Here is a 114,788-nt window from a genome sequence, read left to right on the forward strand (position 1 = left end):
CTTCAGGCCACCAGCTAGGGAGTATGTCTGTTGTTCTAAGTCCGACAGTTTATTCCACAGTTTGAGGGCCAAGAGAGCAAATTGTCTAGGACTTTTGTGGGTTTTTGTCCTGGGGTTTTTAGCGAGGGTTCTGTCAGCATCCCTGTGTTAGCTGATCTGAGTGAACGGGTGGGGTTGTAGGGGTTGATCAGGCTTTGGACCAGTCGTGCCGCAGCATTTTGGATTAGTTGGAGAGGCTTAAAGGTGATACACCATGAAATTTCACTTTTCCTATTTTAAAACCTTTTTTTGGGGTCCCACTAGCACCTTCTATCCTCACAAAGTCCCATTTCTGACCGTTGTGTCTTTCTCTGGTTTTGGGAAGGCGGAGGTTAAAAGCATCCCACGGGTTCTCAAAACAGGCTGTCCAGATTTGCTGCCGTCGCTGACGTTTTTGAAGAAAAAAAAGTTTTTTTCAAAAAAAATATTTTTTCAAAATAAACTTTCGCAGTTCAGGCCAAATGTGGTACTGCAGCTGAAAATGCTCAGAGCCATTCAAAAATGAGAGAGGCTCTCTATTCAGGAGTGGTAATTTAGCCTCAAACCTTTTGAAAAACGTTTTTGGGACATAAACAATATGACATAAATACTTTTTAAATGCATGGTGTATCACCTTTAAGTGCACATGCCGGGAGGCCAGTGAGGACTCCATTTGGTTCCATGTGTACACTCTCTGAGTTGTTAAATAATAAGGGTCCATTTGGTTACAAAGAACAATCACTTAGCTGGAATCCCCTCAAGGGCCACTGGGGATCCCCAGTCTCCACATTGACAACCACTGCCTTAGACTATGGCGCATGACAGTGTTGCTCAGTGAAAATCAGTTATTAACGTTGAACAACACACAAGTGCAACAAAGTATACATTTAGCTTTAAATTAGGCTGCAACTTGGTCAGACGGATGCCATATTACATGGAAATTAGATGATACACAATTTATAACCACCGTCCTTAGAGTAATCCTTAACTTTATTCTATACTAAAAGAAGTAAGGAGTCCGTGCTGGAGAGCTGGTGATTTAATAACAAAAATATATTAAATTAATTCAGCCAGGGTTCTACCTTCTGTATCATCTGTAACAACAACAAAATATCATTAAAGTAACCATGCACATCCCATAATACTCCTCTTCAGCCCACCAAATACTTAAAGGAACATACCCTGGCCCTGTGTATATAGCACATACTGTATTAAACATTGTGGACATTACCATCCTTGCAAAGCAGGCGGTGAGATAGCCACTCCCTGAACCCACATCCAACGCTGATGCCCCTTCAGTCAGCTTGTCACTCAATACCTCCAGAGCATGGGCATGCTGCAAAGGCAACACAAGGAGAAGAGCACTATCAATCCACCACTCATGTCTTGATGATATGTCTTTGAAAATGTTGTTGCACATTCTTTCTTACTCACCATATGTGGAGCACTAATTGTTGCTCTATACCCTTTGATAATAGAAATGAACATAACATGTCTTAGAATACTTCTATCACATATACAGTGTATAGTGTACACTACAAGTGAGTAGGCTACTACAGGGTTGCATACAAATAAACTGTGACTGTCTTGATATACTGTACCTATGGACTGAGGAGAGTCAGCATAAGGGTAGTCTCTAGAATAGATGCCTCTGTCTGTAGCCAGCATGGCGTCAAACACTCTGTCACTGCGGATCACCCCATGGTCTATTGGAGTCAGAGGAAATAAAAGCATGGCTTAACTCAGGGGTCTTCAACGTTTTCAGGCCAAGGACCCCTTAGTTGAAAGAGAGATGAAGCAGGGACCCCCACAACCTTTTCGTAGATTCCATACAGTTTCATCATTTGACAGCACAATCATCATTGTATTTTGGATTCATGTCGATTTGTGTTTTGAGATATTTAACCACTTGAACCGTCAATACTTAATAAAGTTGACCTTTCACTCTGCTCTTTTTTCTCTCTACAAAAATGTTTCCCCTCTTTGCCGAAAATAGCTGATCTACAAGCTCACAACGCCCCGCAGCACGGGGCGTTGTGAGCTTGTAGATCTGCTATTTTTTGCTAAAGTTCTCAGAATATGGACGCTAGGGTTCAAGTGGTTATTATAAAAAAGGAGGAAAAAAAGGTTTCTATCACACAAAGATTTGGAGGACCCCCTGTAGTGAATCTCAGGACCCCCTCGGGGTCCATAATGGGGTTCACATCAGTGTTCTAAGTGATATAACATTGATAAGTGCAGAAATGAATGACACCCATACATACTATAAAGCTATGAAATCCAAAGTGCAAAAGGATTAGGGTCATGGTCAGTTTTTCATGACCTACCCCTAAGCCGGCTGATGAGTTCTACTTGGGTCTTGCCACTGGATATCCAAGCCATTGTCCGGGATAGCAGCACACCCATAGGGAACGCCACTACAGCCAGACGAAACACTGCTAGCATCTCCCACACTGTAATGAGAATGTATGTGCAAATAAATAAAGCGAAATATGTGACACGCAAAGTAGAAATGTGCCCTCTTGACATAGAGGTGATGAATGATGGTCAGTATTTATATTTATATATTTTTTATGTCATTTCGTAAAGAAAATAATACAATTATATATATATTTTTTTCTTGATACATTGCGCATGCAGTGAAATATTCAAAACTTTTTTAATTTTATCTTGAGATTTTTGAAAATCTAAAATCAATCCATATCTCAAAATAATACAATATTACACTCAAAACAAGGATTTTAATAGCGAAATCCATTGTCTAGTCACTCCAGTGTGACATTTCCCGTCAGTGATGATTTGTGATGCTATGGCATCTGCTGCTTCCTGCTTTTATTTATTTTAGACAAACCTGTATATGACATATCAAATAAAGGAATTTCTGGTAGGCCTACATCATGTCACAGAGCTCAGATTTATGTTTACCTCATGTCAATGCAAAGAAAAACAACTTTCCCAAATTGCTATGAAAGTATTCAGCTGTGTCAAAATGTCAAAATAGAATTTGACCAAAGAGATTATGCAGACTCCAGTTCTGCACAGAAAGCTAAAAATTAGCAATATATTTACAAGGCTAACAAGTTGCAACAGTAAATAACGCTAGACAGTGGCTGTTCCTAAATCAATCAATGCTCACAAAGTCACGATTCACGAAACACCTTCCACTTAGTATGTATTTACCTTTGGTATGAGGAACACCATCGATGTCCCGTCCTGTCGTCCCAAAGCAGGCGTCCCAGGCTGGGATTAACTTCTTCCTGGTCCGTCAAATCTGACCAATAAAATGGGGGTTCTCCAACAGATACCCGCATAGCGCCAATCAGATCGCAGAACAATTTGACAGGCAGTTTGATGGTCCAATGAAATTACTCAAAATAAGGAAGTGACTACCGCGTCGGTCTCGGTGGTTCGTCCGTTCCCTATGGTCCGTTCGTGGTATTTTCGACATTGTTTTTCCAGAGATCATGGGTACCGTTAGCTAGCAGGTCAAGGTTTTTTGTTTTTAGCGATAAATTGCTACTATAAAGGCTTATTGTATTTTTCAACGAGGTAAGATGATTGATATAACACATCCCCCCACAGGAAAATAGTTAATAACCGCTGTATGTCACGGTTCTCCACAATTTTAGCTTACTAGCTGCTTGATAGGTGGGCAAGCCGTGCTTTTAGATGATTCATTTATGTACATTCACATTCCTGTTAATATATACATGATGTATGTCTGATTAACCATTCAGGTTAAGCCGAGGACATTCCTATTAACACGATCATCATCAGTATGATTGAGGACTTCGAGAACAAGGAGGTTCGGTCCAGTGGAGAGCTCTGGTCCGAGATCTGCTCCAGTTTGCCAGAAGCAATGGTGGAAGAACCTAGTCCAGATGTAAACAGCAGCCACTTCACAGATTCCTTCCAGCCAGCATCCCAAGTTGGCCTGCATGCGAATGGACAATCAAATGGAACATGTATGCATTCTTCTGGTGCCAACTGGGAACCCATGGAGGATTCAGAAATCTACATAGCAAGTTTAGGTATGGATCTCTCCATTCCTGCTTGTTTATTCCCTCGTCTGTTTTCCTAGTTGCTTCTCTTTCTTCTGTCTGCCAGTGCCCACGTTATCTTGATTCCTCATTCTTGATCGAATGTATTTTAGGGATTGAAGGGATCAGGGATTATGTATATTTTCATCACCATAGTTATCACAGTTTATGTCTTTTTCCCCTTATTCCCCAGCAGTGTTGGCAGATGAGAAATGTTGAATTGTATTTGTATTTGAAAGGTAACTATTGTACACACTCAGCCAAAAAAGAGAAATAACACGTGTAAATACGTAATTTCACAAAAACATACGTATTTGTGTAAAAAACTACCTGGTGTGAGAGTCTCACAGAAGATAGTCTCACAGTGAGACTCCTATGGGACAAAAACACATCACATATGCTGCATGGAAGCAGGCAACTTAGACGACTGCCTCCAAGTACAGATCTAGGGTCAGATTGAATGATTTCCTGGCTTATTTTGAGAAGCCAAACCGGATCCCGGATCAGCAGCCAGGGAATTCAGTAATGTGATAAGTGATATGGCGAAATTATCGTACATTTGGGCATTTTGGGAATTATTGATCGTACATCGTACAGAGGGTGAAATTATCGCACAAATACGATAATTATCGTACATCTGGCAACACTGTCCCCCAGTAAAACATTCCATGAAAACCGTTGTGTGACAGATGCATTAACTCGTAAAGGTTATCTTGGATGATGGAAAAGAGAAATGACCAAAACTGTGTTTCTATATTTGATTTCAGAGAACCGCCTGAAGAAACTGAAGGGCCAGTCCAGTGATGTGACCTCCAGGGACATGCTGCGCTCTTTGTCTCAAGCCAAGAAAGAATGTTGGGACAGATTCCTACATGATTCCCAGACATCTGAGCTGTTCCAAGCCGGTGACCTGGACGAGAGGTGGGCCGAATGATGTACCAAAAGTTTAAAAGACGTGTCGTGAACTGAAGGTCGCCTGGATATAGATATTTTTGATCTGTTGTGAAGACCGGTAATGGCATATTAAAAGGCTTTTAAAAGCACCCCACCACACACAAACTGTTAATGAATCGGTTTTATAAGATGCCAAGCAGCAACAGTTACATCTCACTTTCATTATGTCCCTCAGAGGCTGGGGAAATGAATGAATAATTAAATACATAAATACATAACATAACATCCGGCTATGCTATGCTATGGCTATGCCAGTTGGGTACAAGCTGTCCGTTCGGTGTATGGGAATGCTGTGATGCAACTATTGTACAATAGTTAACAATCTGTGCATGTAAATCCTTTTCTTTTCAGCGTATCTCTTAGTTAGAAAAACATTTATCTGGTTGAGAAGTTGTATCATTATTGTTGAAGATTATGATGATCGCACAAGTAGAGAGATTTGTGTTTTTATATTTATCTTTTCATCTTCTCGAGATTAAATTAATTTGTTTCAAGCGTTTTTTTGCTCAGTAACAGAGGTCTCTCTATCTTTCCAGCTCTTCAGTAAACATACAATGCATTTTCTGGTCCAGATACCTATTTTAAGGAGAGATAGCTCAAACAGGTTAAATGAGTGAAAGTTTAAGAGATGATGCAAGAAATGAGCAGACAAAAATTGAAACGGAACTCTAAAATTGAAGCTGTTAAATGGGTACTCTTTCCTGATTCAATGAAATTAGCAACCCACCCGAAGATGTATTTTCTTTCTATTAAAGACGTGGGGAGACCCCTGTTACCGAACAAAAACTCTATAGCAATGGTTAATAGCTGAATATAGGGCATTCATGTTTTCTCAAAAAACATTTTTAAGAAAACATGAATATCGCACTACCTTTTATTTAAAGCAGTGAAATGAATTGAAGGCCAGTATCTTTGGGTTCAGATAAGAAGTAGCCCATAGAATTGTATTAGTACTGTATCTTTTCTGAGAGAGAGCACTGACCTCTGTTGGGGAGTGACTGAAGTGCAACACGGCTGCAGTGTTATGTGGTGAGATGGGTGCATGCAATCATGCAAATGCTTTCAAGATTTTTCAAGTGTGCCCTGTTCCAGAAAAGGTTGACAACCACTGTTCTAAATGTTGATTTCTTCTCATGTCCTTGCCCCAGTGTCTTGATATTGTATATCATGTTTCCTTTCACAGTGCCCTGGAGCACTTCAAGCGGTGGTTGATCCCTGAAAAGGTGGCCATCAGTGCAGAGGAGCTGGAATATCTCCTCAGACCACCTCAGAACACAGACACAGCTGACGGTACCTCTGAACAGGCCCAAACACAGGACGGAATGATCACAGAAGGAGACACACAAAAGCCTGAACAGGATGACGCTCATTCTCCAGAGAAATAGCTTGTTTTGGTGGTGGTAAAAAAAACAACAACAACTAGGTTGTAACTTGCATTTAGGGGTCTGTTCAGGAACATTCTGAATTGTCCAGGATTGTTAGAGGCTGTTTGACCAACAAGTGGAGTGATCTACCATCATCAGAGACAGTTATGGCTCCTAGTCATCCGTCCTATTCACTAAGCCAGTGGCTCTCAACCTGTGGGTCGGGTCCCACATTATTTGGGGGTGGGGGGTCCCCAGATGACAGTGAAGTGACAATTTAAGCCTTTTTAATACCTCGAGAACAAAAAAAAAAAAGTAATCAACAATAGGGGAGGGCGATATGGAAAAATACAATATCACAATATAAGCTGTATCACGTTACACAATCTTATCAGGATTCTTTTTCATGTTGGGTTTTATTGTTATTTATCAAGTTACTTAACAGTACAACCACCTAAAAGGTAACAAAAAAACTAAAAGAAAAAGGAGTAACAGACCATTTAGACCAGTGGTCCTCAAAGTGGGCTCCAGGGACACTCTGGGTTCCTTTTTGGGAGGTCTAAAATTTACCCTTACAAGTATGTAACTCTAACAGTGTACAAATGAAGGGTCCATTTGGTTTCATTTGTACACTGTCAGAGTAAAGGGAGACCTTGACATTTTAAAGTTTGAGAAACACTGATTTAGACCAAAATGCAGGTTTAAATGGATATTGTAATGAATCTTTGTCTCTCTTTTTATAAGGCTCCCTCATTGTATCACGATATGATATCTCTGAAAAGGCGTATCGTGGAGACATTGTATCGTGGAGACATTGTATCGTCTCAACGATATTCATCACCATATCGCCCACCCCTAATCAACAAACTACTTCAAAAACTGGTCAAACATTCCCCAAATAATTGTCAAATAATATAAGAAAGAGGCAAAAATTTAGTGAAAAGTTTGTGAACTACTGCACTAAGCCACCGAATCCAGTATTGAATCTTGTGTCATTCAGTGATTTGTATTCTTCAAACATGTTGCACTGTAAATGCATAAAGCAGGATAAATAAATAAATGATATTACATGTTAGACAGAATCGGTAGCTGGTATACTTACACTACAGTCCATCCTCTCTCTGTAATATTGTGACTTTGGTTGTACATAAATCTTGTATTTAGTTAATGAGGACCATTACAGTTAAAGTATTGTTTTGGAAATGTTCTGCATTTTGTAAATTATAATCCCTGAACCAATGGATCATTATTCAATAGAAACATTGTATTTTATGCTGGGTTTTGGGGTGAACTAAGGACTGTTAATTATCTGTAAATCTAACTAATAACTGAAATGGTGTAATATTCAGAGTGATATATCCTCATCATTGCCATATTAATTTCACATTCGATTAAATAAAATTAAGTTGTTTAAAGGCATTCTCAGTCCAAGCAGAATGAGAGTATGCTCCTTGTGTCCCAGATTAATGTTGTTATTAATGTCAGGTTTTGAATTGTTCAGTAAACATTCAACCATTTAACTAATGTTTGATGTGTGCACTCTATTTAATAATGGTTTGTGGGATTTATTCTTGTTTCCTTTGGCAGCTCGCAGCTGTAACTTGTCTGTTGATATTTGGTCCTAATATGCAATGATTAGGGTAATTATATTTGCAGATGTATAAAATCACAGATTGGACATAATGTTTTCAGTCTGCCAAACGTGGGCTAAATGGAGCTAAAATGATATTGATTTTAAAAGTAGACTATTATCAAATTTCACAGATTATCTAAAAACTTAAAACTGTATTGTTGACCATAACGTTATACAATACATAGAGTTTTTGATAGGCCTGCTATTAGGCTCTATACCTTGATGGCCTAACGCCTAATTACAATGACCTGGTAAATGAGAGGTGGGTTGGGTGGGTTTAGTAGAACTTCTACAGAACCTGTTTTACTGTGCAACAGACTGGAGTCAACTCTGACAATATCCGATTTAGGTGAAACACTGCCACCTGCAGGTCAGGCAGAACGGTACAACCAGTGGGACATGCCTGCGGAGGCAGAGGAACAGCGTCTAGTGGATGCGTCTAGTCGATACCCAAGCGCAGAGGAACACAGCAGGTCCAAGTAAAGTTCTGACGTTGGAAAAACACCTCACGTTGATTCGAGGTATTCGTTGATTTATTTTTGAAATCGCATAGGTCCTATATTTTCATAGATCATTTTATATTTTGTCTGTATTATTATTGCATTATTATTTTATTTGCTATTCAAAATGTGACAAGTTTAGTATAATAGCTAGCTATAACCAAAGACTAGGCCTATATGAGGAAGCTTGTTTAATTGTTTGTTTACTTATTGCCCTAGGACATGATTTAACTTCAGTTGCTACTCTGTCATGTTCTATTTTCATTGGTTGTAAAATGGTTATCATAGCTTTATTTAAAAAAAAAACTATTTTATACCTTTTCCTGTGGTAAAAAATAACTAGCAAGATCACATTGCACAATGCTGTTGCCTGCAATGTGAGCATTTTTGTTTGCTTGTTTGTTTGTTTTACAAAATGTGAACCTTACAATTTCACCTAAAGGCCTAATGACATGCCCAAACTATGGACTATGGACAGTTTCACAGCAAGAGCAGATCATTAAAAGATTCAAAGGAGGTTATACAAGTACAAGCAGCAAAATGTTCCACAGACCACATGCTTTGATATTACATTTTAGTTGCAGTCACATTTTAATTTAATTTTGTATTAATGCTCAGTGATGGTGATAGTATTTGTCTAGTGACTGTAATCGTTCAATTCTGGTAAGAAATTCTGTGAGAAAGTGTAAATCAGCTGAATAGAATTGGAAGTGGTAAATGCATTATTTCCTGCCTGCTGGGGAAGATAACCATTCTTCTTCTTGACACCCACCTATCAGAATATGTGTTGAAGCTAAATTGAACACATTTCAAGGTGCCAAATGAATTTAAAAAGGTATTAGCCATAAACAATTCACAACAACAGTCAGATAAAAACAATGCAGCAGTCACTCATTCAAAACTTAATTGTATGTTTTTATGCAAAGGTGATTGTTTAGTTCTCCTGCAATCGCTTACAGCGATGTTATATCTGTTAGATACAATGACTGTGTGTGTGTGTGTGTGTGTGTGTGTGTGTGTGTGTGTGTGTGTGTGTGTGTGTGTGTGCGTGCGTGCGTGCGTGCGTGCATGTGTGCGTGCATCCGTGCGTGCGTGCGTGCGTGTATAACGTAGTAGTCTGATGGACAGAGAAATCAGACATAGATCAACATATTTTCAACCAAATCCCGGAAAATATGAGTGTGTCCTTTGAAGGATGTTCATGAATGCATTTCATAATCTATTTATGTAAGTTTGGGAACCACAGGTCTAGTCTACTGAGTAATAAACAGGACAGAATATACAGTGACTAATAGAAATTAGAAAGCTGTTTAAGCCCAACATTGCATCTTTAGTTTAGCCTTTTTTCATCACCATTTATTTCTTTGCATTCCGGTAAATATCAGCCATACACATAAACCAGTAAGACTCCCTAATCGGGAGATAAGCGACCGTTGGTCGCTTATCTCCTGTCACACTGCTGACATCAGTATGACATCACACCGTACACAAATGACCCTTATATAAGACCGGCATTATCTACCGACAGATTAGTAACAAGATGTCAAAATCATTGAAGGTTTACCCTACTAACCAATGTTTACCATAGCAACCATGTTTTTTACCTTAGCAACCAACTGTTTACCCTAGCAACCAACTTTTTACCACAGCAACCATGTTTTTTTTACCCTAGCAACCAACTGTTTACCCTAGCAACCAATTGTTTACCATAGCAACCATGTTTTCTTACCCTAGCAACCAACTGTTTACCCTAGCAACCAACTGTTTACCATAGCAACCATGTTTTTTACAGGGCCTGGGATTGATGACATCAGAAATCTCCATATATGGGCATGAAAGGGATTTTGTTTCTGGAAATATGTCTGTGGGGTGCCACATTTGGAATAAAACACTTACATCACACATCTGGATATCCATACAGCCCATCTAGTTTGCCTGTGTCCATTTATGCCCATATATCTGATGACATTGGGACAATGATCTCCATATATGGGCATAAAACTTATGTTAATTAGTAAAGCCTGGGGATCTCCATATATGGGCATGAGGGGTACCCTAAAAGGGCATCATCTGGGAATAGCAAATATAGTTATCCTAGAAAGTGAAAATCTTACATCAAAGGCCATAACTACCTACCTACCACCATACTGCATTCCTCATTAAACGACCTACCAGTAAGATGCCTAAGGGAGAAAAGCAAAGGGCGAGGTTGCACCATTTCTTGGTCTTCTGGCCAGTGATGTATATCGGACCATTTAACCATATATGGAGACATCTGGTACCCAAAGATATTCACAGATATGGGCTTAATATTGATGACATAAGGGATCTCCATATATGGGCGTAAAAGGGATTTGGTTCCCCTGGCATCACAGGGATCTCCATATATGGGCATAAAATGGATTTGGTTACCCTGGCAACACGGGGATCTCCATATCTCCATATATGGGCATAAAAGGGATTTGGTTCCCCTGGCATCACAGGGATCTCCATATATGGGCATAAAAGGGATTTGGTTCCCCTGACATTACAGTGATATCAGTGGCTGGTTCTACAGAGGGGATCTCCATTTATGGGCATAAAAGGGAATGTATGTATGATGATGTCAGATATCATAGACGTCATAGGACTTTCACATAACGAATAACTGAGTAAGCATGTAAACCCGTAAAATCTATATTTGGGCATGGCTGATTTATGACCTCATCATGATGACACGAGCAAGCACAGCTGAATTGTATAAATGATCAGTGCAGAAACCAACAGAAGTATTTGACCAAGACTCTTCGATTTAAACATCAACAAAGGTGTGACGTTTGTTGATGGTCACAAGTGACGTGTGACGGACGGACGGACGGACGGACGGACGGACGGACGGACGGCCGGTGGAGGTTTTCATAGTAAACTGCTCCCTGACGGTCGCAATAAACATTTATACGATCACATAGAGGGAGTCAGCTGGTACATCTTTTGAGCTGAGGCTCCAACATCTGGCTTAGTCCGGTTTCCCAAAAATGTCCGGGCCCCAAAAATGTCCAGGCCCTAAAAATGTGTGTGGCCTACATCTTGTCACAAACAGCTCAAAGTTTGTTGTACGCCCAGAGTCCCTTTGGCCAAGCTTCGCATGATGTGCTGTGATTGGCCAGCGGGACGCTTGATGGAATTAACTCATTGTAGCACAGCTCACTTCACACCAGGTGTTATTTTTATTTTATGTATTCCTTACATGCTCTTCATCAGTAGTATGGTTGAGACAGTGTAGGCCTATACAATAACGATAGAGCAAAAAATAAAAAGGTGTGCTGTGTGTGAGATGTTAGACTTCCACTTCCACCACCAGTATATGACATTTGATTGTACATTGTGAAGTATACATAATCATTGCTCACTGCTCAGTCTAATAGGAATGGCAAAGGTTTGTACGACTAAGCTTAAGAGGAAGATGAAAGAGAAAACTGAAGGATGCATGTCTTATGCCTTTGAAGAGGAGGAAATAAGACACTCCAGATGTTGATGAGGTTGAGTGAATGACAACAGAACAATACTGATGTGAAGATGTTACAATGATTAGTCTGTCTAGGCAGGACTTTGTTACAGTGAAGGATGAGTAGGACCAAGGTGCATGCGGGCAGGGTAGAACATTTCAACTTATAAGGGTTTTAATCAATAACAGTAGACACAAATCCAAATTCAGGATCAAGTGTCAAGAATAAGCAGAACAGAATTTTGAAGAAAGATAAGAAACATATGGGGCTTTTAAGCCGTGACATCATTTTGTAGGCAGAGGAAAACTCTGCCCCCAGAGCATTTTCTGTCCCTCGCTATTTCAACAGATCCGAGACAAAAAGAACGACTAAAGTATAATTCTAACACTTTCATTTCAACAACAAAGAGAAGAAAAAATTGTAAATAGTAAAAATAGTAAAAAGATTCACGGAAACTGGGGGCAGAAATTCTCCTCTGCCTACAAAATGATGTCATACTTAACAGCCCCATACAGAAGGTTTAGAGCTAAACACACAACGTGGTTCACAAATTGACAGGGGAACACTGAATACACTGAATAGTGCATGTGTTAGGGTGTGCATGTGTATGTCACAGTCGACAGTGTGTGTTATATTGTCCAGGATTGTTAGAGGCTGTTTGACCAACAAGTGGAGTGAATATCTGGAGATATCTGGAGATATTGTACAGATCTTAAAACATTGCCTTTGCACAAAAACATTATTTGGCACCTTGAAATGTGTTCAGTTTAGCCTCAACACATATTCTGATAGCTGGGTATCAAGAATGACCCCAGCAGACGTTTGCGTTTTCCATATTAATTCAGCTGATTAATAATAAATAAATCAGGCTATGGAAAAGGGAGGAGGGGCAGATGGGTGCAAAGAAGCAGTTCAATGTCCAGAGAACATGGCCAGGGGGGGCACAGGAGCAGACTGTGACACCATTCTGGTTTCCATCCTAAAAGCATTATGTACTAATGTGTTATTCAATCGATTATTTAATCAGTCAAAACAAAAGTACATCAAAATTAAAGGTAAATCAAAGTATTTGTAAGTCAATAATCGTGGTAGTTATATTGTGTAAAAATAAATAAAAACTTGCACAAAAATGTGAGTGTTTTTGTTCCATATTATGAAATGAAAATGTAATTAGAGTAAACATTAAGCAATTTCAGGATGTTTGTTTGAGTCCAGATAACGTGTGATGAGCATTTATCCTCATTTTGTACTTTAACATATCATATGACACATTTTTGTCCATTTTGCATAGAAACAATCATTTCCATTGAATAGTATGTTAAATAAATAAAATAAGTCTATTTTGTTGTATTACAGCAATGGATGGAGGACTTTCACTGAACCATTCCAGGGAGAACCTTTCTCTTCCATCCTCATCTCGGCCTCCTTCATCCATTGCTCTCAACTCCTCCTACTCCTCTGTCTCATCCCCCGCCTTGTTTTCTGGGCTAGATCTGCTATTTGTGTAAATAAATTAAATAATAAATCAACCATTTATCCAACCAGTCTGGTTAAACGGTAAATCAATGACTTAGTTTTTTGTCTTGTGCCCTCCAACCTAAACTAAGTAACTGTAACAACTGTCCCCTCCTGCTTAATCTAGTTGAATACCCCTGATATATTGGTAAAGCATCTACCGGTATTTAATAACCCTGACATATTGGTAAAGCATCTATTCAAATGTATTAATTATGTGACTATATGAACCATTATACCTCAAATTAAGTACTTTTGATTGTCTTGTCATAAAGTGGTAGACAATAAATCCAGTTTTTCCGTTTCAAGACGCTAATCATGCAAATGAGTAGGCTAACACACTGGTTAACAGAGGATTTGTCAGGGAGTAGTAAAATACACACTGCAGATGCCATCACACCTATGCTATTAATAATTAATAAGTATAATACAATGAGGGAATAAGAGCTGGGATTAGTATTGGGTTTTACTGTTTATTTAACGCATGCGTGCAGTCAGTCATGTTGTGAACCCGCACACACGCACACAATAATTACACAATTACTTTCTCCTCAGCAGTAACTAATGACACTCTTCTCCCACACATGCATGCTGCCCATTTGCAATTGCAAATGATGAGCCTAATCACCTAAGCTGATTGAGTAGTGCCTGATGCCTACATATTCATAAGAGTTGTGATTGTCAGGCCAGATACACCACTAGGCTACTAGGTGACAAGAAAGGCTGATTTACCCATAGTCTGGGGCCATAGCGGGAGAAAATGGTCATTTCATGCAAATCAGTCTAAAAGCGTCAAGTTTTGCACAGATGTAGCCCAGTGTATGCTCTAATGATTTAGCTAGGGCGCCCAAGTCGGCGACCTTTAAAAAATTGCTTTAAAGGGATATTTCACTTTCAAAAAAACTTTTGGTCTATTTATCATCTAATCAGGTTTTATTAACACCCTGAACAGTTTTTCATTGAGATATTTGATGTAAATGTTATCAGGCGCTCGAGGCCCAAGGTCAACCTTTTTCATTTATTTTTAATAAATCTTTGAATTCAGAATCATGACAAACCCCTAGTTAGACCCCTCACATCCTACTTAAAGCAGATTTCTTATTTCTGGATATTTTCCTCCTGTATAGAAAGTCGATGGGAGCCCAACTTCATTTGGCCCCTGTGGCAACCCCGAAGGTCGCCGACTCGGGAGCCCTAGCTAAACCATCTGTGCAAAATGTGGTGCTTTTAGACTGATTTGCACGAAATTACCATTTTCTCCCCCTAAGGCTCCGGACTACCAGGTCTGACCAGACTTTGAGCATTTGGGTTTCAGACTTGCAACCACGTTTAATTATAGCAGAGAGTAGTCTGGCTGGGGTTGAGCAGTCATTTATCCCTATATTACTTTCTTAGCTGATGTTTGGTTACCTTTTATTGATCCCTGTGGGGAGCTTAGTCCCCTGAAACCATTATGAGCAGGCAGTGGCAGCCACTGAGCAGTGCCCAGGGACAGAGCCTTGGGACTGGCATGCATACTGTATATCCCAATGTATTTTTGGTGCGGACAGTGGGAGGAAACCTGCATGAACAAGGAGACAGAAATCAGATTCAAACCCACAAAGCCAGGCATAGGAGCTCACCGCTTAAAAAACCATAGAATAGTGACGTCATGGTATGTCACAGCTTATCTGTATATATAGCACACCCCAATTACGGCACACTGATTTAACAACAGGGACTGATCAAATAGCAATATTAAGTGTATTCAATATTATTAAAGTCCTATTGTTTTAAAAAATAAATTAAAATGTATGCGCATGCAGAGCAAGATTGGCCAAAGGTTCTTGAGCTCAAGAAGCTCTTCGAACAGGAGGAGAGAGAAATTGAGAAACGTCGGAGAGTCACCAAGCTCAAGCAGTTCTTTGAACAGCTTGGCCAGTGTCAGATGGAAATGAAAGGGAAATGTCCCTCTAGGACCACAGAAGCCATCGTAGAAGGCACCGCCGCCTCTGCCGTCAATGCTCAGACACCCTGTTCAGAGTCAGGGGTCCCAGTGGTCAAAGAAGAGTCTGCGGCAGCTGCCAGCCCCGAACCCTCGGTGGCAGCACAGGAAGAGGCAAAGTCTGTTGTTGTGGAGCCAAAACGGCTCAACCAGCTCAGTGAACAGGAGGATCCCGAAGAGAGCAAGGATGTGGTGAAGCTCAAATATGAGTCTGTCCTCAAGCTTAAGACAATGCTTGAACAGGAAGATCCCAGCGAGAGTGAGGATGTGGCGAAGCTCCAATATCAGTCAGTTCTTACGCTCAAACAACAGTTTGACCAGTAGGGTCAAAAGTAGGACCATCCTACTCAGGTGATGCAGATTATGTGGGCATACCATGCAAGGTTCCACGACTGCAGAGCTCTCTGGACTTTGGGAGCAGTGATTTACAGTAGGACTCCTGAGTTGGTGTGGGCTAGTCTGAACTCACATCGCATACCAAGGTCCCAAAATGTTCAAGACCTTGTCTAACCACAAATAACGAGTGATCTTTGATAGTCTCCGCCAGGCTGAAAGGCACAGCCGAGACTGTTTTTCCCCCTATGCGCGCGACTGTGTGCGTGTGTCCGTCCATCTGTCTGTTACCAGCTAATCTCCGGCACCATTGGCCCGGTCACTGCCAAACTGTGCACACACACTCGCTGGGTGCCAATTCAGAACCTCTGCCCCACATTTTCACATGGGCCTGTTCTAGCGCCACCGTGAGGTTGATTTTTTGACAGTACCGATCTTGTCCAAAAATCACACACATCAGTAGACAGTATCTCTATCGTCATGTGATCAACCTGTATCTGTCCAATTTTCCATATTCCATCCCGATTGGCTAAGATTGGCTTCCAAATTTGCAGGATTGGTCCGTTTTGAACAAAATGCCTCAAATCATGAACACAGCATGCAATTTTGGTGAAATTGTGCATGCACATTTCCACTAGGCCGAAGAAGGAATGGCACTTAAAATCTTTCAAATCAGCCTCATGGTGGCACTATAACAGGCCCAATTCGTGCTATAACTCCACCCACTGATCAGTGTAAAACTTTGCGCACTCCCTAGAGACCAAGGAAAAACCCTGCATTTTTCACATCTGCCATTTATAGCGCCACCATGAGGCCAATCTTTGTAAAACGCATTTTCTGATATTACTCCTTCAGATTTTATCCAAAAAATCACGCAAATCATTACACAGTATCGTTATAATCAAGACGGATCTATCCGATATTTCATATTCCATCCTAATTGGCTAACAATGGCTTCCACAGTTTGCAGGATTGGTCCGTTTTGAACAAAATGCCTCAAATCATGAACGCAGCTTGCGATTTCCGTGAAATTTTACATGCACAGTCTCACTAGGTCAAGGAACAAATGCCACCCTTTTCACATTGATCTGTTATAGCCCCACCAGCAGGTCGACTTTTTTGCAAAACACATTTTTGGAACAAAATGCAGAGACCTGTGCTCGGAAGAGCACTGCTTCTTTTTTCTTTTTCTTTTTTACAGTGTAGCACTTAAGGGGCAAGATCTAGAAGATTGTTTCTGTATGTATGCCCCAAAATGTATTGTTTGTCCGTGGCAAATCTCACAAACCACTATGCCCATCAGCGCCAGAATTCTTTTGCACAGTGCACTGACATTTGCAAATATCTTTCACATTTTGAATTATTTTTCTTTTTCTGGGGAGGGAGGGGAAGGCATAGAAATATACATCAGTAGTACATAATGGGGTTAATAACTAAACAGTATCTCTGTAGCCATTAAACGAAACGGGTTTCTTACATTGATGCTCCTACATCATGCAAGCACCAGTTAAAGTTACTTTCCATCCCTCATATACTGTGTGCACAGTGCACATCCCATAACCCACACACTGCACATCATTTTGGAGCTCATATCTTTGAACAGGTAAGAGCTAGTATAAATAAAATCCCAAATGGAGGCCACTAAGTGGCACCAGCCCACAGAGCAGAGAGATCACAGGATTGGCTCATCTTGCTTGTCTGTCATCTGAATACTGGTCTAGTAGCCCAACCACAGGCTACTATGGCCCAGGAGTCCCACCCAAACATTTAACAGCGGATACAAGCCCACAACGCATCGCTGCCTCGACATGTTGTGGGCTTGCAGATCTTCTATGTTAGGTTTGCGCCGGTTGTGGTTGGCCAGGACTTTATTTCACAGTCCGGCCCTGTAAGTGCAATCTGATCTGGTATATAAATGACAAGATGTGCTCTGCTGGCGCACAAGTAGGCCATACATGGCCACGAGTACACAAGCTGCAAGTTGGCACCTCAACAGAGCCCCACTCACTAGCGCAGTGTTTCTCAACCACTGTGCCTGGGGACCTTTGGTGTGCCCCTGAGAAGGGTCAAGTGCGCCCCTTGAAACTGCTTGAAAGCCAGTATTGTATTTATCATTTTAAAATCGCGGTGCGAGGCGTTATGTGCTTGTAGATCTGCTGTTTTCACTACTGTTGTGCGACAGCCTTGTATGATGAAACAGGGCTTTACTTTGCGAAGAAACGTACACATTTGAAACTTGGAGATACAAGGTTTCTTCCCGACAGTGACGATATTTACACCCCCGTATTATGTTGGTGTGCCAACACCAACAGCCGGAACGTGCAGACAATGTTAGAGAGGGGCTGAAATTTCTAAAAGGGCCTTTTGGTGAAAATATTGAAAATAGCAGCGACGCGGCGAGCTTGAAGGTCGGCTATTTTCGGTGCGTGATACCACACTGAACTAAGCATAATCAAGTCAGTAATGGAGATGTGGTGTAACGGCATGGATTGCTACACAGAGAGGGCAATTCTGTCAACATAAGATGCTGCTTTCAAGTTCAGGAGAGTTTGGACAAGGCAATCCTCTCGAATGCCGCCTTCAGGTATGGCACGGAAAGAGGGCGTTTTCATTTCTTTCACCATAGTAAAAACTGCATTCATGGTCTGGAGAGGGCACATTTTACAGATGGATAAAAGAGCCAGGGCTCAAGCCCCCTTTGATGCCTATGTGTGCACATGCCTGACAGGGATACAAGGGATACAAGGAGAGAGAGGACTGCTAGGGTGAGGTGGAGTCTTAAGAGAAGAGGTCTGCAGTTCTGACTGCAAGGGGGAGTTTATTCCACAGTTTGGGAGCAAGGAGTAAGTACAAGTAGATCATTCATTAAAGATACGAGACAACTAACATCACAGACTGGCCACAAGAAGTCATAGATTCACATAAAGCTGTGCCACGAATATTTACTTTTTTTTAAAAGCCTCCGCACCGTATTGTGGGGAGGGAAAATCGCACTCTTTCAAACGACCATCATTTCGAGGGTTAGCGACTCACTCAACGGAGGTTAGGGTTAGGGTGAGGGTTAGAGTCGGGTGTCGAAAAGATGACACGTAGTAACAGCGATACGCTCCCTTGTGGGGAAAGCTTTTGACAAGTACACAGCGTGCTGCATTGCAACGCGTTGTGAGCTTGTCAATCATCTATTTTCAGCAAAAGCTTTCCCCACAATAACTTTCCAATTAGCCAATTAGGATGGAATATGTAATATCGGACAGATCCATCTTGATCACATGACTACAGAGATGCTGTGTATCAATTTGTGTGATTTTTGGATAAATTCTGAAGAAGTAATATAAATATATATCTTTTTTTCTTCTTCTTCTTTTTTTTTTTACATAAGTCAGCCTCCTGGTGGCGCTATAAAAGGCAGATGTGAAAGATGCAGGGCAAAGGTTTTTCCTTGGTCTCTAGGGAGTGCATACAATGTATTTTTAAACAAGATTTTCAATTTCTGTATTTTGGAACATCTGGCTCTGTCTGTATGCCTAGGGTCACATTGGCCAAGCTTCGCGGGTCACTTTATAAAATTAACTCATAAATAGAACCACTCACTTCACACTGGGTGTGATTTTTCAGAATAGGCAGAACGCTTTTTTTCATTAATGCAGAATTACTATAATTTAAAAAATCACACCCAATGTGAAGTGAGCGGTGGACGTGCTTGCATAACGTCTTCAGACTATGATATAGGTCTAGGATGTAATTGGTGATGTAATACAGGCTACACACACACATTGCTATGGCAAAACGCTGAGGAAAAAGTGGCTACAGATAGGTCTAGGATGTAATTGGTGCTGTAATACAGGCTACACACACACACACACACACACACACACACATTGCTATGGCAAAACGCTGAGGAAAACACATTGCTATGGCAAAACGCTGAGGAAAAAGTGGCTACAGATAGGTCTAGGATGTAATTGGTGATGTAATACAGGCTACACACACATATTGCTATGGCAAAGGAAAACGCTGAGGAAAACACATTGCTATGGCAAAACGCTGAGGAAAACACATTGCTATGGCAAAACGCTGAGGAAAAGTGGCTACAGACACATGCACAGCCACTCTATGGAGCGGTTTACCACCGCTCAAAAAATTGTGGCACATAAGGAGTCCACCAATTTGGGAACCCATCGTCAAAAGAAGGAAAAGCAGCTGTTCTTGAGAGATTAGGAGTCCACTAGTATACATTCAGGGTCAGGTCTGTGTGCTTCTGATAATATTCTTCTCACCACCAGTAGACATGGTGACCGACAATTCACTTAGTACTGTATGCCACCATGTGGGACAAATCTCTTACTGCACTTGTAAATGTATTGTTTTGGGGCTTAAAAATCACGACAAAAATATTCAAACTCATATATTATTTATTACAATTAAATATTTTCTTATATTACAGAGGTCCATTTTAAACCATACAAATACTCTGTGCTATGAATAATATTTCCAAGATTTCCCCCAAACTCCATGCTAGTTTATGTACTAATTTCACACAATTTTCCTGGAACCAAAAGGTAAAGTATCATTTTTTTGTACACCTGGGAATGAACAGAAATTGATGCTTCGATTCCCTTCTCACTCTTTTTGGTACAAACAATTCTTTGAAGTGATTCAAGATGAAACCAGCATCATTTCACACACAAAAAAAAAAAAAGAGGAAAAAAGGCATTTGGAACATACAATAAAACAGCAAATACTTGTCCTCGCAATGGAAAAAAAGCTTGGAATATAGGAAATTGGGAAGAGGCACGAGGGGCCATGTAAGACATAGTAACTATCACACATCTTAATTAAACATAATGAGTCCGTCAAAAGATTCCTAAGGCAGATAGAAGTTAAGTGGTCAGGAACGCATAAAGGGGTGTTTTAAACTGCAGAACAAAATCAAACCAGTGCTAACTCCCCTGAACTAAACTGAAAGGTAGTGAACTAGACTCACTCTAACTCTTCTATATTGTGCTGTGTGATTTACACCCCATCATAGTTCAAAGAACTGTGGTGTCCGAAAAATGGAAGTGTTATAGTGCGATGGTTGTATTTGGCCACGGACCCCCAACTGAACAGATTTTGTGCCAGGATCACCAATTAGAGAAAATTTGTGTTAAGAAAGAAAAATTATTACAAATTGTCGAATACATTTTCGACTTTTTACAAAATGCTCAAAAATAGCAGATCACAGCGTGAGCTTGTATAACTGCTATTTCAGAATAGCCAACGTATAAAATATGGATTGATTGTGATGCAGTATTATTATTTTTTGCTGGGGACCCACTTTGAGAACCACTGTCATAGTCATGAGTTTTGCTGGAGACTGATAATAACCTTTGGTTTCTTCAGAAGGCAGGCTTAGAGGAAAGGGCATGAGTCAATTATCTTTTCACGTCAAGTCAGCTGAACATTTTATAATAATGACCGTCCAAATTGGAAGAAAAGTATCCCATCTCAATACAGTAGATTGGATACATGAGGCTTTTCTGAAATTAAATATGAATCTCTTTTTTTCTTATTATTCCAATGCATTAAAAAGTAGGCAGGTGCACTGCAAAAGTCTGAGCTTTTGATAATTTAACTCTGCGCGTAACAATGGGACATTTAAGTCTGATTCAAACATTTTAACAAAAGTCTGAAATGACGGAAGTGCTGATCTAGGGTCACTCTTAGCTTCCAGGTGATATGAATGAGATGTCAGAGGGAGCCTGGTGGTGGGTGGCCAGTGCACCAAGATCAGCAGCTACACAAATAAAGGCTACGATCTATAATCAAGCTGTTTCTAAATGAAAGGCTGGGAATGTTCTATAAGGCAGTAATAGCAAGAGCATGGGGCGATGGGAGGGATCGTGTGGTTTAAATCAGTGTACAGTATAAAACTCACCAGTGTGCTAGAATGAAGAGGCGTTTTGGATCATATGAAAGAAAGTGAGGGAACAGAAAAGGGGGAATAAGGGGTAAATGGTTCAAACGTAATTTATACTTTGTCTTGCACGAACGTCCCTTCATCAAAAATGACATATTTCTGTCTGAATAAGATCATCATGGCTTCCCTGTGGATTTCTGACGTCATGTTAATGAAGTCATGAAGATGGCGTCATATCGATGACCTCCATCTTGGCCAAATATGGAGGGACGGCGGGACAGCGGGCTGTGAATTCACAATATGTGTAAAACATCGGTCCAGCAGTTTGCAAGATTAGCCGCTTCTAGACAGAGCCACACATACTGTATACCTGGGCTGCTTCTAGACACCCAGGTCTAGAAGAGGTCTTCCTATGTGCCACACTGTAAAAAACGGTTAACGTGACTCACTTCATTTTCTATAGGAAATATGTCATTTTTGTGGAGTGAAAGGGTCACGCAGTGAAGTATAATATGCCTTAAGCCAAGGGACATTTTGGTCCGACAGATTTGTAGATTTTAGTTATCAGACCTAGATCATATTGTATCTAAGATCCTTCCAAAACACTTCCTTCCAAGGCAAGCGTTTTTTTTTTTCTTTTTTTCTCAAGAGACGGAAGAAAATTGGCTCCATTGTGCAAGACAAGCTCACTCTCAATTACAGAAAAATACAAAGATGGATTTCAAAGACTATTGCAAGCGACAAACATCTTAGTTGCTTCATCTTAAGGACAGTGCAGCTAGGGGGAGGCAATAAGTTAGACCTCCTTTCTAATCAGGAATGAACTTTGTTCTTCTAATACTCTATACACCTCTTCAGAATTATATATTGAAAATAAATAATATGTTCTCAATACAGAAATAAATACATTTCTTTTAGAAACAGGAATGAATCATCACATATCTAAATGCTACAGTGAATACATTTCTGATCATCTCATCTATGAACAAATGAAAAATATGTGAGTAAGTGATACCATCTGCCATGAAGATATATAAATGCAAAATATACAGTTGGCTGACACAGAGATCAAATCATACTTCTGGCCAACATCTAGCATAATATAAAAACTAGATACTTTTAGCATTGGGGCAATAAAATGCGAGTATTACAAAATTACCTTCCTGTCTGACTTATTGGTTATTTTCACACCGTAAAATTAAATCACACAAGTCTGCTTGAATTGTGCTCTTTGCTGAAGTAGCAGCGTGCAAAAAGAAAAGATATGAAATAAAGGTGTAATGTTATGAAAAATGATATATTATATTTGATCTCTTTCAGGCGTTCAGTGTTGAAGCGTATTTAGGCACAACACAACTCAGGTTTGCCGTTGGATCTGTTTGTACAACAACAAGGGTCAATAGATGGGTGTCTAAAACCAACCCGGCTGTTGAGGAAAGTTCTCTGCTTTGCTCAGACTACATGATTTTTGCTAACAGACTTTTGCTTATGCGTGTTGACAAAACGGCAAGAAATGAAGACTTTACAGCACATCTTTTCTATGAAGCCTATATGTTTACATACCCTCACACAAGGCTTGTGTGAGTGCCGCCTATGACAAATATGATTATGTTGACCTTATCCACTAAGCAATATCAATTTCATCTCTTTACTTTCAACACTCTCTCACGTTGTTACTCTTCCAACCACTGTAAGTAGGGGTACATCTCAAATATCTTTAGCCAGTGTATTTCATTGAGATAGTTTGCATATCTCCTGTCTTTTCACATCTATCAATTACCATATTCCTAAAACCTACCGCAGCATTTCTACAGCAGATTACAGTCTATGTTCTTCAAGACACAACTCATACCAAGGCGACCATGTATGACAGCGACCATTTACATTGCCATAATATTCTCCTAAGTATTGATTAGCCAATTTCTCATAGTTTCCTAATGTGTAGCATCTCGAGATAAATGAGACGTAATCCTCAGTGAAAAGAGCTCGTTTCTCAAGTCTTCTGGCTCAATGAGCCACAGGGGACTTGTATCTCTGTGACGGCAATTCCAGTGCGCCTCTCCTCTGGTGGTGGTTGGTAACACAGCTAGCAAATGTTATGGAACATGAAACTCAATAAACCATAATAGCATTATCTCATGTCCGATACTGAATGCGGTCATACTCTTTGTGGTGCTACTGCAGATTCTTGAGGAGACGTCCGTAGCGGAAGTCATAGACGTGTCGACAGACAAACACCAGCTCTGGGTCGACGTCGTCGGGCACACAGCGGTGGGCGGGGATGGCATGGCCGACAGCGGACGGCACCACAACGGAGGTGGCACTGTCAGGTACGCCCTCACTGCGACACTTCACCAAGGCACAAAATCTTCAACAAACATGAAAACAGGAGTTCTTAACAAAAACACATTTCTGTAAAAACACTTGTCTTTTACCATTAGCACTGATTCATCTTTCTACAGTTCCTTTTACATGATCATCAATCGTGTCCAGAAATGATAGTGAGTCATTCTTACCGACAGTACTGTGCCAATGTCAGGACATAGCACTTATCTTCTATACAGGCCACACTGTTTATATCCTGGTGACGAGATGCAAAGATCTCATTCTAGGGACAAGAAGAAAGGAGTGGGGGTGAAAATAAAATCATAAAATGTATTAATTCCCCAAAAAACAAACCATATTCCTATATCAGACTATCGCCACGCCCTTTTGAAGTTCATTGGTCAATATTTTCAAAACTAAATAAGGTATCAACAAATTTATGTACAAAGATTTGGTAGCAATATGGTTTAGGAGATATCAATGTGTGTTATTTTTTTCAGTAAGTAAACTTCACTTACAGTGTAGCAGACCTTTTAATTACAGCACCCCCATCAGGCCACTTAGGGCCATATTGTTGTGCAAGTAATGCACAACTTCCAATCATTGGTTCTACCATTAAACATCTCACATCTCACAAAACCACAGCAGCAGGAAATAAACCAGCACAAAAAACAATAAGGTTTCAGGCCTTCAGGCTTGACCCCCTAAACATGCTCTACAAAAGCTCCATACATCTGTATAATAACTCAGATACACTCAGGGGCGTCACAAGGGGGGGAAAGTGGGACTGAGTTACTAGGGCCCAGGGTGGAGGGGCCTTAATTATTTAGCTATTGAAAAATAGCAGATATACAAGTTCACAGTGCGGCACTGAGTGCTGCGCTGCGAGCTTGTAGATCTGCTATTTTTGAAAAGTCATGAAAATGTGTGCAAATATTTGAATATATGATTTTTTTAAGTGAACATTTGTAACTTTTGCTTCTGGTGGGTCTCTGGAACTAAATATTTTGAGATGGGGGTCCACGGCCAAATACATATCATTTTGGGGGTCCTTCATATTAAAAAGTTTGAGCACCACTGACATCGTGACAACGTCACAGAATGTTCACGATTTTTCAAAAATAGCAGATCTACAAGCTTGCAGCAGTGAGCTTGTATATCTGCTATTTTTCAAGAGGTAAAGCACAAAATATTGCAGTGAATCCTTGTACCTTGGACCCAGAATTTGGTGCGACATCCCTGGATAAACTCATGAACAAAAGCAGTGTCCCCCTAGGGAGCCATAGACGTGCTCCTTCTTGGTTGTGTTTACTGTTTATTAGAGTTGTGATGAACAGTCAGACTGCTTGTGGTTAATTGTTTTTAGAGACTGAACAAAGTTCTGTTTGTTCCGGCCTGAGGGAGATTACTGACAACAAGAAGCGAACACAACAGTGGCTGTTCCTAAAAGGAACACATTATTGTGTGTGTGTGTGTGTGTGTGTGTGTGTGTGTGTGTGTGTGTGTGTGTGTGTGTGTGTGTGTGTGTGTGTGTGTGTGTGTGTGTGTGTGTGTGTGTGCTTGCTTTTGCATGGTACCGTATTAGTAATTACAAAATCAACCTCAAAATCGCTAACTATTTTAATAGCACCAACAACTTCTTAAAACATAATAAAGAAAATTAGGCATTGACCGAAAAATAGCTGAAAGTGCTGTAAATCATATGACATGGATGAAAAAGCTCTAAAGAATGTAGAAGAAACTCTTGGGAACAAGATGTGGCATAAATTTGGGCTATTCACCTCGCAATGCATGCTGGGAATGCGCCCCCCCTGCGTGTGTTCAGGCCGGTAGTACCAGAACAAACTCATCATCATCTCTCCTGAAGAAAAAGACACAAAGATGGATTGGAGGCACTAATTGAGATGTACAGTATGTTGGTAGTATGCAATTTCAAGCAATATTACAGCTATCATTCTCTAACTAGCTTTGATAGATTGATTGAATATTTTATTAGACAGAAATGCAAAACAGCATAAGTACAGTCAAAAAACTTTGTCTAAAAGGATTGCACCAACAAGGTCCTTGTGATCTTGTTTCCATTGGGGTCCTAGGTAGTATTTTATAGCTACAAATCTTGTACATTAAATATAATGATGCATGACTGCGCCCGTGTCGTGCACCAAAAACAGCAGATCTTAAAGGAGTACAGCAGTTCACCCCCAAAATTACATTTTTTCTATTGATTACTCACGCCATGGAGACTTGAGTTCAATAATATTTTTAGTGTTTTGTTGCATTCCTAAGACAAAAATGTATAGTAAACTTACCCTGATGGTTTCCCCATCCAGTGCCATGCATTTGGGTCCCCATCCGGAATCAATGGGGTTAAATTTACTATAACCACATTTTTGTCTTAGGAATGTGACAAATACAAAAACATATTATTGAAGTCTCTATGGCATGAGTAATCAATAGAAGAAAAGTCATTTTGGGGGTGAACTACTCCTTTAAACTTGCAGATCGCTATTTTCAGCTTTAGTATTATGGTTAAATATATTTACAAAATGGTATTGATAAAAATCACCATCCTAAAATATTGATGTTCTCACAGCAGTGTGTGTGTGTGTGTGTGTGTGTGTGTGTGTGTGTGTGTGTGTGTGTGTGTGTGTGTGTGTGTGCGTGCGTGCGTGCGTGCGTGCGTGCGTGCGTGCGTGCGTGCGTGCGTGCGTGCGTGTGTGCTTGTCCTACCTGACTCTGGGTCTTCCCAGAGGGCAGAGATCTTGGCCACAAAAGGCAGAGATTTCTTCCTGGGTCCAGATTTCAGCAGAACCGTGTCTCTGACCTGGATCACCTCTCTATCCCTCTGGACTGCCTCAAAACACTTCCTCAGCACCAGAGTCTCTTCCCCCTGGGAACACACAAAGAACTTTAAGCAAGCACACCAAAGATAAGATAGCAGATCTAAAAGCTCACAACATTTTGGTTGTGCGACACAGCACGCAAACAAAGCCTGAATCAGGCATTAGAAAGAGAATTGTACACTGTTGTAAAGTCTTTGACTTGTAATGCATGACTGTGGTTTTCGAGGAAACGTTGACGATTCAATTATGTCGGGATGAAAACCACTGACAATGACATCGATGAGGCTGTCACAATTCATTAGAAATGTTCTTTTTCAGGCTGTCTTGTTCATGGACAGTTTTGTCCACATATAGGGCTGTCACAATGATGACATTTTACATGACGATTAATTGTCACTCAAATAATTGCGATTAACGATTTAATTGTGTTTTTGTCGTTGACAATTACATTTCCGTTTGGCTTTTAGGCTTTGAAGTTGCACATGGCAGATATGACACATAGCCTAAATATACAAAGACATGAAGGACATATTTGCCAAGTTTACACTTTAAAAAGAACATTAATAGAGGAAATACAAGCTTGTAGATCTGCTATTTCGACAATTTTTTAAATGTTTGAACATATATAAACATTTTTCAACATGTAAACGATTATGACGATTATCACAAAATAATTGCGATTATGTCAAATAATTGCGATTATGTCAAATAATTGCGATTCGACGATTATGTAATAATTGTGACAGCCCCATCCACATACCACAGTGAAAACCTCCTTCTGAAAGGGCAGGCCCACCGCCCGCCAGCCATTAGTGACTTTCTGCCGGTGGCTCTTGGGCTGTTTGATGGCGACTCGTCCTCCGACGCTGGCAGAGCCTGGCTTCTGTTTCTTGTCCCTGTGGGGCGGACAGACTGCCGGGCCGATGCCGTCGTTGCCACGAGCGCCAGACCTCGACCCGCTGGGCGCCTTGGCACTCTGTGGACACTCGCGTGCCACCTGCGGCGGCGGCTGTGGTTGGCTGGGGTCGGAGAGCGGCGTCTGAATGTGCGGCACCGATTGGCCGGCCGGAGGCACAGTGGGCATGGGGCAGCCCGTGAGCGTGAGGGTTCGGGGAGTTGGAGAGATGGGGATGAAGGAGGGGCTATGATGGTCGTTCAGGGCTGATGAGTAATCGTCTGATGAGAGAACAGAGAGGGAGGGTTAGAGAGTAGAAGCAAAAGTAGAGGAGCACGCACGCACACACACACACACACACACACACGCAGGCAGGCACACACACAGGCACACACACACACACACACACACACACACACACACACACACACACACACACACACACACACACACACACACACACACACACACACACACACACACACACACACACACACACACACACACACACACACACACACACACACACACACACACTTATCCAAAGGAGTGACCTATGGAATTAGCCTTCTGACCACTGTGGAAAACCACTCTAACGAGGTTACATAATAGAGACATGAATGACAAACCATTCTTAATTAGTTCTGCCAAGGCAAAAAGGAAAAAAGAGATGGCAATTAAAGCCAATTAGAGCTTCTGTCAGAACACACACACAATATTCACACCAAGGCTGCCAAATATCAATTTTGCTTCTGTCCCATGTGACACGCGCGCGCGTACACACACACACACACACACACACACACACACACACACACACACACACACACACACACACACACACACACACACACACACACACACACACACACACACACACACACACACACACACAAGGGAGAGATATGTGATCATGTGTAATTAGTGCTGTTGAATGAGGTCACGAACAGGCGGACACATGCATACTTGAGTGTGTACTTTGGTGAAATGACCACAGGCCTGTTGAAAACCTGCCCCAAACCCTGGAGCAAATAGCCTTCGGTGCTCACTCTCACTTCACCCCGTCTTTAAGCTGAACAAACCTAGACGGTCTGCTTCTGTGGTTCTCATTCAAACAGAGAGACAAAGGGCAGACACTTTGTGTTGTGGTACACTCCCTCTGGCATTCCAAAATGGGGGACTCAAAATGTCAAACATAACTGTTTTTGGTATAAAGATTAACAAGGTGATTTCTAACTCTATAGCCTTATCGTTGCCATGCATTTTAAAAACACTATGACTGTATTAGGAATTCATACTCCTCCACATAACCAGCCTTTCCAAAATGCATCCTTTGCAAACGCACACAAAACTACTGCTACTATTTGGAACCAAACAATATAAGCTAATATATTATGGGTTTTGTATAAATGTGGCAGCACAACACTTAAGACACTTTTCTGACACAAAAAGCTTGTACTTTAGTAGAATTTCTTATTGTACACTGAACCACAGCCCTAGAATGGCTGAAATGCCATATACAGTACAGCTATAGAACACTCAATGCAATTTTATGGGGGGTTTCACCTCTGGGGCATTCTAATTTGTCATGCTCTATGTGTACTCACCCAATAATGAATTGCTGTGACCCTGTGACTGGCGGTCAGCTCTTGTCATATAGTATCAAATCCATGGAAGAAAACAGGCTATGTTTTGTAAAATATCTCCACTATTCCACAAGATTCACATAGACCATTTCCTCTGTAAATGATGGGATGGCATTCACAGCGGCACTAAAATGCATGAAAACTTTCTTGAATGAGCGCATACATAATCACAAACTGCCAGGTGCGATTTCAATTACCCCACACCATCTGCAACGCACCTGGCAATTTGTGATTATGTGTGCACTCGTTGAAGAACGTTTTCACATTATTAGTACTGCTGTGAATGTTATGGAATTGTGTGTTCTATGGCTGTATAGGCCTATACGTAGAAAGCAGGTACAGTAAGGTAAGGTAAAACTTACTGTCCCCAAAGGAGCGATTGGTTGTGGAGCGGTTTCACAGTAAAACCAGTATACGGTCACCCAAAATCACACACGGTAATTAGATGCAACATATAAGGGCAAAAAGTAATACACGCAATGTATTGAATGAATTCTAGGGCTTGACCACTAGACTCATACTGGAACCCTACTCTCAGAGTTAAACTAACACCATCTGAATTAATACATACTGTACTTAATTAATTAGTACATAATATGTTGCCATGTCTCTGTCGCAGTTTCACACTCACTCAATAACGCGATTCTGATTTTCATATTGTATGGATCAAATGTCATTCTGCTTACCTCGATTGTGGTTACATTTGCTGCAGCCTGTGGCACTGTAGGAGCACCCTCTACCGGTGATGGTGGGCATTACACTGGTGTATGCAGAGTAGCCACTGATCCTGCAAGGCTCTCCATAGCACGTTCCCATTGAGGTGCAGCAGTACACTGGATGAGGGATCCCCGAGGGTTGGGGACCAGTGCTGGGCTTCAGCTTGGGTCTTTTGTTGCCCTTTGGGCATGAAGTCATAGGAGGAATGGCGGAGGCTGACGTGTCGGGGTGGCTGAAATGGACGTAGTAACCGGGGAAGCAGGTGTACGTGTGGGGGCTGATGGCTATCGCCGCTGGGTGGGGTATGGAGTGGGGGGACTGGAGATGATGGTGGTGGTGATGGTGGTGGTGGTGGTGGAAGACCTTGGAAAGTGAACCTTTGTCGGGTTCTTCAAAGTTCTTCTCACCCAGGAACAGGGCCAGTCTGTGACAGTACTCAACACACCTCTCCTGTGTACAGCAGTAGCAGGGGGAGACCTCGGTCTCAACCTGCTCCTCTTTGATAGGCTTTGCAGGCAGCCCCATCATAGACCTACTGTGGGGTCCAGTTTTATGGTACTCCTGATCCGTAGTGCTCCCCTTCCAGTGGCCTCCCAGATCCAGAGACTCCGTTTTACACAAACGACAGCATCTCTGGGTGTTTGATCCCACGTGGGAATGGGCTAGGTCCTGCGCAGCCTGTTCTCTGCGCATTAGTTGCTGTGCATGCTTGGGATGATTCGATTTTTTGGTCTGCGTGGTTGCTTCGCACCCAGCCTTAAAGCTCGTCTCGTTTGGTGCAATAGTTGTCGCTGTCTCACTCACTGACTTGGAGTCGGATTTGCGTTGCCGCTTGTGTAAAGACGGAGCGCTGGTGAGTTTGAGCAGCGTTGCAGCAGTGAGACCTGCCTGTCGTCTGGGTGTCGGTGTAAGTAAAGTCAGCCAGTCAATGCTCTCAGGCTCCACTTTTGACCTCTTCTTTTTCTTTTTAGGTGTCTCACTTTTGTCTGGTTTCTCTGGTTTCTCTCTCTTTGGAACTTTTTCAGTTTTAGCTCTGTTACGTTCATGTATGCCAACAGCTGCAGCTTTAGTGAGCGCCTCACTGGAATGCTGCTGTTTCTTCATGCGAGTCAGAGAGTCATCTCTGTAGAGAAGCAAGCTGTTGAAAGCCTCCGCATTAAGAGAGGCCATTCTACGCCTGCGAGGCTCAGGGAAGGGCTGGGGCAATGGGAGTAAGGCTTCGCACTCATCGATTTTTGGTTCCGGTATTCGTTGATTGGCTGTGGACGTTTTCCTTTGTCCAGATTTGTTGTCAGACTTGGTCCTTCTATGAATGGAGATAGAGTGTTTCCTACGTTTTATGTCTTCTCTCTTTCGCTTCCCACCTCCTGATGCGTCCATTTCATTAGCCATCTTCTCCTCCAGACGGGTGAGCATCACGCAGCAGTCCAGGGTGTCTTCATCACCCACTATGGGTGTCTTCTTTCTGTGTGACCTTTTCTTCTCCTTCTTTTTCTTATCTCTTAAGCGATTCCTTCTTTTTTCCCCCATTTTCAGTCGGCCTCCTGCACCTCCACTGCCTCCTTTGTCCTTCCGAGGCCTCCCTCGTTTTGTGGGGCGGTTCTGCTGAGCTCTGGCCATGGTCTCAACATGGAGAAGCAGATAAACCACCTCTGCCTTCCAAAGGTTCCCAGGGTGTGCTGTGGTGTGAGTCGACTAAGAGAGGCCCTTCAAATAGGCATCATCATGGGTCGTTGACTGGGCCCACGCACCACCTGCAAGAGACAGTATGTATTTAGTAGTGCTACTTATTATCTTTATCTGAGCAAGGCTTAAAGGACCACACCAGCATCAATACATCATTGCCTATTCACAGCTTTGGCTATAAATCATACTTAATGAATAGACCATTTTGGATTCATTTTCGGACTAGTGCAGTGCCCATTTGGTGCGTGACTGCTATCCAGAAGGTCTACCCCTTTCAGAATCAGTTCATCCCATTCATCCCATTGACTTCACACTTCCTCAGCAATACACCCAACAAGTGTGGAGTCAAATAAATTAGCAGAGTTCTCTAATTATGCATGGGACAGACATATACTGTAGACTGACAGACAAACATTGAGTACTGTACATACAGAGATTCCTGGAATGTATACTGTAGATATATTTTGCATTTGTTTCTCCAAAGCTATTAAAACGTTATCAAACTAATAATTGAGTAAATGTTGGATAAACATTATTTTACGGTAGGAAGTCGTGGACATTTATTATTATGCCATTACATTTTCACCCCAATTTAGTCATTAAGCCAACTTTGAACAATAAATGCATAGTAATAAATACAGTTTTTATAAGACCTATATGCTATAGTTCATGTCTAATTCGATTTTTGGATCAGGTGAAATGGCAACAGGCCTGATGAAACTTAAATAAATTGAGGAGCACATGAAGCCAAATGAACTTGACCACTATAATTTGGGACTTAGACTCTTGAATTATCTTCATTTGGGACATCACTTGGGAACTTGGGAAGTATTAAGAAGTGGGATTTACTTGGGATATGTACACACACAGCATTTGTTTTGTTTATAGAAAGCGGAGTGGAAGTTCAAAAGGCACAGTGACATCACACAATGCACATTTCATAATGTATTTCCAAGGTCAGCTCAGAAAAATAGCGGTCCATGTTGTTTGCACTTTTTAAGCCTTTTTATACCTGGAAGCACTCCAGACAGCTTTCTGTGTGCTTCCCATAGGGTTTGAACGCTGTGAAGGTTTGTACAGTACTCCCTTAGACCAGTGGTTCTCAACCCTTTCAGGCCACGACCCCCAAAATAATCATCATATATACACCCTGACGAGCACTTGGAGTTGTAAGAGTTGAGGCATTACATTTTGTATAACAAGGTTCTATTGTGAAAATAGCAGATCTACATGCTCACAACGCCTTGCGTTGCGACGCATTGTGAGCATGTAGATCGCTATTTTCACAATTTCTGCCTCTAATATTTGACAATTTGGCCAATGTTTAATTTGTCATTTTAGAGGTATTAAAAAGTCCTTAAATTGTCACTCTAGAATTGTGCAGATACCCTCTATCTATACTCTTAAACTTTATGTTGGTTTGACTTTGTTTACTGTTGAGTGAGAAAACAATGTTGCACATCAAGTTAATCATCTGGGGACCCCCAAGATCATTTAGGGACCCCCCTGTTCCATGGGGTCCCCAGTAACACGAGGAAGAAACCGTTTATTTTCACTATTATTTCACCAGCTAGAAGTTAGCTCAATGAGAGAATGTATAAGCGTAACTATTCAGATCATAAATTTCACTCTCCCCACAGATATCTCCCTCCTACAGTTTTTGGGAATTTTGTACGAAACCTAATGTGTCTTTTAATCTGTCTGATCTCATGGGGGTCCCAGACACAAGATCTTTTTAAATAGAGGTCTGTGGCCTAATGTGGATAAATTGTGGGGTCCCTGACATGAAAATGTTTGAGACCCACCCACTGCTGTACAGTAGACCACTCCTCCTTTTAAGCTGTCTATATGTTACACACAAGCCTATATACAGGATTTAGAGTACAAACCAAATACAAATTACTTTTGGTGGATATGTGTGCTAATAGGATGGGTGATTTCATACAGTACGCTCTCTCCAGGTCTATTTCTGGTATCTGCTATTGTAAATGGCTCATGCTAGGACACCAACATTGCGATACATGAACTAATTATTCTGTAACGGATCTACATTTGTTTGTTTGGGATTTGAACTGAAGCCAGATGATGAATTTGCAATGTCTTTACACTTTTTTTTATCAATGGGGGCAATTCTTCACTCGCTCTGAGACTGTGTTTGAACAGATTAATGACCTACGCAAACCATTACCAGCCTCACATTGCACACACTGCTCTGATAACCACACAAGTAAAACACAGAAAATACAACCCATGAAGAAAACAGAAGAGTTCTTTTCGATTTTGTTTTCATTGCCTAGTGTGACGATAGAAACTTTTAATAAAAGGGAAGGAGAACTTTGTTAGTCCCATGGGGGAAATTCAGTTTAAACTTCACCAAGGTGTTGGGTGCTCAGGTGGTTAATAATAATAATAATAATAATAATAATCTGCACTCTTTCGCTGTATTTACATTGTCACTGAAAGTTTGCATACAGTATACAGAGAAATGTGGTACACTAGAGGTTCGCGGGCCTTTGGCCCGCTCACATCTAGTTAAAAAAATAATAATAATAATAATAAAAAAAAAAAAAAGTAAAAAAAAAAAAAAAAAAAAAAGTAAAAAAAAAAAAAAAAAGTTATAAAAAAAAAAAATAATAATAAAAAAAATGGGGGGGTAACTATTGTGGCGGAACTATTGTGCCGCAGCGCACGTTTCTGGTCGGACATATTTGACCGCCGGACGCACTTCCGGTTAGGATCTCCGTGTGCCACGTGATCAGTCCTAGCCAAGGTGGAGCGTAACCGTGACAACAGCTGCTTGCAGGCTGGTGCAGGCTTGTTGTATGGGCTGGTGTAGGGTTACAGATCCATGCGCTGGGCGGACGTTAAGATCCCCTGGACTGGGGGACGTTATAGCCAATTGGAGTGCTGCAGAGTTAGGGGCGGTATTCCTTACGTCCTAGACAACGACTACCTATGAGTTGAAGTCGATGTAAAGGGGGCGTTAATGGGCTTGGAAGTGGGATGCGGCAATAGGAGGAATGTATATATAAGATGCAGTATCAGGAGGAGTGAGCTCTAAGGGGGCAGTGCCTCTGGGGCAGTTAGGGGTTAAGTGTCTTGCACAGGGACACTTCAACGGAGGCCAGGACGTGAACAGGGACATTCTGTTTCCCAGGTGGTCTCTCTACCGACTCGGCTATGGCCGCCCCAAAACACAAGTGTCTTGCCCAGGGACACTTCGACATGAAGACTGGAGCCACAAAGCTATTCACAACTGGAGACAACACTAGGGATGTTAAAGTTAGTGTAAGTGATTTCACTTATAGTAAGTTTCATTTTCAGTTTTCATGTAGGTGACAGGCAGGGGCCTTCCTCCAAACATGATCAAGCGAGGGCGGGCCTTGGTGCACGTAAGGCCCCACTCGACCATGATTGGAGGAAGGCCCCACTCTATCCTGATTGGAGGAAAACATGTCACCCAACAGTTTTGGTGGAGCAACTGAAACTGCTTTTCTCTCCTCACAGGGGATAAAGTTTGGTCCAAATATGGACCAAACACTCTATACTATATAGAGTCTATAGTAACTAGTACCAGTAAGACTCCCTAATCGGGAGATAAGTGCCGTTAGGTCGCATGTAAAAGATTGGCCTGATGGTGGTGCTAAATGGGACAGATCCATGTTGATTACATGACTCTAGACATACTGTGTACCGATTTGTGTGATTTAAAGCTATACTGTGTAAGATGCTCAACTAGTGGTCAGTAGCCCTATAGCAAACCGTGGTCGCGTTCGCGTCTTTCGCCCGTTTTTCGTACCTTCACACCCCCGCGTCTGCCTCCACAACGCCGAGAGCTATCTTTAGAGGGGTCCCTGGTTCCTGTGCGTTCAGGCATTCCGGAGAAACTGACTACTTCACCCTGCCTGGTAGGCGAGATTACCTTTTGAGTAAAGAGACACACGGGCGACTACAAATATGGCGACCCCACTTCAAGATGCGCTGTGATTGGCCGGTAGTGTACCATGTGTGCATGATCGGCGATGTGATTGGGCAACGTATACACAACGTATACAGATGATGCAGATTACGTCATTTTGGCGCGAAATCCGGTCCACGGCCAGGATCATAGAAAACATATAAAGAGAAGGCTTCAGAAGCTGAAAATAACGGAGTGGGTGTTCTAAAACTTTAGCGATTTAACAGTTAGGACAATTTTAAGATTTGTTTTATAAAAAAAGTTACATGGTACAACTTTAAGGGCAAAATCTGTAGGAGCAGTGTCCAAAAATGTGTCTTGCAAGAATCGGCCTCATGGTGGCGCTAGAAGAGGGCCATGTGAGAAATGAGGTGTGGGGGTTGTGGTTTGGCAGCCAAGGAGTGTGTGTGCAAGGTTTGGCATGGATCGGGGTAAGTAACTGCGATCTAACGGTCGCAACTATCAGAACATAGACCCATTTTGTTATTATTTGAATCAAATGAAATCACTTACCTTCCTTTAATGCTCAACTTTTAACAATTAATAGACAATATAACCAGTAAGATGCCCCAAGGGCAAGAAGCGACCTCGCTGAAACAACAGAGTCTGACACAATATGTCCATATATGGGCATTCCCAGATATGGTCTTAATATTGATGACATCAGGGATCTTCATATATAAAAGGGAGAAGGACAGAATTAATTTAGAAGTGTGGTTGCCGCGACGCGAGTCACACTTGCAAATGTATTCTGTATGGCCATATGTGGAGTGTGACATGAGGTGTGACTGACTACGATGTGTGAATCCTCTCATTTATAAATATAAAAATCGCACCCGTGCGAAGTGAGCGGTGCAAAAATATTTAGGGAGTATGATATACTGTGGACTTTGATTTTCAAGCCTTTTCTTTAAATAATCATAAATGTTTTTCCCTTTTAAATTGAAGATATTAAATAATATCAGTTTGGAACGTTGTGTATTTGATAATATAGCCTCTTCTGCATTAATACAAATTCCCATAACATTTACCAATGTATCCTTTTCTATGATTAACCTATTATATAACATTTATTGTGATATCACAATAACGTCGTCTCTCAGATGAAGTTTAATTGGTTAATACTAATGGTGTATATATTGAGAAACACATTTAATAAAGCTTTCAAAATATTATATTAGAAGATATGACATAGGTCTTACATCATTCACAACATAAATAATAGATACAATTAAAGGTTAAGAGTTATTAAGTCATTCAATGTTGGAGGTAACCAGAATACTCCCAAAAGAGTGAGGAGGATCCAGAGCAACAGAACCTGGGTCAGGAGGCTCCAGAATTGCAGGCCCGAAGAGCTGGGCCCGAAGAGCCCGAAGAACTGGGCAAGAATACAAAAGAACCATAGACCCTTGTCAAGGAGATTCCAGAACCACAGACCTTGAGTCAGTATGTTCTAGAAAAAAGATCCTTCTTCAAGATGGTGGAGGGTCGAACCATAGAAGAGCATGGGTGAGGAGGATCCAGAGCAACATGACCTGGGTCAGGAGGCTCCAGAAGAGCAGGCCTTGTATGTTCTGGAACCACAGACCTTGCAGCAACAGCTGTACAACCAAGTACAACAGCTGTCAGCCAGGTACAACAGCTGTCAGCTATGTTCAAGACCACTGACTTGACTGAATCTTTCAAGAAGACCTTCTGTAAGTGCCCGAACTGTCTTAGAAGATATCACTCTCTCTTTCTCTCTCTTTCTTAGATGGTAAATGGTAAGAGCCATGCTAGTAGCCCTAAGAGCAATCAAACGACGAATCCATATAGAGGACGGAACCATCTCTGGACAGAACCAGCTCTACCACCAGAGCCAGTTAGGCAACCAGGGACCATATTTGCCTCTAGATTTTGTTTATGACCCTATACTAATTATTTCGGCAAAGCCGAAGTATTTGAATTTCATACCACGATTTGCCAGGATCTGCCAAACATGACATTATTATAGGTATCACCTTTTTAGCCAGAAGGCCGGCAAGATGAGAGACCGATTGTACAAAATTCAACAGTAGTTGCAGATCCAAAGAGGAGAAGGAGGTTCTACTGTATTTTCGCTCCCATGAAGTGTCCAGGATATGGGGTTGGTTAGGCGTGGTAAAGCTCGTACTTCGATCTACATGATAATCATAAGCTGTTTATTTATATTCTTTGAATTTCAAAATTGTCTTGAGCTGGATATTCTCTATAATACATGAAAACAAACCACACTTTTAGACAGGGCCCTGTGATTAAAGCGCTCTGTCTAAAAGTGTGGTTTGTTTTCATGTATTATAGAGAAATTCAAAGAACGTCCTGACCTGACTCCTGTCCTGTCCTGATCTAATACAATTTTGAAATTCAAGGTTAGCACCGCTCAATAGTTTTTTATGACGTATTTAGGCGGCCTAACCGCGTTCTAAATCAGAGTTAACCAATCGGGTGCCTATGTGACTATGACATCATGGACAGATCAACAGAATCGAAGTGTTTCATTGGTCTAGCGGACTCATGTCATCATCATTTGTGACATCATGGTTTTGGTAGAAAAACGGTCTATAGGAGCGGTTAGCACCGCTCAATTAGAATACATGAGGATAGTGCATTCTAATGACCCTGAAAGGTCATGTTCAGATACTTTGAAGACAAAGTCATTCGAAATGACAAGTCTGGCATGTGGCAGAGTGTTATTTCTGTTGGGACGATATTTGATGTCTTCTTGCAAAATGATGGCTGTACTGTATTTTCGCTCCCATGAAGTGTCCAGGATATAGGGTTGGTTAGGCATGGTAAAGCTCGTACTTCGATCTACATGATAATTATAAGCTGTTTATTTATATTCTTTGAATTTCAAAATTGTCTTGAGCTGGATATCTCTATAATACATGAAAATAAACCACACTTTTAGACAGGGCCCTGTGATTAAAGCGCTCTGTCTAAAGGTGTGGTTTGTTTTCATGTATTATAGATAATAAATACATGACTCATACAATTTTGAAATTCAAGGTTAGCACCGCTCAATAATTTTTTATGACGTAATTTAGGCGGCCTAAACGCGTTCTAAATCAGAGTTAACCAATCGGGTGCCTATGTGACTATGACATCATGGACAGATCAACAGAATCGAAGTGTTTCATTGGTCTAGCGGACTCATGTCATCATCATTTGTGACATCATGTTTTTTTTTAAGCGGTCTATAGGAGCGGTTAGCACCGCTCAAAAAACATCCTGCACAAAAGAATCATCAAGGGAACAACAAAACAAAATGTGTTCAATTCTCTATGGGTCACACTCACACAGCAGATAATCTTCTATTGTGAATAGTGGATTTTATTATTGATTAAAGATTATAATTCATTGTAAGAGTTTGAATTAGCATCCTTACACCACCACATTTAATTTCACTCATAATTAACCACAGCATAAATCAGATCTGCAATAAGTGATAGGCCAATGATTTGACAAAAACAAAAAAAAGGAAGACATAAGTATTGCACATTAAAACACAGTGTTCTAACTAAGTGGTTAATAAAGTCGTTATTTAGGTACATTTCTGGCAGAGGCTTTTGTCCCACAGTAGCCCCTTCACTTCACAGTAGTTTCTCTTCACTTTCATATGAACACAATTGTATGAAGTGTATATACCATAATACACTAGCAGGCAGCACACATCACTCTTTGCTCTCGTTATTTGACCGCTAATATCTGCATTATCTAATATGTACATTGTATCATACCTGTAGCTTAACACATCTGGTACATATTTGGTCTGTACAATAAATCAGTTTGGACTCGTTTCATCACATACAGTATATAGCCCATACTTCCAATATACCTAATAACTTGGAGTCGGCTACATTGTATGAGGGCCTGCCCCTCAATTGTACCTCCAAGATTCAAATAAAGGCTGTAATGATGTTGATTAGTGTTCACATTTCCCCTAATCCTCCTATTCCACCTGGTTTGACGTAGTACTAATTTTTATTAATTATTATTTATTTATAGTTAAATAAATAAATATTTGTTGATATCATACTATTATATTTTATATACTTTTTTCGCTCATGTGATTTAGGCTATATATTTTTTCTTTCTTCTACTGTGTGAGAGCAATAGACCACGGAGTCACTGCCGCTAGATGGCGCCATTACCCGGGTTCACATTGATATTTTTTGTATTGATATCCCATTAACTCATACCCTGCCAAACCCGAGGAACCCGAGAATTTCGCGATGTCCCTCCCTGCCACGCCCGAGGAACCCGAGAATTTCCGCCATTTTGAAAAAAAAAAAAAAAAAAATTCAAAAAAATTTTTTTTTCAAAAAATGTTTTGGGACCCCAAAAACGTTAGTAGGCATGATAGCGATCGCGAAATTGCTTGTTTAACCCCCATACAACCCCCATACAACTCAGGTAGCAGACCTCCAAGCTCACAACAGTGTAAAACATAATGGCTGCTATCTCATGAATGCCTGAACGGATTTCCATTCGGATTTTTTTGTTTGAAAGCTGTGAGCAATGTGGACACACGTGGTGCATTATCTAGGCATGGGTGTGCATGATCCGTGCACTATGAATTACATGGAAGTCTATGGAGACGAATGGCAGTTAAAGAGTACGAAGGTATTGTTAAATGGCAGCATATGAGTTAAGGGAATCTTAGATCCAAAGATAAACATATCTCATCCATGTCTGTGATTTTAGCATCGACTAAAGGTGGAAATGTGCAGATTTACCCAAAGAGTAACACAATAAACAATAGAAACGAGTCAAACAAAACCCAACGACTGCATTTCCCATGAACGCGGCTGGTAGGGAATAGTGATTTCAAACCCAAAGTGTCCCGAAAGTGTCGTTTCCGACATGTTTCCAGCAGAATTAACAACATTTTCTCCAGAAACAGGCTATATCAAAACGATGCAGAGCCACCCCCTTGACAGAAACGCTATAACGCTGTTATTTTTGGAACACAGTTCTTATATGACGTGATCTAAAGCCCCTTCTCCACTATAGGGCCGAACCAGAACTGGAACCAGAACTTTCCAGAACCAAGAACTTTCAAGAACCCGTGAAGTTCCAGGACCACGTTCTGCTTACGTTTCCATATAACCAGACCTAACCGGGACGGTCCCAAAAAAGAGCAGCAGCGCTGCTGCCCCCGCCCATCGGTTCCTAGAACTCAAGTTTAATACTACATCAAGAGCAGGACCTAAAAAAGGTTCCCAGAACCGTGTCTGAAACCGGGCCGTGTGCTATGGAAACGAAACCAGAACAGAAAAAATAGGTTCAGGTTCTGGAAAGTTCTGGTTCTACCTCGTAGTGGAAAAGGGTTTTTAGATTCACATATGGGGATATCGATACAATACATAATGTATAGTGCCATCTAGTGGCAGTGACGGACAAGTCAAATTCCTCTGTGAACATATTCTGGCCAATAAACAGATTCTCTGGCCAATAAACGGATTCTGATTTTGAAAAGCTCATTGGAAGGCACTTTCAGAAGTTCTGTAATTCCAATGGGTGAGGAAGTGTAATATGAGGCAGTCATTGTATTAGAACACTTGACTCCCTGTGTGAAGCACTTTCAGTGGTGTGCGTGCGTGCGTGCATGCGTGTGTGAGTGTGTGCGTGTTTCTGGGTACAGCTACTGACAGTTCCACCACTAGTGACTTTAGAGGCAATCTGTGAGGCATATGTGTGTATTTTAAAGACATGGAACCGCCCTTCCTATTAGAGTCTGCTGTCAAAAACAATTATGCTGCTTCAATCTCAATAAAAGGTTTCAAGATGGGGCTATTAGATGAAGTGTCACTTCAGCCAGGTGTGGAGCAAGCATCCATGTCTCGTTGGATTGATAACGTTAACTTGCAGTCTCACAGTTAAGATTAACATGGAGGATTTTTCTGTGTACATCAGAATAATAAAACTAAAAGTTTAAAGTGTCTCTGCTGTCCTCAGTAATAATATTCTTTATAGATTTTGGTCTTTTGGGAGTCTAATAATACTACTTAATAATAAATGTTATGACATTGTTTCATCCATTCAAAGAAAGACTCAAGCGTATTGAGTAGAAAAGAAATGCTTGCGAATGACTGACTCTGCTTGAACCATTTTTGCACAGCATAAAACTATTGTTTCATCTTATAAAACACAAGTAAAACCAGACCTCCATGAATACACCTGCTCGCCAAATATGCAAAGAAAAACACCCACACACTGAAGAGTACACTTGTTACCATGCCATGGCTAAGTATAGTCACAATGAAATCAAATAGATGTTTTTCAATAAGACAATTAGGCTATATCGCAAGTATGAGACAGTGTGAGAGATTATTTCAACGTATTTTGTATTTTATCCTACATGTACAAAAACCAAGAGTCAAGACTAGAGTATATACGACATACTAATCTATCAAAACTCTTGCTTTTAAACTAAGGAACGTGAATATGGCTTTTGATTATACCTTAATCATCACCTACATAAGCAGTGCTAATTTACTTTCCTCAACATTTATTTTCTCTTTTCAAACCGACTCAAGCACAGTTACTGGAAGCTAGCTTGATGCTGAACTCGGAGCGGACAGACAGAACTTTTCAACTGGACCGTTTCAAACGTCTCATAACTTGCTTGGCCCATTTTGCCAAGAGACTCGGTGAACCGTGAAATGCAATCCATGAGAGAGCAGTATAATTTTCAGATAACAAGTGAACAGAAGGAGACTCACATTGGACCCCTGTCTGTGTATATCAAATCAAGTTGCTTCATTTGGATATGACATAACAAGCATAAAGGAAAAAGACAGCAGCTAATTGGATAGCAGAAACATGTTTCCCCAAGAGAGAGCAAGGCAATTTGCAATATTGTTAGTCGAGTGCATCAATAACAATATTGTGGTGATATATTATTGGCAAAGACTAAGAGAAACTGTTGGTCAAAGTAATGCTGTACAGAACATGGACATGATGCAGACTTGATTGGAAGAATTTACATACATTACTATAGGGCTGGGCAATATCTTGATATTATGAGACTAGAAATCCTATGGGATTTTTAGTATCACAATATTGTGATATGGCATAAGCACAGTCCTTTCCTGGTAAACACTAACTTCTTATTTATACTTTCACAAATGTTCAAAAGCTCATTGCTATTTTCAGTACTTTGGGGGAAGGGGAAAGATATTGCCAGTGCCACAGTACTGATATCAAGGTATATGGTCTAAAATATTGTGATCTGATTTTGTACATATCGCTAATTACGAGCCCATTGCACACAAAACTCTCTGTCTCTATCGCCGCGCATGCACGCACGCACGCACGCACGCACGCACGCACGCACGCACGCACGCAAGGCAAAGCAATTTTAAATCCTCTCAGGAGTGGTCCAGTGAGTTATATTAGCTTTTAAACCAGTACCTGTATGAAGAACACTGTAGAAAGTCAGCCTCTAACTCCAAAGACCTAACTGGTGCTTTTAGGAGCCAGCCTTATTACTTGCCCCACTGTTCCTTCAGTAATAGGTAGGCCTATGTCTTCCCTAACATCTCTAGATAACTCTGCCAATGTACCATTTCCTGTTTTTGCTATTTTTATCATGCATTTTTAGGAACCCTCTCTGTACAGTAGACATCCTACAGTGTGTGGATCTGTTGTTCAGCGGTAATAGTGTACCCCTAGGGTGTCCTCAGTTACTACAGGGGGTCCCCCAAATCTTTGTGTGATAGAAACTTTTTCTCCTTTTTTATATGAACCACTTGAGCCCTAATTTCCATGTTCAAAGAACTTTAGCCAAAAATAGCAAATCTACAATCTCACAGGCGCGCTGCGACGCGTTGTGAGCTTGAAGATTGGCTATTTTCGGCAAAGAGGTTTGGTGTAGAGGGGGAAAAGAGCAGACTAAGTACAGAGTGAAAGGTCAAGTTTATTAACATCCAGCACGCCAAACTCGTTCAGTAACGAGATACGGCCACTAGATGTCACCCTGCCAAAAGGAGTTCCCTGAACGAGACAACGAAGGGTTAACTGTACGTGCAGCTGCCTGCCCTCTGAATGGCCCGAGTCCATACGTCACCCAAAGAACGCCAGGGAAGCAGAGATCTGATTGTTTTCACGGCGACACTTTACCGCGATGGTCGGCCGCGATTTGGATTTTAGTTTCTCGAGCGTTTGTAAACAAATGGATTTTCTTCCTCAATCGTCAGCGGACACCCACGTGCACACGCACGAAGCTTCCGAGGCTCTTCAAAATAAAGCGTGAGTGAACGGCGGCAGCAGCAACAGCTAGAAATGTTATAAACCTTAGCAGCCCATGTGTTAAAGCTATACTGTGTAAGTTGCTCAACTAGTGGTCAGAGCTGTATAGCAAACCGCGGTCGCGTCCGCGTCTTTCGGCCGTTTTTTGCGGCCTCTCACTACCGCGTCCGCCTGCAGCTCGCCGAGATCTATCTTTAGAGGGGTCCCTGGTTCCTGTGCGTTCAGGCATTCCGGAGAAACGACTCCTTCACCGAGTATATAGTTGTTGTTATGTTGAGGCAAGCTACTTCCTGAGAAGTCAGCAAGATGCGCCTGTGATTGGCCGGTAGTGTACCATGTGTTTATGATCCGCGATATGATTGGCCAACGTATACACAACGTATACAGATGATGCAGATGACGTAATTTTGCCGCGAAATTCTCCCCCCCTCACGGCTCATAGAAAACATATAAAGAGAAGGCTTTAGAAGCTGAAATTAACGGAGTGGGGGTTCTAAAACTTTAGCGATTTAACAGTTAGGACAATTTTAAGATTTGTTTTATAAAAAAAGTTACATGGTATAACTTGAAGTATTAAGGGTTCACGTGGTTAAATATCTGAAAACACAAATTGTCATGAATACAAAATACACTGAAGATCAAGCTGTCAAACAATGAAACTATTGAATCTATGAAAAGATTGTGGGGGTCCCTGCTTCATCTCTCTCTAAAGTACTAAGGGGTCCTTGGCCTGAAAAAGACCCCTGGTGTAGGCCTATTGGTCATTTTGTAAACTACAGTAAAAAAGGAAAAAGAGAACATCAACTTAAACGTTGAAGTAAGTTTGATGGAATAACTAGTTTCAAGATTCAAGAAGTATTGGAAGCCACTATAAGCCAATGGTTCTCAACCTGCGGGTCGGGGTCCACTAGTGGGCCGTGAGAATAATGCAAGTGCAGCCCCAAAGTAATTGGCAAAACATTACGATTTTAATGATATAATATATTTAAAAGAAATCAAACCTCGGTTCGAAGTGAAGCGGTGAATCTTTATTCTATGTGCTCTTTATTCAGAGCTATGAAATCTGTGTTCTAGATCTATACATTCTGTGTTCTAGATCTATACTTTCTACGTGCTTTAGTTCTATATTTTCTATGAATTCTGAATGAATGAATGATTTTGTCTGGAGGGCCAAATTGTCATGTGAAGCTTGACCAATCCTCAATTCTGCATGCACGGGACATGTACGGGACAGACATTCTCACTCCTTGAGAATCTATGGGAATCCTCAAAAAAACAAGTACGGAGTAACGGGACATGTACGCGACAGACATCAGGGGTTGACACTAAGGTCTCAGAGGCACTTGCCCCTCGGGCAAGTACAGGCCATGTTCTACTTGCCCAAAGGTCATGCCCACTTGCCCGAAAAGTAAACCGAATCGTACATTATACAATAACTCTCCTACTGCCAGATTATTTATTTATTTATTGGGTCTGGTGCCATCAAAAAGCGGCTTACCTTTGCGACGTTATAGTAGATAGATAGACATTTTTTTTTTATTGTGCAATAGTGCACTTTGGTCTGCCAGGCAGCAGAGGGCGGCGTCATGCGAGAATGAATGTGAATTTGCCTGTTATGTGTTGCCGTACATTCAGACCAGTCACTGGCCACAGAGCCTCACAGCCAGAGAAATCAACAAGGAAGTGAATTGGTCTCCGTTGATGTTAACGCATAATGGATTTTTTACACCATCACCGCGGAAAATGTGTTTACAGTACACGGCGGCGCGACCCCTCATCAGCTTCAACAAGGTAAACGAACGAACGAACGAGCGCCGTATTGGCGCGGAGGTCTCTTGAGAATTGGGGAGAACAGGAACGTCCAAAGCGGTATAAGAGATAATAGCTAAAATTTGAATTACCATTCAATTTAACACTTATTTTGTGTTACTTCCTGGGGCTCTGCGATTAAAAAAGGTCATACCTAATTCTTTATCCAAATTCCTACATGGCTATTGTTGAATATGTCTGAGGGTTCACACCTATTTTATATGTTTAAGTGAAGCAACAGTAAAAGCAGCACATAATATCTGGTAATTAGCGGGGCAGGTAAATGCATTTTTGCACTAAAATACTTCACAAGTGGAAAGAAACCTAAAACTTTTCACAAGTACTCCTTAGGGGTTGTTCCTATGATAAAACACGTTAGACACTGAAAAATCAAAATGGCTGCCATGTTTCCAAGATGGCTGCCTCTGAACAGTACGCCAGCCAGTTAATGTCCGATTTTCATAATATTAGAGTTGTTTTGTAGGTTTTAAAACATCGTGAGTTCATTTATTACTCTTTTAAAGCAGCCAGAATAACTTTTCTGACTTTTGGTTGGGTCTTTCCTCACCTGGGACCCCCCAAACAGACCCCTGAGCTTATCTGAGTAGTCGCTTTGCTCCTGCTCCAGAGCAATGTTAAATTAGATCATAACTGAAGCATTAAAGTTGTTGTAACTGGGCTCTGAAAGCAAAAATGAGTAGTAGCAAATACCCAGGGGTCTTCCACAGGGGTCCCGGACCCCTAGGGGGTCCTCAGAGTTACTACAGGAGGCCTGCCGAATCTTGATGGGGAAGTTCCTTTTTTTTATATGTATATATATTTTTACATTTGAAACTGTTTTTATTAGTATTCTCAGTATGATTTATAACATGTGTGTGTTAGACAGACAGGTTCACAGGTATTGCAAGAATTAAGGTATTGCAACTTCTCACTTTGGGCGCACAGTCTAACATGTCCATTTATTGCATTGCACTAACACTGACAACACAACACACACACCTCTTTGTTATCGTCACCCCAAAACCCGCACCCTATCCTCTTAAAGAGCTCACGGTCAATTGTACCCAAAGAAATTCACTACTATACATGTCCTCCCTAATAATGTTGACAGTTTCCACTATATCATTTGCAGGGAGGAGAGTGCAAGGCAGGTTATTGTTTGAGCAGCTGCACCGTCCCTTGTAACCTGCTTTGCAAACACATTTGATGAGCTTTGCCTTTGCAGCAGGGATGGCAAGAAACCTGACTGGAACATACCCTCCACTCTCTGAATTCCATCTATTTTTTCAATTGATGGAAGCTCAGGGCAATTTGTCAGGTATGACGAAGTAGGCATCATAATACGATACCTTCATCAAGGGACATGATTTTGAGGAAGTGCAAACACATGAAGAGGCTGATACCCCGATTCCTTATCAAGTCCTTGCCTCCGGTACAAAAAAAGGAAATTGATATATTCGAGTGAGTTCAAGTTGATGTTACAAATGTCAAGGGTTCCTTTGCGTTTTTCAGGTGTTGACTGGGGAAGAACATTTGTTGGAATCACCAAAAAGACATGGGTCAATGCCTACTTGATGATGATGATGATGATGATGATGATGATGATGATGATGACCAAGCCACTAACCGCTTCAAGGACCTTGGCAAGGTCATTGGCCATTCCTCCTGAGCTTATAAATTGTGAGCTTCCATCAACATTGCAGTCCGAACATTTTGCATGCCATGTTTACAGTTCAAAAGGTCCAACAACCCTGGGATTACTCAGATGGGAACTATTTCTGTCAAATAACTTGGAGGGTGAGATGCTACCTCCAACTCGTGCTGCACTGCTACCACATTACCTCCGTGCCAACTCCGTCACAATGCAGGATAAATCATACCTGACAAATTTCCCTGTGCTTCCACCAATCGAAGAAAATAGATGGAATTCAGAGAGTGGAGGGTATATTCCAGGTTTCAGTTTTCTTGCTCTCCCTGCTCCAAAGGCAGTACTTGAGCCCATCAAATGTGTCTGCAAAGCAGGTTGTAAGGGACGGTGCAGCTGCTCAAATAACCTGCCTTTCACTCTATGCTATGGTGGAGACTGTGTCAACACTATTAGGTTGGACATTGAAGATGATGATGATGATGAAGACGAATATATCCTGCATGTCTGAAATTACTGTAGTGAATCTCTTTGGGCGTAATTAACCATGGGCTCTATAAGAGGATAAGGTGAGGGTTTTGGGGTGACAATAACAAAGAGGTGTGTGTGTGTGTGTGCGTGTGTGTGTGTGTGTGTGTGTGTGTGTGTGTGTGTGTGTGTGTGTGTGTGTGTGTGTGTGTGTGTGTGTGTGTGTGTACAAACATTCCCGTGTCATTCCATCCATGTTTCATCTCTGTGATAACTTGGAAATGTTTGCATCTTTGACAGCTAATACACCAGATGTTGTGGTTGATGAAGAGTCCAGGGAAGTGTCTGTATTGGAGATGGCCTGCACCTTTGACCCTAGCCTAGAGGAAGCTTTCATGACCAAGGTCATTAAATACCAACCTCTCCTAAATACGATCTCAGAGCTGGGGTACAGGTGCAGACTATTTGTTTTCATATTTGGCAGCCTAGGACATACCCACAGGCTGGTTGTTAGAGGGTTTCAACAACTTGGAGTGCCTAAAAAAGAGGCAAAAAGGCTGGCAAAGTATTGTTCCGTCTCCGCTATAATCGGCAGCCGCCACATATGGCGGAGACGCTGTTACTTATACCCGTAGAGTACCAAGTGCCTTGCTATTGTATCATGAAGACATAATGCCATGATTTTGTAAATGTTACTCTACTGCACCTATACTATTTGTGTCCTTGTATGCATCTCCTTTGTGTGGACATAAATAAATGGTTAAAATGTGTGTGTGTGTGTGTGTGTGTGTGTGTGTGTGTGTGTGTGTGTGTGTGTGTGTGTGTGTGTGTGTGTGTGTGTATGTGTTGTCAGTGTGAGTGCAGTGCAATAAATGGAAATGTTGTTCTGCACCCAAAGTGAAAAGTTGCAATACCTTCATTATTGCAATCCCTGCAGTAACAGCTGTCAACCATAACTGTTTTAACACAAAAAACATTATAAATAATACTGAGAATACTAATAAACCATCAAAGTACAATACATAAAACCAGGATACATAAAAACATTCAAAGTTTCAAATGTAAAAAAAAAGATCTCATCGAGATTTGGCAGGCCCCCTGTAATAGCTCTGAGGACCCCCCCAGGGGTCCCGGACCCCCCGTGGAAGACCTCTGTTATTTGCTACTAGTCATTTTTTATTTCAGAGCATATTTCAGATCTAATTTAACATTGTTCTGGTGCAGGAGCAGAGCGATTACTGAAATAGGCTCAGGGGTCTGTCTGGGGGGTCCCAGGTGAGGAAAGACCCCAACCAAAAGTCAGAAAGGTTATTCTGGCTGCTTTAAAAGTGTAATAAATGAACTCAGGATGTTTTAAAACCTACAAAACAACTCTAATATTATGAAAATTCGATATTAACTGGCTGGCGTACTGTAAAACATATCCGAAAAGGCGGCCATCTTTAAAACTGGCGGACATTTTGAAAATTAAGTGTCTAATGTGATTTTTCTAAAGAATGACCCAAGAGGTACACTCTGTAAAATTGTGGTGCTTCTTTCCAGAACTGAAGTATTGTTCTCCTTAACAGCCCCGCTAAATGTGTTTATAGGCAGTTAAGTCCCCGCACAAACAAGCACTTGCCTGGTCGGGCAACCTGAAAGTAAACTCCACCTGCCCTAAGGTTTTATTTACCTGCCGAGGGCAGGTGGGCAAGCCTTAGTGTCAATGCCTGGACATTCTCACTCCTTGAGAATCTATGGGAATCCTCCAAAAAACAGGTACGGGACAGACAAAGCCACTCCTTGGAGGCGGCTTTCACCGCTTAAAAAAAACTTTCGTGCATAAATAAATGTTGAGGCATTTCTTCCTTTAAACACTTGAAAAGTCAGTTTTCTTTGTGATGCTGATAAATAGAAACTTAAAGTATACTACATTGATCCAACTCAGAACACAATCGATTGACTGATCATTAAAACCAGTAAGACTCCCTAATCGGGAGATAAGCGACCGTCAGGTCCCATACACAAATTTTAGAAGGCAATCGTAGCCAATCAGGAGGGAATATGGGAAATGGGACAGATCCATGTTGATGACATGACTTTAGAGATACTGCGTGCCGCTTTGCATGATTTTAGGGCAAAATCTGTAGGAGCAGTGTCCAAAAATGTGTTTTGCAAAAATCGGCCTCATGGTGGCTCGAGAAGAGGGCCATGTGAGAAATCAGGGCCGGAGGTTGTGGTTTGCCAGCCAAGGAGTGTGTGCGCAAAGTTTGGCATGGATAGGGGCAACCGGTGGCGGAGATAAGAGTGGGGCCAAAAGTGTGACGTGACGTGACCGACAGACAGACGGAGGGAGGGACAGCCCGTGGAGCTTGTCATAGTAACTTGCGACCTAACGGTCGCAATAAACATGTTCCGGAGGCGCCACTGGCCTAGCGGTTAAAGGAGAATTACGGACTATCGCTTTTTTTTACGGTGATCAGATATTATTACATCAATTAACCAGTCGTAGAGGAAAAAAAGTTGGGGTCTAGCGGTGGTTTTCCTTTTACGGCAGCCCATTAGGGACAAAACACTGTGGAGACATCTCCAACCACGAGCGGTGGGGCTAAATCATGTACCAGTCTTTCTGGGATATCATAACATCAGATTAAGGTAAGAAACACCTAGTCCAGAATTCTCCTTTAAGGTGCTTAGAACATAGGCTCTAAATCTGTTTGATTCCCAATTCCCTGTCGCTCTCTCTACTGTGTATTGTCAATAAAAAGGTCATGAAGCAAGAAAAGCCCCCCCAAAAAATAATAAATAAACATGCTCTGAAGATGCTCCGCTGCTGTGTTAAAGGAGTAAGTATCGTTCACCCCAGAAAAAGAGAAAATATGCATTATCTATCATTTACACACGCCATCTAGTATTGTATTCCTTCGATTTCTTTCTTTCTTTTTTTTTTGTCGCATTCCTAAGCCAATAATTTGATGACCAGCGTCCGGCAGAAGACTCAAGAGCAGGGATGTGCTGGCCATTGGGAAAAGCGGGACAACTCCCGATGAACCCGGTTCATTCCCGGCCGGTCCAGGCCGGCCATTAGGAAAATGTTTAACTGTTCGCACAAAAGTGAAAATTAAACTGTTTGCACAAAAGTAGTGAAAACAGATCTACAAGCACACAACGCCTTGCGGCGCGAGGTGTTGTGTGCTTGTAGATCGGCTGTTTTCACTGGTTTAAATCATTTTTAAAATGATAAATACAAAACAAACGGTTTTGGACATAAGGTTTCCACCCGACAACGACAAAATATAACTCATGTAATTGGCCCGCTGGCTTGTCACTTGTCATGATCTGAAATGGCAAATCTTTGAGTAGCATGCAGCAGCGCTATAGAGAGATCTCTCTCTAAAGCGTGCAATGAGGGCCTCTACAACTCTTTTTCCCGGGCTGAATCAGGGGCCCAGCACGTCCCTGCTCAAGAGTCTCCTAGTAGGCTATAGGCCTACTGACTGATGACCCTGATGACCCGGGCCAGGCATCAAATTATCGGCTTAGGAAGGCTTCATGGGGTGTGTAATTGTAATTGATAGAAAATGTCATTTTTGGGGTGAACTAGTCCTTTAAGTGGTCAGATGGGTGGGACTCCCTGATAATTGAGAACCACTGGCATTTTGCTATAGAACCCCCTCCAAGGACCCCTGGGGGTCCCTGGACCCCACTTTGAGAACCACTCATTAAGATTACATTTGTAAACTCTCAGCGTTGAATTAATGCTCACGATTTTACAGTGCTATGCAATACAGGTTTTAACAGGGTATAAGCAGTATAGCTAATAGAAAGCTCAGGGGCAAAAAGTTGCATTTCTTTTTTTAAACTATGGCAGTAAAAACAAACTTTATAGTTATTCAAGAGAGTAGGCAAATACTTGCCTGGAAGCCTTATTCAAGTAAAATTATGGTTTTGGGCTACTTGCAGTAAAAAGAAAAGTTATTAAAACATGTTATAATAATAGTAGACCTATGGATGTCAGCATCATGTCACAAAGAACCAGCATAAGTCTACTCTACTGTATTTCTAAGACGATTTTGTGGCGAACATCATCCAATTTAGAAGCAATTGATGGCCATTATTTTTGCATTCAATAGCAGCTCATTGAGTACTTAATTGGGTTTAATCTGTAGGCTATTAGAAGTCAGATGGGGCTCGGTTGCGGATGTGGCAACATATGGCAGTCAGAGGCTATAGCCTACACTTTCAGAACTGTTTTATATTGGCTATAAACGGATTCAAACCAAGAGCATAGTGTAAACTATTCTTCATTCTAGTTGTCACGAGAAAAAGGGCAAACCGGAGAAACCCTTGGGAATCTGCTCTTGCGCTGTGTGTGCAGCTTAGATAGGGCGTATCACGAAGTCCGCTTTCCTTGGGCAAATCATCAGTTCAATACTACCATCACCACCACCACCAATTATAAACAGATCCGCATCTGCTAACTAATAGTACACGATCAACATAGATGCACTCCAGTGAACACCAACGAGTATTGTACAGTGATTACATGACAAAATAAACACCTTCGATCAGAACCTCCTGCATCTCGGAGTTGGCCATCGTGGTGGACAGACAGGGTTATTTGACAGCATGCGGTGTATAGCGCGGCTGTAGTCCATGATATCATAAGTAAAAAGCTCACCGGGACGATGATCTACAGCGACGAGGAGCCTCAACATGCTTGATCGAACGGGGGGTTTGCCCGTACGGTCAATAATAATATTATTACGAGCTTCACGGGCTAGTTGTTAAAATGTAGGCTATACTGTATACCCCCCGATCTTCTAATCTGCAATGGTGACTGGAATTACAGCCGTTGGGTTTGAAGATTCATTACCTTGTTGTGTCCCGTTCTCGGTTTAGAAGAAGACAAAATAAAATCCGTCCTGATCCTGATTGCCAATCTACTGTATCCGTTCGGACTGTATGTCGAACTGAGAGACGATCCGCGGACCTAAACAGCCTCCTACCACACAGACATGGCAAAACGGTGAAACGGTGACCTACTTCCGAAGTGGCAGCATGCTGGAGATAATATTCATGCGCTGCATTCGCGATATTGCCGTTGCACCGGGACATCAAGAGAGAAGAGCAGCGGTGCACAGACAAGATAATATTACAGCCCAATGGAAATTATCAAACTTCGCCGATCTAACATGACTCCATATAAAAGGTCAGGAGGAGTTGTGTGGAGTCTATGGACTACACAAGCCACTCAATCACCACCATAGCATAATGTGATTCTGACCTGTACATTTTGAAGAAACTTAAACATTTTCCCGAAATATACCACAGCTGAAATAGGACAAGTGGGCTATAGGATAGCCTACTCGGATAGGCATATAGACGGGCCTAATTATGTGCTTCTCACCACAATGTAATTAGCCTATGTATAATAATAATAATGTAATAAATAATAATAATGTAGGCCTACTGTATTCACTCAACTTTAACAGATAAAACAATTGCATATCATTTGATGCATGGAGGGCACTCAGCTATGACATGACATCAGTCAAAAAATATAAAAAAATACAAAAGAATAGTCAAAACAAACTAAATCAAATCAAACTATGTCTATAGGACCATGCTGTCATTTCCAGAACAGTTTGACAGCCATTATGTTGTAAACTTTGCCATCTAGTCAAAATCAAGCTTAATTGGGATGGATGCTAATTGGCCTCATCAATATCAACTTTACAGTGTGTAATTAACAGCTGTAAACGGGCTGAGTGTGTAACTTAATGAGGCGTGAGTGCTGTGGAGGCAGGGAGGGCAGACTGCTGAGATATGACCTACACTGCACTACACAGCAATATATACTGTATACGCCACAATACACTGCAAAACAATGAACTCAAGACAATGCAATACACTACACCAGCCAAGCACACTCTTAACATTGTCTTCCTTATCACCAGCCTGAAGTAAAGTTTCACCTTGAAATAACCTTCATGATCTTCAGTGGGGTTTATGAACTGTCTACACCAGGGGTCTTCAACAGGGGGTCCGGGAACCCTAGGGGGTCCTCAGAGTTACTACAGGGGGGGGGGGGGGGGGGGTCCTCCAAATCTTCCAATCCTTTTTATATTAACAACTTGAACCCTATAGTGTCCATATTCTGAGAACTGTAGCCAAAAATAGCAGATAAGCTCACAACGCCTCGCAGCACGAGGTCTTGTGAGCTTGTAGATCGGCTATTTCTGGCAAAGAGGTTTGGTGTAGAGGGGGAAAAGAGCAGACTAAGTACATAGTGAAAGGTCAAGTTTATTATAGGTAATGAGGCTCAAGTGGTTAAATATCTGAAAACACACATTGAAGTGAATCCAAAATACACTGATAATTGTGCTGTCAAACAATGAAACTATATGGAATATATGAAAAGGTTGTGGGGGTCCCTGCTTCATCTCTCTCTCAACTAAGGGGTCCTTGACCTGAAAACGTTGAAGACTCCTGGTCAGTGTTTCACAGTCTACAACTGTTGACTGACAGGATGCCCAGGGACACAGTAGCGATGCCACCTTTTTGTTCTCCCTCTGACAGTCCTAAAGTCACACTTAAATGAATCAACCCAGTGAAAAAATATAGATTTGTTTTCCTGCATGCCAGAGTTGTTCTATTATTAATCTGAAAATCAACAAGACTTGAGTGGTGGTGGTCTGGCATGTGCACACATAAACATCAAAGGGGGCTTGAGCCCCTGCCCTTTTATCTGTCTGAAAGAAATGCCCTCTCCACACCATGAATTCAGTTTTTACTATGGTGAAAGAAATGCAAATGCCCTCTTTCCATGCCATGCCTGAAGGCAGCATTCAAGAGAATTAATTGCCTTGTCCAAACTCTCCTGAACTTGAATGCAGCATCTTATGTTGAAAGAATTTCCCTCTCTGTGTAGAAATTCAAGCCATTACGCCACATCTCCACTATTGACTTGGTTACGCTTAGTTCAGTGTTGTTTCACACACCGAAAATAGCCGACCTCCAAGCTCACAACGTGTCACCACGCGACACATTTTGAGCTTGGAGGTCTGCTATTTTCTGTGCTTCCACCAAAAGGCCCTTTTGGAAATTCCAGCCCCTGCCTCTCTAACATGCTCTGCACGTCCCTGGTGGTGGTGTTGTGAGGAGTGGGGGGATTGAATGGCTGTCATATTTCAAGGGTGAACAAAATTGCAATAGATACATGAAAAGGAAAGGTGACAAAATAAACAGATCTCGTCCTCTCTCCTTAATTGCGACCGTCAGGTCGCACTTACTATCAAAACCTCCACAAACTGTGAGTCAGTCAGTCAGTCAGTCAGTCAGTCCGTCCGTCCGTCCGTCTGTCACACCTCACACGTCACACTATTGCCCTGCTCATATCTCCGCAACCGTTGCCCCGATCCATGCCAAATTTTGCACACACACTCCTTGCCTGTCCCTGGGGGACCCCCAGATGTAAAAAATGACCAAATGTGCAAAAATGACCAAATGACCACCCCAACGGGGCTGCTCACGGGGAATTCCCGGGGACCACCGACTCCTGGTGCTCCAGAACGGATGCCAAAGTGGTGGCGCCCCCAGTGGAGGACCCCCTCCACTGCAGCTCACATAAAATGCCGTAACTCGGGCTAGGAGCGTCCGGGAGAGCCGGGGCCGGTACCTATTCGTCCGCCAAGGCAACGCGGAGACCCCACCCCTCATTTCTCACATGGCCCTCTTCTAGCGCCACCATGAGGCCGATTCTTGCAAAACACATTTTTGGACACTGCTCCTACAGATTTTGCCCTAAAATCACACAAATCGGTACACACTATGTCTACACTCATGTCATCAACATGGATCTGTCCCATATAGCGCCACCATCAGGCCGATTTTTTCAAACACATTTTTGGACACTGCTCCTATACATTTTGCCCTAAAATCACGCTGCCTCCCGATTAGGGAGTCTTACTGGTGAGTACAGGGTAATATACTGCACCCTTCAAATGCACATCACTACAACATCCCGAAAAAAAGCAAAGCATATGGGTACAGAGGCTACAATGACAAACTGTGCATTCTTCCAAATTCAGATATTTTACTGCATTTCGACAATGCAGACCACAAACTTGTCCTTTAACGATCTACTAACACGCACAAGTCGACTGAATTGACATTAATTTTTCAGGTCTTCTTTAAATAGATTGCCGTATTTGAAACCCTGAGAAGACAGAATGGTAGCGCGCTAACGTATACAAAAAACACTGAGCGCAGCCAGCATTACCAACTCTGCACTTTCCCTGAGATAGACTAACACAATGAAACCAGGTGAATAAGCATCGATACCTCATACATTCTTCTTACAACATCTTTCTAGTAATTCCACTTTAATCACAAATGAAAGCAGATGTACAGTATGTAGAGTAAGGGAAGCCGGAATAAATAGAGGTATATATGTATTTTTTTTTTTTATTAATATTATTACAATGTGTCCCAAAAAATGGTCCCAAAACATCCAAACTAACAATGTTAAAATGTAATCTTTAAATGGTGTAACTGTAATTCTGGTGCATGTATCTCTCCATTTCATTCTCACGCCTCATGTGAATTAAATGTGCTACAAAGATACATACAAACCATGCATTCTGAAACCAAAACATGAGCCCAAGACTGCATACCAGAGTAAGTGTTGGTCGTAAATATGGACAAATCAGTGTTGGCAGCACTCTGAAAAGGATAGAAAAACATTTTCCATCCTAAAAGTTGAGAATGCAGCCTACGTGTAAAGATGACAGTTCAGAACATCAGATCAGATAAGAAACAGGACAGGAAGTGCAATTAGGTGCTCTGGCTGCACCTCTTCAAACAGAGAGGGCAGAAATGCTGGGGATCACAGATGGAGAGAGAGACACACAGAGAGAGAGAGGGGGGGGGCAGAGAGAGGGAGACGATTGAATGGAAAGACAAGAGAGAGAACAGTAGAGGAAGGAAAGTGGAGAAAGGAATCTAACACCTTATAGTACATCTCACAGAGTAGAGAAAAGAGAGAGAGAGAGAGAGAGAGAGAGAGAGAGACGGAGATGGGAAAGGGAAAGAAACATTAAGAGAGTGAGACAGACAGAGGCAGTGGGCGGTGTAAGATTCAGAGTGACAAATAGAGATAGCACAGAGAAAGAGAGAGATTGACTGCAAGACAGAGAGAAATTGTCATCATCGTGTGGAACAATGACCCTCTAACGGAGGACGCCTGTCGCTGTATTTCCAACACGGCTGAAGAAGGCTGGAGGAGGTGCCTTCCTGCCTGCCCTTCAGCCAGCACCTCAGTCAGACTTTCAGCATCTGCCAGAGTGAAGGACGGCCGGTGCCATGTGCTGCTCAGCAGATGAGCGTCTGATGTTTGGCTGTCACACTGAGGCCTTCTATTCTGCCCTGTGTCACTTTATAAACGGGATTTAGCCCCACCACCAACCGACAACACACTCTCACAACACACACACCACATTTTCTCTCTCTCCATACACAGACCCTCTTTCTCTCTGTAACGCACGCACGCACGCACGCACGCACGCACGCACGCACGCACACACACACAGAGTGTGTGATAACTGAATGGGGCTCTAACCTTCACAGCTGTGGGTCTGTGGACAGCTGACGCTGGTCTCTGGGTCTCTGTTCTCTCTCTGTCTCTTTACTCACTTCCCACCATGTCTACCTCCTCTTCTGCTATGCTTCCACAAAACAGACCTGTAATTTTCACAGCTGTGTCTTTGGCATTGTGCCATGGCGGGAGAGAGAGAAAGAGTGAGTGAGTGAGAGAGAGAGAGAGAGGAAGGGGGCTGGGTAATGGATTTTAGAAGACTGCACTAACAGAACCCTGCTAATCCTTAGCCCATTGGGATTCACTGGTCACACCAACTAGTGAAATATTCAGACAAGTGAAACAGATTGAAATACCAGCCCAAGCCAGGCGCATTCAGCATGAAATATACATGTAGACACACAATGCAAAAAGTCCTATAATTTGGCATCACAGAGAAAATGCAGTTATCCATAATTGCGACCGTCAGGTCGCACTTACTATCAAAACCTCCACAAAGTGTAAAGGTGTCTACACACCAAACAGCCTACAGGAGACTCCTTCTGACTGTACACAGACTGCAAAGAACTGCAAAAAACTAAGCACTTATTTTTTATTTAATTTTTTTCAGACAACGCCGACTGTAGTTACTGTATGGCAGTGGTGCCAGGTCTGCTCCTTATAAGCAACGTTGATCCTGTTTTCCTATAATGTTGCTAGATGTGGGTTGCTTTTGTTTGGGCTTGTTTCTGAAGTGTAGTTGCTTATTTGGCCTTGCTTTCAACATTATTTTATAAAATAACTAATGTAATAGAGTTCAGAGGTGAAACTGGTCGCGCTTTTGGGCTTATTTTCATAGACCTGGTCGCGTATTTCACTCACAGAATCTGGCAACCCTAACCCGGCCGGAGGCAGCTCTGTTCTCCGTGCAGAGGAGGAAAAAAAAGAAAACAACAACACGGGCACTTGATGGACTATTACTAGCCTACTACTAGCTTTGCTTTGGATCCGATTGGAATAGGAATTGAGAGTTGAGATTGAGAATATGGTATTTAGTAAAAATATGCGACGGGAAAATGTCTCTGGCTTGTTTTGGCTTGGTTTTGGAGCAGTAGTAAACTATTCTACAACTCCCTCAATCTTACCGACGGCGAGGGGCGACTGAACAAAACTGAGCAAGTCCAGTTTTCCAGTTTTCGGTCGATAAGGTTCCCGACCCGCTGCCGAAAACCTGACGATGAGCTCCCGTTCGGCAACAGACGCTTTCCGCCGCCTTCCGCCGCCGAATCGTCGCCGAATCTGTGCGGTTAAAAGTGGCCTTAAGTCCGTCCGTCAGTCCGTCAGTCTGTCTGTCACACCTCACACGTCACACTCTTGCCCTGCTCATATCTCCGCAACCGTTGCCCCGATCCATGCCAAATTTTGCACACACGTTCCTTGCCTGCCAAACTACAACCTCCAAGGACCCCCAGAGCTCCAGGGACCCCCAGGTCCCTGGGGGACCCCCAGATGTAAAAAATGACCAAATGTGCAAAAATGACCAAATGACCACCCCAACGGGGCTGCTCACGGGGAATTCCCGGGGACCACCGACTCCTGGTGCTCCAGAACGGATGCAAAAGTGGTGGCGCCCCCAGTGGAGGACCCCCTCCACTGCAGCTCACATAAAATGCCGTAACTCGGGCTAGGAGCGTCCGGGAGAGCCGGGGCCGGTACCTATTCGTCCGCCAAGGCAACGCGGAGACCCCACCCCTCATTTCTCACATGCCCCTCTTCTAGCGCCACCATGAGGCCGATTCTTGCAAAACACATTTTTGGACACTGCTCCTACAGATTTTGCCCTAAAATCACACAAATCGGTACACACTATGTCTACACGTCCCCCTACACCCAGGAACCAATGCCACTTACAGCCCTCTTTGTGTATACATGTCACCTGACGGTCGCTTATCTCCCGATTAGGGAGTCTTACTGGTTACTAGTATACTGCAGTACATGTTTGCACTGCATATTTTTGTTTGTTAATTCCAGGCAACTTTGTATACCTGATATTCAACTGTTTGAAAAAGGCACGAAAAGATCTCAATTATAAGCTAAAGCATTACAAATACATTGGAATTGGATAGTAGGTATTCAACGTTCAACAGATTTAGGCAATGGTTCGCAGCTCAAACATCAAATAAAGCTCTCTCAAAAGTGTTTTGGGGACAAAGAAAGGTTGGCTGTGTTAAAAAGATGTCTTGCTTTTTTGTCTTCTGGTGATGATACTATTGATTGTGTTCTGTGCCATATTCTTCTCACGTGCGTGAGTTATAAATTAGTTAAAATAGTAAGTTAGTAATAGTGATACGTTAAATAGAAATAACAAGTAGTATATATATAATATGATAAGCAATACTAAGTTCTAAAAGCCTCTGCTGATATACAATATGGCCTTCTTCTGGAACATTTTGGTTATAGTTAGGATACATGATGCATTTATATAGCACTTTATTCCAAAGCACTTTAGATTGTGCATTACATTCACCCATTCACACACACATTCATACACCGATGGCGGAGGAAACCGTGCAAGACACCAACCAGCACATCGGGAGTAATTAGGGGTTCAGCATCTTGCCCAAGGACACTTCAACACTAACTCTGGGGATAGCCCGGGATCGAACTGGGAACCTTGAGGTTCTCCATTCAGCTGCTCTACCGGCCACCCTGAGCTCACTGATATTGAGTCCACTTTGTGGTTTTATTAATCACACTTGAAAGTTAATCCTGGGTGGTGAATATTTTATCTACTGTATGCTTTGCCATAATTATTTTGTGGCTGCAAATCAAATTTGAACTTGACATTCTTTTAACTTGAACTTGGGTGAAAATGTTCAGGGCAATTAACATAGGCCTACTATGAGGACAGATAACAAAAATACTAAACCAGAAAGATTCAAAGCCATTAATGTATACTCCATTGTATGACATTAAATTACATTCTATTTGATTCTATTACAATGATTTTTATATTATCAGATACTTTTGTCCAAACTTTAACATGCGCTGCTCCAACCACGTGTTGCCTAAATAGATAGCCTACCCCCCCCCCCCCCCCCACCCATAAAGAAAGACCATGGAAAGGGTTGAAGCAGTGAAGGATAAGACAGCTGAGATATGCCTACAGCTCTATTAGTCTCATACTTTAGACACGACAGGGTACTTCTACAGATATAATGGGATTAGGTCCTGGATTTATGTCTAGCTTTATGCTGGTGGTGTGCCTCTATTCAAGATGCCGCTCTGCTCCATGACATCAACCTCATAGGCGTATCATGTTGTGCTGCTGAGAAGAGTGAATAGCAGAGACATAATGTAGCCAATAGCCATAGACCCTTTTCACAGCAGACTTGTTGACATGCCATGGAAGGGTAAACACAGACAGCCGAGACCAATGCCATTATCTGGTGTGGTGTGTCTCATTTAGGCGTTCCTGTATGTCATTGCAATTATGAAGTTAACTGAGCAGGAGATGCTATTACACAATGATGCCAAAATGACCCCCCCCCCCCCCCCACACGCACGCACGCACGCACGCACGCACGCACGCACGCACGCACGCACGCACGCACGCACGCACACCACACACACACACACACACACACACACACACACACACACACACACACACACACACACACACACACACACACACACACACACACACACACACACACACACACACACACACACACACACACACACACACACACACATTTATTGGTAATAACTTCATCAACATGACACACAAACATTGCTGTGAAAAAGGTCAATCTCCAAAAACTAGTAAGCATGCAGCCTAGGCTAGATATAGGCTACTGGTATTTTTCTATTGTTACTTTTACTGCATTGTTTAATGGTTTGAGGCTGTTTATTCAAAGAACATATTCAAACGAAGACAGCATATTTGGCCAAGGGGATTTTTAGGTAGGCTACTGTAACAGGGCACACACTATACCCATAGATTGAGCATGCAAGCCTACATTCAAATACAACGCTTGGGAGATGCTTTCCAAGATTCCAGTCATCTTGAAACCAGTGTTAACTTTCAGCTTATCATGCCATTAGCCATCTCGTCGTGATGCAGCAATCCCACGATGGTTATTAGGCATAGGCACAAGTAGGCCTAACTGATACTTGTGCAAAACAGCTTTTTTTCGTTTATCTCATTATAAAGTAACTAGTAGCCTAAGTAACGTTTTCAAATAATTGCAGTGGAGAAAAGTAAAATATTTTCCTCAAAGATGTAGTGTAGTAGAAGTAGAATTATTGAAAATTGGAAATACTCCAGTAAAGTATAATTACCTCAAAATGTACTGTAACTGTAAACGTAGCCTACTTATAGTTACTTTACACACTGGACTGTTTCTGTTTCTCTCCCAGTGACCGTGAACAGTGTAGACCTGACAACTAAACACAGACGAGACGCGTATAAAAACGACAAATTACATTAGAGAAAGAGAGAGAGAAAGAGAGGGAGAGAGGGAGAGAGAGAGAGAGAGAGAGAGAGAGAGATGGGTCAGGTGTATCGTTCTCGCAAGTGAAGGAAAACAGTGGGCGACTCACTCCAGTTGAGTTGCGTTGATCTGCCCCAGATCCACTATAGAACGAAGCCTTTCTCCAAACTGCGCGATTATTACATTCCCAGCGAAACAATGCCAGTCGTGTGCAACAGAAACTACATTTGTGTAAAACTTGTTAACAGAAATAAACTCGGGCGCAAATCGCCTTCTCTCTCGCGCTTTTAGAAACTGCGACTGACTTCAGCGTGTTTTTACATAACAGCATCATCCGCTTTTATGTTGACGCATCATGTTGCGAAAACATGGAGTTTCTTAAAGGGCCACGGACTCACCGTTCACATGTCACACAGTCCCGGATAGCACTAATTGACACATGGATGTTTGGGCGCATGTTCCTATTACATAGCTAAACGTACCGCTAAATTATCTGCTTAAGATAATTGGCCATTGGGGTCCTGTCCAACAAGTAGCCGGCTTCACATTAATTAATACTTGAGGGGGGCTATAATGGCTAATGGGTCTAGTTATTTTTTGCGTCTTCTTTCCTCACCATTTCCCTTAAGCGATTCCCAAATAGGATACACATAAATCCAAGAGCCAAGTGCTGAAATAACACATATGTTTGCATATATTAACATTTAGCTGACTGTGGATAATGGTGGGAGCTGAGGCAGTTGCTGTCATATAAAGATAGCAGCATGGGCCACCTGCTAGGGGGCTTTCAGGACAGGCAAGGCACTGGCAGAAGTGGGTTTGTTGGTTTGTTTTAGAACTTTGGAGGCTCTCCAGAGCATGAAGAGAAATATTTGTGTTCTAGCTTGGGTTCGACACACAAAGGGAAAAGTCCCCTTTTTTCAGAATCATAGGTTTACTGCAGGCCTATCTTCCTTCTCCCGCACCGGGCCATTCGCCTTTCCTGGTTTCAGGCCATTTTAGCAAATTGCATTACTCGTGGATTGATGCTCAAAATCCTTAAAAAATAAATTGCATCATACTAGAAGACAAAAGTTGTTACAAATCTCCCAAAGAGACTTATGGTTAAAGATTCTAAGTTCTTTATTGTCACATGGCATTATTGAGATTACAATTCTTGGGTTTTTAGATTTTTTACTCTTTGACAGACCGGCAACATGATAAAATACCCCCCAAAATGTATACATGAATCTATCAATCAATGTCTGTGAGTGAGTGAGTATGTGTGTGTGTGTGTGTGTGTGTGTGTGTGTGTGCGTGTGTGCGTGTGTGTGTGTGTGTGTGTGTGTGTGTGTGTGCGTGTGTGAGCGAGTGAGTGAATGAGTAGTAGTGACTAGTGAGTGAGGAGTGAGTGAGTGAGCAGTGAGTGAGTAAGCAAGCAAGCAAGCGAGTGAGTACTGAGTGGGTGAGTGCCCCCCCCCCCCACGACCCCGCATAGGTTATCTTGAGAACTGTCTGACAGATAGACAAGTGGAAGTCTGTGGGATCAGGGTGGGTTGCCTGCAACCGACATGCGACAATGTTGCCCATATACTGTATATCTGCTGTCTGTCTTATCTGTCGATCTGTAGGCTATATTTTGTGCTCTTTTGAAATCCCTGATAGACTGGCCTCCAAGCATTTCTGCACTAAACTGCCTACTCTGAAAATGGGTACAATGGGTTTGCATAACCAGAGGACAACGCTTTCCCAACAGGCATTGTTCCCAACAGGCAACGTGTAAATAAGATTACAGAATTAAAAATAATAAAATAAATCACACCCTTTATCGATGTTATTTGGATAACCATCGATCCGACTGACTTCCCACTTTGCACATCACTCTCACTCTCTCTCTCTGCGATAAGCATGCAAGTTTGTTGCTGATCAATCGGTTGGGCCGTTCCCGAGATACCCTGGGACACATGGATACTCACTCACTCACTCACTCACCCACTCACTCACTCACTCACTCACTCACTCTCTCTCACACACACACACACACACACACACACACACACACACACACACACACACACGCGCGCGCACACACACACACACACACACACACACACACACACACACACACACACACACACACACACACACACACACACACACACACACACACACAGACACACACACACACATTAAGTAGGAAAGTTATTGTCGGTATCAGCCGAGAACACAGGAGTCTATCCCCGTCACAATGCACTGGAGCCCTGACAGATGGACTGCTGAGGTGTAGTGCCGTGCACCATCAGCTGTACTTACTGCATGACTTGCTCTATACTGACTTACCCTGGCTGATACAAGGTCTCTCTCTTTCTCTCTCTCTCTCTCTCTCTCTCTCTCTCTCTCTCTCTCTCTCTCTCTCTATATATATATATATATATATATATAATATACATATATATAAAACCTGTATGTGTGTGTGCAGACAGTCAACAGGCTGTTAGTGTCTATTATTCATAAGCCTGGTTTCCTGGTGGAAATAGATGTTCCGGAGCCTGCTGGTTCTGGCCTTGAGGCTGCGGTACCACTTGCCGGACGGCAGCTGCTGAAACAGTCCATGGTTGCGGTTGGCATTGATAATCCTACGAGCTTTACTGACACGATGACTGGTGTATATATCCTGGATCGAGGGAAGCTCACCCACTAATGCTCTGGGCTTATTGCATGACCCGGCCTCTGCAGTGCTTTGTGGTTGAGGGCAGTGCAGTTCCCCAGTCAGGATGCTCTCGTGGGTGCATCTGTAGAAGAACCGTAGGATCATGGGCCCCATGTTGAACCTTTTCAGCCGCCTGAGGGGAAAGAGGTGTTGCTGTCCTTTTTTACCACGTGGCTGGTGTTCTCACTTCACAACATTACGGATGTATGACCTTTGTAACACCTTTCTGAGGGTTAGAGTGCATTTTCTGTTTCAGAACTGTTTGAAGTGATAGCTGTTATTTGCTGAGGGGCAAATGTAGAATGTTTATTCAGTAATGCATTGTCATGGACAACATCAGTTGTTCATTTTCTAGCTGTAGGAGATAGCTTTTCCATGTTTAAGTTCACATAATCGCATTATCACATATTAACATAATCACACGTTTCAGAGTTCCTTTTCCTTTAAAATCTATCCTGGCTGGTGCTGATATGAATTCCTCAGGGGAAATCCAAGTTCAAAAGTTGTTACGTTTACACTTCTCATGTCCCATGTATCACTGATGTTAACTCAAAATGAGAGAACACATTGAACAAATTCAAAACTTTAATAATATAATTTATTATATTATAACATAATTTACTTGACCTTAAATCATAACTCAATTTCTGTCAACTTTAAATTGTTTATTTGTGACAAACAAAACGGCATTGCAAAGCTCGAAATGTAAAAACAGACCAATTGAAGCCAAATAAATGTCTTTATGGAAAATGGCAAAAATTAGCTGAGCTACAAGCTCAGCACATGTCACAATGTGTGTGACACAGCTTGTAGATCTACTAGTCTACAAGTCTTGACATTTTTAATTTGGAAATTTGTTGTAATTCTTCGTCTGTAATGATGACGTGCCCAAAATACAGAGGCCACACTTTGACAGTGAATATGATCAGGTCAGCCTTGCATACAGAACAATCTGTCTTCTGATAACTTCACAATTGTTTTTGTCTCTCTTCACAGATTTTTCCTTGAATATTATTCATTTAATGATTCTAACACTATTTGTCTGTACTGAGTTACATCTTCAAACCTTCAAAGCTGAAGATCATGGGGGAAGGCAGTGGTTTTCAAACTGTGGGTTGAGACATGGGAGAATGTGGTCGGAGCCTCCCGAAATAAAGCACACGAAGAAGAACACAGCCGGCTGGTATCAGTTTAGTTGGCCACGCCCCCCGCAACTTAATCATCAATTTTAACATAAATGGGACCTTATTTTCACAAAACGCATATCATCGTGATTGAAAGGCAATTTCTAACTACCGATAGGAACCATAAAGTATTCATGAAAATGTTAATTAAGGTTAGAAAACGAAAGGGGAAAATGAATGGGGTCCAATGGAGAACAATTCTTTTTGCGATCGGCCAGGGGGGCCAATCAAAGGAAGTTTTAGTTCCGTAAAAATATTTGGTGGTCCTCCTGGGCCACAGGTGGGTTATGGCATGAAATTATTTGGGAACCCCTGGGGTATGGGAGCCTTCTTGCAACCCTTTTCCTTTACTAGAAATAATTCATCCCTCTGGAAAGTGGTTTGTCACAATATGCCACACCAAGGGAAATATTGAACAGGATCAAAGTCCAACCAAACAACCATCCTGACATCAATCTGTCTGAGTTAGAACAGCCAGGAGAGCAGAATGTGGAGTAGCTGGATTTGTGGCAATGAGCCGCTGATCCATCATCTAGGCAGGTGACTGTAGCCATAGTCCTGTGCAACGTTGATGGACGGAGAACATTCACTCTCACAAATCACAGAGAGAGGGATGAGAGAGGTGTCATATTGAAAAAGTGAACTGGAGTCGGATAGAGAAGGATGGAGAATAATAATTCCTGAGAGATTACTGATGGATAATAACTCACGCAAGATATAAAGTTATTAATCACGTCACAAATGTGATAAACCTTCTCTCACAGAAAACTGCCATTTGATTTACTCATCTCCTCGGGGTGTGTAGCGTTGTTCCGACATCCCGTTAGTCCAACAATACCTAACCCTAACCTCAGTAAAATTATGCCTAATCCTAACCCTATGTCGGACTAATGGGACGTCGTACTATCGAGATGTTCCCATCTCCTCCTTGTGCAGCCATTTATTGAAACAAATGTACATAATGAGTGCTACATGAAAATTCCAAGGATAACAAATACATTTTTCATTTGACTATCAGATCTGTCAAGAGATCAACTTGATGTCACCTCTTACATTTGTCCTGGAAAAATGTTGTCTCTGAAAGGTTAGCTTTTCAGGAATTCAGAAATGACTTTATTTGATAGCCATGTGTTTTTTATATATATCTAAAATGCATTATTATTATTAATAGGTTGGCCTTGATCTCAGATTAAGGAAACAATTTGCCCATGTGGGACCATGCTAGTTTTCATCGTTAAATAAACTGTTGCTGGACAGTGGACACCAAAACTATTGGATTGTATTAGGAAACATGCTATTGTCTCACATATGATCCTCTCAATTGTGCGTTGTATATGATATATACTGTATAACTGGTTAAATAGCCTAATTACAAGCTTCCCAACACATGACATTGCAATGCTATTCTATTTTTGAAAATATTATATATATACTGTATAATACACACAATCACACACACACACGCACGCACGCACGCACGCACGCACGCACGCACGCACACACACACACACACACACACACACACACACACACACACACACACACACACACAGTAAAAGCCGGGGTTAATGTGGTTAATATGATTTGATTAATACCGGTCAAAAGGACATTGATGTGGGGTGCCCGCTGGCCTAGCGTTCCACTTCCAGGCGCATACCACATATGCTTTGGTGCCTGACAGTGTGTCGTGGGTTCGAATCCTGATTCAAATGAACTTTACTGTATGTCAATCACCATCTCTCTCCCTGTTTCATGTCAGTCTGTCCTATCAATAGAGGCCTAAAAGCCCCCAAACAAATCTTTAAAAAAATGCAATCCCCCGCCCCCAAACCTTTACACAAATTGTAATCATACCAAACCCTTGGGGAGGTGAAGGTCAAGGAAGGCTGCTAGCCAATGAGAGTGCAAAATCTCATAGTCCCTGGTTCAGATGTGTAGGTTCAGGGAGCACAACTAACAGGGGTACGAGTTTATAACCTGGGTATACTACTGTAGTTCCCTATTATAAAATAATAAAATAGAAATATGTTTAATCATTATCTAGGCCTGTATTATGGTGGCAGTTCTGTGTACACGTGGTATTCAGTATAGGTACTTTGTATTGTTTAACTGAAGTCTGAGTCTTCCGCCGTGGCCTGAAGACTCACCTTTTCAGACTCATAGCACTTACCGTTGCACCCTCAATGACCATACATGAAATTAGATAGCATTTTTAGGTTTAATATATAGTTTTTTACTGATTAGGTGCTTGGTCTACCTACGTTATATTTTTCTAGATTGAGATTTCTATGCATTTGATGTATTGATGTTGATGTATTACCTTGCTTATTGTATTGATGTATTGCTGCAAGTCGCTCTGGTTTAAGAGTGTCTGCTAAATTGTAAATTGTAAGTGGACGTGGTCTGTCAGTTTATGCCACCTGTAAGATAGTAACACATTTGTATGACACTTACTGGTGAATGTTTTAGTATCAGATAAAAACAGATATTTAATTAGACATTTTCAAATAAATCAAAGGTAATTATTGCATTATAATTATAAGAGTTATATTACAATTAAGTTGCTTTAAATACAGTCCAGCAGTAATTACAGTATGCTCACTGCAAACTATGAATTATGGGTTCCAAATTGTTATATTTAGGGCAGGATTGCTAACACACTTTCTAGTCCCTGCAAAAGAGACTTACTGTAGGTCTCATTGTTTTTACTGGTTGAATAAAAGTAACCTATTATCCAAAAATCATGATTTATTTTATTATTTGAACACAAAAACATCATTGATACATCAAGCTAAACATCCTTTGAGAACTGAAGACAGGCAAACCTCTCCACTCAAGAAATGTTTAATTGATACACATCAACTGAGATGGTTTGCCCCATAAAAACAAAGATTCTCTCTACAACAGGGGATTAATCCATGAATTCAGCACTCCTAACTGGCTCTTATTTTGTATATCACAGTTGTTTCTTGTATTATGATGTTGCCTGTTTATATTGTTGTAACATGTCAGGGACTACTGATGTAAATTAGCATGCTAGCTGATTCCAGATTATTTACATTAGTTCTGTTCATTAATATAAGCCGTCCCTTCCAAACAAATAAATACAAGTTATGTGTAAAGCTTATTAAAAAAACACTTTTCTTCAAAGATCAACAGCAGTTACAAAATAATCTACCCGGGCTATATACAAAAAAGGAAAGAAAAACACCACATCATTTACAACGGGTATAATGACAGAGTAATCAATACAAGTGCGTGTGTGGTTTCACTTTACACTTTATAGATGACAAATACGACAAAAGTGAAAAGAAACAGGCCTAAACTCAGTAACAGAAGGCAGTTAAATCTCAAGGCTGTTTGTGTCACGATTTAGAGATGGTTAATGCAAAGGAGTTACTAATTTAAATGTATGCTCTCATGAAAACTCCTCTCCTCTTACAATCATTCATTCACTGTTTGAAATGTTCACAGTACAATTGTCACCAACAGTATATTTTAACATGACATTTAATTCCATCATATGCAGAATTAGGTGATCTCTCAAAGCTTTCTTGACAAGGACCGAAGGAAGACAAATACAGCATATGGGATTTCCATATTCTCAATCTTAGTTTTATACTGGTGGTGGATATCTCAACTATTTCTAATATTGTAATCTCTTGTATGTAGTGGCCTCTGTCATGTCATGTTTTACTGTTGTAAAGCAATGACATAGTAATAGAAAATTATAATCACTAGACCATAAACAAGTGTCAGCTGGTCAATAGAGAGCTACAGTACAGTACGTGCTTGTCATGTGTTGATGCTGAAACTGATCTTGACATGGTTCAGAATAACCATTTATGTATCAAAAATGTAATGTAATACAGTATGTGCTATTTGCAACTTCAGCTAAATGTGATTGCTTGCATGCCTTTGTTCCATGTTATAAAAAGAAATGTCATGTTTTAACTGTTGGGTAAACATTAAGTTTGTTTTATGGGCTAATTCAATGACAAACACTAAAATAAAGAGATTAATAATGTAGGAAAAATGATTATAAGTTGTGGTCCTATTCAATACTAAAAGCTATAAGCAGGAGATATCCATGTCTATAACAAATAAATTGAACAACAGCATGTTTCATGACACACTTTGCACCATTTAAACAGATGAGGGATGAAATATCACAAAACATCAACCATGACAAAAACAGCAGCTTGTGTAAGGCCATTGTGTGTGTGTGTGTGTGTGTGTGTGTGTGTGTGTGTGTGTGTGTGTATGCGTTGCAATCTGGTCAGTCTGTAGTGAGTCATTTGCCCATGTCAGGTCCGCCTATTTGAACATACTGTTAAAGGATCGACCAATGATGAGCCTGCGAACCTCGCTTGTGCCTGCCCCAATTTCATACAGCTTGGCATCTCGTAGAAAGCGGCCCATGGGGTAGTCATTGATGTAGCCATTGCCACCTATCAGGAAAAAGAATTCTACGTTATGATCATGAAGACAATGAGCTAACACACAGACATTTAATATGCAAACATTTGGCCAAAACAGAAAAGGAGGGGACCAAGTATGAACCCCTGAGGGACTCCGGCCAACAAATTATATAGGCCAGGGTTTAAGTTGTTAAAAAACTCAGGATATACATCCACAAGATAGACCAAGGGTCTTCAACAGGGGGTCCAGGACCCCTAGGGGGTCCTCAGAGTTACAACAGGGGGTCCTCCAAATCTTTGTGTGAAATAAACTTTATTTTATATTAACCACTTGAACCCAGGCATCCATATTCGGAGAACTTGAGCCAAAAAATAGCAGATCTACAAGCTCAACAACGTGTGCTTGTAGATCGGTTATTTTCGGCAAAGGGGTTTGGTGTAGAGGGGGAAAAGAGCAGACCAATAAACCCTTTTGTAAATCCCGCCCCATTCTGCCCTGTTACTATGATGGGACATTAACCCTGGGCAGATTGTTTTTATAGTGGAAGTGGATGGGATTTTTTTTCCCCTTCATAGCCTCATTACAGCTATATAAAGTACCAAAGGAAAAACACCTAGGTGATATTAATAAAAAGGGAAGACAAAGGTACAGTAGTTACATTGCAAAACAGGGGGTTTACCCGAAAATATATGTTTTAATTTGTTTAATCCCAGTGGGACAGAATCCTCTTTGCAGATTCTTTTATAGTGGAAGTGGATGGGATTTTTTTTCCCTTCATAGCCTCATTACAGCTATATAAAGTACCACAAAAAACACATCTACGTGATATTAATAAAAAGGGAAGAAAAAGGTACAGTAATTACATAGCAAAACAGTAGTTTTCCCCCGAAAAATAAATGTTTTAATTAGTTTAATCCTCTGGATCAGAGATAGAAAGAGAAGCGCATTGCATCTTGGGTACTAGGAAGAGGACAGAGAGAATGTTTCTCCTCACATAATAGGCTGGCTTTTCGTAATTCTGCCCATTTAAATTATATGTACCCAATCGTGACTCTTAGACCATTGATAAGGTACATGTGAACTAGTTTGTTGAAGCTTATTCGTTATGATGAGCGAGATCGCTTGACGCTTGCCGTCGCTATCACCGTACCGGCCGATCTCCGTGTCGCGCACTGCGGACAGTTGTTGAAAGCCTGAAGCAACATTCTCCACTGCACAAACTCCACCCCCGATAGCAAAAAGTGAATGTTTTTTTCTGGTTGGCCAGTCAGGGAGTCTCAGGGACCAATCAGAAGGCTGACAAACGGTCTATTACGGAGTGAAAGGTCAAGTTTATTAAGTATTGGCAGTTCAAGTGGTTAAATATTTGAAAACACAAATTGTCATGAATCCAAAATACATTGATGATTGTGCTGTCAAACAATGAAACTATATGGAATCTATGAGAAGGTTGTGGGGGTCCCTGCTGCATCTCTCTCTCAACTAAGGGGTCCTTGGCATGAAAACGTTGAAGACCCCTGAGATAGACTGCACACTCCTTAGAAAATGCAAACGATGGACTGACTTCACTTGATAGCGCTATTCACTATGAGTGATGAACTTGACGAAGAGCTCTTGTGAAACATGTTTGTCTTTTATAATGGACTAATGCAGGGGTCTTCAACAGGGGGTCCGCGACCCCCAGGGGGTCCGCGGAGGTACTGCAGGGGGTCCGCGAAATTATTGGTAAAAAAAAAAAAAAAAAAAAAAAGATTTCAAAAAATGTTTTTTTTTCACATTTATGTAAAAATATAAATCATGGTTCTATCCATTTTGAATAGCTTGAATACATGATTACTATGCAATTGACAGATTGTTGATATTATTGACATTGGTTCTCAGTTAATAAGTAGTATGTTTAGAAATGGTAGTGGTACGGCCCACCCTGCTCGCTGTAACTTGTACATGTTTAAAATAAAAAATATGTCGTAGCCCCGACCCCCCACCCTACGAGGTGGTAGGGGGTCCCTGCTCCATCTCCCCATCAGTTTGGGGGTCCCCGGCCTGAAAACGTTGAAGACCCCTGGAATAAATTCATGTAACGTACCGTATACCAAGCTTAGGCCTTATTGTAAGGGAAATAATACAAGGAAGAACCTCCACCCCAAAAATAAATAAATACAATAAAATAAAATAGATGTTATGGCAAAAGCTACAGGCTAGGGATGTACTTTAATTCTGTCTTGATATTAGTTTTTTCAATGGTTTTGTATTTTGTAATTCCATGTTCCGTGCTGCGTGATAAATGTATTGTTGCTATGTAATTTATTGGACTATTTATTTTTAGTTATGCTGCAGGAACACATTGAAACTAAGCGTTTCATTACGCTTTAATGTGTTATCCTGGGTTGAAGTGATTATACTTGTATATCTTTTATCAAAATCAAATCAATTCATAACAGTCTGCTTCACATTTTGGTCATACAATCAAAATGTTTTCTCCTGGATTCCTTGGCTCATGACACTCCCCATATAGGCCACACCCATTTATGACAATAATTCTGTCAGGCAACCTTTTGCGTATTCTTCAAAACACACTTATTTCTAATAAACCAGAATTTATACATATTAGTACAATCAACACAACATTCAACAATCATACCCAGATTTGACAAATAAACAAACTCTTTTTCTCTCCTTCGGTCTTGACGGCTGCACCATTCAACTGGCACAGCCTGGGTAGGCAAACCTGTCTGTCCTTTTCTAGTTGAAACGGTTATAAATATTTAATTAACTGAATCAACAAGAAAATGAATAGTGTTAACTGTTATGCATGTTGTTGAATGCCTTTCTCTGTATGCCTGCTATATTTTTCATCTAAGCCAATGATTTACACTTACCTAGACACTGAATGCCATCCAGAGCAACCTGAGTGGCATTCTCAGCACAATACAGGATCACACCAGCACAGTCCTGCAAAAAAAAAGAAAAGAAAAATGCAATGTGGTTACTACATTGCAGAGGCATAAAAATCTGTCTGGGATTTAGTCAGCAACTTAGAATAAAAGTGAAATGGGATGCTGAATAAGGAAACGTCTTGTGAGATTAATAGATGACTTCTAGACTACTGTGAATGTTTTTGACCGAATAGAAACATAATGAACAAAAAGTGATTTAACCACTTAACTCATTGAGTGCCAATCCCGAACTAGTTCGGCTTTATTAGTGTATCGCAGAGTGCCGATCCCGAACTAGTTCGGCTTTAAAAAAGAAAAAAAAAAAATGATTTTTTTTTTTTTTTTTAATTTTATTTTTATTTTTTTTGGACCCCATCAAATCTGGTGAACATGATTTCAATCGCGATTTTGCATGTTCCACCCCATACAACCCCATCTAACATACAGGGCAGCCATTTTTGTTTACATAACATGTAAAACATAATGGCCATTATCTCAAGAATGCCTGAACGGATTTCCAATCGGATTTTTTTGTTTGAAAGCTGTGAACAAACTGCACAAATCCACTCCAATGCAATCCAGGATTGCATTGGATTTTTTAGAGCTCATTCTTCTCTGTTTTTTTCCCATGCATGAGGTGTGCAAGGTTTAATCGTGGCTAAATTGCAGAAAATAGATCTTCTAAAATGCTTGGTAGCCAATAGCTAACTTCAAGCTAACTTCATCCTCTTCCTGTACATGCACAAAGGAAAGTGTTCAGGCAAGTCATGGCTGCAGGGCTTCTGCATATACCAGCATATCTCTATGGGATTTTCTATGGCCACTGGGCGCCCTCTAGTGGTGAACGGGGTGGCACTCAAAGAGTTAAGCCCTATATATAAACAAGCCAATGAACAAGCTTGCATGTTGGTTATTTTCACTATTAAAATGAATGAATAAATACAATTCAGAATTCAAATGAAAAAATAAATACAAAATTGTTGAAAGTAGGGAAGCCAGGGTAAAGTGGTTAAGAATGAGTGAAGACATGATGAGCTTTTTCACATACTACCCAAAAGGTTTCAAAGTTGAACAACAGCATAGCAAGATTGAAGATAAAATCCACTCACCATGGCACTGAAATGCCCTTTGTCGCAAGCTTTGGCGACATTATACACATACTGCCGACAGGAACTTAGCCTGGTATACATGTCAGCCATCTTGCCTTGCATCAACTGTAGTAGAAGTAAATATGACACATATATTAGGAAACCAGAAACCTCTCTTCATTTGACCAAATCCAGGTTGGACATGGTGATTAGTTCAAACCTGAAAGTGTCCAATCTTTTGTCCAAAGGCTTCTCTGACATGTAGGTAGGGAACAGCAAAATCCATGACGGACTGCATAATGCTGAAAAAGGGATATTCACATGAACTTGTAAATTACAATAGCAAACATTTATTACAACAACAACAAAAACAAAAAAAGTATGTCAGTGTTGTGCAACAAAAAAAGCTGATCTACGATCTCACAACAAGTCGCGTCTATTTTCGAAATGCGATACCATAGTACAACGTAGAATAATTAAGCATTACACAACTATTCTTCAATAAGATCAACAATTACACACAACCGAGATCCTTTTCTGACCAATCACAGTTTCAAAGTGTTCAGCAGAATACACAAGCACTGCTTTTTTCAAGTGGCTAGATGAGACACATGCTAACAGCAACACTAGCTAGCGGGGGACAGTCCAGGCCACATTGTCTAATTGATGCCAGCATGATCAAATTGCCTCCTCGGACGAAACATGAGCCAGATTCCTGAAATGCGAAATTCTAAACTGTATGAGATGTTAATGAGCAAATGTGAACAAAACCTAAAGTGATCGATCAAGGTTGCTGAATTCAGGCAACCACAATGTATGCATAGCTAAATACAATATAAAGTGTGTGTGTATACACATCATTTCAAAGTGATGGCACTTTTGAGCCTTTGATGATGTTGAAAATATAATAATTAATATCATAAATCAAAGTCATCAGCTGCCTAGGTTACCAAGGTTAGGCAGGCTGGGAAACTAGCTTTGCATACACCTGTCCCTGTGGCTGATGCATCCCAAAATTTCACTATGCATTTTAAGTTTTCCCTGCCTGGAGTTATAATGTGTGTTATTTAACCCTAGAATTATTGAATGCTTTAACCAGTGAAAAATAGCAGATCTACAAGCTTGTAACTTGTAGATCTGCTATTTTTGAAAAAGTCGTGAAAATGTGTGCAAATCTTTGAATATATGTATTTTCAAAACTAACATTTGTAACTAAAATTTTGCTTCTGGGTGGTCCCTGGAACTAAATATTTTGAGATGGGGGTCCGTGGCCAAATAAATATCATTTTGGTGGTCCTTCAAATGAAAAGGTTTGAGAGCCACTGACATAGTAGTCTCTCAAGAACAAACAAACTGAGCTCCATTTAAGTGAAAAGGACCTTTTCTTTGACGATGGCTAGCCAGATTGCTGACATAGAAACATAGGTTTTTCAAAAAATCTTAGAAGGATTCAAAATCGAGTCAAAATTCTAATTTTCACGATTTAAAAAAATAGCAGATCTACAAGCTCGCAGCGCGGCACTCGGTGCCGCGCTGTGAGCTTGTATATCTGCTATTTTTCAATAGTTAAAGCATAAAATAATGATACACAATATAGTGTACCCGTTCTGAATGGGTTAAGCAAGCAACTTGTAGACATAGCCTTGTTCCGAATTAAGTGTCCACAGAGGTATATAAACTTCCCTGGCACAGAATAAAAATCACACTCGTGTGAACTGAGCGGTGGTGTGTGTGTGTGTGTGTGTGTGTGTGTGTGTGTGTGTGTGTGTGTGTGTGTGCAACAGCACCCCTCCCTTAACATGTGTGGTCAGAAAAGGTTACTGCAGGCTACAGACAGACAGACACGGAGACACACAGACAGACAGACAGACCCACACACACGGCCACGTATAGGAGCGTTGTGACCACCGCTCAAAAACATACTCAAAATAGGTAAATTGGTTAAACAGACTTACCCAATGGGTCCTGCTGCAAGTACCAATCTCTCCAGGTCCAGGCCACTCATCATCACATACACACCCTTGTTCAAAGGACCAAGGATGTGATCCGCTAAAACAAATAAAAACATCTAGAACTTAGAGAGACAAAAGGTTTACACCAAGATCACATAATACAGTGAAATCTGAAATGTTAAAATAACTCAAATTACAAAAAAGAAACCCCCAAACGGCTCAATGAGCTATAACACAAGGCTGTACTGCAGTACTACGTGCAACCTCCTACACAAGCTCAGACGATACAAATGCATACCTGGGACCTTGCAGTCTTCAAAGATCAATTCACAGGTATTGGATCCTCTCATGCCTAGTTTGTCTAGCTTCTGTGCTGTAGAAAACCCTGGCATATCCTACAGGAAAGTCACACATACCCTTTTTCATTAAATAAAAAACAATTATAAATGACCTTTTTTCCCATTGTCATTGACTTTGTTCTGTTAATAAAAATCATAGGGAAAATACAATGAAATCACATGCACGTCAATTCACAGTGAATTCAAATTGAATGTTCGTTGTCACACCAAGCACTATAACTATATTGTTCGCCATTGTCCAATTCTGCCATTCACTCGAGTTAAAATTAATTTTAAAACTATATCTTTATACTACAGTTAAAGAGCTTGGTGTGAACGGCCATTCACACAACATCCATGGGATCTACTGTATATAACATGTACACATCTTGTGTTTCAGAAGGCTTGCCTTCTCAATGATGAAAGCTGTGATTCCTTTCTGATATGCATCCGGATCTGTCTTAGCATAAACAATCAGGACATCAGCATCTGGCCCATTGGTAATCCAGAACTTGTTGCCATTCAGAATATAGTAGTCACCTGTTGAAGAAAACACAAACAGAAAGTACTAACCACTCAAGGCTTTACTGATAGCCAGGAAAAGTGCTAATTTGAGTAGATTTTCAGGCCACTATGCAGCCTTCAAATCGAGTCCTATAGTGTGCTGATCAAAGTTTAACACTGCTGTAGTGCCCAGGGGTTAAAGCCAAAAGAAATCCCAAGACTGAAGATTTTTTTCAGACCATGTCCCAATATGTGATTTGTGAAACGTGGCGCGCGCAGCGTACACCAATATTTGGGGTGTTTCCCTGAAGTTCTGAACTGCCTTCACTGAATGTGTGTGTGCCAATCCATGCTTCATTTTATAGAAGTATCTTCTGAAGTTCTGTTGTATTATATGCTAGTCTGGCCAATGCAAATACTCATATCTTGAAATTAGAACAGCTTTTTAGTTATAGTTTATTATTTTGCGGATCTGCACTGATCTCAGAAATAGCTCCAATGGAATCCTCAAGACTGAAATCAGTCCCCAGGACTGAGAACTTTAACCCCTGAGTGCCCCATCGAGTATGTGTGCAACTATTGTCATGGTAGACCCCTGAACTGTGTTTGCGTCACATTTGGTATGGTTTGGAGCAACACTGTGCCTGTGGCCCCCCGAGAGCCCCTAACATGGCCCCTGGCAGCCACAGGTGGCCCCTGGTGTGACTATTATCATGGCAGACTCCTGAAAACTGTTTGTGCCAAGCCTGGTGCGAATCGGAGCAACTGTGCGCCTTGCAGGGCTGCCTGTTACATTTGTGATGATCATTTTTGGTTGAAACACCCACATCTAAAACAGTTCTTTGGAAACATCAAAACACTTGATAGTGCATTGTTGTGAGCCTACCTTTCAAGAAAATCAGCAATGTAAAGCTCTGCAATCCACGATGACGCATTAAGTAACCCTTTGGACGTTCAGGCCATTAAGTGCCATTAAGGGATCTGGCCTTTTCCATCACCCTCCATTCTCGTTGGCTGACATCAACTTGATGTTCTGGTTCTCACTGAAGTCATACTTCTACCTGTACAGCCCTACAATACTTTCCTGTCTTTGCTTTAATACTTTCTGGTATCAAAATGGTCTGTTATTTATTTATTTTCACTCACTGCCTCCAGAAATTCTATTGATATTAATGCCTTCTCCGTTTCCCCTCACATACGACAAAACATCCCCATTTCAGAATCACATGCAACTTATCTCATTTTTTTCCTTTACTTTGTCTTTATTTTAGATTGCACCAGTATAAACAAATATGACAAGACATGACCAACATTAATCATAAATCCAATTAAATCAAAATTAAATATAAGATAAATCATCTCATTTTATCTAGAATATTTTCCTCGTCCTATTCTCCTCTTGGCCTGATCAGCGTCATTTTTAAATTAATGTTCATGTGTCTCATGAAATGCATGCGGGTTTCCATTACTTTACTTTCGGTAGGTTTATGTCATTTCCTATTTTGTCCGCTGAGCTTTTTTCCACTTGCTTCCTTGGCTAGCTGACACCACAACCCTAATGACCCCACTCATCTCCCTCCCTACTCAAGTGTTCTAGTATATAATTTAGATTGTGACATATTATTATTGCACAAAAAAATAATTGTGTGTGTGTCCACAATGTGGGTATGCAGGGATTGCACATTAACTTTAATGGAGGGCTGAGGATGATGAATGAATTATATTCTTTGGAATCTCACCTTCCTTCTTGGCTCTAAGTTTCATGGAGACGACATCAGATCCAGCGTTGGGTTCACTCATGGCCAGGGCTCCTACATGCTCTCCTGTCATTAACTAGCAACAGAAAAGCTCATTTTGAGGACAGAAATGGTCAACCATCCTCTTTTTTGCATTTTGTATTTTATTTATTTTCCTGAACACAAACCAAGGCTTGAATAAACTGAGCGAGGATTTGAATGCATTCACACCTGGTTATGTTCTATTCTAAAAAAAAAAAAAAAACTGTAAAGAAAGAAAATACTAGTAGTGTTGGGGGTAACAGCGTTAAAATTAAAAGCGTTACTGTAATGGATTACTTTTTTGGGTAACTGAGTAACCTAACAAGTACATTTTGCACTTAATAGTAAGTTACCAAGTTACCTTTCCCAAAATAATGGCGTTACTTAATTACATTTAAGAACTATATTTACTTGCGCCAGAGAGCGCGCAAGTACAGCGTTTGGTGTTTCTGTCACGCATCTGTCGCATCCTCTGTTTGTGTTTACGCCCGTAGCCAATCAGGGACCAGCATTCATAGTGACGTCATCATCAACAGCCAATGAGGGACCATCATTCTTGATGATGTCACCATCAACAAGTGCGACCTGATATAAATAAGGCGCAAGTTGGCACCTCGACAAAGTGCCAACTTGCCCACCCACACAAAGACATCACCGAACGCAGTACTTGCGCACTCTGCTGGCGCACAGGTACAGTAGGCCATATATGGCCACAAGTGCACAAGAAGCAAGTTGGCACCTCAACAGAGTGCAGTCACACAAAAATAATCTAACAAGTTACTTTTTTTATGAAGGCAAGGACATTAAAGCTGAAATCATGCATTCTTAAAATGTTTCGGATTTGATAAGCTGATGTTAATTCATTGTAGAAGAATGTAACAATATATGAAAGATACCTCATCCTGACCTTAGGCAGGTACTTTTCCTTCTGTTTCTCGTTGCCATGACGCACCATCTGATTGACACAGAGGTTGGAATGTGCCCCATAACTAAGGGCAATAGCTGCTGACACTCGTGACATTTCCTCCATGACAATGACATGATCTAGGTACCCCAAACCTGTACCACCATATTCCACTGAAAGAAAGTGACAGGGGGTTAAAAACAAAACGATTTAGAAGCTTAGTACCAAAAATGTAGTCTACAGTTAAGTTCAGGGATTTGATAAAACGCAACTAAGGTGAAGTGTTGGGATTAAAAATTAGGGTATGCATTACAGAGTAGCAACACAAATATAGGCTATATTTTAGTGGCTAGCTTAATGGTTAGATCATTGCCTACAGTTTTTCAAAAGTGCATCATGATTCAAGACTATAATTTGTGGGCTGACCACGTATTAGCAGGGTGATGACAAGGCGGCATACATTTTTTTTCCTCTAAATCTTTATCCCACGATTTTGCAACGCATTTTTACACCCAGTGCCTACGCTGTAATCCTGGGCGCTGCTCTCCCTCTGCCAACCTGGGGAGGGCCCTAGCTCTGGTCCATAGCGTTAGTGGAGTTCTCCCTAACGCTATGATTGTTTACCTCCACACCCCCTTGGTAAAACCGGAAAACCCGCTTGTCTGGTCCGAAAATAACAGAAACTGTTTCGCCCCTCACCAAACCAAAGGTATCAGTGGACAGTTGAAAGCTTACTCTACTTAGTGGACACAGTCTGGGCCCCCCACCACACGCTTAAAATACATTTATAGGGCGAAATGAAAAATAATCCACCGGATGCAGAGTCAGACTCCATTTCTTCTAGTTTTTTACTATTTGTCATCGCCATCACGGTGCCAACTCACTACTGCCGCGCAGGTCAGAGGACCGCATTAACAGAGTTTTAGTCCCGTTGGGTGTTATTCAGCTCTGTGACGTTGGAAGCGCTGTTTCGTAAAAACACTCTTCAACCAGGAATAGTGCCTCCGTCAGGTGGATTATTTTTCATTTTGCCCTAAAATTTTATTTTAAGCGTGTGGTGGGGGGCCCAGACTGCGTCCACTAAGTAGAGTAAGCTTTGAACTGTCCACTGATACCTTTTGTTGTTGAGGGGCGAAACAGTCTTTGTCATTTTCGGACCAGACAAGCAGGTTTTCCGGTTTCCTTAAAAAATTAACTATAACAAATTGCATGTGAAAATATTTAATCAATAAATATATTATAAACTCGATAATAATATTTAATCTTGTATCTAACGACCATACCTGGAGCAGTTATGCCAAGAAGTCCCATCTCCCCTGTTTCTTTCCAGAAATCCTAGTGGGAAGACCATTCAAATATTAATTCATGGTATACAGTAAGCCAAGGTCAATGGATCTGGATTGTCTCAGCAGTACACCAGTATAAAAACAGACAAGCAAATCCATATTCAGCCTTGACTTACAGTAGGGTTGGGAAACACAGAAGGATCTGGGTCCTGACTACTGGCATACTATAAGTCTCTAATGATGGTAAAAAATAAATACATTCTATAAATTAAACATACCCGCATTCCTGGAAATTCATTGTCCTTGTCGATCTTGTCGGCATAAGGAGCGAGCTTTTCTGTCAGGAACCTTCGAACTGTCTGCCTAAGCTGTTTAGACAAAATAAGATATTCGTCAGGTTCATGAAGGTACACATATTAAGAACAAGTTGTCTGTAAATAACAAGTTACAAAGCTGTAAACAATTACAAAGAAATATACAATGGCACTTAGACTATGTTTCTTTGTCCCCTTTTTTTCTGCAGGGTCCAAAATATCCCATACGTGTTCAATTGTGTTAGGATCTGGTGTTGGCTGTAAAGGCTATGAAACTCACATGAAGGGATACAAGACACAAGATTTAATATTTTAATGTGTGATGAATTTCCACTATCGCCATTATCCTGAATACCCTCAAACCAGTGTTTCTTCCAAGAGTGTTCAGTGCCAATAAATGGGAGCTGGGCACATTCTCAAACCTCTACGAGCACAACTAAAGCAAAGAAAAAGTGTTGTTATTTTTTTACACACTGAGCACTATAACTATATTGTTTTTTGTTTTTTTTATAGTTTATGTGAACTCTGCCTCCACTTGACTTAGCGATTCTTAATTTTCTTATTGTTTCTAGTTATACAGTAGTTATAGACAGTGCTCAGTGTGAACGGCTCTTAAATCAGGCTACATTAAGTTGCAGAGTCACTGAGTTTAACAATTTCATTTTGGACTTTCATTTGTTTGTGTAGAGCTACACAGGCAGTTGGACTGTGGGACATCAACCAGGAAATGGTATCATTGGACTTTAATTTAAAGAACAGATTCACCCAATGTTATTGTCTTATTCATGCAGGAGAAATATAATTTGTGGCAATGTTTCTGAATGGAGATGTGTACAACATCTCCATTCAGACACATTGCCATTCAGAAGATTGATTTCCATTATTCTAAATGGAGGTGTCACCTACTGTAAACCTAACCTTAACCCTAACCTCAGTGGGAGTATTTCTGAATGGGGATATTTCTAAGTGGGGGTGTTTCTTACTGTGCTTTGACAACAGATGACTCATTGAACCATTTCAATGCTTATTTGGATATCAGGTTAAATAGCTCGTTTATTAATGGATTTTCCCTTCTCGTTATGATTACCTGCTGGCACTGGGTGTTGGCGACAGTCTGAATCTGTCCTTGTTTGTTTTTCATTTTAATGTATATTCAGAAAACAAAGATGTGTCCTATGTTTGTTCCAAAGCATTAGTTTTTAAGCATATATTTTAAATTATTGGGATAATGTCGTGAATCACAATTATAAGCCAGGATAACTGAACCGCGGTATGACATTTTCATATGACGGTAAATATCATCCCATACCTACACCCATCAAACCATTCAGTGACGCCTCGTGCCCTGTAGATGGGGGCATTGGCATTCTGGAAGAGACCACTCCCATCAAAAGATAAACATGATCACTCAGAATAACTTGTATTAATTCAATAATTTCTCTTGTAACAGCATAACAGAGCCACCAGCTACCTCGCTGTAGGGGTCAAGCAGTCAGGCCTGTACTGTGCTAGGCGCTGCACACGTGCACTTGCCCACTTTTGGCGAATATGATGAATGAATGATCTGACATATCACTTTTTTTACATCTCTGTAGTCTACTGCCTTCTTCACGATTGCTGAACAGTTTTTCCTTACATATTGCACTGCATGAGCATCACTGTAATCGAGTGCGCTTTCGACCACAATTGCCAACCCCTTCATGTCTGTCCCATAGATTGCAATGGGGATTTATTCACTGTTACTATTGAAACACTGGTGGTCTTTTTGAATTGCCATCAGTGCCGCAATAATGAACAACTTATGATAAGTTGTTCATCAAGGTAGCGATAAGTGACTATTTGATAAGTGACTATATGATAAGTAATTTACTTATCATATAGTCACTTATCGCTACCCTTGATCCAAAATTGAGCCTGCTTAGCAAGCAGTGCAACTTTATTACTTTACATAAGATGGCATGGCTTAATAATAATTGTATCATGCAGTCCTCTTGTATGGAAGCATTAGTCCACTCATGTATTCATTTGTGTGACAGGCAGACAGAGACAGAGACAGACACACACAGATACAGAGCCTTTAGTTTAGGTATAAAGCAACGTGAGTAACTTTTCACCCAATCAAACACTTCATAGTCAACCCCGCCCCCACCCTCCTCCCCTTGTGTCTACTGTCTAGAAGTCTAGACTTCTCTCTACTGTTGTGTTGACGTATCATTTTCTGTAATAATCTGAAGTGTCATTTTCTTGTGGGAAAACAAACCCTAAGTTTGTCCTCCTGCGTTTTACAAAAGTGAGTGACATACATGACAGATATTACCATGTCCATGAGTTCATCAGTTCACACTTCGTCATTAGATGACGTCGGGTGCATTGGCTGTTATATCAAAGTTATGTCACCACCACCACCACCACCACTGTGTCCTTTATTATGACAACCTCCCTTCAACCTTCTGACGAGGAAACCAAGGCTAGTGTTGCTAAAAGGTGCGCTAGACTTGGGTTTGCAGGTGCATAAACTCAGCTGTCATAAATCCCAGTATAAAAACAATAACATTAGCAGCACACATGCTAACGGTGCTAACCTCTATCTGCTCCTCTGTCAGCCCGTTGACGATGTCGTCCACAGGCACCCCGGCGGCGCAGCCTCTCCTCGCCACCGCCGGGACGCACAACCTCCTCGAGCCGAGACGCAGTGCGCTCCTGAGGGCAAACATCACGCTGTCTTTATCGGGGCTGCTTCAGGATGACAGAGAGTGAAGTTATAATCACACAGTTCCTCCTGGCTTGACACAACTCCAGAAGGTGCTGGGGAGGTTACTCTTCTTCCCGTCTTCTTCCCGTGTGCGCACATTAGCACCCCCATGTGATCGGGAGGCGACATCAAGCTGCACGAGCATTTGATTGATTGATTGAAGACTTAAGTTCTGTTTATTAGAAGTTTGCAGCATAGGAAAATGTCAAATACAATTATACGCCCAAGAAATCCTATGGCTTGGATAAAAGATGAAGAAGCACTGCTGCGTACCTGAACTGCGGGGGAGAAGACGACAGCCTCCACGTGGCCTCCCCTGCAAGTCTAACAAGAAAATCTTGTGAAATAAATGTCGCCACTCAATCATCAAGGACGATGATACACGTCATGAATACGATGGTAAACTGCAAACAGGGACAAAAAAATCAAGTTCCATTCCGTTAAAGGTATCAAAAAAGTGCAATGATGAGGTGGAGAAGGATCGAAGGAAGCTCTGTTCAGTTCAAAGTAGAAAATAGTTTATTTCATGGCAAGGGAAAATTTAATTTAATCGTTATTTTAATTTCCCTTGCCATGAAATTAGTCAGGGACCCACAAGCCCAAAAGCTAAAGGAATAGGGTTGAACCTGTCATGCCCTAGCCTACTTTTTATTTACTGTCCCATCGACTTCACTATACACAGGAAAAGAAAAATATTTAAAAAAGAAAAAGAAGAACAGGCCTCTCATTCTGTGGACCTTAATGACCAAACTAGTTGATAAAACAGAAATAAAAAGTACGGTAACGGCATGACATCACAGGTCATCTCACATTCTGGCTAAATAAACTATTTCCTACTTTGAACTGAACAGAGCTGCCTTGGATCCACCTCATCATTGAACTTTTTTGATACCTTTATAACAGAATGGAACTTGATTTTTTTTCCTAAATCCTATGGCTTGTTTCAATTGAGATCCCTTTTTTGAAACTCATAAAGCATTGATTGAATCAATCAATGACAGATAGGATCTATAACACAGGCTAGGCCTACTATGCAGAAGATATCATCAAAGTCGTAAAAAATGCTAAATAACTGGTATTTACAAATTACAATAGAAAGGGGGAGGTAAGGATAGGCTTTGTTTTCATTTACCAGTTTCGAGCACACTGTGACTGCACACACGCACACACACACACACACACACACACACACACACACACACACACACACACACACACACACACACACACACACACACACACACACACACACACACACACACACACACACACACACACACACACACACACACACACACACACACACACACACACACACACAAGCACGCGCACACACAATATGCATGCTAGTTTAGGGAATATATTCTAATAGCAGACTAGATTTTACACATCTACGCAATGAGGAAATGTTCTTAGTTTTGCAATTATTGTTTTCCCTTTGTTCTTTTAGTTTGTTATTGTATTAAATAATGTTGACATCACATTTGACGGCTCATTAATATGTGACATTACGGTAGGTCTATTCTTATGTGTTCGAGCAGCTGTTACGTCCCGCCATAATAAGCTTAATCAGCAAGTTTACATTCTTTGCACAAGTACCCAGGCAGAATGCATGAGGAAGTGTTTTACAACAAAACATTTTTTTTAAACCGCATCAGGCTTACAGTTGATTTCCCAGTCAGGAAGCGAGACAAATATAATGCGGAAGGTGTGTCTGTGTGTGTCAGTGTGCGCGCAGCGCGCATGTGCGTGCGTGCGTGCGTGGGTAGGTTAGGCGATGCCGATGGTGAACCGCGTCAACACAGAAGCAAGACAAGACGAGACACTATTGGAGAGGAGAGGGCTTCCCCAATCCCACCAAGCACGCCAAGTGCGCACACAATCTGCACTTTCTGCAGACGATGGAGGTCTATGATAGCAGCAGCGCGCATACCAGACCAGTGTTCAAAACACACCAGTGCGTTTGAACTCTGGAGTGAAATGAACAGATTGGAACGGAACGGATCAAGTCAAGTGAACGGGGTTCCTCGCAGTCGCACAACACGCACGGACCGGTCTCGTCTCGTGCGTTCCTCCTGTCCTGAAATCAAAATGCCAAAGGAGATCAGGAGAAAGACCTCCAAGGAGGTTGGGCTTTCCGGGACAGGGATCAGCGAACTTCTTGGATCTCGCTCGCTGTCAGAGCGCAACAAAACCAGCCGCGGTATAAAGTCGCCCGCCGACATTTGCGATGAGCTCGCACAAAAGACGGGACAAGTCGTGTGTCGTGGAGGAGCGTCCCCGTCGTCCCCCGCCGCGCTGCACTCAAACTTAACCGGCGATCGTGGAGCGCTCGTTGGCACCGCGACGGTGATGGAGGTGCGTCGGGTACCGCAGGTCACCATTACCCCGGAGGAGGGAGGCGGCTGCTCGCGGGAGATGCAGCAAGAGGACCTGGATGACATGGTGGACGGTGAACTGCGGAGGAAACTGTCCACCTCGTCCATCTCCTCCACGGGCTCCTCCGTAGGACCGGGGGACCAGTCCGAGGATGATATGCTCAGCGACAACGAGAGCAAGAGCAAAGGCATTATCGTGTTGGAACATCTGGTGGACAGTGGTGGTGAAGTGAGTATAAGAACTATTATCATGAAAAAACAACAATAGGGAAAAGTACTCTCTTTTTTACTAAAAGTATAAATACAGTATATAGAAATACTTTGTTACAAGTAGTAATAGTCCAGAATTCAAAATATAGGTAAAAGTAAAAGTACAAAAGTTTTGGCATCAAAATGTTCTTAAAGTACCAAACGTAAAAAAAGTACTCATCGTGCAGATTCAGCAGGATGTCCAATTTCACGTTTTCAAATGTATACACATCTTTAGACAATAGCAGATCTACAAGCTCACAATGCGTCGCATGGCACAATCTAGTTATAACTAGTAGCCTAAATGACGTTTTCAAATGCAGTGAAAGTACTATTTGGATCTGAGATGTTGTGGAGTAGAAGTAAAAGTGTTGGAAAATGGAAATGCTCCAGTAAAGTAAAGACAAATTACAGTACTTAAATGCACTTAGTAACTTTACTGACAATAGCCTACTGTAAAAGAAAGAAAACAAAAACAACAGCTAAGGAATATTGTCTATATTTACTATATCACGATAGTTACAGTGTTATTACAGGAAGTCTTGCTTCCAGTGGAATTCATTGTGGTTTCCATGACCCTAAGCCATAACGTTTTCAAAACAAGAAATATAACACCAACACACAGGGTGAGATAACACTAATTTCACTCATTATATAACTTCCTCAGTCCAAAGGCTGAATGAGGTCCTCTCACTGGCATGCACTGCAGAGAGACATCGGAACAGAGATTATTATTCATCAAATCCCTCTAGGATAAATTCCTTCCATGGTGCAAACAATTATTTGCTGCCTATGGTTTATGAAACTATTAGACCATGCACTTGACTGTAGTCAACATGAGTGATCGATCACTCTCTATTGAAAACAAACATTATATTTATATGGTAGACTGAGAAATTAGGTTTCAGCAGTAGCCTATTGCTGCAATTGTGTCGGATCTGTAGCAAGATGTCTTAAAATGTGGAGAAATACAACGTTTCATAGATACAGGCTACAGGAATAGAGCAATATTGTTATTGTCTTATTGAGATCATGTGAGATTGAATGCTTCTTAAAGGTCATTTCCTCTTGATGATCAGACAAGCTTGAAGTACTCTGCCACAGAGGAAAGACTAATCTGAAGACAATCTGATTGTCCACACTGAAATCACATTAACTCTCCTTATATTTGATGGGAGATCAAAACCTCTCACGTCATCCTAATGTCACCTGGGATTTGTCTGAACCGTGGCAGGCAAGACATACAGTAGGAAGAAATAAACAGTTTATTGTAGATTGTTTGCCGTTTTCTTTTGGTAACTTTTCTTGACAGGCAATACATGATGTTTGTCTTCAGTTAATTCAGGCTAAACTAGGTAGAAACTTATGATAGATATACACTTTTATATGAAAAAATACAGTATTTTGTCAACCTTTCTGTTGCTGTAGTTTCTGTCATTAAGGTTAGCCATGGGAGAGAGAATAACTATATATAGTATAGGGCTGTCAGCACAAAAAAATACCACAGAATTGTGGGATCTTTCTTTTCTTTTCTTTCCAGTGTGGAAGCCTTGACCTTTAAGTATCTGTCCCTCCTTCAGTACACACCATGTGGCAGTGAAGGCTAGCCCTTCATGCTGTAAAAAGGTGTTTGACTTTCTTACTCGATAAAGCTCTCATTCTAAATAAGTCTAATTCATTCATATAACACATTATTACACAATGAGGTGCTTAAACTGTTCTTTTCCTAGTCTAATCTAGGCAAAGAACACATTTGTATCTAATTAAATGCAATGGAAAAGATCAAAATAGTGGGATGAAAAGCTGGCAGATTCTGTCTCTCCTGTCCCCAGTCCCTCCCTTTCTTGTTCTCATTATTTTTCTCTTCTTTTCTTAATCTTTACTTCTTTACTTGTCTATATTGGGTTTTTATGAATATCTGAATGTTCTTCTCCTATTCCCTTCTTCTTCTTGGCTATCAACTATAATAGCTCAAACCTTTATGTATTTGGAGCAAAGGAGCAAATATTGAGCTGGGCTTGGTTGCCCTGCCCTCTTGTTAACATTATCTGCTCTTTGTCTTCCCTGCAGCCAGAATTATGCAGATATTCATTGGTTGCGTTTGTTTTCATGATCCTACTGTTTCTCTTTGCCTTCTCCGTACAAGGTCTGTAGCTGTCAGGTTCCTTTAAACAGACTCAATACGCATTGCCTGGAAGTCTGTGAAGTCTCTCTCTCTCTCTCTCTCTCTCTCTCTCTCTCTCTCTCTCTCTCTCTCTCTTTCTCTCTCTCTCTCTCTCTCTCTCTCTCTACTAATTGTGAGTCATAGGCAACGCAGGGTCAATATAAATGGCATATGACTCTGTTTTGGCCTATTAAAATGACAGCGTCTTAATACTATACAAATACAGTGTTGTTATGACCTCTGAAAATGCCACTTTAATGGAAAGGTCACCCCACCCATCTACCCACACACAAATACACCTACGTATGCACATGCACATGCACATGCACATGCACATGCACTTGCACTCGCGCGCACACACACACACACACACACACACACACACACACTCACACACACACACACACACACACACACACACACACACACACACACACACACACACACACACACACACACACACACACACACACACACACAGGCATGTATTTCATTGCGTGATAACGTGCTTGTGTGGTCAATAGCTAATTTGAGTCAAACCTTTGACATTTCACTAATAGCTACTCAAGGAAGTCAAGTGTTTGTGTTGTAACACTTGAGACCGGTAATTCACACTTCAGCAGGCAATGCAATAAGACGCCTCAGGGGGACATGCAACCTCGGGGTCGCGCCATGTCTTGGCCGTCTGTCCAGTGATGTATATCGGACCAGTTACCCATATATGGAGACCCATATACTTTATTTGGAGATATTCTGTGATACCCCAAACATGCTTACTCAGTAATTCGTTATGTGAAAATCCTTTGACGTCTATCACATCTGACATCATACATACAATCCCTTTCATGCCCATACATGGAGATCCCTGTCTGAACCAGCCACACAGATATGGGCTGTCTTCCTCCATATATGGGCATTCCCATATGAAGTCCTGTTCATATGGGAATATATTAAGCCCATATATGGGCTTAATATTGATGACATCAGGGATCTCCATATTTGGGCATACAAGGGATTCTGTTCCCATGACATCACAACATACAATACATTTTATGCCCATACATGGAGATTCATGTCTGAACCAGCCACACCACTGTGATGTAACCTGTTTATGCCCATATATGGAGATCCCTGCTCTGAGTATCTGACTGTGATGTCACCTGTGATGTCACAGTGATGTGTCAGGAGAACCACAGTATCAGGCGTTATCCCTGCTCTGAGCCTGTGATGTCACAGTGATGATTCAGGGGAACCACAGTGTCAGGTGTGACGTACAGACAGACAGACAGAGATACGTGGACAAGATGTGCCAGTTTCCATAGTTAACTGCGACCTACAGTCGCAATAATGCTACCTATACCGGTACCTACTACCTACCTACCTACCTACCTACCTACCTACCTACCTACCTACCTACCTATCTTATAAACTGTAACATCCAACAACAGTTTGGTGTGAGTCAAAATTCTAGGCAGCACCTTGTGTGAACACAACTTAACACAATAGACATAGACAAGACGTAAGATAATGTACGAGAAAACAGGCATCGCCTTGCCTTCCACCTTCATTGTCTGTTAATTTCAGTAACAAAATTGGGCCTCAATCACTAAGCTGTTCGTAAATGGTGTGTAAACCAGAAGAAGTGTGTGCTCCTCAGAGCATAGGTCTCCATCAGGTGAGGTAGGTTATTGTGGACCAGCAATGAAAATTCGGATACACATTCACACACATTCATGACTTTGGACGTGATATTTGGACTAAGAAGCTGTGGGAGCTGTGTTCATGATTTGAGGCATTTTGTTCAAAACCACCACTCCTGCAAACTTGTTTAAATGCCATTCTTAGTCAATCAGGATGGAATCTAAAAATTCCATCCATGGATCTCAAAATTCAGATCTGTGTTGATCGCATGACTAGAGATAATGTGTACAGATTTGTGTGATGTTTGGGCAAAATCTGTTGGAGTAATATCCAAAACAATGTATAAAAAAATCAGCCTCCTGTTGGCGCTATAAAAGGCTGATGTGAAAAATGCAGGACAGAGTTTTTTCCTTTGCCTCTAGGGAGTGTGCCTGCAAGTTTCATGCTGATTGGTCCAGTTTAGGTTAAAACGTTGTGAGCTTGTAGATCTGCTAATTTAGCTATGTTCCTGACCTTGTTGAATCTCACCCCTGACTAATTAGAAACTAATAACAACTAAACTGAAATTGAAAACCAAAAGTCAAAAGGAAATCTAAAAGAATAAAAAATGCAGAACTACAGTATAATAACCTTGGCCCTGACAGAGAGAATAACCTGCCTATGAAATATGAATAACGGACACCTGTCAGTGTCAGGGAGCTGCATGGCTATTATGCTTACATAGAACATTTTTAGATATTCCATACCATTTTGTCTGTACATAAGACACTCATCTGGGGGATAAGTTGTAATCAGAGGGAGATGCATTATACTAAATGCCCTGTACCTATACTCATCGATAATGTAATGAAAGTATTGATGAGTAATACAATAAAATAAAAAGGTGTCTGAGTTAATAGAGTTAATGGTTACACAGCAGCCTTTGTGGAAATGTAACACCACCCAACACACCTAGATATTGTGGGTAAACATCGCAGGCCTGACCACGATAGCAGTAAGTGGAGCATATCGCCTGACATTTCGGAGAGAACTGGCTTCTGCTGAGTTCTGTTATTTGTTCAGCCTGTGAACAGTCAAGCAGTATATCAAACACTGTGCTGAGTGTTCTCTGACTAAGACCAGAGACCCACATTTTACTTCCTGTTTCAATCACGGCATGTGCAGAAGAAAATGACCTCCCAGCATTTGTCATTGCCTCTCTGAGGCCCCAGAACCTCTCAGAACAGGAATAGTGTTCTGAGAGTGTTCAGTGACGGACCAGTTCTCCTTAACAAACCTTATTCATTACTTAACAGAGACTATCTATGAATAGTATTTCTATTCAAGGAGAATAATGGTCTTAAAGGTCAACTATTTCTTCAGCAGAGATGTAGTCAGTTTGTTAGTTTTGTTGTTTTGGTGGGGAAATAAAGGAATGCATTCAGCATCATCACCAGCTGAGTAGCCTTGTGCTTGGTTATCCCCCCACCCCGCTGATGACTGAATGTCTAATAGTGGCCAAGCTTGTTCTGAGAGAATTAGCATCAGATCGGCTGTGGACGGCAAGCGTCAAAACAGCCGCCCACATTAATATCAATGAACCTAGTATCGGGGGTGTCACACCAAATTCTGGGCCCTGGGTACTTGTGACGCCCCTGCCTAGTATCGCTCCCTGCCTAGTATCACTACCTTTATAGTATCGCTCCCTGCGAATGAATTACTAGTTGCTACTGTCGCCTATAGGCTATAGCATGACATAATCAACGTGCGACGCATTCTCAGTCCATCGTTGCCGGAAAAAAGTTCACAATTTGGTGCAAACAGGCATGGTGTGAGCTTGTAGATCGGTTATATTTTTATGTGTGACACAGTCGTACAACAACATAAATTACACGCTTAAAGTGACTGTACACACATTAACCAACAGTTTCTTCAGTATTATTTTCAGAAAATGAAAAGGTCACTTGCCTTATGTCTGTACGAAAAGTACTATATTTGAAGGAAGTCAAATTTAAAATGATATAGTTCTATAATTTTTTCGTTAAAAACAACAAACAACAACAAATGAATATTCAAGGATATTTTATATTACAGTAGCCATTTAACACTTATTGCATCTTAATAAATGGTTGTTTCAATGATAAGCAAAACATATTTTTTACTTCCAGCCAGAGGGTGTACTTGTACATCAAGCTGCGTCATCCTAATGAAACATGATATAGGCTCCTGGCGTATGGCTCGGGAACCGTTAGTCCCCAAGGCTACTTACTTATTCAGCATCATCTCAGAGTGTGTGTGTGTGTGTGTGTGTGTGTGTGTGTGTGTGTGTGTGTGCGTGTGTGTGTGCGTGTGTGTGTGTGCGCGCATGTGCGTGCGTGCGTGCGTGCGTGCGTGCGTGTGAGAGAGAGAGAGACAGAGACAGACAGACAGAGACAGAGAGAGAGAGAGACAGACAGAGATACAGAGAAGAGATACAGAGGGAGAGAGATGGAGAGAGGGAAGAAGGGGCAGGAATCAAAAGCAATAAAGTAAAATATCAATGAATGAATCATAGTGGCAACAGCACCACATCACCAGTTTATTGGTAATTAAAACTATGTATTATGGTCAAGGGGATCCAAAAATAATGAACCGTGAGAGGTTCACATTCAGTCAGCGTTTTCAGGCCAAGGACCCCTTAGTTGAGAGAAAGATGAAGCAGGGACCCCCACAACCTTTCCATAGATTCCACATCGTTTCATTGTCTGACAGCACAATCATGAGTGTATTTTGGATTCATGTCAATTTGTGTTTTAAGATATTTAACTTGAACCGTCAATACTTACTTGACCTTTCACTGATCTTTTTCCCCTCTACACCAAAGCTCTTTGCTGAAAATAGCCGATCTACAAGCTCTCTACAAGCTCTCACAACGCGAGGCGTTGTGAGCTTGTAGATCTGCTATTTTTGTCTAAAGTTCTCCGAATATGGACACTAGAGTTCAAGTGGTTAATATAAAAAAGGAGAAAAAAACTTTTTATCGCTCAAAGATTTGGAGGTCCCCCTGTAGTAACTCTGAGGACCCTCTAGGGGTTAAAGTGCACATTTAAGTTGAACATTTATTTTTATAGTATTTGACTTTGTATTTGACCATTCTACTCTGTGTTGTACCTTCTTGCCCTCAGCAGAGCAATCCCTGGTGGAAACTAAAGACTATTGTCCATTTTGCCTCTCAGAGGAGAAGACTGAACTGGGTCCAACTCGCCGGCCATAAAGGTATGAATGAACCTGTTAACACAATGAATTGGGTGTTGCATATCAGTGTTTCCCAAACACTGATAATACTGTACAACCCATTTCTATGAGTCGCAAGTGAATATAAAATTTGTTTTGTTTTTTAAACATTATCTTTCCAAAACGTTTATAAAAAATCAAACATTTCTTTCCCTAACATTTCTCAAAAAGAAGAAGAAAAAAAAAAGTAGAATCAAATCTAATTTCATACTGCGCTTTTTCCAGGTCTGCATGGTTGAAATTGTCTGTATTTCTCTGTCTTTCCTCCAGGAAATTTCAAGGCAGCAGATGAAGGCAACATCTTGAAAAGGTTCTCTGAAAACGAAAAGCAGTGTTTTGAGAGATTGAGGGGTGATGCACTACTTCCGTTCGTACCGGGCTACCTTGGTGTTGTGGAAAGAGACGGAGAGGCGTTCATTCACATGACTGACCTACTAGTGAACTTTGACCATCCCAATGTCATGGACTGTAAGATGGGAGTGAGGTAAGAATTATACTAACTGGAGGAACCTACGTTTACGTTATACAGTAGCAATATCAATTCACTGAAAACATATCAACAGATTCAACACTTTTAGATTTAGAACATTTAGAACCTCTAACCGACTTAATATTCCTAATATAGGTTATTCAATGAATTGAGAAGCATTCTTTTCCCCTTATATATCAATGAATCGACACAAAAGAGTTCTAACACATTTCTTTCTTATTGACTAAATCCATTAGTCTGATTAACCTCTTAAACCAGTATTAGACTTGTTGTACACAAAGTGAAAATAACCAATCTATAAGCTCACAACATGTTGCATCGCTCACGTTGTGAGCTCATAGATATAATAGAAATAATCTTGATATTGATTTTAAGTCCTATCGCCCAGCCCCACTACGTTACGCTTCATCCAACAATCCTAAATTCCTACAGTAAATCTAATAAACTCAGCTTGGAAAGCTGTGCTATGGTTTGTCTGATTTATGTATTCGTATTATTGGGGGAGATTTTTTTTTTTTTTTGGGAGAGGCAATTCCAGACAGAATGCTCTGGCAAGTTTGAACCCTTCCTAAAACCACATCAACATTAGGTAACAGAATTTATGACTGACATGGATTCATATTGTGGAGCCACTGTGCTCAGTGTATGACACTTGTTTACACGAGAGCAAAGCATTAGGAGAGCTGTGACTCACTGTCTTTGTACATTTCAGTTCTCTGGAAATAATAAATACTAAACCATCCCTTTTGTGGTAGCAATTAGATCCTGGTAAAAAATAATAATCTGGAAAATGTCCAAATCCGTGTTTCCATAGATCCAGTTTAGTTATTATTTAGTCACAAGTCTTGTTAATACTTTTCATTGGTAAAATATGTATTGGGGACTACGGATGGAAATTAGCATCCCTGCTAAAGCCATGTATTTACACTACATCAGGTGTGTATTGTTCATTAATATGTCCCGTCCAAATAAACAAATAATGTAAAGTATAAAAACCCAGACAGAGTTAACCACTTTCAACCTGTCATAACTATTTTGGTCATTATAGGCAAACATTTTTGAAAATGACAAGAGATGTAATTTTGCGTGACACTGTCATACGACAAAGTATACATTTATGGAAGGAAGATATGAGAATATGAAGATACCGGTACAAGGTTTCTGTCTGACAGCGACAATCAGCATGTCTAGTGTCATGACATGTGTGAATCTTCAACTGAATGTGCTTGACTGCTTGAGGCAAATGCACTTTTGAACTAGACAGGTCTAGAGTTGAAGAGCTGTGTGTGTGTGTGTGTGTGTGTGTGTGTGTGTGTGTGTGTGTGTGTGTGTGTGTGTGTGTGTAGTGTGTACTCTGCTGAAGTTAACACCTGTTGTTACTGCAGGCTGGAACGTCTGGGCTTCCTGCCACAGCAGGCGGGGTACCTCATTGTGTCGTTCTCATACGTGCGCGCACGCGCACACACACACACACACACACGTACCAAGATACCTACGAGTGTACAAACACACACAAATGGGGACTTGAACAACACAGACATATATTTCTGTTTTACGTACTTTCTCTCTCTCTAACACACACACACACACACACACACACACACACACACACACACACACACACACACACACACACACACACACACACACACACACACACACACACACACACACACACACACACACACACACGACAGCATGATCTACTCGTGTCGTTATTGCACATAGAGTATTGGCAGCGTGTGTGTGTGTGTGTGTGTGTGTGTGTGTGTGTGTGTGTGTGTGTGTGTGTGTGTGTGTGTGTGTGTGTGTGTGTGTCAAACGGAAATGTCTCAGCATTGTGCATGTATTTGTGTGTGTTCACTGCATGTGAACATGCATGTGAGAACAACACAATTGATTTCACACGCACGCACGCACGCATGCACACATGCGCGCGCGCACTCACACTTCGCACAGACGCACACTCAAAATGGGGTATGACACAGGGTGTCCCTGGAGACTCCCTTTTGACACAAAGACTCACAAACAACCACAAAGTCACACTCCGTTATGTTACGTGCACTAACGTGCACTCTGGCGTTCAGACCACGTGCGCTGGAGTCTCCTCTCACCTTCCGTCTTCAACACGGAGGAAGTTTCGCTCGCTTAGCGAAACTGAAATTCACATCTGCACTTAACCGCTGTTTCACAAATACTCAACACTTACACAGTGTCCGCGCGTCAACACTTTTTTTCAGTTGAACACACGTTCTTTGTGCTGAGTGACACACTTCACACAGCACTTTGTCAACGAAGCATAAGTCAAGCTCAAAGAAAATTTGTGAACAGTTTAAAGCAATGAGTAATCGAGGACGAAATGTCCTCTTAGTCAAGTGAAAGTTGAACATAAACAGTTAAAAGCTTCTCCAGCTGAAGGATGAAATTGATCCCGGCATTTCAGGCTGTGTTGATTTCGTCAACTAAAACTATGACGAAAAATGTTTGTCGTCTGCATTTTCTTCACTGACGAAAACTAAATAAAAACAAAATAAAAACTAAGCTGTGATGACTAAAACTAAGACTAAATATATTGACAATTTCGTCAACAAAATAAAAACTAGACTAAAACGTTAGGGAGGGAGTAGTGGAGAAGAGAGTCATTTTATGTTTGGTTGCTCTCAGGTGTTGCATGCTGAAAATAGCCGATCTACAAGCTCACAACGCGTCGCAGCGCGACGTGTTGTGAGCTTGTAGATCTGCTATTTTCAGCACACAACTAAGTGTAAAATTGTGTCATTACAATGGCATCAAGGCCTGCCAAAATACATCTCAGTTGACTAAATCAAATGTAGATTTAGTCGCCTAAAATCTTATATTTAGTCGACTAAAATTAGACTAAAACTAATACTTTTCAGGTGACTAAATTATGACATTTTATTCAAAAGACTATGACTAAAACTAAATCAAAATTTGTCTGTCAAAAACAACAATGATTTCAGGACCTACTTGGAGGAGGAGCTTGTGCGTGCGCGCGAGCGGCCCAAGCTGAGGAAGGACCTGTACGAGAAGATGGTGGAGGTGGACAGCGAGGCTCCCACTGCCCAGGAGCACATGCAGAGGGCCGTCACCAAGCCCCGCTACATGCAGTGGAGGGAGACCCTCAGCTCCACGCACACGCTGGGCTTCAGGATAGAAGGCATCAAGGTATACAATGTGTGGAGACAGAGCACTATAGAGTAGTGTTTCCCAAACTTTCAAATTTCAAGGTCTCCCCTTAACTCTGACAGAGTACAAATGGAACCAAATGGACCCGTTTGGGTTCATTCAGTTCCATTTGTATCCACGAGTTTCCTACGCCCCATAGTGCATTGCGCAAACGTCTGCATCGATCTTCCGCCGCCGATTTACAAGCTCACAACGGGTTGCATCTGCGACGCGACGTGAGCTTGTATGTCTGCTGTTAAACCCGGAAGTTTGGTCCTGATAGTCTCCAGTAAACTCCCGCGGAAACTTGTGGATACAAATGGACTTGTATGGGTCAATTTAGACCCCACTAAAGGAGCCCACAGAGTCCATGGAATCCACTTTGAGAAACACTGCACAAGAGCACTGTTTCCCAAACAGTGGAACCATACTGTAGTTTTAGGTCGCGGATCAATTTATGTGGGTGGCGAGTGAATACCCCTTTAGTTTTTTGTTTCCTTCATTTAAGAAATAGTTATATATATTATTTCAAAGGATTTTCAAAATAATCCAAAAAAATAATTAATACATTATAATTGTCCTCTATAACTGCAATGTAAATAGGGGAAATGTCCGTCGCAAGTTGATGTCATAAAACCATGTGTGGTTTATCCCTATGAAATTTATGGCATGCATGTGCAAAAAAAGCACGCACGCACGCACGCACGCACGCACGCACGCACGCACGCACGCACGCACGCACGCACGCACGCACGCACGCACGCACACACACACACACACACACACACACACACACACACACACACACACACACACACACATTTGAAATATCGATTTGATGCTCATATTAACCATAGGAAGTATTACGTTTGTTTTTACTTTGTATCTGTATCCTGTAGTTTATTAAAGAGCTGGAGAGACATGGAGACTCCTGTTACTGAACAACCAGTCAAAAACAGAATAGAGTATGAGAATATAGAGCCACACACACACACACACACACACACACACACACACACACACACACACACACACACACACACACACACACACACACACACACACACACACACACACACTCTCTTACACTTACCTTGCTCTCTCTCTCTCCTTTGCCTGAAAAAAACGGTTTTGTGGATTTTGGATTTCCAAAGTGCAATGAAAAAACGCAGCAGTGTGCAACCGGCTTTACACTTTTACACACTGCTGTGCTTTAGAATTTATATTTCATGCATCCCATTATGAAATCTTATCTTTCTCCCCCAGATGTGTGATGGTACGTGTCGAACAGACTTTAAAAAGACCAGGTCGAAGAAGGATGTCGCCAAAGTGTTCACGGATTTCGTTGGAGGGAATATAAACATTATAGTAGGTGGCAGGCATCAAGCCATAATATACATCTCACATGCTTGGTTTCTCCCTCTCCCTCTCTCTCTCTCCCTCTCTCCTTCGCGCGCACGCACGCACGCACGCACGCACGCACGCACGCACGCACGCACGCACGCACGCACGCACGCACGCACGCACGCACACACACACACACACACACACACACACACACACACACACACACACCTCATGCACCTCATTGGCTAAGGGCCCTGCCTTTATACTGTCGGGCGGAACTTGATAGATAATAAATAAATAATGAAGATAACATAGTGTTCTCGCCTTTCAGGCGAGCCCACAATAATGCCTATCCCTATACTTATAAAGCTGTTGAAATCTACTTGGAAGTATCAATATGATCCTCAATTGGTCATACTGTTCTCAACCTACTAGTTTGAAAATACACAAGCTCATTTAACACAACTGTGCCTCATATTCAGTGGTGGAAAGTAATTAAGTACATTTACTTAAGTACTGTACTTGAGTACAATTTTGAGGTATCTACTCCACTACATCTCGGATCCAAATATTGTACTTTTACTCCACTACATTTATTTGAAAACTTTAGTTACTAGTTACTTTTTGATTATTATCACAAAACATACATAACCACAGCCCTATAGGCCTATACGTTTCGGCCATTTGAAAATAGCCGATCTACAAGCTCACAATCACAACACGTTGTGAGTTTGTAGATTGGCTATTTTCAAAAGATTTGCATACATTTGAAACCTGTGAAATGGGACATTCTGCATTATGAGTACTTTAATTGTTGGTACTTAAAGTACATTTTGAATTTCTGACTTTTACTCATAACAGAGTATTTCTATATTGCAGTATTGATACTTTTACTTTAGTAAAAGAAAATTGTACTTTTTCTTCCACTGCTCATATTGCACCATCTACAAGCACTCCTGTTCCTTTGGCTCTCACATCCGTACACATGTAAATGACACTAGACAAACACTAGCACTGTGCTAACATTATTAAATCCTTCTCCCATTATGTAAACATCTGACTGTGTCTTTACAAAAAGTCAAATGAGTGACTTACGGTGTTTGAATTGTGTGTGTGCATTGCAAACTATATAGAGATCTGTGACGCACATTAGTCAGTTCAAGGTAAATATTCCTCTATTTGAGTTTGTGATTAGTGATGGGAGGTACCCAAAACATGCAGCTCTATTAGAATATTATATGCATGGGTGGCTATATGTATGGTCGCATAACTCAGTGTGATATTTAAAGGTTGCGGAGATTATACATGTTTAATGTTTTGTTTGTTTAATTAACTTACACAAGCCTCCACAGTAAATGAATTAGAGTCTTGTGAATATGTACATTTATTAACCACCGGTGCAATAATACTTTGCAGAGTTTTTTAATTGTGTAAGTTACCTTGCCACGATGTAGCTAAATATTGGACAGATAGATATTTTGCTCCGTTATGCAATTAGATTTTTTCGAATGAGTTATTGATTCACAATGTTGACTAAAATTCACTCTTTAAGCACGGTCACAAATAAAGCAGAATCTGCCAATAACATCACAACATTCAGTGCCATTCTTGGTTTCATGAAAAATGTGAACATGTTTTTGTATATTATTTTTATTAGGAAGAAGATCCGGATTTTCAAACTTGAAAAAAGCTGTGTTTTGTGATGTTGGCAGAATGTTCCTTTTTGAGTTTGTTTATCTATCTATAAATGCGAGAAGTCTCTGCGTGTCTGTCTGTCTGTCTGTGTGTCTGTCTGTAATCCGCGTATCTCGAGAACCGTTCGTCCCACCGGCTTCAGATTCGGCACGCGCGTTCCCCGCCGCGGCACGGAGTGCAGTGCTGGGCCTCGACCCGACCCGACGCGCGGTTTTCCGAAACCGGCCCGAAACGTTCGGAATATCCTTATGCGGAGCTGATTGTTGACATCAGGCTGTTCCGGAGGAAATCGGCGCAAGCGCTGACTCATTGTGACATCACTCATAAAAGGCTCTGACATCACGTACGTCACATGAGTCAACAAAAAATCTCTGAATATCTCCATATATAGCATATATGGGCATAAAATGGATGCAGAATCACAAAGATCTCCATATACGGGCATAAAGGGACACAGACAGACGGATACAGAGATCTCCATAAATGGGCATAAAATGGACGCAAATGGCATATATGGGCATAAAATTTACGCAGAATCACAAAGATCTCCATATACGGGCATAAAGGGACACAGACAGACAGATTCAGAGATCTCCATATATGGGCATGAAATGGACGCAAATAGACAGATATCTCCATATATGGGCATATATGGGCATAAAATGGACCCAGAACTATATCTGCAGTGATCTCCATATATGGACATAAAATGGACGCTGACAGACAGACAGATAACAGATATCTCCATATATGGGCATAAATGGACACAGGCAAACAGATGGTCAAAACGGGTCCTATGACAACAGGTATAATGGGGTTTGCATTAAAGGGCGGGGCATTCATTCCCTATTTACATCGTTCCCGAGTTGGGCGGCCCAGCTTCTAGTGTACTAAAAGAGTGACTTTGATAGCTGTTTTCTGTGCAATGTAATTCAGTGGAACGAGACTATTTTGAATATCAATTTGGATATCACGTCAATATTTGGAGTTACATCATGGCAAAGGTTTACTACACTAACAGTCTACCAAAGTGTTACTGAGCTTTAAACCCTATATACTTTGTTGAACATCACAGTGAATGTTCACCCTTTTGTTTGTTTTTGTGAAAAAGGCAGAGGAATGATAGGGTCCATGTGTTTAACAACCTCTACTTTGTCACACAGGACTCCTACCTGAGTAGACTGGCTGAGATCCAACGGGCCCTACAGATGTCTGAGTTCTTCAAGAGACACGAGGTAAGCCTACATTTCTACACTCTCTGAGTTACAGCCACCTCTGTGGCTTGGTTCCTCTCACACAGGCTAGGGACACAGTCAGGTAGATATTGCAAACGCATTTGTTGTTGAGGGTGGCAAGATGGTACACACCAGAGCAGATGCATTTAGCATTTGCTGTCATGACTGAGGCTCTTGTGGGATGACTGAACAGGTGTGCAGTCACACCCAGCTCAGAGCCCAATTAGTTTGGACTCAGGCCAGGTGTGACTGCCTAAATCACCCTCACCACACAAATATAAGGGTCTATATTGGCTTATTGGGTCCTAATCAATCATTTAGCCAGAGACCCCCTGGAACCCCCTCAAGGACCCCTGGGGCATCCCATGCTGAGAGTGACCGTTAAAGAATATAGGTTGAATAATGGTGACAGAGGTTTCCTGTCAGTTCAGTAGACTAGAAGAAAGCTCCCTCTAGGCGTTTGGCCCTTCCTACCTGAAAAGCAGACGAAATTACAGAATGTGTTATGAATGCAGAATGGGATATTAATATAAAAATAAAAGTCATTACAGGTGTACAGGCGTGTGTGAATTAATCACTTTCAGACAGCTACAGCAGTTCCTTATAAACAATGTTGTCAGTTATGTCCTCCTTATCACCTGCAATAAAAAACATTCATGCAGCTGGTTCTGTCCCCATAGAGAAGGCAGTGGAGAGCTGGCCATGACACAGGTATATGATGCCAACTCTGTCATTCTCCTGTCCCTGACCTTTGTTGATGGAGATTAAGAACAATCTTCACTCTGTTACCGTCTAGGTAAAGGTCTTGAGTAGAGCATCCTCCATACCAAACAGTTAGACATTGTTTCATCAGCTTAACAACGGTGACCACATGATGTCTCAGGTCCTTGCTGATGTGAAACCAGAGGACCAAGTGAAAGCTGCTCACTTTCCACTGCAGCCCTATTGATGCTGCAGCTCCCTGGAGGGGCTGGCACCCTAGTGGCCATAACCAGGGTCAATAATGGACTGTTTATGCAAAGCTTACAAATTGTATGGAACATTGAAAGGGTAAAAAGTAGCCTGCTAAAAGGCCAGACCCATGAGGTATATTTGTGCCTCGTTTTGAGGCAATTGGTCTGCTGTGGAAACACGACTGCACACACCAATTATAGTTTTGGGATGGGATGGGATGAATAGTGTTGAAGTTGACATAGTTAAGTCAACATGAGGCCCATAGGGCAGGAGCCCATCTCCCGTTTCTGTAGCGTGAGGAAGCTTGATGTACAAGTTCAACAGTTTGACATGACTCTAGTATATCACAGGGACCAACCCTTGATGCTGAGTGCCAAGCAAAGAGGCATTGGGTCCCATTTGGGTCCCATTTTTAGTCTTTGATATGGGTCAGGGATTGAATACCAACCTCCCTATCTCAGGGTGGACACTCTAACCACAAGGCCAGTCTAAGCTGCCCCTTAACTCTTTTACTGCCACAGAATTGAACAAAAAGCTCCATCCACTGCCAGCTAAATTGAGAATTGTCGCTCATCTTTGAAGGCCTACTGGAGAAATTTGGTTTCGACTATAAAGACAACAATTATATGGCAACGTAGAATAGAATGTCTACTTTGCAACAGAAAAAGATTTCGAGCTTTTATCTTGTTCTGTTCATTAGCTAGAAGCTGCAGAATGTGGCCTAAAAACAGCTCTTTGAGAACATAAAGCTGAGAAAAATGCATTTTTGTGAAGAATACATTTTCAGGCAGAAATCTCTCTTTAGCCTTTTATTGTTGGCTTCAGTAACATCACACCTATGATCAGTGGTTGTTTACAAACAAATTCAAAAAAATAAAAACAAGAAAAAGTGTCTTTTTACACACTTTTAGTGTGTAAGAGAAGTAAGAGCAGTAGTAAGAGCAGTGCAGAACATTGACACAGTGACATGAGCTTCAGCCTGAATCCTGCTTCAGCTTTCAGGGTTCTCTTTATCTCACTGTGACACTACATGTCTACAGAGTGTATATGTGTGTGTGCGTGCGTGCGTGCGTGCGTGCGTGCGTGCGTGCGTGTGTGTCATTCAGCCTGCACAGGGCCTGGGGCTCCATTCTGTTTCACTCCAGCCAGGCTCCTCCGGAAGGGCTCCACCGGGTCTGCTGAACTCGTACACGAGCCCATGGTCGATCTGTAAATTATACAAATACATAATTACTATAAAATACATGAAAAATAGTACACCTTCAAGCTCACAACGCGTCACAGCAGAATGCGTGACGCCCTCTCTCTCACACACACACACACACACACACACACACACATCCTTGTGTGACTCGTACACGAGCCCATGGTCGATCTGTAAATTATACAAATACATAATTACTATAAAATACATGAAAAATAGTACACCTTCAAGCTCACAACGCGTCACAGCAGAATGCGTGGAGGTTGGGGGCCTACTATTTTCATCAAAAGGCCGTTTTAGAAATGTCAACCCCTGCCTCTCTAACATTCTATGCACTTCCTGCTTACCACACAAATATATATATATATATATATATATATATATATATATATATAGTAATTATGTAAAAACAGCATTCATGGTCTGGAGAGGGCACTTTTTACAGATGGATAAAAGGGCAGGGGCTCAAGCCCCCTTTGATGTCTATGTGAGCATGTGCATGGTGCTAAGTCTGATTTACAGAAAAAAGTTTGTTTTTTCTTTACCTATCCTTGTCCTTGGACGACCACGATGTGGAAATGAAGAAGTAGGCTCATCATCATCGTCGACTCATCATCTAAAATCATAGCCAGGAAAATATCAAATAGTTTATATCTAAACAAATCAATTTACAATTTTGACATTTAGCAAATGACTTACAATAAGTTCATATATAACATAAAATGCAGTTATAGTAAATAGTTACCATGCATTTACTGTCACAGTGAAATTCCCTTTATACCCTGTATACCTATATAAAATGTCACAATGCAACATAGCTCTGTTTACACAAAGCTGTACTCCCTCCAACTATGTTCCCCATTTTCAACAGTTTTTATTTGTAACACTTGCTTTGGCAATGTAAACGTATGTTTTCTCATGCCAATAAAGCTCCTTTGAATTGAACTGAAAAGCTACATCATCAGCTACTGATGATGATGATGATGATGACGATAAAAAGAAACCTCTCCCTCTCTCTCACACACACACAAACTAAGCCAATAAATCCTAAATTCCCATCAAATAATCTTAGTAGGCTGTGCAGTGCACGTACACTACACGCGGTACGTGCACGCGCGTGATAGGAACTCCACGTGTGTCCTGAGTAGCGACAAAAACAAACAAAGCACGTGGATCCTAACTGCTTGGATCAAGTTACTGATCCGGTCCGGATACGGAAACATTTCTTGCATGTATGTGTACGTGTAAATAGCCGGATGCAGTAGGCGGGCTCTAGACCGGATCCCAATGTCGGAGTGGCAACACGTCGCAATGGAAAACCGTTACCCACTGACCATCCCCCCATCCCAGGCTTCCAGTTCCACACGGATGCTCTGTTATCACACAGTATACAACTATATACAGTATACAACTATACAATACATACATGCACTGGATTGGAAGTCTTACTTTGGACAGTAGAATCGTGGCCTCTGTTCTCCGAGGGGTCTCTACGCGGAAGCCATTCTTCATTGGCCAAATCGCCCAGTTTGTCCGTCTTTTCGCGGCGGTACATGGGTCTCTGCTGCTGCGGCGATGTGAGCCCCCGGGCGGGGGGATCCATCCTACACGGGGGTCGAGCTCCGTCGGGATCGGTTTCCACAATATCACGAGGCTCTTGATCCATTTTTGGACCCCGGTTCTTCGCGACTGGCACCATCTTAGTCTGGGATCGCTTCCAATTTCGGGCTTTTGATCCGGTCGGGAGCGGATGACGTCCTACGTTCTTCAATCTTTTTATCTTCAATAACAATGGCTACAGTGATCTTTTTCTCTTCTTCATCATCATTATCATCATCATCATCGTCATCATCACGACCACCACCACCATGGGCGCTGGTCCTGGGTCACCAACACGGGTAGGTTGTGTAATCCTAATTCTAACAAAGTTTATTTCTATCGGTCAGGGGGGGTTGGGTCGCACTTCGGCGGAATGATACCAGCAAGTTGAGGCTGAGTTGGCCTAATACATCTCAATATTCTAGTACTGCTAAATACTACTACCTACTACAATTACTATACTACTAATACTATAAAACAACTGATTTCCGACAAAATGATCGCTTTTACCAACGTTTCTCTCTCTCTTTCTCTACTAACAGCCCGATGCATAAAACAATATAGTCCCTCAATGCTGCTAGCAGCTAGCAGTGGCGTCAGTTCAGAACAAGCTAAGGTATGGCAACATGACTGGTGTCTGGTGAAGACACCAGTCATGTTGCCATACCTTAGCAACAGGCACGATGAAAAGTACATTTTTATTATTTCCCCCTGTCAAGGTATGGCAGCTGCATACCCCTGCCATACCCAATTGACGCCCCTGGCAGCTAGTCGCTCTGGGCAGGCGGAGCCAGGACAGTCTGTTTACTTTTTTTTTTATGAAAGGTTTCCGGCTGTCCTCAAAATGACACAGACGACCAATTATGCATTCAAAAGTTGCGCAAGGACGACTTTTATCATAATCCATAAAAAACATCAAACGAACGAACGGGCGTATTGGCACAGAGGTCCCTGGAGGATTGGGGCGAACAGGAACGTTCAAAGCAGTATAAGAGTTAAGGAAAAGTACAACAAACAAATAAACAAGTCTTAACACATTTATTAGTGAGAAAATCTTTATTGTATTAATTTATTTAATTTCTCTTCAAATGCCTTTTTATGCCTTCTGTAAAGCACTTTGAAATGCCTTTGTGAAATGCCCATGCAAATAAACTCGCCTAGAGAGAGACATGGCGCAGTAAAATAAATTGTTCTAATTCAATGAATTCCCCTGGTTCACTCCCCAGGTCATTGGCAGCTCTCTGCTCTTCATACATGATCACACAGGCCGTGCTCAGGTCTGGCTCATTGACTTTGGCAAGACCACGGCACTGCCAGAAGGCCAAGTGTTGAACCACGGCATCGCTTGGCAAGAGGGCAACCGGGAGGACGGCTACCTCTGGGGGCTGGAGAACCTCGTCAACACACTGGGAACCGTTAACACTGCAGAGACTGGCCAAGGAACGTGTGCAAACAGCGGAGCCAGTGTGACGACTAGAGACACACTGTCATTGTCACCGACATGAGGACATGATAAAAGTCAAACTAAGTACACTGAAAGTACGAATGAATGATGCCACCTACTCGAATCTGATGCCTGATTCATACTTTAGTTGCGTGCCACGTCCCGCACCATAAATAACCAATCTACAAGCAACGGGAAACCACCGCACAACTAAATAAATATTTCATGTTAACTTTAAAGTTAAGATGACATGGCATTTGAAGTGTTTCTTACCCTGCAAGCCAAATGACGTCATGATGACGTTATGATAACGTCCTCCGGTGACGTTCAGAACTACTAGGCCAGATCACAGCCCATATGGGGATGATCTTGACGTCATTACCAGGACGGCATATGGACTATAGGATTATTGTTATTGTTTGTAATGTTAGTTGAAATATGAGCATGTAAGGTTAAATTCTGGGACATCTGACTCGTTATATTTATCTGGCCTCGATCGGACCCTCTCTGATTAATCCAGGACGTCCGTTTTCGTGGGCAGGATTATGTTGGTTGAAATCAGATGATATTCCAGGCCAGATCTGACTAGTCATGGTTTGACTTGATCTGGCCCCAATCGAGACGTCACTGATTGGTCCAGGTCCTGACCGTGCTTGCTGGGTAATGTCCATACTGTGACATATTTCTGGGTGTAACAGGATAGGTAGGCGGGACATATAGAACAGCAATGTTGAATGGAATCTGATTTGAATGTTGGAAAGTCATAAACATTACAGTGAAGAGATTCATGGAAGGATGTCATGATTTTGGTTGAAATTGGTTGGTCTAAGTCACCTCATATTTTGTTTTTCAGGAAGAAATAATGTTTGAGTTTTAACATAATTTTACATACATATACTGCATGTTTAAAATGGGTGCACAATATGACTGGGGATGTAATCTAAAAGGGTTTCTCATTTCATCTTGACTTTAAAGTATGCCATTCTGCATTCAACATGAGTCAAAAGTCTGCTAAATCATCAACAACTATGCTATATCACTGTTACTGTAAATAGTGGCTACACAGCACTATTTTATTGTCACCACTGCGTGATGACATTGAGTGATGACACTCAATGTATTTCAATATACTGTATATTACAATCACTGACATTTTATTTCTTCAATCAAAATTACATACAGTACATGTAGCAACTAGAAATGGGCGCTCCGCAGAGCGTATTTCTACGCCAGGCTTGATGACCTACCTAGGGCTGTGTAAGTTGTGCGTTGCAGCTGTCCGGACCTGAAGAAGTTGTGGAGGGAAATAGCTTTTCTATGACATACAGATCAACTTTTCGGGGCCCCCGATGGGCAGCAGTGAAAGCACTTTTAGCAGTGCACTCTAAGGCCACTCAGTATGCAAATCCAAGTTGGGGAGGTTGATTGATATGGACTCCTTCCACTAAGTTTGTAAACCATTTAGAGGTAAACATCAATCATGGAAAATCAAAAAGCTATTTGATGCTAATTGTAAATGACTCCCGAGATCATGTGAACCTAACTTGGTGAAATTAGTTTGAGTGTCTTGTCTTCCTTGTCCTACTGGCAGCGTGCACAAAAGGTGCTGATGGGTCCATCGGTTTGTCAGATTATCTCTGGACTCACACTTAAGACTTCTCCACCCCTGGCCTTTTCAGCCAGGCGGAGATAATTCTCTTCTTGCTTATCAAAGCTCATTGAACATACAGTACATATGCTGCACTGTGTAAATGATAGCACAGCCCACTGGTGGGCTGTGAGGATATTGCAAGTGGCCCGCCAAATAATTGCCAAATCATTACTATTTTATTTACAGCATTAATATCAAACAATGGATGTAAAAAAACAATGGCATGGTATTTATTTTTCTTTAAAACCTTGTAAATTGAGTTTTCATCGTGATACAGATGAATAGGAACTTAAGTACAGTATACTACATTAGTTCCATTGATCCAAGCCCGAACAGAAACGATTAATTGATCATTAAATTAACCATGCTCTGTAAATGCACGTGGCACTGCCGTGCCGTGTTACGTGGTCAGCTGGGTGGGCCGACAAGTTCGCTTTCGAGACTTTAGAGTGGGCTCTGGTCCATAAAATGTTGGGAACCACTGTGATGGAGTCATGTGGAATGATTGATTTGTATGACAGGGTTGTCCTGTAAATTAAATGAGACAGTTTATGAAAGTTAAGAGCTTGATGTTTTTTTTTTATAGTTAAAACACTATTAGTAGTAATCTCCCAATAAGTTAGCAATGGGTGTTGTTTGGGATATCAGGCAATAAAACATGTATACTATTCTGTTTAATTATTATTATTATTATTATTATTATTTTGCACTGGCGAGCACACATGGTGGATTAGGCTGCAGTGGACAGCCACTGAGTAGCTAGAGTCATTCCCTGGTCATTGCATGTATTCCTACGGGCTGGGGCAGCACCTGTCAGCGGGGAGTGTTGGGCAGAACTCGCAGGAGGAGTAAGACGAAGGCTCTACGAGTCTACGTCCTCCCGGTGGGGGCTCCTCACTGGCAGGTGAGTCATAGGATACGAGAGAAGTGACAACACAGAAATGTGTGTGGAGAGGAATCAATTGGAATAACGACTAAATTGGGGAGAAATAATTGGCTACTCTAAATGTTTAGAAAAGAAGACAGTAGGGAGACATGGGAGGGAACCAGTCTAAAAAAACGACTGCACAGTAAAAACATGGCAAGCTTCATAAGAATGACCTTATTAGTATACTGTGATGTAACAAAGTGAAACTAGTCAGATTAAAGCTGTTGTTCTGTGGTGACTGAGGACCCAAACACAGGACAGCAAGGCAGGTGGAGTTCAAAACACATCATTGGGTGTCTTAATCTGTGGTGTAAAGTAACTTAAGTACATGTACTCAAGTACTGTACTTGAATACAATTTTGAGGTATTTTCTTTTACTTTCTTTCAGTATTTAAAAGGTTCAATACTTACAATCCCAGAGGAAAATATTGTACTTTGACTCCACTACAATTGTATGAAAACCTTAGCTACTAGTTACTTTGTAGATTTGGATTATTTTTACATATCAAGCTGGGGCCCTTTATTTTGTATTTATTTGATAGACTGACTGATAAGCTGATTGATAAAGCAGGGGTTGACACTAAGGTCTCAGAGGCACTTGCCTGGGCAAGAACAGGTCACGTTCTACTTACCCAAAGTTCATGCCATATACAGTACACACACACACACACACACACACACACACACACACACACACACACACACACACACACACACACACACACACACACACTCTCTTTCTGGGCCTGTGCGATAAAAAATGTCATACCTAAATCTTTATGCCAAATACCTACTGTAGCTATGAATATGATTATGGGTTCACACTTGTTATTTTATGTTTTTAAGTGTCGCAACAGCACATTACAGATAAACTTATTTTACATTCCACAGACCAGAAGACAGAGTGCTCTGGCCAAGTTGCGTCCAATAACGGACAACCTGAAAGTGAACTCCATCTGCCCGAAAGTTTTATTTGCCTGCCTGGGTAGGTGGGCAACCCTTTAGTGACAACGCCTGGATAAAGGCTACTTTGTCATCTTATATTACATTTTAGAACTGCAGCCAGCGGTTTTTGTTTGGTAGCACCAAGAACAGTTTAGAACTGCAGCCAGCGGTTTTTGTTTGGTAGCACCAAGAACAGACCAAATGCAGCACTCCAATTGGCTAACCCTATGCCGTCCGCTCATTCGCTAGAGAGCAAGAGAGAGAGAGAGAGAGAGAGAGAGAGAGTCTCAGGTTACAAGAGGGAAGGGGGGGGGGGGGGCGCTGCACAGGGGGAGAGAGAGAGAGAGAGAGAGAGAGAGAGAGAGAGAGAGAGAGAGAGAGAGAGAGAGACTCAATCGCTAAAATGAAAATAAAACATTGGCAGGCCTATTACAGTAACAATAATAACACAATTAGGCCAAAACTTTTTTTTATTCGAAAAACTTTAAAAAAAAAAAAAAAAAAAAAAATTTAACTTTTTTTTTAAATTATTTAAAAAAAAAAAAGCGGGCGTTGACTCTAGATGTGAGCGGCCCGAAGGGCCGCGAACCTCTAGTTACATTACATTTGTATATATCCCAATAACTAATATGACGGCCGTTGGGCCCTGGGCCAGGGCCCAACCATAGACTGTAAAATATATGGACAAAGCGAAGCCATTGGTTTCTATGCAGTGCATAAAAACAACGCAACTAGCGGCCAATCATAGGAAGTTTTAGTTCCGTATTGGAGTCATTTTAAATCGGCGGAACTATACCCCTGGGCCCAACATGGCCCTTCAGGGATCATCGGCACATCACAACCACCATTCTATACCGCTTGTGGCCAGAACTGCTCAAAACACAAGGAAGATCAATATATCTTCTTTTATTTGGGGCAAAGTATGGGTAAATAAAAAGGTGATATTGCATAGAGTTTATAATCTTTGCTCAGTCAAGTAGAGCCACAACGAATGAAATGACAAAAGTGATACAGCAACAACGTTTCCAAATCAATGTGAAAATTAAATCGAGAATTAAAATGTACCATAAAACATCCTAGACCAGGGGTATTCAACTAAATTGTCCAGGGGGCCACATAGACAGAAACCCAAGGGGCCAGGGGCCGCACTGACGCCCCCCCCCCCCAGCTATTGTACACTTGAAACAACGGCATGACCACATTTTCACTATATTTTCACAAACAACCACATTTTCATCTAACTACATTGCAAAGCAGAATGTTTTTCAAGTAGAATACTTTTCATGTTAATGTGCTTAATTTCTGTTCAACAAGTTGACAACTGTAAACATGCTGCACTTGGTAAAACCTAGTGCTAACTACATCACACTAGTGATGGCCAACCTGGCATTGATGTCGACCTTATTGACAGTGCACACACAATTGCCTTCTTTGATGCTTTAACGATGCTCAACGAGGATCAGGTGGGTCGCAGACACACACACACTCCACTCTGCTGCAGTGCTGACTGGAGTCACTTCACTTTAATATGATGGAATATGATTAGGGATTACTGTGATTATGGTAAAATGAAGCTCACGTTTCATATCGCGCGAACCATACCTATAACGTTCATTAGCCTCCACAAAATTGCTCCAGGGGCCACAAGGAAGGTCCCCGCGGGCCGCATTTGGCCCGCGGGCCGCCAGTTGAATACCCATGTCCTAGACTGTACCTATAGTGAACAAGGATGTCGTTGACTGCTATTTATGGCCTAAGAAAAATGTTTTAAACAATGGTTTAACGTTTAAATGCCTTGGTATCGGTGGAACATTATACTACTAGGCAACTAGGTCCACTCCCAAAAGCTGTACTAAAGTTAGTAGGAAGTGGACTGCTATGCTAAAATAACAACCAATCGAAATACTTACCTGTAAAAAACAACATGGATACAAGCCTTCAAAACCCTAATGAAAAATCTATCTGTCAAACTAAAAGAAACATTTAAGATTAAAATAAGCCCCCCCCCCTCCCTCAAAAACCAAAAAAACAAAAAAATCACCACCACCTTCAAAGTGGTCAAATTACAATAAGTTCAACACATTAATACTGACTAAAAGTTCTCCCCGTTTAATCTTCGATTATAAATTGAGATACACCCACAGCATACCGTGTAATATGTGAGACATTACTGTCTCCCCCTGTTGAGTAAGAATAGGTACTGCAGGCAGCAGTAACCAATGGCAGTGATCAACTACAAACTGACCCTTAATAAAAACACGCACACATACACATACATACATACATTTACACACACACACCAGTGTTGATTTAGTTGACTAAAACTATCACAAAAAATGTTTGTCGACTGTGTTTTTTTCACTGACGAAAACTAAATAAAAACTCCATAAAAACTAAGCTGTGATGACTAAAACTAAGACTAAATATATTGACAATTTCGTCAACAAAATAAAAACTAGACTAAAACGTTAAGGAGGGACTAGTAGAGAAGAGATTCATTTGGTTGCTCTCAGGTGTTGCGTGCTGAAAATAGCAGATCTACAAGCTCACAACGCGTCGCAGCGCGACACGTTGTGAGCTTGTAGATCGGCTATTTCAGCACACAACCAAGTGTAAAATTAGTTATTACGATGCCATCAAGGCCTGCCAAAATACATTTTAGTTGACTAAATCAACTGTAGATTTAGTCGCATAAAAACTAGACTAAAACTAAAACTTTTCAGGTGACTAAATTATGACTAAAACTAAATTACATTTTATTCAAAAGACTATGACTAAAACTAAATCAAAATTTGCTGTCAAAAACAACACTGACACATGCGCGTGCATGCTTGTGTGCGTGCGTATATATCCCTGTATATATATGTATAAAATATACTAAATGAAATAACATAAAATGGCTACAAATGTATCAGGTTAGTCAAATATAAATAATCTTAAAGAGAAGGAACACTTGCTTACAGGCTTTCAGGGTCATACTGTACTGCTAGTCTCCTGTGGCCTGAGCTGGCATCCTCTCACCTACAGTCCAAAGTGAATATATTAGTAACTGCAAACATGGGACATTTCAAAAAGGACAGTAAAAAAGAAAAAAAAAAAGAAAACACTATTCTGTAAACCTAGTAAAATTACAATAAAAGTTCATCAGTAGCTTAAAAATAAATGTCTTTTCACATGAATGAGAGTGATTTAAGCATTGTCAACAAAGCGTGACCCAGCATGGTCAAGGATGAGCAGTTATACCACTACACCTAATACTGTAAGCTCTAAAAAAAAAATACTCACATAAAAAAAAAACACACTAAAATCATCAGCGTTCATTTATCCAGGTGTAACTTATAACTGGTACTGTAACGTTTAAGATTTTGAACCTAAATTGTTCTTATGTGAGGAGACCAATAATACCGTATGGTAAACGAAAAATACCTTGTCTTCTCTGTATTTCTCCACAAATTGTTGACATTGCGAGACCATGACATTGTCAAACAAGTAATCTAATATCATCGGACTTACAGAATTCTGTATGCCCGATGATGCAAAAAAACTGCGACGTTTTCCTTTAATACTGACGATTTCACTGTGTAGCAGTAGTGAATGACATGACACATTCATTATTTAAGGACTTATGTCAATATGGATCATTCACTGCACTTTATACAACACAACTACGTCATATTATCGAACGGCAAAGGAAAACAGACATGGAGACACTCTTCGTCCTGGCTCAAGTGTTTTTGGAAGGATACAATTACATTCCTACGCTACACTGGAAACTATAACTGATTATCCACAACAAACACAGCAACACAAATAAATAGCTAGGAACGAAGTCCAGCTGAAGGGGCTGGTCTTCATGAAGGCCATATCCAGTAATACGGGCCCCCGGGAAAGTGATGGAAGTAGCTGGAGGTGTTCCAGCCATTCAGTAAGTCAGTGTTCTGCTACCAGTGTTCTGGAAGCCCAGGGTGTGGGCCTCCGCTCCAGTGTCGGCTTTTTGCAATCACAGTGTTGTGTGTGAGAGAGAGGGTACATGGGAAGTGCCTATGTGTCTGCGCGTGTGTGTGTGTGTGTGTGTGTATGTGTGTGCGTGCGTGCGTGCGTGCGCGTGTACTTGTATTAATTATTATATTTGTGAGAGCCAAATGTAAATGAATTCAAGAAATAGACATTGTTAGGACCATTTTCCTGGGCCTCCGTCAGAAGAGAAATGGTGGTTTCACGGCATTCCAGTGT

The 114,788-nt window shown here is 41.4% G+C and overlaps 5 protein-coding genes across 5 annotated transcripts in view; 2 read left to right on the forward strand and 3 right to left on the reverse strand.

Annotated features, from left to right (window-relative positions):
• Window positions 1-3,251, reverse strand: part of pcmtl (l-isoaspartyl protein carboxyl methyltransferase, like) — a 6,893-nt gene extending 3,642 nt beyond the window's left edge. The window contains exons 1-5 of the mRNA XM_080750135.1: window positions 3,199-3,251; window positions 2,346-2,471; window positions 1,620-1,724; window positions 1,453-1,484; window positions 1,250-1,354 (exon numbers count right to left, since the gene is read on the reverse strand). Of these exons, the coding sequence (XP_080606261.1) occupies window positions 1,250-1,354; window positions 1,453-1,484; window positions 1,620-1,724; window positions 2,346-2,463 (360 nt within the window). The 5' untranslated portion in view covers window positions 2,464-2,471; window positions 3,199-3,251. The remainder of the gene's footprint in view (window positions 1-1,249; window positions 1,355-1,452; window positions 1,485-1,619; window positions 1,725-2,345; window positions 2,472-3,198) is intronic.
• Window positions 3,252-3,457: 206 nt separating this feature from the next.
• Window positions 3,458-7,845, forward strand: ccdc32 (coiled-coil domain containing 32). The gene is made up of 4 exons (XM_080750402.1): window positions 3,458-3,567; window positions 3,756-4,049; window positions 4,826-4,979; window positions 6,196-7,845. The coding sequence occupies exons 2-4, from the start codon at window positions 3,797-3,799 to the stop codon at window positions 6,395-6,397; spliced, it is 609 nt and encodes a 202-aa protein (XP_080606528.1). The 5' UTR covers window positions 3,458-3,567; window positions 3,756-3,796; the 3' UTR covers window positions 6,398-7,845.
• A 12,464-nt stretch (window positions 7,846-20,309) lies between these two features.
• bahd1 (bromo adjacent homology domain containing 1) lies at window positions 20,310-62,328 on the reverse strand. Its single transcript, XM_080750519.1, has 7 exons — window positions 62,156-62,328; window positions 30,121-31,905; window positions 27,654-28,069; window positions 26,781-26,940; window positions 25,832-25,911; window positions 24,242-24,333; window positions 20,310-24,093 (listed from the first exon to the last, which is right to left on the reverse strand). Exons 2-7 carry the CDS (start codon window positions 31,769-31,771, stop codon window positions 23,901-23,903), a joined length of 2,592 nt encoding a protein of 863 aa, XP_080606645.1. The 5' UTR covers window positions 31,772-31,905; window positions 62,156-62,328; the 3' UTR covers window positions 20,310-23,900.
• Window positions 62,329-68,747: 6,419 nt separating this feature from the next.
• Window positions 68,748-84,260, reverse strand: ivd (isovaleryl-CoA dehydrogenase). Its single transcript, XM_080750109.1, has 12 exons — window positions 84,024-84,260; window positions 81,406-81,495; window positions 81,125-81,176; window positions 79,845-80,014; window positions 78,899-78,992; window positions 77,065-77,195; window positions 76,616-76,712; window positions 76,321-76,414; window positions 74,586-74,667; window positions 74,387-74,491; window positions 73,221-73,293; window positions 68,748-70,370 (listed from the first exon to the last, which is right to left on the reverse strand). The coding sequence occupies exons 1-12, from the start codon at window positions 84,153-84,155 to the stop codon at window positions 70,237-70,239; spliced, it is 1,254 nt and encodes a 417-aa protein (XP_080606235.1). The 5' UTR covers window positions 84,156-84,260; the 3' UTR covers window positions 68,748-70,236.
• A 2,024-nt stretch (window positions 84,261-86,284) lies between these two features.
• Window positions 86,285-107,092, forward strand: itpka (inositol-trisphosphate 3-kinase A; the record flags this gene model as incomplete). Its single annotated transcript, XM_080750923.1, has 7 exons — window positions 86,285-86,800; window positions 93,772-93,859; window positions 94,148-94,361; window positions 97,349-97,553; window positions 98,820-98,921; window positions 101,759-101,830; window positions 106,814-107,092. The coding sequence occupies 7 exons, from the start codon at window positions 86,285-86,287 to the stop codon at window positions 107,090-107,092; spliced, it is 1,476 nt and encodes a 491-aa protein (XP_080607049.1).
• Between the last annotated feature and the right edge of the window lie 7,696 nt (window positions 107,093-114,788).

The sequence above is a fragment of the Nannobrachium achirus genome (genome assembly GCF_963921795.1).
Source record: "Nannobrachium achirus genome assembly, chromosome: 20".
Lineage (NCBI taxonomy): Eukaryota > Metazoa > Chordata > Actinopteri > Myctophiformes > Myctophidae > Nannobrachium > Nannobrachium achirus.

Coding starts and splice junctions, on each gene's coding strand:
- ccdc32 (XM_080750402.1), top strand. CDS start 3,797: ATGATTGAGGACTTCGAGAACAAGGAGGTTCGGTCCAGTGGAGAGCTC. Junction 4,050..4,825: donor AATCTACATAGCAAGTTTAG/GTATGGATCTCT, acceptor ATTTGATTTCAG/AGAACCGCCTGAAGAAACTG. Junction 4,980..6,195: donor GCCGGTGACCTGGACGAGAG/GTGGGCCGAATG, acceptor TTCCTTTCACAG/TGCCCTGGAGCACTTCAAGC.
- bahd1 (XM_080750519.1), bottom strand. CDS start 31,771: ATGGCCAGAGCTCAGCAGAACCGCCCCACAAAACGAGGGAGGCCTCGG. Junction 28,070..30,120: donor CAAATGTAACCACAATCGAG/GTAAGCAGAATG, acceptor TTCTCTCATCAG/ACGATTACTCATCAGCCCTG. Junction 26,941..27,653: donor AGAAGGAGGTTTTCACTGTG/GTATGTGGATGG, acceptor GTGTGTTCCCAG/GGGGAAGAGACTCTGGTGCT.
- ivd (XM_080750109.1), bottom strand. CDS start 84,155: ATGTTTGCCCTCAGGAGCGCACTGCGTCTCGGCTCGAGGAGGTTGTGC. Junction 80,015..81,124: donor TCTTGGCATAACTGCTCCAG/GTATGGTCGTTA, acceptor ACTTTCTTTCAG/TGGAATATGGTGGTACAGGT. Junction 74,492..74,585: donor AAAAGATTGGACACTTTCAG/GTTTGAACTAAT, acceptor CTTCTACTACAG/TTGATGCAAGGCAAGATGGC.